This window comes from Xenopus laevis, chromosome 2L, assembly GCF_017654675.1.
Source record: "Xenopus laevis strain J_2021 chromosome 2L, Xenopus_laevis_v10.1, whole genome shotgun sequence".
In the NCBI taxonomy this organism is placed as follows: Eukaryota; Metazoa; Chordata; class Amphibia; order Anura; family Pipidae; genus Xenopus; species Xenopus laevis.
In genome coordinates, this window is record NC_054373.1 from 179397737 (window position 1) to 179526370 (window position 128634).

At 41.9% G+C, this 128634-nt stretch overlaps 3 protein-coding genes and 1 pseudogene across 4 annotated transcripts; 2 read left to right on the forward strand and 2 right to left on the reverse strand.

Moving 5' to 3' along the window:
• The first annotated feature begins 50384 nt into the window (after positions 1–50384).
• On the forward strand, positions 50385–82166 carry LOC108707586 (putative N-acetylated-alpha-linked acidic dipeptidase). 2 transcript variants are annotated; one of them, XM_041582726.1, is made up of 19 exons: positions 50385–50877; positions 52170–52278; positions 54616–54802; positions 63769–63870; positions 65945–66070; positions 68405–68591; positions 68790–68883; positions 69515–69613; positions 70716–70801; positions 70906–71025; positions 71100–71191; positions 72289–72352; positions 72656–72723; positions 74135–74226; positions 74853–74943; positions 76408–76672; positions 77593–77674; positions 77933–78025; positions 81906–82166. In XM_041582726.1, exons 1-19 carry the CDS (start codon positions 50754–50756, stop codon positions 82093–82095), a joined length of 2271 nt encoding a protein of 756 aa, XP_041438660.1. In that variant the 5' UTR covers positions 50385–50753; the 3' UTR covers positions 82096–82166. The 2 variants fall into 2 exon arrangements, with proteins under 2 accessions (XP_041438660.1, XP_041438661.1); XM_041582727.1 differs by having other exon boundaries at positions 50390–50877; positions 71109–71191.
• A 10421-nt stretch (positions 82167–92587) lies between these two features.
• LOC121399749 lies at positions 92588–95820 on the reverse strand (annotated as a pseudogene).
• Positions 95821–96970: 1150 nt separating this feature from the next.
• LOC108706280 (cyclic nucleotide-gated cation channel alpha-4-like) lies at positions 96971–102426 on the reverse strand. Its single transcript, XM_041582728.1, has 5 exons — positions 101956–102426; positions 101629–101736; positions 99947–100053; positions 98160–99155; positions 96971–97658 (listed from the first exon to the last, which is right to left on the reverse strand). Exons 1-5 carry the CDS (start codon positions 102054–102056, stop codon positions 97267–97269), a joined length of 1704 nt encoding a protein of 567 aa, XP_041438662.1. The 5' UTR covers positions 102057–102426; the 3' UTR covers positions 96971–97266.
• Positions 102427–108867: 6441 nt separating this feature from the next.
• On the forward strand, positions 108868–119377 carry LOC108707587 (E3 ubiquitin/ISG15 ligase TRIM25). The gene is made up of 2 exons (XM_041582729.1): positions 108868–108972; positions 117517–119377. The coding sequence occupies exons 1-2, from the start codon at positions 108924–108926 to the stop codon at positions 119145–119147; spliced, it is 1680 nt and encodes a 559-aa protein (XP_041438663.1). The 5' UTR covers positions 108868–108923; the 3' UTR covers positions 119148–119377.
• The last annotated feature ends 9257 nt before the right edge of the window (positions 119378–128634 follow it).

A 128634-nucleotide genomic window follows, 5' to 3' on the forward strand; every position in this document is an offset into this window, starting at 1 on the left:
TAGAGTAGAAAGTTACATACCTCCCAACATTTTGGAAATAAAAAGAGGGACAAAAAAGTTGCCGTGCGCAGTGCGGCGAATTTTTTTGACTACACACATTTTTTGACCACACCCCCTAATTACCATGTTCATTTTACAAAATTTGCCAGGATATGAAAGTTTGAACATATTTCTGTGTTTTTTTTTTTTCAGTTGTTACAGTTTTGCTAATGAAGGTGAATTGCCCTTTAAGCTGTGAGTCTAACTTCTCCCAAGAGACCTGGTATCTTATATTGTTACAATTACTTGTTTGCTTATCTCAAAATTGTTACAAAAGTATCTTATATGCAGCTGTGGCTGTTCTGGGCTCTCTGCCAAAAGCCAATTAAGTTAGAAACATTGTTTCTTTTTCTTTCTGTTCAATGCAGAGAAAATTGGGACTTTCCAGTACAAACGAGGGACTGCAGGTTGAGCTGTCAAAAGAGGGACTGTCCCTCTAAAAACAGTTGGGAGGTATGGAATGATGTTAATATATATACATTTACATATATAGTATTGATCATATTATTTATATAGTGCCACTATATTCCTCAGATTATACATCTAATCCAGCACCAGTGGATTTTACAATCTATTGTCCCTTTCAAGGGTCAGACCCACTGGGGTCGATGATATCAGCAGACAATTAACCCGCCTGTATGTTTTTGTTATGTCGGAGGAAACTGGAGTATCCAAAGGAAACCCCCCAGGCATAGTGTCACAATGGCACCTGTCCCAGCGCACACTACTTACCTTCTAGACAGTAATACGTATCTCCTGAGATATTGAATTCTTACCTGTACTCTCAATGAAAATCCTGGTTCCCCAAGGATTAAGTAACATTATTGCTTACAGCAGGCAATGCTACAAGATCAAATAAATTTGTATTTTTTTAGTATTTTGTCTATTTTTCTCCTTCCAGACGCCCTCTTTAACTTTTAATTCTACATCACCATGCACCCTCTCCTGAGTTTTAACATCAAGGTACCCACCAAATTCTCAGCCTATATGTTCTTCTTCCTCCACCTTTTCCCATAGCCCATTTCCCGTCCCCCCATTTAATACACCATCTCCTCCTTGGCCTATTTTCACTGCACCACTTTCACCCTTTCCAAAGCCTTTATTCCCACCACCTTTTCCATCCTCTTTACTTCCACTATACTATCCACACAGTGGCGTAACTATATGTTATGGGGCCCTACAGCAAATTATATTTAAAAAAGAACTAAACCCTTAAAATGAATATGGCTTAAAAGTGCATATTTTATATAGTGAACTTATTGCACGAGGCTAAAGTTTGAGCTTGTCAATAGCAGCAATGATCCAGGACTTCAAACTTGTCACAGGGGGTCACCATCTTGGAAAGTGTCTGTGACACTCACATGCTCAGTGGGCTCTGATTGGCTGTTGAGAAGCTAAGCTAAGGCTAGGGCCACACGGCGCGATTTTGCCGCGATTCTGCGCTGGGCGAGTTGCGAGTTGCGAGTCTAATTGCGCTAATTCACACGCGGCGATTCTTTTCTACTGTCGCCCGGAAACGCCCAGCGAGGCAACTTCGGGCGACAATAGAAAACGAATCGCCGTTTATAACTGATGACATCAGTACTCACCGTTTATAACTGATGACATCAGAACTCACCGTTTACAAGGATATAATTTACAAGATATTCATGGCTTTTGTGTATTATAGACATATATACTGTATATGACCTATTCAAATTGCGCAAGAGTACTAACGAAGTTTCGCTAGCCAGAAATGAACGTTAGTGAAAGTTCGCTATGAAATGCTTGTGCCAATGAATTAACGCTAGCGAAACTTCACCAGCATTCGGCTACAGAGGCGTATCTTCACATTTTAGTGAATTAGCATAGTGGTAACGAATTTGCACCTGGTGTGCGAAGCCTTCTTAGGTGAAAATTTGCCCTTAAGTGAATTTGCCCCTTGTATATTTTTCTGGCTGTTCAGTGCAAAGAGAAAGTTGGAGTTCAGTAACAATCCTGGACTGCGGGTTGAGTTGTCAAAATCGAGACTGTCCCACGAAAAACGGGACAGTTGGAAGGTGTGTACCCACAGTCACCTCAACTTTTCCTCAACCGCATGCACATTCTCCTTTGCTTCATTTCCTATAATTCCCTCTCCTCACCAACGTCACCAACCCTTCAGCCTAATTCCCAATCTCAGCAGCTCTGACTCCTAACCCCCACCCCCCAAATACTCATCCTTCATTTTTTAAGTTCATTGTTCCCAGATGTGTACGTGTTGCTCTGTATATTTACACTGGAGCAAGAATTCCGCCGTTTTGTCACCTGCTGACGCTCAACCCTTGTAAAAGGGGCAGTAGCTCACGTGGTGCGGGGAGAAGCCATAATCAGGGCCGGAGGAACCAGAAGTCACAGCTCAAAGTGTCACATTAACAGGCTGACACTTGCCTGTGAACAGGAAACAGGACCAGAGAAAATAGTTGGGATGAATGGGAAATGGCTCCAGTATAATATTCAGTTTTGCCCCAAAAATATTTGAATACATGAATTTACATGTTGACTTTTATAAGCATGTGTTATTAACACATGCTTATAGACACATGCTCAGATTCGGGGAGATTTAGTGCGCATTGTTTTCCGAAGTAGCCCAAATTTGCCTCACCAAGAGACTTCGGCGATCCGAGTGGATTGTAGCCGGCAGGAAGGCAGTTCGGGGACATTAGTCGAAGAAGAGGAGATTTGGGCAACCAAACTCCCCCTAATCTGAGCGTGTGTCTCTGCCCTTAATAGGGGAAATTCCAAGTAACATTATGTTTAGTTTTAAGTAATTTGTTTTATTTTAAAAGGGGTTGATCACTTTTAAATGAACCTTCAGTGTGATGTAGAGAGTGATGTTCTGAGACAATTTGGTTTTAATTTTTTATTATTTGTGTTTTTTAGTTATTTAGCTTTTTATTCACCAGCTCGCCAGCCTGCAGCTTTAGCGATCTGGTTGGTATCGTCCAAATTCCTCTAGCAACCATGCATTGATTTGAATAAGAGACTGGAATATGAATAGGAGAGGCCTGAATAGAAAGAGGAGTAATAAAAAGTAGCAGTAACAATACATTTGAAGCCTTACAGAGCATTTGCTTCATAGATGGGGTCAGTGATCCCCATTTGAAAGCTGGAAAGAGTCAGAAGAAAAAGACGTGTAGAGACTGAGTACATTTCGGACATGTAAGAGCAAATCCTTGGTACACGGCCGCTCAGTGAACTCTGCAATTCTATTTATCAGTTCCCTGAGCAGAGCCCCCCTTATAAGTGTCCTATAAAATCAATCTGGCCAAAGCCCCAAATCTGGAATCACTTTACAGCTGCATGAAACCCCCCGCTCAGACACTAATCTTACCCCTAATCTATGGGATTGCTCAATGCCTCTCTGTATAAACACGTGCCATTTTAATTTCTACATCTTCTGCCCCTTCCGTCATCGGATCCTGCCTGTGAATGCAAAATCCAGCTAAATACACAATTGCTTCTTTCTAATGGAATTTGCCTTCTTCCAACGGGTTGGCTCTGCCTCCATCTAAACAGAGACGTCTGGGCACATTCTCAGCCCTAGTTCACTGCTTTATTATACATTCATAGTACAATCTATACCTACTGACACACAAAGTACTCAACGATTCCAAAGAAATTTCTGGTGTAAATGATATGAGTAAGCATGAGGCTGCAGAGTACAGGGGAATACCTATACTGCCATAGTTTATAGTATCTCTCTGTACAGACTATGAGCAAATTTAGGGACTGTTCCTGCTGAATTGTGCTTAGTACAGGGGATACCTATGCTGCCATAGTTTTATGGGATCTCTCTGTACAGACTATGAGCAAACTTAGGGGACTGTTCCTGCTGAATTGTGCTTAGTACAGGGGATACCTATGCTGCCATAGTTTTATGGGATCTCTCTGTACAGACTATGAGCAAACTTAGGGGCTGTTCCTGCTGAATTGTGCTTAGTACAGGGGAATACCTATGCTGCCATAGTTTATAGTATCTCTCTGTACAGACTATGAGCAAATTTAGGGACTATTCCTGCTGAATTGTGCTTAGTACAGGGGATACCTATGCTGCCATAGTTTTATGGGATCTCTCTGTACAGACTATGAGTAAACTTAGGGGGCTTTTCCTGCTGAATTTTACTCAATAGATAGGAATACTATGCTATCTCTCTCTCTGTAGTGTACAGGCTATGAGCACACAGTTTTTCCTGCAGAAAGGTACTTTATATGGGATAATAGCAGTGTTAGCATAGTTGCATTGTGCGTCTCTGCACAAGAAAAATGAGAGCGTTGCTCTGATGGAATATAGATATATATATATATATATATATATATATATATATATATATATATATATATATATATATATATATATATATATAAAAATCGTAGGATGCCTCCTGCACTCACTTATCTGGGTTACTGCCCTGGTGCTAACAGAATATATATATATAAAAGTAGAATAAAGGCTGTTGCACAACAGGGTCTTGCAAAAAAATTATTTATTTATTTCACAAATCGACGTTTCGACCCTCACTGGGGCCTTTGTCATCTTGACAAAGGCCCCAGTGAGGGTCGAAACGTCGATTTGTGCAATAAATAAATAATAATTTTTTTTGCAAGACCCTGTTGTGCAACAGCCTTTATTCTACTTTTATATATATATATTCTGTTAGCACCAGGGCAGTAACCCAGATAAGTGAGTGCAGGAGGCATCCTACGATTTTTATATATATATATATACACACACTGAGTCTTGTACAGATTTGATTGCTTGTATTCCTTTAATATAAATCTCATGGTAAATAGCAGTTTAATAAGGGTCACAACATGCAACAGAATTGTTTAATCCTATAAAATTGATTGTAACCAGGACTCTAATTAAGACCTCCTGGCTTCTTTCTAGCACATAGAAGAGCTATCTGCGTGTGTATCCACATAACAAGCTAGGGGGGTTTTAATGCCCCATGTAGATCCTATTCCAAAAACAGGAAATGATGGATTCCATTTGCGTTTGTCATTATAGCAAAGAATTCTGCGCTTCCATTGATATACATTATACATTGAAGCTGTCAGTAAATATCAGTGTACAGCAGCCCCTCTGTGGCAACTACTCCGAGGTCATAAATAAACATTTTGGCACTTATAATGTTTGCGTGGGGTAGGAATCCATTTGCTGGTACTCAGGGGCCTTTATCTCTTCCTTATGTAAACCTTATGGTAGGGGTTTTAGAGACATTGCCCCACAAAAAAAAGTCACTCATGTACTTAGGTGATAAACTGCACAAAAGATCTTACCTACAACATCCAATCAGATTATTTGGCCAATCGACTGTCATTAGGAAACGCATCAGCGAGTGCATTACCTGCAAATGCATAGACAGGGTCCGGCAATTACCATTCAGGTCAAGGGATAGGAATTTCATGTGTTTTGATGCCCACCTAGCAGGATATTGCACAGACAGTAAATCACAGGTAAGTGCAATCTTTGTGCAATTCAGTTGTTACATCTAAATTTAAATCTAACAAACATAGTAAATTAGGTTGAAAAAAGTCACACGTCCATCAAGTTCAACCTTAAGTCTGTTTATAACCTGCCTAACTGCCAGTTGATCCAGAGGAAGGCAAAAAAAACATGTGAAGCCTCTCCAATTTGCCTCAGAGGGGGAAAAATTCCTTCTTGACTCCAAAATGAATCAACTTATACTATGAGCTATCTCCCATATCCCTGTATTCCCTCACTTGCTAAACACCATCCAACCCCTTCTTATACCTATCTAATGTATCAGCCTGTACCACTGATTCAGGGAGACAATTCCACATCTTCACAGCTCTCACTGTAACAAACCCCTTCCCAATATTTAGCTGGAACCTCTTTTCTTCTAATTGGAATGGGTGACCGTGAATCTTTGCCCCTTGTAATACAGCTCTACAAGGACTCCAAGGTTCTTTTCCATAATGGATTTGCCTAGTGCAGTCCCATTAAGGGTATAAGTGGATATTCTTACATCCCAGGTGCATGACTTTACATTTATCAACATTGAATCTCATTTGCCACTTAGCTGCCCAGATTGCCAGTTTGTCAAGATCCTGTTACAAGTGCCACATCCTGGATGGAATTAATTGGGCTGATAGACCCGAAGCCACAAAAACAGCCGAAATTTAAGTCCTGAAGCGGCGAAAAGACGCGAAGTCACGGAAACAGCTAAAATTGAAGCAGCAAAAAGACCCATAGTCATGGAAACAGCCAAAATTGAAGTCCTGAAGCGCGAAAAGACCCAAAGTCACAAAAGGAGGCGAAGTTGAAGTCCTGAAGCCACGAGTTCAATTTCTCTGAACACCAATGTGTTTTTTTTATTTCTTTTTTAATCCCCTGGCAACCAATGTATTATTTTAATCCCCTATAGGCCCCTGCCACCAATGTTCTTTTAAAAAATATTCTTAATTTTTTTAACTTGTAAGGGGGCCCTGGCGCCAAATGTTTTTTTAAAAAATATTCTTTGAGGCCCCAATTTTTTGTTAACTTGCAAGGGGGGCCCTGGCACCAATGTTTTTTTTAAAAATGTTCTTTGGGGCCCCAAATTTTTTTAACTTTTAAGGGGGGCCCTGGCACCAATGCTTTTTTTTAAAAAAACTTTTATAGGGGGACCCTGGCACCAATATTTTTTTTCATTTATAGGGGGGCCCTGGTCCCCAATAGCTTTTTCTAACTTGTGTGTGGGGGGGTTACCTTTTTTAGCACTGATGTCTTTATGGTCTTTTAGAAAATGTTGTTGTATTGGGCCCCGTGATTTCTAACGGTGGCCCTGATGGCGCTACAGCACTCTACGGCATGGGCTGGATTTAAAACTGCAAAACAAGTTGAGTCGAAGTGTGCCGGGGGCAAATATGTGGTAGAAAAGTGAACTGTAATTCATTATTATTTCCCTTTCAAATTTACCCTACAGGATCAGCGATCGGGATATCTGTGATCCAGAAGTCTCCAAAACACAGGAATGCCATTAACTATAGAGAGTGGGGCTGAGTTACAAATATTGCTGGTCATTTTGTTACATCAAACTGGGTCAGACTCAGGAGGAATATGGTGAATATTGGTTGTGCAGGGTTTTATTATAATAAACAGCAATGAGGTCCAGTCAGTGCAATCTGATATAATTATGATTTAAAGCTGTGTCTGGTGAGTTATCCTTTACAGTGTATCACGCGCAGCAGATGGAGCCGATGAGCCAATCCTGTGCCGGGAGCAGCACCCTTATTAAGTGACTAATAAAAATTATGGAGTTTTTTTTTCTGCGGTTATTCCAAGTGGGAGACTGACGGCAGCTGTAATAAAATGCACACCCAGCCTGCTCAGGAATGTGTCTATTCTGGGGATGTGACCGCATGCCATCAGCAGAAAACAAGTTGCTTCTTGCACCGGTTGTTTGGTACCACGTAGATCATTTCTAAGCTCCAACCAGCACCTGCTCCATATGATCTGTTTCCATATGGCTCTGCTTTGGTCATCTGGGTTAAATGTTAAAAAGAGAGAAAACAAAAATAGTAACAGTGAAACTAAAAATACTTCATCATAAAAAAACATATAAATCATAATCTTTATTGAGGCCATTAGGATCCAATGTGTTTAACTGATGTATCCACCACACCTCTCGTTTCCCAGTAATATAAATCTCTCTCTCTCTGACGTCATCAGTTATAAACGGTGACAAGTGATGTCATTTCTTTCACATGACTCACTTGTGTATTATAATAAATAAAGTACTCCTTGTTGCAAAATATGAGGATATTAGAAGTAACCTCGGAGTTCCATGTCCTGTATAAAAGCATTCGGCCTTCAGCCTCGTGTTTTTATATGGTCATCGGACTCCTCGTGACTTATAATACCCTTCTATTTTACAATAGGGGGATACTTTATTCACTATATAATTTACCTCTAAGTGACCGAGGGGGGTAAGTGAAAGTCTTTAACCAGGAACTTCATGGATCAGGTTATTACTTTTCTTATCTCAAACTCCTGACTTTTACCTCTGTTCCAAAACTTGAATACCTCTTTACTACAGGTGTTATTATTTTTGTACACTACAAAGTATTTACATGGGAAAAATCCCCCTAAGGTTCCCAGCCATGTAATTCTTTTTTGTACCTTACGTAATCTATTTGGGACAATTTTACTTGCTATAGATTTCGAGTTAAATTTAACTTGTACAGCCAGGTCTACATTTAGAAAATACTTTACTGCTTCATACTACATATTATATTCTTTTCTACAATTTTTATTTTTTACCATATAATCTTTTCTATTAGTGATGGGGCGAAGTTGGGGCGTTTAGCTTTGCCGAAAAATTTTGCGAATTTCCCGCGAAATTCACAAAACGGCGCGTCTTGTTTTTAATGCTGTTCCATTTTTTTTTACGCCAAATTGCGGGAATTCGCCGTGAATTTGCGCCTGCCGAATAAATTCGCCCATCACTATTTTCTACCTTTTAGTTTCTCTACTTTCTTTTTTTTTTTATAATTCTTTATTTTTCATGAATTTTTTAACAATAACCAAAAGAATGGGTAAAGGAAAGGGGGGGGGAAAGGGGGGGTACAGAACATAAAAGGGAGCATCGATATGGAGAAAAGGATACACAACAAAAAATAAATAAATAAATAAATACATTTTTTTACAACAAAAAAAATGAAGTCAATCTGTACATCCTTCCAGAAAATCCTTATTATTCAGGTTATAAATAAAATAATTTATTCCATACTCTCTTACATCATTAAATAATTTCTAAATTATTCCATGGTTGCCTTTTTGACTCCAAGTGACCCATATTTTATTATAGGTCTCCCATGAGCCGTTTCTCAGAGCTCCAATTTCTTCGAATTTCCTTATATCCTCAACATACCTATACCTCTCTAATTTTGAGGGTGGTTCTGTAGATCGCCAATGTATTGGGATCAACGCTTTAGCAGCTTGTATTAAAAATAATAATAATTTGTTATGAATTACCCTCTGGTTCAACGTATCGTAATGGAGTGTTACCAATACAGGTAAGTTTACTTGTGGGTGTATCAAATTCTATTCTATTATATCCTTCCAATATGCTTCTACTTTCTTCATTGCTTCAACTAGATCACATTTTTTGTAACCCCCAGAGCTTAATTTTTCCCTTTCTTGTTGGGCCTGTTGATAGAAAATGTTCTCATCTGCGCAATTACAATATATTCTCAATAACTGGGTATAAGTTATGGACTTCACTGGATGGGCAGAATGAAAGGAGTCCTTCCTTAAAATGGTGTTGCCAGCTATTTCTTTCCTATACAGTTTAGACATCACCATATTATCCTTTACATAGAAAGTGAGAAAATCAACATGCTCAACCTGGTACCGCATAGAGAATTGGGGGGGTTATTTATTAAAATCCGAATGTAAAAATATTTAATATACCCCGATGCTGCAAAAAGCCTGAATCCGAAAATCCACCTGTCGAGGCCTGTCGAGGTTCTGTATAAGTCAATGGGACAGGCACCTATGTCAAGCCTTACAGAGCATTTGTTTTTTTAGATGGGGTCAGTGACCCCCATTTGAAAGCTGGAAAGAAGAAGAAAGCAAATAATTCAAAAACTATAAGAAAGAAAAAAAAACGAAGGCTAATAGAAAAGTTGCTTAGAATGATCCATTCTACAACATACTAAAAGTTAATGTAACGATAAACCATCCCTATAATAATCTCTAAGGCGTGAATATATTGTCTCAATCTGCTCCCCTGCTGCAGCACATCTTGCCATTGGGCTGTTGCTACATGTTTGTAAAATATGTTAACTATGCACAGAGGAAATCCTTTTCTCCGATTAGTTTATTCTGTATGGTTTATTACATCATGTCACGAGATCCAGCGAATATGTTTGTGATGCGGTCAGACAACCAGGGCCGCAAACAATCCTTCACTGTATATAAAATGCAGAGATGTGTGACACTGGGCTACTGTGATTGCAGCACTGTGTGTATATACTGTACAATGTATCATTCAGGCTTGCACAATGTTTCTACTTTGCTAAACAACAGATGAAGGATGGAAATACATTTTGTAAAAATATAGATATTATTTTGTGAATTAACCCTGTGTTTTCAATATGAACAGAACCCCTCAGTGACTTCTAATATCCTTATAATTTACAGTAGGGGGTACATTAGCCCTTATAATACATGAGTGATACTCAGAGTTCCCTGTATAACTCAGCCTGCAACCTTGTGCCTTTATACGGTCACAGAACAACCCCTCAGTGACTTCTAATATCCTTATCATTTACAGTAGGGGGTACATTATCCCTTATAATACATGAGTGATACTCAGAGTTCCCTGTATAACTCAGCCTGCAGCCTTGTGCCTTTATATGGTCACAGAACCCCTCAGTGACTTCTAATATCCTTATCATTTACAGTAGGGGGTACATTATCCCTTATAATACATGAGTGATACTCAGAGTTCCCTGTATAACTCAGCCTGCAGCCTTGTGCCTTTATATGGTCACAGAACAACCCCTCAGTGACTTCTAATATCCTTATCATTTACAGTAGGGGGTACATTATCCCTTATAATACATGAGTGATACTGTGAGTGAGCTGTTATTGGGAATCATGGTGGAGATGAATGAAACAAAATCATTTTTATACTGTATATGTTAGAAATACACGTATAACAATAAAAACATTGCTATATTTGTGGATAGCAATACATGCTGTGCAGCTCAATGGGAATCTCTTCCTATAAAGGTTCAGGATTAGATCACAGATCTCAGATTGTTGCTTAGACTTCGGCAGCTGTGTATGTTGTGTGTCTAATCCCAGAGAGGCGCAGGTGAATGGGTAATTGTGACAGCTCCACCTGTGCTGTTGATTGATCCATCTGGCCGGCTTTGAGGTTGCACAATACCTGCACTGTTGTACGGCCAGTTGGGATGCATTATGGCATGCTCGGCTGCCTGTCGCTAGAATGACTCCCATTAAGTCAGAAATAGTTTTCCTTAACCAAAATTCCCTTTGAACCTTGAATATCTGCGAGTCATCTCTGTGTCATTGCTGAGTAAGCACCTACTGGCCTCCCAAATACAGGCTCTGAGTTCCTTCCAGTGTGATCTTGGCTGCAAATATTCTTAATTAGCCCCTGTCTCTGCAAAGCCCTTTCATCTTCATATAAATCTTAATTTGTCTCTGATAGAGGTCGTGTTGTGTAAGGTGATTATAAGAATTTCCAGGTGTTTTGAGCTTCTCCTGCCCTCCCCCTTCTGCTTCAGTGGGATTTGTCTTTCAATTATAAAGACCCTGCGGAGAAATGCAATCCCATAATTAGTCCCTTTATCCCCCCAACAAGGTGCTGTCATACCATTCTCACTGTCTCATACTATATTGCACATGCAACACATGTGTTGGTGGACATTTAAAGGGGCACAATAATAAATAATACATTTGTATTTGTGCCAAAAAAATAAGGTGCAATAAGTTACTTACTGGAAATTTTTAAAAATAAATTTCCTTTGTATTCAAAGCAGTGTTGTTGTTACAGCTGAACAGCATTCAGACCACAGTAGCCCGACCTATCGATCATTTATTAATGCCAGGGGCACAACAAGTGCAAGCGCCCTAAAAGGGTGAAAAGTTGTATCTCTCAGAGTCTATACACAGAGCACTTAGTGCCCCCTAGTGTTAGTGTTACTGTGTGCAATTCATAGGATTTACTGCATTCTACACGTTGCACTGAAGGGAGCGCTGTAGTTAAAAGGGAAGTAAAGTCTAAAATAGAATAAGGCTAGAAATGCTGTATTTTGTAAACTAAACATAAACATGAACTTACTGCACCACAAGTCTAATCAAACAAATGATTTATGCTTTCAAAGTTGGCCACAGGGGGTCACCATCTTGTAACTTTGTTAAACATCTCTGCAAGACCAAGACTGTGCACATGCTCACTGTGGTCTGGGCTGCTTAGGGATCATCATAAATTATCAAAACAGAACAAGTCAAATAATATCTGCCAGAAGCCGATACAGCAAGACTGATTAATAATCAGAATATACAGTCTGCACTGGGTCCTGTGTTGTCATGTAATCTAATGTGGATTTTATAGTTTTTGTATTGTTTAATACAAACTTTGACAAACTTTTGTATTGTTTAACAAACTCTGCTGAACCAGTGGTTGCAGAAAAATAATCCTCCAAACAGAATCCCAGTTCATCTCTTTAACTCTGGCTCCTGCAGCTGGAATTGGAAACAGTAAAGGGTATGTAAAGGCAAAAATAAAATCCAATACAAATCTTTACACAGTTTCCGACTGCTCTACAGGGAAACAAACAAAGCTGCTTGAGTTCTGCATGGCTGGGAAATAAGACGGGGGCTCCCCCTGCTGTTCATAAGTATGATTGTTTCCCTGCAGAGCAGTTAGGGACCGTCTGACAATTCCTATCCACAGCAGTAAATGTAGGGAGAATTTCACTGCATACAGTCAGGTTTCTTACAAAAACGGTACACATTTTTTTAACAAAGTATATTGGAGATAGGTTTCTTTTTCATTAAAGAAGTAAAAAATTGATTTTTTAAAATTTTTTGCCTTTACATGCCCTTTAAAGGGCACCTAGCAATGGTATTTTCCCCCAATTTTCCCCCACCAGAGGTACAGGCTGAGGGGAGGGAGCTCCTAAGAGTCTTCTGGGGAAGGGGGTACCAGATGGAGTCGCGGGCTGCTACTTCTACTATTACATCATTGATTGGGCAGGTAGTAAGTTCAAGGCTCTATAGCACCTTGAACCCATGGGCACACCCTAGCTTGCCTGAATGAGACACCATTTGCCACTGTAAACACATGAATAAAGCACTGTCAAATGCAGGCAACAGTGTATTCATGGGAAAAGTCTATTCTGAGCCTGTGGCTGGGCACCCTTATCAACCCCAGCTATCTCCCTAAGTACTGAGCATTACCTCCGACTGATACAGTGGTGTGAAAAACTATTTGCCCCCTTCCTGATTTCTTATTCTTTTGCATGTTTGTCACACAAAATGTTTCTGATCATCAAACACATTTAACTATTAGTCAAAGATAACACAAGTAAACACAAAATGCAGTTTTTAAATGAGGGTTTTTATTATTTAGGGAGAAAAGAAATCCAAACCTGTGTGAAAAAGTGTGAACCTAATAACTGGTTGGGCCACCCTTAGCAGCAATAACTGCAATCAAGCGTTTGCGATAACTTGCAACAAGTCTTTTACAGCGCTCTGGAGGAATTTTGGCCCACTCATCTTTGCAGAATTGTTGTAATTCAGCTTTATTTGAGGGTTTTCTAGCATGAACCGCCTTTTTAAGGTCATGCCACAACATCTCAATAGGATTCAGGTTAGGACTTTGACTAGGCCACTCCAAAGTCTTCATTTTGTTTTTCTTCAGCCATTTAGAGGTGGATTTGCTGGTGTGTTTTGGGTCATTGTCCTGCTGCAGCACCCAAGATCGCTTCAGCTTGAGTTGACGAACAGATGGCCGGACATTCTCCTTCAGGATTTTTTGGTAGACAGTAGAATTCATGGTTCCATCTATCACAGCAAGTCTTCCAGGTCCTGAAGCAGCAAAACAACCCCAGACCATCACACTACCACCACCATATTTTACTATTGGTATGATGTTCTTTTTCTGAAATGCTGTGTTACTTTTACGCCAGATGTAACGGGACGCGCACCTTCCAAAAAGTTCAACTTTTGTCTCGTCGGTCCACAAGGTATTTTCCCAAAAGTCTTGGCAATCATTGAGATGTTTTTTAGCAAAATTGAGACGAGCCTTAATGTTCTTTTTGCTTAAAAGTGGTTTGCGCCTTGGAAATGTGCCATGCAGGCCGTTTTTGCCCAGTCTCTTTCTTATGGTGGAGTCGTGAACACTGACCTTAATTGAGGCAAGTGAGGCCTGCAGTTCTTTAGATGTTGTCCTGGGGTCTTTTGTGGCCTCTCGGATGAGTTGTCTCTGCGCTCTTGGGGTAATTTTGGTCGGCCGGCCACTCCTGGGAAGGTTCACCACTGTTCCATGTTTTTGCCATTTGTGGATAATGGCTCTCACTGTGGTTCGCTGGAGTCCCAAAGCTTTAGAAATGCCTTTATAACCTTTGAAATTGAACTCAGGTGTGATAAACCACAGTTAAGTTATTTTTTAACAAGGGGGGCAATCACTTTTTCACACAGGCCCATGTAGATTTGGAGTTTTTTTTCTCCCTTAATAACAAAAACCTTCATTTAAAAACTGCATTTTGTGTTCAATTGACTAATAGTTAACGGTTTTTGATGAGCAGAAACATTTAAGTGTGACAAACATGCAAAAGAATAAGAAATCAGGAAGGGGGCAAATAGTTTTTCACACCACTGTACATGTTTTGTGGAAATCAAGCACCAGCCCAAGGTAACAGGTAAACTACAGGGTCGGACTGTGCTGGAGGGACCCCGGGAAAAAATCAGGGGGCCACGGACTTCTTAGGCCCTGCTGAACCAGACTCATTCGGTGCAGGAAACCTTAGGTGCTGCACCTTTACCTACTCCCTGGCCCAATCTCGGCCGCAGCAAGTTAAAAATAAGGTACATGGGGGTGGAAGGGGATTGCAGCTACAGCAGAGGGCAGTTAAGGCTTTGGCAGGTGCGGCTCCCAGAGGAGTAAGGTCAGTGAGCCCCAGACCCCCAGTTCGATGTTGAGCCATTAGAATCACTGGGGGTTTCCAGCCTGGCACTGTTACTGCTCATTTAAATAAAGTCGCCAACACCTGAGAGCTTAGCAAGGTGAAGGAAACAACTCCCATGAAATAAATGGGAAATATCTAGAAACTGGCTCAGCATTAATCACAATTTTTTTCCATTTTGGTTGAGTGTTCCCTTTTGCATCACTATAAATCCAGAGAATTTGTGCTAAAGGGAACAGGCTTCAAGCTCACATCTAAAATGTTGTTCTGGATCTAATGGGAATGAAATGAACAAGCTCTCCTGCTGTGTGAGGCTTGGTATTCACTCAACTTAGCCTCCTGAGCTCTGCCCGCTTGACAGCTCCTTCTGCGGCTCCTGACACCGCTCTTTCCTAGAGCATTAGAAGTAATTGACAACACCTGCCTCCAATCAGATGCTTCCCCCCGGAGTCTAGTTAAAGGGAATATAACATGCAAAGAAATAATTCCATTTAGTCGCAGTATAATGTTATATGTTAAACACTGCTGATTATGGCCTTGCAAAGGTGACAGCTCGACGACGTGCAGAATTCTGTCAGAAACATCAACCCTTTCAGAATTGCCTTTAAATCAGAAGGTTTAGTCCGGTATTTCATGCCTGCTCTGGGCACGTTTGTCACAAATACAGCACAGCTAATCTCCCTGTACTGGTGAGGAATCACTGGGGTACTGTCTCCAAAATCATTCCTCAACAGAGCCTTGGTTGCCCAACATAGTTACATAGTCATAGTTACATAGTCAAATTGGGTTGAAAAAAGACAAAGTCCATCAAGTTCAACCCCTCCAAACGAAAACCCAGCATCCCTACACACACCCCTCCCTACTTTTAATTAAAATTCTATATACCCATACCTATATTAACTATAGAGTTTAGTATCACAATAGCCTTTAATATTATGTCTGTCCAAAAAATCATCCAAGCCATTCTTAAAGGCATTAACTGAATCAGCCATCACAACATCACCCGGCAGTGCATTCCACAACCTCACTGTCCTGACTGTGAAGAACCCTCTACGTTGCTTCAAAAAACAGTGTCGGACTGGCCCACCGGGAAACCAGGAAAGGTCCCGGTGGGCCCAGGTGTCAGTGGCCCCTCATGCTGCTAAACATTTGGCATATTTCATGGTCATTCCTGATTTCTATGAGAAAGAGAAGCTAAATAGATGGAATAATAAATTTTAGTATGTTAACTAAAGAGACTAGGAGAATAGAGGTTGAGTGAGTAGAGGAAGAATAATAGTACTGAGAGTGGGCCCCTGATCTAAGGTTTTTGGGTGGGCCCCTGGTGTCCCAGTTCGACACTACAAATATACACCACTACTTTACTGCATCTCAACTCAAGGCACTCCATTGGCACAGGGAGTCGTAGGGTGCCATAGGGTCTGCTTCCTCTAAACCCTAAAAATTAGTTTGGCTAAAAATGCCATATTTTATATACTGCAATTATTGCATCAGCCTAACATTTCTGCTTCTGAATAGCAGCAATGATCCAGGACTTCAAACTTGTCACAGGGGGTCACCATCTTGGAAAGTGTCTGTGACACTCACATGCTCAGTGGGCTCTGATTGGCTGTTGAGAAGCTAAGCTTAGGGCTCGTCACTAATTATCCAGCAGAAAATGAGCTTCCCTTGTAATATAAACTGATGCTACAGGTTTGCTGATTATTAAATTCTTATGCTAATTGCACTGGTTTCTGTGCTGCCACGTAGTAATTATCTGTATTAATTACTAATCAGAAATTGTGACATTTCTATTCTATGTGTTCTGTATATTGTGAGTGGGTCCCTAAGCTCAGTAAGTGACAGCAGCACAGAGCATGTGCAGTGAATCAGCAGAAAAGAAGATGGGAAGCTACTGGGGCATCTTTGGAGACAAAAATCTTCACTGCTGAAGGGCTGTGGTTGCCTTGGGCTGGTACAGAAGCACAAAACATAATGTACAAATATTTTTTAGCTACTTCTTTAGTTAGGCTCTCCAGCTGCTCTCTTACCTATTCCAACATGAGCGGCCAGGGGATTGGTGGAGACAACCAAGCAGGCAGGTGGGTAGAGGGAGGGCCAAGTAGGAGCTGCCTGGCCCAGCACTGTTATGCCACTGTAACAATCCCTCCCACTGGCTATTCATTTTTCACAGGAGTCCCCAGCCCAGGTACCAGGTCTGGACTGAGATTCAAAATAGGCCCTGGCATTTCAGCTACACAGAGGCCCAAACAGCACCTCACCAGCCCACTAAAAAGTGCCTATGGCAATTTACAGCAGCCCCTCTGGCAGAACCCACAGATTGCCAGTCCGGGCCTGCCAGGTACACAATTCATTAGGGCATCCCATACCAGATACATAATCTATACCACCCCTTCTATTTGAGGGAGATCCAAGGTGAATATGGACCATCCCCATATTTATTTTAGTGGAGTCACTGTCAAAGGAAGAACTTCTTTACACTTTACACACTCTAGGGGGGTTGTCCTTATAGTATGTCCTCTCCAGGGAAACCTCCTTCCTGAGGTTGGTTTCTCCTTACACTTTCAATCTAGGAGCACTACCATGCGGATCCAAAATCTTTATAAATATGTAAGAATTTTTTTTTATTGGTCTGGGAGTGCTGTAATTAGGGTATATTCTATTGATTGATGGTCAATATTGGAGAAAATCCAGAAAGGGCAATAGAGATTAGTGAACGTTTTTGCCACGTTTCACTGCAAAAAAATGAAAAATAGCAAAACGGGACAGATTCACCCATCACTATCCAGCATACATAATATATTTGAATCACAGCCCTTCCCACATACCAAGTGCATCAAATGAATAGGTTCTAAACTTAGAGCCCATTGTAGGCCAGAAGCAATATCTTCAAGGAGATATGAAGAGGACAATATCATGTTCTACTGTATCTCCAGTCATCTCCATTACTTTGGAATTGGCAGAGATTACTCTGCAAAATAGGAGTATACATAATGGAACCCCAGCTTCAATTTACTTTCTGGTGGGGTGGGGTGATCTACATAGATGAATTTTCTGATGAATAAGCCTCACCCAAAGATTCTGCTGAATTAATCTGGAGGTCATTATTATAGCAAGAAAAAACATAGTGTTGATTATCGCCAAAATAAAAGCATACCTGGTCAGTTTGATGGCTCTTTAAGCAATATAAAAGCTCAATAACAGGAATAGGGGTAGTTTCTGAGATACAGGTCAGATGGAGACCACCTTGAATTTACCGTAAGAAAGATGACAATGATTCCTAAAAGAAAATGAAATACTGTTGTGTGTGTAAATGTACAATTTATTAATGTAACATTTTGCGTGGTTCTTAGAATCTGTCAGCAATTGTCTCACTAATGGCTTAACTCATTCATTTATCACTTTCTAAGGGAGGGATCAATAGTTCACGTTAGAAGGTCACAGTATGGGGCTGATATAATCACACGCTGCCTATAAAGGCATGCTCACTGCCTCTTACTTCTTATTTACCTGTCACATCTCTGTTGGAAGCCATCTGTTAGGGTTTCATCTCAATGTTCTGAGACCAAAATCAAAGGGCAAGAGAAAAAAGGACCATGATACACTATAAATATGGAATTCTACATACTGTTACCATGTTGGAGATGGAGCAGATTGATTGTAACCTTAAGCATACACATGCCGATAAAAGCTACCAACAGACCGAGTCGGCAGCTGATTGGCCCGTATGTCGGGCCCTCTGATAAGCTTTCCCCATCGATATCTGGCCAAAAGTATACATATATATATAGCGTAGGATCCCGGCCACATCTATTCGTAAATGCAGTCCCACGATACGACCACCCTTATTGGTTACATTATGATCCGATTGTTGGTCCCACGATCAGATCAGCTCGATATCACCCACCTCAATGTGGGCATATCGGTGATAGATCCACTCGTTTGGAAAGCGCCAAACAAGTGGATCTCTATTTGTATGGCCACCTTAAGGAGCTGTAACCATCATAAATGTTTTACCTTTTTCTCATTTTAGGTACATTTTCAAACCTTTCCAAAATTAATAGTCAATGGCTTTGAAGCTCTAGAGCAAACTATGTAGCCAGGGACCTTCACAAATTCCTCCAGAAAGCTTCTGTGCGCTTCTGCTATGAACATGTATAGCTTGATAGTGTCACCATGCACTGAACTCTTGATGACATATTTAAACACAAAAGTGTTCATTCAATCCAGATCTATATTTTATTTGCCATCAGGGTTGGCATCATGAATCATGGGGTACCCTACACCTAGCTATGTCCCTATCCAAATCTTCCCCTCTTCCAAAACTCCACCCTTTAGCATGAAACCTTGTCCCGTTCATGGTAGTCCAAATAAAGCTGCATGGGCTTATTTACATGTTCAACAAAACAAGTCACAGGTAGGGGACATTTGCACACAATTTGCACTACTGACCAGCATTATTGCCCCCTCTTGAAATACACTTGTTACTGTGATCTATGATGTGGTCTCATTGGGCACTAAAAATACTAAAGAACGGGTCATCTTTCAAGGTATTCATTTAGGGTAGGTTAGAAAGTCCATAAGCCTTTTCCCTCAAGCAGCAAAGAGGTCTCTTAAAGGAAAATGTAAATGAAATTATAAGGTAATATTTTACAGGGGAATAACTTTTGCAATATATAAGGATACTATAAGTCTGTAAATATTTCCAAGCTCCATGACATCAAGATATATTTTTCAGCCTATGCATGGCCCTATTTTAGGTATTTTAGATATTTTTAGGTATTTTTTTTAGGTATTTTAGATATTTTGCAGTACAGGTTATCTAGAATGCTTTGGACCGGGGATCATGGATCTTTCCATAATTTGGATCTTCATAATTCAAGACTACTAGAAAATCATTTAAACATGAAATAACCCCAATAGGCTGGTTTTGCTTCCAATAAGGATTAATTACATCTTAGTTGGGATCAAGTACAAGCTACTGTTTTATTATTACAGGAAAGGAAATCATTTTTAAATATTTGGATAAAATAAAGTCTATGGAAGACTGCCTTCCTGTAATTCGAAGATTTGTGGATTATGGGTTTCCAGATAACGGAGCCCATACCTGTATTTACATAAGGGGGTGCCAACCTTGCAGCCCAAAGTTTTTGCTAAATAGCAAATCCTGGAATTATTGCTAAAGTGTTGTTGATGGGGGTAATATTATTGCAGAAAAATAAGCATAATGTAGTTAGCTAGTCTACCCCACTAGGGGCACTTCCACTTAATCATACCATTGTAGCTACAAGCATTCCATTTTTCTGTTTACATGTTTTATTTGGAGTGGAATCTGGAGCCATATAGGAATGTAATGCGAAGCTACATGCCCTTGACTATATTTTCTTTTGGTTCAAAATAAACCCTAATCCTATTGCCCAGCTGGTTGTCGGAAATGATAAATTCTATTAACGGCAAAAAGCACTAACATTATTTCCAATAACAAATTGCCATTTAAGGATTCAAGGGAACGTTTGCGTGATGTTCCTGTAAACTAGCAAGCTGCAGTAATTGGGTTTATTTTGCATTAGTTAAAACAAATAGGATATATGACAACTCAACATACATAAAAATCACACAAACAAGAATGTTATCTGACTGACAGGCATTAAGCACCAGTGTCCCTCAAAAGTTGTCGAAACAGAAAGGGAAGCAGTGGCCTGTCTTCAACTAAACTATGATTTCTGAGTGATTGAGGGTCTATTATATCAGGCCTTGGGGCCTTCTTCACTTAAGCTTTGCTTAAACATTTACATTTTATATCCTGCATCAGACACTGTTTGGGCTAAGCCTTCTGTACTACTACAAAGTAAATTTTGTAACACTCTCTATGCCATTTTATGCAACAAATATACATCATTAACACCTTAGCTTTCTCAGAGCACCTATAACCATAATATTCCATCTACAGTTATGGAACGTGTGGTCCAGAATGCTCGGGACCTGGGGTTTTCCGGATAACAGATCTTTCCATAAAACTGTTATAGGATCTGGAAGGTTTTAGTCAAAGTATTAGGAAAGACTGGCCAAGTGAGGCAGAGAGTTCTGAGAGACAGAGAGGTGAGTGTGGGGGTAACTCAGCAGAACAAGAAGGGAAAGGGTAAAAGAGGAGAGTGAATACAGTGAGGCAGAGAGTTATTAGAGACAGAGAGGAGAGTGTGGGGGTAACTCAGCAGAACAAGAAGGGAAAGGGTAAAAGAGGAGAGTGAATACAGTGAGGCAGAGAGTTATTAGAGATAGAGAGGTGAGTGTGGGGGGTAACTCAGTAGAATGAGAAGGGAAAGGGTAAAAGAGGAGAGTGAAAAGAGTGAGGACATGGATAGTTGGGGGATACAATGGAGCAGTGGGGCAAGGAACTGTAGGGGTTAATGTGCTTTGTGGCAAATGGTTATAGGCAAAACTCACAGTCAACTGGTACCTATATGATTGAATAATGAATGTAGTTACACAGCTATACACAGGTTCATAATAGTCTGTATAACTCACACACACAGTCTGTCAGACCTTCTTACACACAGTTGCCCTTTCACACATTAACACTAGCAGTTCATTTTACACACAGACATAGATGCCCACAAAGACACACACATACATATATATACACTTACGGAATGCATTTTAGGACATCAGGAGAACACACGCTCCTGCGTAAGCTCTCCTAACATAGAAGTATGCAGACTTGCCTCTTATTTTACTCACTGATCCAAAGTGGCTGCAGTCACACCTCCGTGCTGCCCACATATCCTGTGATCTCCCCCCTCGTGGCTCATTCCTCAACCCTCCCTCCTCGGTCCTCGGCCCTCCCTGCTCAACCCTTAGTACAAATGCTCTCCATACTCAGCCCTCCCTCCTCAGCATTTAGTACAAGCGCTCTTCATACTCAGCCCTTCCTCCTCAGGTATCAACCATCAGCCCTCCCTCCTCTGCCCTCAGTAGAAAACAATCTCCGTCCTCAGCCCTCCCTCCTCAGCTCTCAGCCCTCCCACCTCAGACCTCAGCTCCTAAACCAGACTGATAGCTGAGGAGGGAGGGCTGAGGATGGAGATCATTTGTACTGAGGGCTGAGGAGGGAGGGCTGGCGGCTGATACCTGAGGAGGGAGGGCTGGCGGCTGATACCTGAGGAGGGAGGGCTGAGGAGGAAGAGCTGAAGGCTGAGGAGGGAGGACCGAAGACCCAGGACAGAGGTGTGATGTCAGCATTTGAGGATGGGTGAGAGAAAAAGCAGGTGATGCTGCATTCCTCTGCCTTATGAGATTGCATGCAGGAGAGTGATTTCCCCTGAGGATGTCTCAAATGCGTTCCCTATACACTGGCATTCATTCTCTAAGCTTAACACAACTAACAGATTCACACTCCTTTGTCCTGGGAAAGAAGCTGGTCCATCAGAAGGAGACACAAACACACAGTTGAAAAGCAGGAAGTGTCTCACAGAGGAAGGGGCGGAGCTAATTCCAGACTGCAGCTCTGAGTACTAGAATAGGCATTGGGATAGTTCATTATTTGAAGGGGGGCTGACCATAAGATTTAAGCCTTTTATAAACTTATTGGCGATTCTTAATGGTAATTTTAAGAAATGTGTTCATATAAAATGAGAACAAAACAACGTAAATATACATATGGCAAGAGAATGTCCTTTATTATAAAGTACAAGTCCAGGGGGGGGCAAGTGCCCCCCTTGCCCCTATATGTGGATGCCCATGAAGGAGACCATACAATAGATTCTCTTTCAGGGTTGGCAGTTTTCCCGCCAAATTGGGCTACTAATTTAAAGCCCAGTTGGATTTTGAAAGTATAAACTAGCCAAGGTACAGATTTAGGCTACTTTTTGGGCCTTTGGCTGGTTTGTACTTTGGAAACCAGCTAAAGTTATTTGTTGCCCTAATGTGCCAAGCCGGTGTCTCCCAGTGCATGTTGGGTAATGTAGTTTTTGTTTAACAATTAGCCAACTGCCAAGTTTAATGTAAGACTACAATACCCAGCATGCAATGGGACGGGCTTTTGTAGAAGTCGGGAGTTACCAGGTTTTGGGCTCTGTATCCCAGTCTCCCGTCACTCTTAAGCATTCTCACGTTTTCCAGTGACTTTCTTCAATTTCAGACAATTTTGGGCCAAAAATCTGCTGGCCACCAAAATGTCTAGAGGTTGATGAGTTTTACCAATATCTATTGAAATTGTATTTGTATTAGGCCTTATGGGGCCCCTATACTTCCTGGGCCCCCCTCTGTAGTCACGCCTCTAGTGATGGGCAAATATAAAACAGTGTAAATTTGAAAAAGGCGTATTTTCACATTTCTTCATTTATTGTTTAGACTTTTTTTTCACTGCACATATTGCGCTATTTTTGGGCTACAATATGGGCTGGTTTTGTAGCTGACTTTGGCTGGTTTGGAAAATTAGACCTGGCAACCCTGCTCTCTTCATAACTAGTAGACCCTTCAAGAGGGCACACGGCCATCACTTGAGGAGTGTAACAAATCTGACTCACCCTGGTGGTCCAGTGGTGCGGCGGGGACGCCATTGGGATGCCATGGGGAAACCATCGACGGAGATGCCCGCCACGCCACTCCTCTTTGGCCGCCATGTCTGTTTCTTAGGGCGCGCGCACCTGCGTCTCGTTTCCAATATAGACGCGGACAAGCTGGCATAATAATGTCGCTGGCACGCAATGATGTGCAATGGCGCGAAAATAAAAACATTATAAAAGGATCATTTGGGCTTCAAGATCTTGCCCGTTATAGGATCTTGTTCCTGGTGCTTCTGTGCTATAGAGCTTTTGATTAATCTGTGTTTTGATTCCTGTTGTGACCCCTGCCTGGCTATTTGACTATCCTGACTTCTGAATCCTGACCCTTGCCTGATTACCGACTTCGATTCTGCTTAACCCTTCTGATTGATACTACTCTGTTGCCTAACACCTTGTACCACGACCTTCTGCCCAAAGACTTTGCCTACACTTTGGCCCCTCTTCCTGTCTAGAACCCCTCACCTTGCACCTCTCGTTTTAAGACCTGGTGGCATCTGAGTAGCTGAGGGCTCCTCATGAGGCCAAAGGTAGCTGCTACAGGCAGAAGCACGAGCCAAGACCAGGGTGCTTGGCATCGGTTCTAGATTTAGGGTGCCAACCGTTACAAGGAGACTCCATCAAATACATGTGAAAAGAGTTATTTTTACAACAGGAGCTGTGAAGTTGTGAAATTCTCTCCTTGAAGCAGCTGCACTGGCAGATACAACACACATGGAAGAAGTATTGTCCCTCTCCATGGCAAACTGGAGAAGGCTTCATGTTTTTTTTCTTTTGCCCCAAGGCTGAACTTCATGGAAGCGTGTCTTGTTTTAACTTCATATACTTTGTAACTATGTAACTGTCAGACTCCCACAGACAGTTGTCCTTTGATTTTGTGCTAATAATATAATTATCACAAATATAAGTGCAAGTGTAGCATATGCCTGAGGCTGGACGCTCGCCATGTCTGGAAATAGTTGTTATGTGTTGGAAAAGTGAAAGATTCTACTGTGTATTTAATATTTGCTTATAGTTTGAAATGTAGCATTTACATGCAGACTTTAAACTTCAATAATACTTATTCAACCAAACCCGCAATAGTCCTTTAGAGTAAATCACCTTCTTGCTGTTGTTCCATAAGATGTCAAACTGTAGACTTGAGGGCTTGTGAACAACTACATCTGGTACAGGTGATGGATTATTTTTCCCAGTATGACACTGAGCCTTCTTTCTGGATTGTTGTATGGTTTGCTGAGGCCTGTCCCATTCATTTGCATTCTTCTGGCTTCTGATTTGATTTCTACCTGTTTCTTCTGCTGAAACTTTCCACTTTTGACCTCTGCATCTTTTCAACCTTACATTTCACCTGCCATTTCTGCTCAACATCTATCAGACATGTTCTTCGGTTCTAACCAAACATATACTAACTACTTAAAAGTGCTGCTCCAGCAGAATTCTACACTGAAATCCATTTCTCATAAGAACAGATTTTTCTACATTAAATTTTGAAATCTGACATGGGGCTAGACATATTGTCAGTTTCCCAGCTGCCCCCAGTCATGTGACTTGTGCTCGGATAAACTTCAGTCACTCTTTACTGCTCTACTACAAGCTAGAGTGGTATCACCCCCTCCCTTTCCCACCTAGCGCCTAATAACAGAACAATGGGAAGGTAACCAGATAGCAGCTCCTTAACACAAGATAACAGCTGCCTGGTAGATCTAAGAACAGCACTCAATAGTAAAATCCAGGTCCCACTGAGACACATTCAGTTACATTGAGTAGGAGACACAACAGCCTGTCAGAAAGCAGTTCCATCCTAAAGTGCTGGCTCTTTCTGAAAGCACATGACCAGGCAAAATGACCTGAGATGCACCTACACACCAATATTACAACAAACAAAATACACTTATTGGTTCAGGAATTACATTTTATATTGTAGAGTGAATTATTTGCAGTGTAAACAGGGTAATTTAGAAATAAAAAATCATCAAAAAAAATCATGACAGAATCCCTTTAAGCTTAGAGTTTATCCTCCCAATTTGATTCAAGGCAATATGACCTTCTCCATACCGTGCTATTGGGCAAGATTAGCTATAAGCTTTTTAATTCACGCAGTGCATATTTATTCACAAATGGGGGTATTGCCAGTTTTTTTCCCTGAACGCTGAAATATTTCACTGCTGTGCCCGTCTTTACATTTTTTGCAAATTCGAATTGCACAAAAATATTCGCAAATGAGATGGGTGTTTGCGACTGAGCAAGGTCGTTGTGCACAAAAATAGCGTTGACAGTCATTTAAATTTGCAATTTGTGATTATACCATATTTAATAAGCCCTTATGAATATTAGCAGTGCGCATAAAAAATCCCAATTCTGATTGCGCATTAAATACACCACTCAAGGACATAATCTGAATATTACTAGCAATCTAATTTGCATGTTGAGACTTCCATTACAAACCAGGACACTGTATCATCAAACAAACACATTCTCATGACAGACCTCAGGGCAGAACTCCAGGTAAAACTCATTGAGCATTCGTATGGCTCCCGTCATCCTCAGAATATTGCTGTTTACATGTTGTTCATGTTACATCACTTATCAGATAAGGAATCTCTATGGAAGTGATTTGTGTTCTGAACTTCTCTTTGGGTTGTATAGGGCAGCTTTTTGTGTTTTTATTCTCAGCTGGACAAAAGTGCAGTGTGCAATTTAATATGCAAGTCACCATATTTTTTAACACAAAATGTAGTGTTTTTTTGAGGCATATTTTTGTCACTACCGCAGTGGCCTCCCCAGAACATTTATGCACAATCTATCTGAAAAGATTTGCAAAGCATATTGGAGACTGGCGCCAACATGTGCAAGGAGTGTCGGTGGACTCAAGTACCTTAAATAAATGACATAAATTCGTGCAATGACTGCAGCAATTTTAGCACAACAGCACTTGGAGCCTTTAAAGCAGGGATCCCCAACCTTTTTTACCCATCAGCCACATTCAAATGTAAAAAGAGTTGGGGAGCAACACAAACATGAAAAAGTCCCTTGCGGTGCCAAATAAGGGCTGTGATTGGCCATTTGGTAGCCCCTATGTGGACTGGGAACCTACAGGAGACTCTATTTGGCACTATACTTAGTTTTTATACAACCAAAACTAGGAATTCAAAAATAAGCACCTGCTTTAAGGCCAGTGAGAGCAACATCCAACATCCAAGGGGTTGGAGAGCAACATGTCCCTCACGAGCTACTGGTTGGGGATCACTGCAAAAGGAACAGTAGCACCAAAAAAAAAAAAAGCATTTTAAAGTCATTTAAAATATAATGTACTGTTGTCCTGCATTGGTAAAAGTTCTCCAGAAAGACTACTATAGTTTATACAAATAAGCTGCTGTGTCGCTATGGGAGCAGCCATTTAAGATGAAAAATAAGAAAAGGCACAGGTTACACAGCAGATAAAATATAAGCTGTATAATAGAATACAATGGTATTCTACACAATGCATCTGTTATCTGCTATGTAACCTGATCATTGAATGGATGCCCCCATGGCTACACAGCACCATCTTTATATAAACTATAATAGAGTTTCTGAAGCAAACACACCAGTTTTACCAGTGCATGCTAACACTACATTTGGGGGCTGATTCACTAAGGGTCTTTTTCACCAGTATTTATTCCCCTAAAATCTTATTTCCTTTCTTTGCCAGAATTATTTTTGTTTGCAAACAAAAAAAAAAGGAGACAGTGATTTGGCCCCTTTTTTTCTGCTCAGTAATAAGGAACTATAGGAGAACTCCCAAAATTGACTCTTACATACAGTATAACACATCTGCTAGAGATCAGGATGTTTGTTTTATATTAAATTCAGTTGGATGCATTAATGGAAAAGCATCAAGTATATTGTCGTTTCTATCAACAAGAACAGAGAAATTAGCTTTTGGAGGGATTACCTTTGGGGCAGACTCTGTGAAATGACGTTCCAGCCCTTTTTATGAACCAGGTAGGGATGTCGCGGACTGTTCGCCCGCGAACATCGGGTGTTCGCGTCCGCCGAATGTTCGCGAACGTCGCGCGACGTTCGCCAATTTGGGTTCACCATAGCTGGCGCTTATTTTTGACCTCTCACCCCAGACCAGCAGATACATCGCAGCCAATCAGGAAGCTCTCCCTCCTGGACCACCCCCACACCCCCTGGACCACTCCCCTTCCATATATAAACTGAAGCCCTGCAGTGTTTTTTCATTCTGCCTGTGTGTGCTTGGAAGAGCTAGTGTAGGGAGAGAGCTGTTAGTGATTTGAGGGACAGTTGATAGTAACTTTGCTGGCTAGTAATCTACTTGATACTGCTCTGTATTGTAGGGACAGAACTCTGCAGGGATTTGAGGGACATTTTAGGTTAGGTAGCTTTGCTGGCTAGTAATCTACCTTCTACTGCAGTGCTCTGTGTGTAGCTGCTGCGGGCACTGCTGCTGATCTCTCATCTGCTGACTGCTGTAATAACCCAATAGTCCTTGTAAGGACTGCTTTTATTTTCTTTTTTGTTTTTTTACTTTGCTAGTTGCTACTATAAGAGCCCAGTGCTATTAGTCTAGCAGTGTTGGGGAGTGGGACTGGTGTGCTGCTCCTCCTAGTAGTTCACCACCACCAGCACCAACCAGAGTCAAAATTGTTACAAAGTATCTTATTTGCACCTGTTAGCTGTTCTGAGCTCTCTGCCAAAAGCCAATTAAGTTAGAAACTGTTTTTTTTCTGGCTGTTCAGTGCAGAGAAAAGAGGGACTTTCCAGTACAAAAGAGGGACAGGGGGTTGAGTGGTCAAAAGAGGGACAGTTGGGAGGTATGCAAGTGCCACCTAGCTGTGTGAGCTTTTTCACATTCTGTCTAAATAACAATAATAATTCCGTGTCCGTAAACATCACCTGAGTGATGTTTTTACAGCAGCAATAATATATTCCGTATCCACAACTGTATACGTTGCCCTTGCAGGCCCAGTCTTTAACCAAGTGCCACCTAGCTGTGCGAGCTTTTTCACATTCCGTGTCCAGAAACATCACCTGAGTGACGTAGTGTGATTTCTGCCCTTTACAGCACAAAACGCAGCGCTGTGTCAACAATGTATTTTTCAGAAACATTTTTGCCCTTGATCCCCCTCTGGCATGCCACTGTCCAGGTCGTTGCACCCTTTAAACAACTTTAAAATAATTTTTCTGGCCAGAAATGTCTTTTCTAGCTTTTAAAATTCGCCTTCCCATTGAAGTCTATGGGGTTCGCGACGTTCGCGAACCGTTCGCATTTTTGTCCGGAAGTTCGCGAACATGTTCGCGAACATTTTTTCCGACGTTCGCTACATCCCTAGAACCAGGTAAGACTTTTTCTTCTATTATTTCATTTATTTCCAATAGGAACAGCGAATTTGCTTGCCAAGATTTCCGTGGTTGCATTAATGTGCTGTTTATTCATTCACTTGGAAACATGTCACACGTGTAAACGCTCTCCGTTATCACCAACCTGCAATTAAGCAAAACTGGATCATGCTTCGGAATGTGGTTACTGCACAGGAGGAGGTATAGCTTCCAGAAATGTTTTCCTCTCTATGCTTATTTCACAGAGCCTTTACAGAGACTGTTCATCATTCACATTGGTCTTCTCAAAGTCTAAAGTCCCTGCATACGTCTGCCTGTTCATGGAGAGGAAGATGAGAAGCCAGAAGAAACCCACATGAAAACGGTGAGAACATGCACACACCAAACTTCTATATGGTTGTAGCACCAACCCATCCATAAGGTCTTAAAAGTCAAAAATAGGTGCCCTATAAAAAGCCACAGCAAAAGCAGATCAGATTGTGAGACCAATGCTTTGGTTAGAAGACCATTTTCCAATGTTGCTGCAACCAAGGTGATTAACCAGGCTATGAAAAATATGACCAGAGGTAAATAATTAAAGGGGATAATGCAAAGAGTGATGGTATTACTAAAAAATATCCAGAAGAAACAAATGTTTTATATTTATGTGAATTGTATTTCTAATGCACTTATTGTAAGTTATTATTGCAATGGTTTGCCCTCAAGGAGCGCTATACAAATAAAAATATACATACATACAAATATTAGTATAGGATACAGAGATACAGTGACTTACAAATTAGTGATGTGTGGGTCAGGTTTTTCCTTGACTCGCACCCAACCCAAGCCCATCCGCACCCGCCACCTCCCCTCTATTTATAGGCCCGCAGCGACCAACCCCGCTGATGATGTCACAAAGGGGGCAGGGCGAGTTGAGTGCCAGAAGCAGGAATTGCTGAAGTGCAATCCAATACAAATATCAATGTTTTGGGAGATTAAGCCATAAGGTACATACTGGGATGGGCTTGTTTCCAGAATAAAAAAAATAGGGAATTTTTAGCACCTGTTGCTCTGTCTGCATTATGAGTGACTCAGGTTGGCCCACATCAGAATATTACTCACACTAGAGGTGTCCATCCTCCTGCATATTAGGATCTCAGTGTTCCCTCCCAGGGATGCCTTAATACCATGCTACTATCCACAGGACTCCCTAGAGTTTGGTTGGCATCTCCTGGGGAACTACCTCATAACCTTTTCTTCTGGAGCAAAAACTCTTCTTTCTAGCAAACCTGTCTATGTTGCACACCTGAAGCATGCTATGACTGTAGCTATCATGACACTTACTAAGACATCATCTCCCCTTTCCCCCATCTTCCTTTCACTTTCAGTGGTGGTATCGTATTCCCTTTAACTCCTACTGAGGTCTCTTGCTTCAGCTCCCCTTTAGAATCCACCCTTCTCTATGGAGTGTATTCCAAAGTAACAGAACTAGCTGTACATTGATCCCCTCTTTCTGATAGACTAGAGAACCCTGATAATGTTCATAGGCTAATAGGGACACAATCCTCCAACATTGGACAGGTTGGACTCTAGGCTGGAGGTTTCCCATAGTAGGGAAGTAAAGCTCATATATCGCCTACATTTGTTTCCAAAATAATTTGGTCTGACACCTTAAGCAACATTCTTTATGAACACATAGCCTTTTTTTGAATGGGGAAAAGGTGTCCTGTTGTTATATAACCCTCATATCTGATTCTAATATAATATTCTAATATCAACTTATTCCTGCTGTTGCTTAAGAGTTCTCACTGCTGACCATATTTTGAATTATATATATATATATATATATATATATATATATATATATATATATAAAACAAATCCAAGCTGGTGCACACCACTCAATAAAGCCTGGGTGCCGGTACAGGACATCCAATCGAATATATTAAACATAAACCGCACTCACAGGACTTTCATGAAAAAGCAGCTAAAGTTTGGTATATATATATATATATACTATAAATATATATATATATACAGTATAATTAAAAACACAATGAAATGCTGCTCATCCCCTTTCTTACTGGGTGCACATGGGTCAGGCTTAATATACATATTAACCCCAGCACACGAATATATATCCCCCTGGGAAAACCTATTTTTGCACAACTGAACTGTAACCCAACACCCGCTTAATGGTGTCTTTGGAAGAGATCACGCTAAATAAAGAGAAAAGCCGGTATGGTCTTTCTCCCCCCAAAGATAACACTTTCTCTTTTTTCACTTAGTTAGGCCTGACGCATGGACACTGCCTTAACAGTGGCTCTCAATGGGGCTGTACTCACACAGACGCATGTAAAAACGCCAAACGCAGGTTGCTGCATTTTACCTGCGTTCGGCGCTTACATGTGTCTGTGTGAGTACAGCCCTGTTGACACTAATTCAGTGCGTCTACTCCTGCGCTCCCCTGTGGCTGAACAGAAGAAAGCGCAACACAGGGGAGTGCAGGTAAAAACGCTCGTCTGTAAGAGCCGTAAGGGTGGCCATAGACGAACAGATCCGCTCATTTGGCGACATCACAAAACAAGCCGATCTTTCCCCGATATGCCACTAACGGGCATGGCTATATTGGGGGTAATCTGAACGTTCGGCCCTATGGCCGAACGATGAGATTACGATGAGAGAGCAATGGGCTCCGGCGGGATCGGTCGGGACAAAATCAAACCTGTCTGATCGACCAAACGACTGATCTCCGCCAGACGAAAAATGTCCACACATGGTCTGAAAATCATACGCATCCTCGATTCGTTCGATAGGATCTTTGCGTCTATGGCCACCCTAACTAAAAGTGTCTTTTTTTTACTAGAGTTACAGTTTAGTTGTGCAAAAATAAGTATTTCCAGGGGGCTATACATTGAAGTACTGGGGTTAAATTGTGCAGTAATTATATATATATATATATAGTATATTCAATTAAAAAAAAAGATGCAGATCAAATATCATATATTGAGCTCAGTTGGATATTAAAGTATTTTCTAAGCATATTGTGGCTGGTACAGTACTGGGGGTACATTGTTCATTAAAACATTGGGTTGGTGGAAAGGTGGACCAAAGACCAGTATGGTACCAGCACTAGAAAGACTTGTAGAGCTTTGCTCCATTTGTTTTATGCATCCTTAGTTATCCATGAAAAAAGTCAGGGTGTGGGGACATTATAGCCAGAAAAGAACTTATTTATTAGTATGTTTAACATGAGACCATTCATAGTTTATATACAGTCTGCACTTTAGAATTGTTGTCCTAGATTTTTCACAGGGCACCTTCAAGGAAAAGAAGACTCTATTCTATATATTACTATTTATATATTGAACTAAATCTGTAGAATCCTTTTATGTAAAAGCTTAAAATAGTCGGATGACAACAAAGGATAAAGTGACTGATAACCATGCCTTGATATTTTAATAATTTAACAGTCCTTAATGATCACAGAATATTAGATAGAAGAAATAGAGGAGAACTCATTTATCAGCTAAATCTCGAAGGGCTATTAAAATTATTAGCATTCCAGGAACCCGCAGTTGTAATAAATATGTAAAATGAAATCCTAAACTGCTTTGGTGTTAGAATTAGGGACTTAAGAAATAATTTATAGCACTTTATAGTTTTCCTGTGTATCAATTTAATTACAATGGATGAAGGTCTTCCCGAGCGCGGTGAAGAATTTCAGCTATCAGTCATTCTACACAAGGCCAAATCATATAGTGTTAAATGGAATATATAACAAGCACGGAACACTGGGGGCAACATCTCTTTAAACTTACTTAGAAGAGTTATTTTGTACTGCATTTGATAACGCAGACTTTATACTGTATGTATTGTAATCTCATTTCAGATCCATAAACCCTAGCAGAGAAGAACACTCAAGGCCTTCTGGAGATTGCTATCGGAAAGGACACTATTCATTCTGATTTGGCCTCAACCTGGTGTAACATTGATTTAAGTTTTTTAGTATAGGTTTGGGTATAGTTTATTGTCCTGATGAATCAAGATTATATGATATGTTTTCTTTAAAGCAAAGAGATCTAGCCATATTTTTCCACGATGCTGCCTGAATGGTGAAAGCACTAAACAGGACACGGAGGGAGATTCGATGCACGTATACTCTTATTCCTAAGGATAATGAGCCCAACAAAAACAACCCATATTTATTCTGAAACTAAAACAGTTGTTCTCAGGCTTATTTGGTTTGAAGGAGAACTAAAGCCTAACTAAAGAAGTAGCTAGAAATGTTGTACATTATGTTTTGTGCTTCTGTACCAGCCCAAGGCAACCACAGCCCTTTAGCAGTAAAGATCTGTGTCTCCAAATATGCCCCAGTAGCTCCCCATCTTCTTTTCTGCTGATTCACTGCACATGCTCTGTGCTGCTGTCACTTACTGAGCTTAGGGACCCACTCACAATATACAGTACACATAGAATAGAAATGTCACAGTATAAGGCTGATTAGTCATTAATACAGATAATTACTACATGGCAGCACAGAAACCAGTGCAATTAGCATCAGAATTTAATAATCAGCAAACCTGTAGCATCAGCTTATATAACAGGGGAAGCTCATTTTCTGCTGGATAATTAGTGACGACCCCTAAGCTTAGCCAGGGGCACTTTGCCAATGAGGCGATTTGAGGCTGTCGCCTCAGGCAGCAGCGCCCCAATAGGTACCAGGGGTGGCAAAAATGCCGCTCCTGGTACTTTAAGAGCCGATTTCCTGTTTTCAAACCGGAAATTTGGCTTTCTAGCACAGAGAGTACAGTTAGGCTCTCTGCGCTAGCGTACTGATCCTCTCTGCTGCCCTCGTGGACCCCCCTGGACCCCCTCATGCACAAAAAGGTAATCGCACGGGGAGGGGGGGGGCGACAGCAACTGCTGCTGCCTATGGCGATGGAGGGGCCAGGATCGCCCCTGAGCTTAGCTTCTCAACAGCTGCTCAGAGCCCACTGAGCATGTGAGTGTCACAGACACTTTCCAAGATGGTGACCCCCTGTGACAAGTTTGAAGTCCTGGATCATTGCTGCTATTGACAAGCTGAAACTTTAGCCTCGTGCAATAAGTTCACTATATAAAATATGCCATTTTTAGCCATATTAATTATTAGGGTTTAGTACTCCTTTAACCCCCCCCAGGAGATCAAACCATTGGTAAGCTCTCCCCCATACATTATAACGAGATATATATATATATATATATATATATATATATATTTTTTTTTTTATATATATATATATACGATATATATATATATATTTTATATATATATATATATATATATATATATATAATATATATAAAACATTTCTGTTTTGCCCATTTAGCCATATTTCCAACAATATTTAGATCGGTGAGGTTACTCCCATGTCAGCATCCTCAGGCGCGCTCCGCTCTCCAGGCTGCGTCTCCGCTGTCCTTTTCGACTCATGTGCACCGTTTCGATACACAACTATTCGCATGCAAGGAGGTTTTGACGATGCGCAAAGACATCAGATGTTATGCAAGTGATGGAGTGCTGCGTCCTGACGCAGCCCTGTTTTGGCACCAATTCTTCTATTTAAAGGACTTTGAAGGCATGATGCATTGCCTGGGTATCTTGGTCATTTCCAGAAGCCTAGCTGTATTACTTTATTGATTTCCTGTTGTGAGCTTTTGCCTGCCTGCTGGACTTTGTTGCCTTCTGCCTGCCCTGACCTTTGGCCGACTCTGACTCTGAATCTGTGCTGCCCACCTCTGACCTCTTGACTATGATTCTGTCTAAACCCCTTGGTAGTTCGTTTTGGCTTAGTCTCACTGGATACTCTCCATTTCACCAGCCCCCTGTCCACACTCCAGATGGGTTCTGTGTTGTCTGAAGAGCCCATGAGTCGCCTTCTTCAAAGAACACTGCCCTTTTGTTGCTGGATCCCACCGGTAAAGCAGACAAGAACAACAAATAACAATCACCCCCAGATCCATGTTTTTGACTTTCATGCGGAGTTTGAAGGAAGTATCTAGAAGAGCATTTAGGCATTCTCCTCAAATCTCATCCCAACTGGCCGCACAGTTTGGAAACCACCATGACAAACAGCTAAAGCAACCAATTTGTAACATTGTTGTGCATCTTATTGTCTCAGTATTTCATAATTACAGATATATTTGGTATTTACTGTATCGTCCACATTATTTTCAGCAGTTCCGTGGTCTACTCTGTCTCTTGTTCTTCCATCTTCGCTCTCTTCAAATGTTAATGTTCTATTCTGCTACTAACATGTAATTTTCTTCTTTTCCCTTTTCTCCTCCTCCTTCCTCCGTTGACATATTCTATACTTCGCTCTCTGATTTTCTTCTTTTACCATTTTTCCGATTTGAGCATTTGGTTGTCTAATGCTTCAAAGCCATATAACGTTTTGGGTATGAATCTGTTATGAAGTGCAGAGGATGCTGATTTTCAGCCAAAACCAGAACTGACTACTGGATTTAGTGCATCCTTATGAAACAGTTTTCTGTTATTAATCAATTATCTTCTAAAAAAAAATCTAACATCACCATGGAAACTGAAATAAAATTGCATAGAAATAATAGCACAGAAGGGATTTTTTAAGGTTAATATAGAAGGCTATATTTATTCTCATTCACAGAAAAACCATTAATATGTCTTCAAATGAGATATTCTAGAATGAGTGATTAAAATGCCTTTCCGTCATGAGTAAATAGCTCTGCCTCAAAGATTCTTGGGTGACTCAACTATGTTGAAAGTGTTTCGTTGACAGATGCACAAAAAATAAAAGCAATTATCTTGTCATCTACACTGCATGCCTTGTTGGACCTATTTCTGCTTCGCAGCTAGGGCTGGATGGATATGGTGAGGAGGTTTAAGGGACAGAATAAAAAATATATATGATCCTTTTTATTTATTCAGTACAATCGGCATTTTTTAAAGTGCCAATGAATGAGGACACTGGGACAAACAGGCAGAGAGTTTGGAACTCCGTCAACTGGATGCATGATATATATAAATTGACAGTTGGGAAATATAATCACAGTGACCCCATACACAATGCAAAACTGGTCAAAAAGAAAGCTGAATTGACCATATATTACCACCTTAATATGATTTGATGTGTTCCTCTTCATTTTTATCAACAGGAGTCAAAAACACCAACTAAATTAGAGACTCCATGATTTCCCAACTAAAGCATTGAAGACAGTTTCTAAACGTGGTGTTACACACACTATGGGGCCCATTTACTTAGCTCGAGTGAAGGAATAGAAGAAAAAATACTTTTTTTTGGCTACTTCGACCATCGAATTGGCTACTTCGACCTTCGACTACAACTTTGACTTCGAATCGAACTAAAAATCGTTCGACTTTCGACCATTCGATAGTCGAAGTACTGTCTCTTTAAAAAAAACTTCGACCAAGTACTTCGCCACCTAAAACCTACCCATAGACTTCCTAACAATTTTCTGCTTGAAGGAAAATCATTCGAGCGATGGATTAAAATCCTTCGAATCGTTCGAACGATTTTTCCTTCGATCGTTCGATCGTAGGAAATGCGGTAAATCCTTCGATATTCGAAGTCGAAGGATTTTACTTTGACGGTCGAATATCGAGGGTTAATTAACCCTCGATATTCGACCCTAAGTAAATGTGCCCCTAATATTTCATGTATTTCCTCATTGAATCCCATTTCGCACTAATAAAAGAGCAACAAAGGCTTTTATTCAGTCTCAGAATCACCAATAGAATGAAAACAAGGTCTTTCAAGGCAAAGATACATTTATATTCCAGCTGTGAGCATGAATGCAACCGGGGGGCTCCTTGATCTCATCTTGGTGAAATGATGGGAAGAAGAAAGAACAGCGCCATGCCAGTTATAGAATAAATGTGCAAATAAAATGATTTCTTTAAGACAATAACATCAAAACCCTCCCAATCAAAAGCAAGGCGACATCAAAGTTAATGGATGTTTTTGTGCTGGGGATCAATGTGTGATGTTGAGTAAAGAAGAGTACAGCTGGGAGAAAGGGGATTTAGCCTAATTCTTAACAACAACAAAAACAACAGATTGCTGCATTTTCTGCTTGCATGGCAAATTTAATGGTGGTCATGTGACTGCTTCCTTTCTACACTGGCATCAGTAATAATGAAGAGGATTGTATTCATCTTTTAAAAAAAAAAGTGTGAGTGATTTGTGGGTCCTCTGTCTAAAAGATACAGAGCTGCCATTGATTGAACTACACATGGGTTGACCTTAAAGGGCATCTACAGCTGCATCATTAATTTAAAGCTTTAAGGAACAGCGGCTGTGGGGGATTCAAGATCAGGGCCGGAACTAGGGGTAGGCAGAGTAGGCACCTGCCTAGGGCACAAAGCTGGGGGGGGCGCCAGGCATGCACCTTCTCTGCCTCTCCTACCCCCTAGTCCGGTCCCTGATTGCCCCTCTGCCCCGCTTGTCCCGTCCTTATTTTTGCGCCACATATATATTTTTTCCAATCAGGGGGTTTCACGCATGCGCGCGTGGTCCCTAGTGCGTGCGTTCTTCCACACGCTCACGTGCATGTTTTTACGCGCATGCGCGCCATTGTTGGGCGCTCATACCGGCCAGGCTGCCTGGGACACCTGACTGGGCTGGCCCGGCACTGTGCAAGATATTCATTTTAACACATTAGATGTCAAGAATGGGGTGGGGGGTCGACTGACTCACCTTCAATCCACAGCAGCTGAAATACACTTAGGGGGTTATTAATCAACGGTCAAGTTGATTTTTACCTGAAAAATTCCAGTTTGTGAGGTTATTTTCCATTTAAAACTCAAATTGTTGTCTTAAAAAACTAAAATTTTTCATTTTTTTTAACAAAAACTAACATTTTTCGAGATGTATTATACACCGACCCTAGAAATACCTAGAATCTGAAAATACTCCAGCTACAACCTGTCAAGGTCATGTAGAAGTCAATAGCAGAGGACCCTTCAACCATGTGAATATTCCAGATGATCTGGGGGAGTAGACTAAACCCAGCCAAAAGAGGGGTAACGTTCCTGCAGAAGAAAGAGGGAGGTTTGGGGATGGTCTGTACTGGTACCTTCTTTGGTGTCATGTTCCTAAAGAAGGATCTAGGGGTCTTTGTAGATAACACGTTGTCTAATTCTGGGCAGTGTCATTCTGTGGCTACTAAAGCAAATAAAGTTCTGTCTTGCATAAAAAAGGGCATTAACTCAAGGGATGAAAACATAATTATGTCTCTTTATAGGTCCCTGGTGAGGCCTCATCTGGAGTATGGGGGCAGTTTTGGACTCCAGTCCTTAAGAGGGGTATAAATGAGCTGGAGAGAGTGCAGGGGACATGATTAGACTTTACAAGTAAATTAGAGGAAATTATAGACAAATAGCAGGGGACCTTTTTACCCATAAAGTGGATCACCGTACCAGAGGCCTCCCCTTTAGACTAGAAGAAAAGAACTTTCATTTGAGGCAACGTAGGGGGTTATTCACAGTCAGGACAGTGAGGTTGTGGAATGCACTGCCGGGTGATGTTGTGATGCTGATTCAGTTAATGACTATAAGAATGACTTGGATGATTTTTTGGACAGACATAATATCAAAGGCTATTGTGATACTAAACTCTATAGTTAGTATAGGTATGGGTATATAGAATTTATGTGAAAGTAGGGAGGGGTGTGTGTATGGATGCTGGGTTTTCATTTGGAGAGATTGAACTTGATGGACTTTGTCTTTTTTCAACCCGATTTAACTATGTAACTATGTAAATTTGGGGGTCTGACTCAAAGAACAAGCTCCCTGTGGGAAAGTTGTATCAGGTTCTTGGGCATCGTCTTTTATCATGGACTGGCTGCAGGGTGGTAGAGCGAATGAGGTCCGTGTAAGACAGAGCTATTTCCCACCACACACAATTATTCACGGGCAGCATCGCTATAACAGAGAGACTGTGTATATTATTTTGTCTGTGATTCAGTATCACATCTGGTGTATGAAATGCAAGAAAACTATCTGGAGAGAACGAGCCAATAGACCTTACAATAAACAAAATCTTAAGGGAAATAAGTTTTATTACGATAAATGAGATCCAAAAGCAACGTGTGAATGAGAAATATTGGATGAACTTGGACTCATTCTTCTACGTTTTCTTTGTAAATATTGCCTTATTGTATTATTCTGATATGTAATGATTTTGTTTTGTAAGAACTGATCTAATATATTTGTATTGAGAAAGCTCCAAATTATGGGAATGCCGTTTACTATAGATTAGTGATGGGCGAATTAATTTGCCAGGCACGAATTCGCTGCAAATTTCCACATTTTGTAGTTTTGTGAATCAATTCGCAAAACTGTCGAAAGACCTGCCACAACAGAAAAAAATTGACATGCGTCAGAATAGTCGCACGCATAAAATTGTGGCGCATCAAAATTATTTGGATGCCCAATAATTAATCCTTATTGAAAGCAAAACCAGCCTATTGGGTTTATTTAATGTTTAAATGATTTTCTAGTGGACTTAAGGTATGAAGATCCAAAGATCTGTTAGACAGAAAACTACAGATCCCGAGCATTGTGGATAACAGGTCCCATACCTGTATTAGGAAACATGGGTGCCAGTTTTTTTTCACCATATCCATAGTAGACAGAAATTGTGATGGAATCATCTCAGCACTCAATAACATCTAAGAAATGGAAATGGTTCACTACAGTGGAAACCTCTCAGGGATACAAGATAACTCAAGTCCTTATCAGACTGTAGTCCCTACACTTAGGTGAGTGTTGGAGTACAAGCGCCATACTATGTGCTGGAGATTGGCTGCTCTTGTTAAGCTAGTCTATCCAACTCACAACTCCCATGCTCTGAACTATCTACCACTAACTTCAACTCATTCATTCCTCCATTCCTGCTCTCCAACTTTACTAAGGTGTATTAATACCATTGATATGGGATCCCCAGCACATCCACTCCTGGTACCAAGAGGAGTGCAAAAGATGGCGAGCCCTTTTAAAATAGGGACAATAATGATCACACAGCCTCACAGGCTGATTAAGATGCCTCCTCCAGATCAGAGGCTTCCTACTCAATAGAGAAACTTACCCCTTTGTGTCCCCTTCAGTTTAGTTTTAGTTACTTTCAACAAGTATTGTTAAGAAATAGTGAGACCTTCCAAAATAAACTTCTAATTCGGGGTCCCCAACCTTTTTATTACCCATGATGTAAAAAGAGTTAGGAGCCACAAAACATAAAAAAATGTTCCTTGGTGGTACAAAATAAGGGCTGGGGTTGGCTATTTGGTAGCCTCTATGTGGACTGGCAGCCTACAGGAGTATCTGTTTGGCAGAACCCCTGATTTTTCTGCAACCAAAACTTGCCTCCAAGCCCAGAATTGAGGCGACTGTGAGCAACATCCAAGGAGTTGGTGGGTAGCATGTTGCTCGAGAACCACTGGTTGGGGATCGCTGCTCTAATACTATCTCACATAATTCAGCTAGAAATGTTTAGAAAATAAAACCCAGTTAATGCATGTAAAATCAGTTTTTGTGTTTAAAGTCGTCTGTCTTAGTATCCTCAGTACATGTATCTGTCCATTATATCAGGCTACAAGGCCAGGGGCCCGTCACACGAGATACAAAGCTGCTTATGAGACTGTCCCTTTGGGCATGTTAGCTGGAGGATATCCGCACTAAGAAACATGGAGATTCCAAGCACATTGCCATGTGATTATGCTGTTTCTTCTGTTTACATCTCTTTATCCCTTTAGTTAAATTATTCACAAATACCAGGCTGGGTGTTTTTAACAAACTTGGAGGAAATGAATAATTTAACAGTTTCCATCTTCATATGAGAGAGGCTTTGTCATAGTACTGGGCTTCATTCATAGATATATGTGCTGTTATATTCTACCTGGCAACGGGCTGGTGGTTTATTATCACATTATTATTATTATTACTATAATGAGGTTGCCAGATTGGAAATGAGGGGGTGGTAGGAATTTAGGGGTGTTATGAAATCAATACAGGTGTTTTAAGTCATATATACAGATCAGAAATCGTGTCCACAGTGTGACCCTCCACGAGGACTAGTGATAAAACAATCTGTACCGTTTCGCCGAACAATTCGTGAAACTACGAAATTTCGTGACACATCAAAGTCAATAAGCGGTTTGTCGGCGCGCAACAATTTTTCTCTACAAATGCTTAAAGTCAATGGCCATTTTTCTTCTGGCGACTTTTTCTCCAAATGCATTGAAGTCAACGGGCGTTTTTTCTTATGGCAACTTTTTTGTACTAATGCATTAAAGACAATGGGTGTTTATTCTTTTGAACATTTTTTTCTCTTTGAAAATTCCCGCCGCTATTTTTCGCGAAAAAATTTGCACATGGCGAAAATCTGAATTTTGTAGCGAATCCATGTCTGCCAAATAATCACTAATGATGACCCTTCATAAGCACCCCTGGACCCATATCGTCTATTAAATCTACACATGAAAATTCTTTTCTTAGACATAAAAAAGTAAAGCTGAATTCTACGGTGTAGTGGTGTAGTGTAGAGTTGTGGTCACTAGTAATAGTCGTACCCAGGTCCAACTGCAGAATGGTTATTTCTCAGAGACCTTTGCCATGAGACTTCCACCAGACAGGCTGCCTGGGAGGCTCCATGTATGGTGGGTAATTGTGACCCCCAGAGCAATGTTCCATCTTTGTATGATTAATGTGATAGATCTACCGCAATCCTGCAGTTCACTTTTACTGCACTGGTAGTGCTGGCCTTCCGTTGACCCGGCTAGGTCCCTTAGCAACAGCAAAATCGGAGCCGCACACACACACACGATTATCTGCAGTTGGGGACCTTACCCCTTTTATTATATTACCAACAGTATCAACGTTTCGGAGGGTACACCCTCCTTTCATCAGGATGGGATCCGTTAAAGGATTTTGCCATCTTTGTATGATGTCTTTTATCATCCTGAGCTTCTCCTGCCAGGTAGAGGAGCTTATAGAATGGACAAGAAATTACCGTTATTCAGGGGCAGGACCAAAGATGAAAGGGTTCAGTAATGGAAAGGGCAAGGAGAAGGGGTTTAAGGGTGGCTGCATAACAATCAAGGAGTTTCTGCCTGGATGTGCACAGGGGCTGAAGCCTATCGGGATTTTTCTCAGGGTCCTGGTGAGCCGGTCCAACCCTGAATCCACATGAGCAAAATGTTGGATAAAGAACAATGAAAGAGCCATAAATGAAATGGAGAAGATAGGCAGCTCAATATAGTGACCAGATCTGAGTATGTATGGATTCAACAACTGCTACAACTGTGAGTGGATCAAGTGCCTCCATGTGAGGTCTGGGCCTCTGGGGCAGAGGCTGCATGGACTACTAGAAATGTTCATTTTGCTCCAGCTTGGTTGGTCAGTTCCGAGAGTGAATAGCCAATCAAATGAGGAGCTATGAATTGATGCCATGGGCCCCTAATGAAAGAAAATGTCATTCTAAATAACAGTGTTGTAATGAGGGGGTCCAGGCCCACCAGGGCTGCCGAATCATTTTGGCCAATTAGATGCCCCCTTGTGACATGTCGATCGCGCTTGAAATTGCACTTTGATCACTTGATGAAAATGAGGCCTTATTTCTGGGGGATAATGGGCTTTTCTTAGTGGACAGCAAATCTACACTGGAATGTTGCTGAAGGATGCTGGGAGTTGCAGGGAGCTTATGCCTGACATTGGTACCTAGGGCCACCATCAGGGGGGGGCACAGTTGTCCCGGGGCCCGACAGAATTTAAGTTTAAGAAGGGGCCAGCTGTGCTGCACTTTCCGAATTAGTGGAGCGTGCAGGACTCGTGAAGAGCCAAAGACAAGAAGAGTCGAATATCCAAAGAGCCAAATACCCAAAGCCACATACGGAGCAGAAGTCACTAAAGGAGCCAAAGGAAGAGGAACCTAAGTAAGTTTGTGTTTTTTTCATCATCTATGAGCCCCTGGCCACTAGTGGGTTTTTTTTTTAATTTCTGTGGGGCCCCTAACCACCAATGTTTTTTTTAACTTGTAAGGGGGGGGCTGGCCACCAATGTTTTTTAAAAAAAATTCTGTGGGGACCCTGACCACCAGTTGTCATTTTTAACTTGTATGGGGGGGGGACCGTCTACCAGTTTTTTTTTTAATTTTCTGTGGGCCCTTAACCACCAATGGTATTTTTAACTTTTAATGGGGGCCCTGAACACCAATGTTTGGTTGGTACCCCTATTTTCCTATATCAACTGTCCCTTCCAGTAAAACCCAAAATCATTTAGCAGGAAAAATAACACAGACAAATACAAGATTCCTCTGCACTCAACCCATTATCAATATATTTAAGACAGAGACATTTTGTGCTACTGCTACTGAAAAATGCCTTACCCTTTAAACAACACAGGGATTGTTTTTTCCATATATTGCAATATATTTAAGTCATATTTGGCCAGTCCTACTCTGCACTTACATCTGATTCATTCTTTTGCTTCATTATACATTTTACAAAGGGACTAAGTTTTACCTGCAACTTACTTGCTGCTTTCAATGTTAAAACTCCCAAACTGCCCTTTTATTAGACACCAGTGGGATCATCTGACTATAGCTGGGAAGGGTGGGAGCTACATTAAAGTCCCCCATACACGGGCCGATAAAAGCTACCGAGTCGGCAGCTTATTGGCCCATGTGTGGGGTCATCCGACAGGCTTCCCGGATCGATATCTAGCCTAAAGTCAGGCAGTGTAAAAAATCCCACTGAATCCCACTGAATCGCAGCCGGAACTTTTCAATGATGCGGTCCCGCAATCCGCCCATATCGCCTCCATTTTGACGATCGGATCAGCCCGATATCACCCACCTCAATATGTATGGCCACATTTAGCAGGAAAAATAACACCACCTGGTGCCTAGTTTTCATTCTGCCTTTCTAAAAGATTCTGCTGGATTTGTTGGCTTCAGAGGGAGTCTCAATAGCTTTGTCCATGTATTATGTACTGGCAGCTGAACCTCACTTCCAGGGTCCCCCCTTACCCCACCAAACTCAATGCTGTCTGTCTACTTCATCAGGGTAATCTGAGAGGAAGCAGTGCAACCTCTTTATTGTATATATTGTTTGTTTACTTGTTGTTATTCTGTTTGTACCAGAGGAAACTAGACACCACTGCAATGCTTTTCTTGTTTTTAATAAAAAAAAACAAGAATCTGTATCATTTCAAGCCTTGGCATATATAAATCGAAGCACTTGTAAATAAATCTGTAAATCTGTAAATTCTTGTAAATAAATCTGTGGCTGGAGCAGAAATTGTACAGATAACTTGCGCCATCTAGTGGTTATATGATCTGGAGACCTCCCAGAAGCTCTAAACTTGGAAAGATAAATAGGGAGGATACGGTATAGGGATGCAGTTGGGAGTTGTTAGGTTACATAGGATTCTTCCTCTGACTAGTTTAAGACTCGAGGTGTGAAACAGATTTAATTTAGATGTAAAGCAGCTCCATATCTAGTAACCCATAGCAACCAGATGTTTAATTAAACTTTAGCCCAGTAAATGCTGCTCCCTGCTATCGTTTATTGGAAGTACAGCAAACCTTACACTCAGTTATATTATTTCCACTTTTCTATTAATATTTTAAAGGGTTGGTTCACCTTCAAGTTAACTTTCAGTATTTTAAAGAATGGCAACTTTTCAATTGGCCTTCATTTTTTCTTTTTTATAGTTTTTGAATTATTTGCCCTCTTCAAGCCCAAAATCAAAATGTGCCCAATAAAAGAAAACATTATTCTAAGCAACTTTGCATTGTACATTTATTACAAATGTTCTATGCTTTTTAAGTTATTTGTATATGTATTGCTATTGAAAGCAGTGTCTGTCCCTTTCTATTCTCTGCACTGCTGGTTCAGACTGTTGATACAACGTAAGACAAGGCAGATAATTAAAGGGGGTGGTTTACCTTTAAGGTAACTTTTATTATGTTATAGAACGGCCAACTTTTCAACTGGTTTTCATTATTTATTTTTTAAAGTTTTATAGTTATTTACCATCTGACTCTTTCCAGCTTTCAAATGGGGGTCACTGACCCCATCTAAAAACAAATACTCTGTAAGGCTACAAATGTATTGTTATTGCTACTTTTTATTACTTGTCTTTCTATTCAGCCCCCCTATTCATATTCCAGCCTCTTATTCAAATCAATGCATGGTTGCTAAGGCAATTTCGACCCTAGCAACCAAATTGCAAACTGGAGAGCTGCTAAATAAAGTGCTAAATAAGTGTAAGACGAGCCGGGAGATCGCTGAGGTCTCTTACCTACTGACGTGTCTTTCCTCGGACAGGCATGCATGACGCTGGCGTTTGACACCGAGCATCGATTTTGAATTTTGGCGCCAAGATATCTTTAAAAGGCCGGTCCACCATTTTGCAAGTGCCCAAGCTGGCTTCAGTTTATCTGTTCCTGCTCAAGCATTATACTGACTTCTGATTTCCTGGTTTTCGACTCCTGTCTGACCCTCGACTACGTTTTCCGCCGCCTGCCTTGAACTCTTTGCTTGAATTGACTGCGCCTTCTCTAATTCCTGCCGGTACCTCGCTTACGGACTACTTTCACACTTCCTTGTTGGATTCCGCAGCAGAAAGCCTGGGGCCCCAAAAGGGCATCGGTGAACACTGGAACCCACAGGGTCCTGCTGTACGTTGCACCAAACAAGGTTCCTGATAACGTGATCGTTACAATAAGTCAAAAACTACAAATAATAAAAAATGAAAACCAATTGCAAATTGTCTCAAAATATGACACTCTAAGTCATACTAAAAGTTGAATTAAAGGTGAACAACCCCTTTAAGTAGTGACTGCTCATTAATGCATTGCATACTGTAAAGGGATGTCCTTTACCCTAGTAGTAGGTAGGTAATGATAGGGTTGCAGAGGCTGAAGTAGGCCTCACTCCTGGATTAGGCTGGGTACTATGAATGAGGATATAGTGAGTGATATTCCAGCATTGTCTGAGGGGTGTAGGGTGGGTGGGGTGGAGGTAGGGTAAGCAGTTCTGATCTCCAATGTAGGAGAGGATGTAGGGTAAGTGCTCCCCGGGAAGTATATAGTGTAGGGAGCCCTGTATAAATGGACCACGGTTCACACACTCTTTTCTATATAACATTCATTATAGGCATTTAGTTGCATGCTACACTCACTCTGCTGGGAGTTGTTGGGAGTTACCCCACAACTTGCTGATTAAAAATACATAAGATTACAGTTCTGCGAGTAAAGATGGCACTGCCCCATTCTCCTACTATTACAAGAGCCAAACGTCCTGCTACATGGGACATATGCAATGTTTTTGCCACCCTAATGTTGCTGGACTACAACTCCCAGAATTCCCCAGCATATTATCACATAATAGGCACCTTGGACATGAAGTCCTGCATTGCTATTGGCAAATGTATATACTCTCCTGATCAGTCAGCATGGGACCCCTAAGTAATGCAATTCTTGTCCAGCGGGGTCACGTGATCAGACGAGCCCAATTAGGCCTTTCTTCAAGGATTGGTCGGTGGAGTTTCTGAATAAGTCAAGTACTACCCACACCTAGGGCTCTTACAGACAAACTTTTTTTGCTGCATTCCCCTGCGGTTAGCCGCAGCTGAGCGCAGCAGTAGACGCAATGAATTCTTTTCAATGGGGCTCGACTCACACAGACGCATGTAAGTGTTGAACGCAGGTTGGGACGCAGCATGTTGCATTCTTCCTGCGTTCAGTGTTACATACGTCTGTGTAAGTCGAGCCTCATTGAAAAGAATTCAGTGCGTCTAAACCTGCGCTCCCCTGCGGCTGAACACATGAAACCGGAACGCAGGAGAGCGCAGCTAAAAATCTGTAAGAGCCCTTAAACATTATTGCCAAATACCGATTGTATTAAAATCCCATCTACTTTACTACACTTGCTTTTCCACTCCCCATCATTAGGTGGCAGTGTTGCATAGCAGCACTTGGTCCAAGGGAAACTTTGACCAACACTGTTGGATTTCAACACAAGGCAAAAGAAACCCCAAACATTTTCCTGTAGTTAATGTGCAATATTTTACTCCCAATTAGCCTGTTCTCTCGTAACAAGCAGTGTAATTGTTAGAGAGAGGGGGCCATTCCTGCCTCAGGAGTAAAGTAGATTAAACAGTTAAACAGTCCAGTTTTAGCCTATATCACAACTCTCTGCCCCAACCCCTTCATTTGTTCATTTGGTTGGATTAGGAGTAGGGTTGCCACCCTTTGGCCCAGTTGAATCTAGACAGGGGACGTGGCAGAGGCACAATGGGGTGGGGTTGTGATGCCACAGGGGCGGGGCATGATGTCACAGGGGCTATGATAAAGCGATCAACCAATTGCCGCATCAATCGTAGGGAATCCTGCCCAGTTTTCCTAATTTGGAAAACCAGGCAGGTAGGTTTGACCTGGACAGCCCTTCAAAAAAAACGGGCTGTTCAGTCTAAACCGGACAGGTGGTAACCCCAATTAGAAGCCCTCTTGGTAGTTTCTTAGAACAACAACTGTAACATTGTATCCTCCAGATTCAGAGACTCCGGCCTCCCAGCAAAAAAAGTTTCACCACCCCATCCACAAAATAGAAGGTCATCTGTGATTTTCTATCCATTGGCAGTAACTCGCTAGCCCCCTATGCTCGCTGATCTAGATGTAGTATGTGGTATTTTAATGTGTCAGTACTTAGAGGAGTCATTTGGTAAACAGAGCTGAAACAGAAAATGGGAAAATAATGCAAGAAAAGCTCAGGTTCCTGTTTTAACAACTTCAAAAACAGAGACAGATACACAATCAACTTTCCCAAAGAGCAATGTAAATAACTTTATTTAAACAATAATCAAAGATAAGAACAGAGGGGCAAACAACATTTTGGACTAAGTGACTTCCTGGTGAACCAAGAATTGTCAGGCCTAATGTAAAATTACAATTAAGTAATTAACAGTAAGGCTATAAATTTGTAACAGTTGGCTTTACAAATGTTTAGCCCTTCCTACAGTATTTATCCACTAGGAGCGCAGGCTGATCAAGCTGAGTACTATACAGGTTGGACTGTTTATGGCCACCTTTAGTTAGCAAGTTGTTTGTCTTATGGGGAGCTGCATGGAAAATTCTTCACTAAGATTGCTATTGTGCTCTCCGGTCAAACCCCCATCCCCATCTGCACAGTGGTCACCCTAAAAGCACAGTAGATCATTATCATATTCCTGAAGAGCAGGACAATCAGTACATCCAGGTTTAGACCACAATTTATCTGTAATCTGCTTCATGCCCATTAGAGAGTCTGCGTATATATTAATTGATACGTCTATACATCTTCATCAAACTGTACCCTAAAGATTGAAGCTGGTCATGCTCCAGTTCTGGTGTGTAGTGGACATCCTGAGCTAGATTTATATCTAGAAGAAGTTGGTGATGAATCTTCACTTTGATTCATTATTGAACCTCCAGTGAATCCTCTAACCTGATTCCATACCCATTATGAACCCTACCCTAACAGGCAGTATCACCGAGGAGAGATACCTCCCATCTATCCTTCTACATTGAGCTCTGAACCACTTTTTGTAGCTCAACTTGCCTGCCTTACATGCCTAGATTAGTACTATAACAGGAGCTACATCTACCACTATTTACATACCTCATTCACAGGTAGGGTTGTCACCCACACAGTATTTTACCAGCCTGGTAAAAGTTAAGCTTCATCCCAATGTTATTAATAGGGAAAATGCGTAAGGCTGGTATTTTTTTTCAAGAAAAGGTGACCTGATCCCTGACTGCTTCAAGGCCTACCTCCCTTTGAGGGCTTTTCTTTATGGAGGATTAAGTCCCAGGCTCCCAGCAACATCCATCCTTTTCCTTAGATGAAGGCCAAAGATGGAGAACATGTGATGCATAAAACTTTCGGAAATAATGACATGTTCTGAACAGATCTAGAACTGCCAGGGGGGCACTTTAAACTGGATCCCAATGTGCAAATTCCCCACACGAACATACCGATTCCCCACCTCAAAATACCCCAATTCCAGCCCTTGCCAGTAAGTGTGGAGGAAGAAGGTCGCAACCCTTCCAGTTATTTGCTTGGTTACAGGCCCGGATTTGTGGAAAGGCCACCTAGGCCCGGGCCTAGGGTGGCAGGATTTTAGGGGGGCGGCATGCTGCCCAACCACACCCACATTGGTTCAAAAAGACTGGGGATGCGCTGGAGATACAATCATTTTTTAAATTTCCCATTGATGATGAAAATTTGCATGAATAAAGGGGGGGACAGGGGCGACGAACGGCAGTGGGCCTAGGGGCAGCCAATATGTAAATCCGGCCCTGCTTGGTTATTTGAATCAGCTCCCAATTCTCTACACCTGAGAGTCCTGGTGCACTTACCTTGAATGGCCACTTCCCGATTCTCTTGCATAAACTTCCTTGAAGTACAGCACCGTTAATATTCTCTGAACAAAAATTCCTTTATTTGGAACACTGGCAGGACCTGGATAAGTGACATATCAGGCTACACAGAGCCTTTTCCAGGTTTACTAAACAATGCAGCTTTTTATAGAGAAACATATTGTGCCATCTACTGGCGAAATCGTTACACATTTGTTTCAATCTTCAACAGGTTTGTCACAAGTTTATTTCCCATTAACTCTTAGAAGCCTGAACAACCAAAAGCTAGCCAAAGCTCTAAAGTATCTGTAAGACTCAAGATTTAAAAACAATTAAGCCCAGAAAATAGCTTGTAAATCCTATTCCTTATTTTGTCCCTGGGGAGTGAGGGTTTCTAATCTCCTAATCCACATGGCCTCTTTCTTAAGAAGCCCCTTGGTTCGGTCACCCCCACGTCGCATACTGGGTACATTATCCACAACCTGATACTTAAACTGCTGTACCCCGTGGCACTTTTCCACAAAATCGGCTGCAACTCCACTTTTTTGTCCTTATAGCCGGTTTGTGTTCCCTTACTGGCGACTCGCCTCACCCACATACATTAACCCTCACAGGCATTTTATTACATAAATGGCAAAAATTGTTGCAGAAGTATAATATCCCCGAATTTTTATGGGGGTGCCCATTCGCTGATGGTCAATTACATCCCCTTTCTGACAATTGAAGCAGCAGCTGCAACTCAAAGATGGGAAGGTGCCAAGTTTAACAGGACCCAAAAAGCTTTGTTTGGTTGTTTCCACTCCCAAATCTGATTTAGTTAACTTTGATCCAATAGTTTTATTCCTTTAATACAACATCATTTATGCCCACCTTGTCCTGCCATTACTTCTGTCCCTGCACAGTCAGCTGTTCTGCACAGACTTAAGTTACAGATTAACTGCTTGTTTCTGGGCTCAGGGAAGAATCACTTATTTGTCAGATCACTCTGTGATTTAACGCCTATTTATGCAGTGTCGCTTTAAGAATTCTCTTCTGCTGGACTACAGCTCTCATCTTTCTTTAACCTTTCCTAACATACTGGGAGTTGTAGTCCAGCTATGCTATAGAAAGGTTTACGTTGGACACATGTATGGCGTAGCTAATGAGCAGTCAATTCAAGTGCAGGATGCAGGGCTACAAAAAACAGCACAGGCTGCAAGATGCATCTAACTTTATTGCTTATGATCCCTGCTGAATAAAGTTTCAGTTTGTGATGGAAATAGCATTGGCCACTCGGGCAGATTTATCTGTTTATACTTTTGCTTCTTTGCGTGGCCTTAAATGACGTGAGTGCAGAGCGCCTGTGTACTGGCACATATTCAGAACATGCTTTTTATAGCACCCCACCCCGTTATTACAGTGGCAGGGAGCCTACCCGCGTTATATTTACATTTTAATTCCTCTGCTTTATATAGCTTTGGGTTACACGTGGCCAGGCACTGGAAACATACTTGGAATAACTTAAACACTTCTGCTGACAATACATTAAGAGTCAGCACAGGACTTTGACCTAACAGCCTGGCACAGAGAAAGGCAGAGGGAGGAGGGATCTGGCTTAATTAATTGGAATTCTTTGGGAAGGATTTTTACCCTGGGACATTGCTGCTCACTTTATTCCCCTTTCCCTGCTCACTGATTCCTGTGCAACCAAGTGAAAATGTTGCGACTGCTGAGCAGCGAAGAGCAAGAAACCCAAACGGCATTTAAAGGTCTGAGCCCTCGGAACCTGCTCACTCTCGCCCTCGGGGCAGTGACTTTCCTCCTTTTTGGATTCCTTATAGGTAAAGTAAATATTGATTCACGGGCCCAGAAAGTGGTCCCAATTTGAGCTTCAGTCTGTAACAATACAGCTGTTGGTAATTTAGACTCATAGGACGCTGGGAGTTGTAGGACAGTTAAAGGCTTTGGAAAGGAAGCTGATATCAAATATCTTGAGTTAAGGATGGTCTTCACCGCCTAAAAGTTGCAACTGTATGTAATGTAAACAACTTTGCAGTTGGTCCTTATTTTGTATTCCTAAAGTATTTTACCGTAAATGATTTGCTTTTCTATTCTGACTCTTTCCAAAGCCTTTCTGAGAGCAGCCCCAATGCTGTAACACATCCCAGGGAGGGCTATTTGTCACCCCTGGGAGGTGTGTACTGTGAGCTGCAATTAAAAGGGAAACTAAACCACTGATATTTGACTAAATAGTTTGTCTCAATGCATAGAACTGTGTAGCAAAAGCCCAGTGACCCTTAAGTTATGGCTCTTCGTTATGTTCGGCTTTCCCACCAAACTCATCCCTTAACCCAGGGGTCCCCAACCTTTTTTACTCGTGAGCCACATTTAAATGTAAAAAGAGTTGGAGAGCAACACAAGCATGAGAAAGTCCATGGGGATGTCAAATAAGGGCTGTGATTGGCTGTTTGGTAGCTCCTATGTGAACTGGTAGCCTACAGGAGGCTCTGTTTGGCTGTACACCTGGTTTTTATTCAACCAAAACTTGGCTACAAGCCTGGAATTCAAAAATAAGCTCCTGCTTTGAGGCCACTGGGAGCAACATCCAAGGGGTTGGAGAGCAACATGTTGCTCGCGAGCTACTGGTTGGGGACCACTGCCTTAACCATTGGCAAAACCCACAGAAACACATTTTAAGTCACCATGGAGAGGCATGGGGTGCTACACCTACCTATTTTCAGTGTCGGATTGCGGTGTCCCAAAAGGGCCACCACCTTAAGGGCCCATCCTAGGCAGTGGTTCTGGGTCATGGGGCCCGGGTTCTCTCCTGGTGCACTGCCAACCTAGTCTGACCCTGTCTATTGACAAAGTGACTCTAATGACCCCTTAGCTTAGCCTAAAGCACACTGAGCATGTGCAGTGCCACTGACTCTCAAAAGATGGGCTGACACAGATCAGAAAATGGGGAGCCCCTGTGAACAACTCTAAAGGCAAGAAAAATATTATCATTTCTTTACACATTCTCCATAAAGTATCTGCTTTTTTCCAGTATAACTCCTATGTCCTGTATTCATTTATCAAAATACAGTAAGTGTCCTTCAGTGACAAGATGATTAATTTCCTCTCTTTCCAGGATGGTTTGCCAAACCCAACACAAGTGCCCTTCCAGCCCAAATACACCAAAATATGAAAAAAACCTTCTGGGACGAAATGAAAGCAGAAAACATTAAACATTATTTACAGTAAGTTTCATATTCCCTTTGTTTCTGAATTACACGCACTGCTACTATTACCCACTTTTACTATGTCCCATAGTGCTAAGAGAGAACATACCACTGTGCTTATGCATCCCCTGAACTAGGTTAAGTTACCCTTAAATAATCTATTGTGTGAATAATTATCACTATAAAATAAAAATAATAGTCCTAATGTAACTCAATGTTATATTCTAGTGGCCCTATTACATTAGACATGTGGTTGGTGTGTCTGTAGACCCAGACTTATTGGTCTCAAATGAATTAACACACATGTTCAACTGCCAATAGTCTAGCCATCTATTTAATGTGATTTTAATCACCAGCCATATATAATATCCATGACGTTTAGGATCCCTGCTGTCACCATAACAATATGCTGCAAGCAATTATGATTTGAAATACCTCTCTTCCATAATAAAGCTACAGTGCCATAATCGATAATATTGATTTTTTTCTCCTGATTTTGTTCCTTCTATGAATCCTGCAATAGTTATGATTTCCTTTTTTTCCCATGAACCTGTATACCCACTAACGCATTGTTATGCAGAGTTGATTCCAATGAAGACTAATTATATCTCAGTTGGGATCAAGTACAAGCTACTGTTTTATTATTACACAGAAAAAGGAAATCATTTTAAAAAAAGGTGAATATTTCATTAAAATGGAACCTATGGACCCCTGCAGTACACAATTAATAAAAAGATGGTCTAAAGACAGGCAAAGCTATTAGCATACAACTACCATTGGTGGAAAATAATGGAGATTTAGGAAATTTTGTTAACCTCCCTAAATTAAAATTTGACACCCCCCCCCAACAATCCCCACACAATAATAATTCTAAGGGATACGCCACTACCTTCTATTTGAGTCTATAGAGTGGTGGAACACACCAAGGCTTCTAACCCTCTACACTGTCCCTTGAATCATAAGACTTGTCTTCTAAATAGCCCTTACAATATCTGGCATGACTAAATGTGGGATCTAAATTTTAAAGGGTTTCATTTGTCATCTTATATGGGGTGAGGCTCTCCAACCCTAGGCTCACTATTAAATGGGGGCTTCCTTAGCATAAGTTCCCAACAGCATCCAAAAGAACCAATAAACCCTACTAAGGTGAACCACCTTACCCCCCTGCATGGACAGGAGCTTCACCACCATCTACAGGGCATATCTACATATGGATGAGCTTGCACATGCTTACATAGACCACCCCCAACTCTAAATATATTTTAAAGATGTATAGGGAAGTGGAACTGTCACACTCGGCACCCTAAATCTAGAACCAGTGCTAGGCTCCCTGGTCTCAGCTCTTGCTTCTGCCTTTTACAGCCACCTTTCATTTCCGCTAATTGGATGCCGCCAGGTCTTAATAACAGAGAAGCCAAGCAAAGGTTTCTGGACGAGCAAATGGGCAAAATTGTTTTACCAAGGATATTGGTTGGAAGGCAACACAACTCAGAAGACAGGCAAAAAGGAAAAGTGTGGTCAGGCAGACTGGGCCAGCGCAAGCAGAGTTCAAGAATAGTCAGACAGACCGGGTTGGTGCAGGCAGAGTTCAAGTAATGGTCAGACAGGCTAGAATCAGGATTGGAGAGTGTAGAATCGTCAGCAGGCAGGCAAGGGTCAGATTGGAGAGTTCAAAATAGTCAGCAGGCAGGCAAGGGTCAATATCAGTAAGATCAAACAGGATTTACTAAGAATAAACACCTCCAGGAAACTAGCAAGTAGAACCTACAACAGGCAATGTGTTGTATTCAAAAGCCCCTTTAAATACATTTGAATTCCGCTCCATTTCGCGATGACGTCATCACGCCGGCGCGTAAAACCAGGAAGTGAGCACCACTCGGGCCATAAGAGAACCGGCGCTGGAAGAAGAAGGATGCACATGGCACCCTGCCAGCCACTAGACCACCAAAGACCTTACAGGAACACAGTAAAGTTAAATCCTAACCCACTACACTAAAATTACATTATTATTATTATTTTAAAGAGGTGATTATGGGACAGCTGTGTTCCTTTTTGTTATGCTTAAAATTAGCCAACAAATGGAAGTGTGCTAATTAAAAAAAGCAATGCTTTTTAGAAATGATGTATTGTATTAATGTATTTCAAAGGGATCTGGGGTATAAACATCCAGTAAGATTAAGTGGTATGGTACAGACCTTGCTGAACATACGTTAACTGAAAATACAATAATTGCAGTACAGCATATTTTGTTTGAACTCGCTAATAGTATCTCTAAATGAAGCGTTTTTGCTGCATACGGAAACATTTATATTTACAATATACTGAGTTTTGTTTGTTTGTTTTGTTTAATTTCAGCAATTTCTCCCAAGTCCCTCATTTGGCAGGAACAGAAGAGAATTTACGGCTTGCACAGCAGATTCAAGCCCAGTGGAAAGAGTACGGTCTGGATAAAGTAGAACTGGCTCATTATGATATTCTGTTATCATACCCCAACAAGAGCAACCCCAATTATATCTCCATTGTAGATGAACATGGAAGCGAGGTCAGTTAGAAGGCAGCAACCAAGGATTTCCACTTCTGTCTGTCTTTGTCCAGTTTTGTGACTGTGCCCCATGTTTGTTGCATGTTTGCTGTCACCATGGCACTCTAGGCCGGCTTCTCTTCTGCTTCCGCTTGTTGGCTGAGCCTGTGTTATTTAGTACATATCCAATCCATCGCCTTCACCTCTAGATGCCGATGAGTAAGAAGGTAATAGTTTGAAATCTATGGCCATAAGATACACAGAATCCTTCTCAGATATGCCTTATGGAAGGCTGACATCTTGGCTAAGTCACTCTGAGTCATTAAAGCAATTTTTAAGTATGATGGGTTTTTTTCTAAATATACAGTATTCAATTAAGAATTCCCATTGCTTTTTTTTTTTTTTTTTTTTTTTTTTTTTTTTTTTTTTTCGAGGCAGATGAGCTATAAAAATTTATTGTGAAAATCCTGATTTCTCCAATTATAGCAGCAATAAATACAGTTTTTTTTATTTCTTTTTTTTTTTTTTTTTATAATTTAAAATTTTTATTGACCTTCATTTCCAAAAAAGAAAAAAGATAACAGGTACAACACTGATGCAAGAAAGTATACAAGTGACTGTATCAGATGTTACACAACAGAATATAACACTTCAATTAGCTCAGTCAACCCTTAAGCATCATATCCTGAAAACGGATATCATAATAACGAAACAATGAATCCTCATGGAAATGAAAGAAGTTTTAGTAGAATGGTAGACAGAGAAAAGGAAAAAGAAAAAATAGAAAGAGAGACAGGTCTGACTAAGTCTGGGGGTGTAGAAAATTCAGATTATTGCACGGTACCTCGAAGCTGCAGAGTCTCCAGATGTTGAGCCACGGGTACCACTCCAGCTCCCCCTCATAACTTCTATCATGAAGTCTGTTTCGTATGGACTCCATCGCTCTAATCCAATTTACCTTTGATATCAGCATTTGTAAGCCCGGAATCGTAGGTCTTTTCCAGTTTGCTGCCAATAAAGACCTTGCTGCTGTCAGGATATGAGTAGCTAATGTACGTGTTTGTTTCAAGCGTAAGGCTCTAATCTTCATCCCTAAGAGAAAAGTGTGCGGGGAAGGTTGTATAACGCAATGTAGAACTTCAGAGAGCAAAGTTGCCACCATTCTCCAAAAGTCCTGAGCTACTGTACAGGTCCACCAGGTGTGCAGGAAGGAACCCCTCTCTCCACATCCCCTAAAGCACTGTGAGTGATCCGGGTTACCGCTTAGTTTAGCAATGCGCGTAGGGGTGTAGTACCAACGAAATAGTATTTTATAAGCTCTCTCACTAGAGGCTGCACATATTGAAGTTCGTTTGGCCGTTTCCCAAATTTCCGTCCAGGACTTTTCAGAAATTGTGAGGTCTAAATCCTCCTCCCATTTTAGCATGTAAGGCTGACGTGTGTCAGTATTGTCTGTCGCGAGGCTCATATACAGAAGTGAGATAAGGTGTGGTGGGTATGAGTGTTTGTGACACATCCTTTCAAAATATGTAAGGGTGTGGGAGGTTTGGGATTTGCAAGCAGTTACCACAAAATGCCTTATCTGCAAATATCGATAAAATTGTGCATGGGGAATACCACAGTCTTCATTAAGCTGTTGAAAAGATTTAACTGTCTCGCCAGTAACGAAATCTAGTAAGGTAGTCAGATTCGCAGATATCCATATTTGAAACTCTATGGGAGTATTACCTGGAGGAAAGTCTTTATTGTTAAAAATAGTCCTGTATTTTGTGGTAGTGCTGCTTAATTTCATCTTGAACGCTATGGAGTCCCAGAGATCTAGTGCTTGCTGAGACGGGGGAAGGAGGTGTGGAGGGGAGACCCTAGTTGTCTTAGGGATCCAAAATAAATGGGCGAGCTGTAGCGGGGCTGAATAATGATTTTCAATGGTTTTCCAGGGTTCCTCAGTTGGTGCATGTATGTGTACCATTGCTTCCAACCTACTAGCAAGGTAATACCTGTATATATGGGGAACTCCCAAGCCTCCCAATGATTTCGGTTTTGTCAGGATAGCAGCCTTAATTCTGGGCTTCTTACCCCCCCATATGAAGGTCGATATAGCTTTTTGAAGTGAGGAAGCCACTTTTTCGGGGAAGTGTATCGGCAACGTTCTAAAGAGGTAAAGTATCCGAGGTAACAGTGTCATTTTAATAGCCGCCATCCTACCAAACCAGGAGAGGTGATATGAGTGCCATTTGTCCAGATCTCTCTTCAGATTATCAATTAGTTTAGGGTAATTAGCCTTGTACAGGGTATCAAAGGAAGGAGTAAGGTACACCCCTAGATACTCTAATGAGTCTGTCTCCCATCTATAGTCAAAATTAAGTTGTAATAGTTTAAGTTCGGGCTTGGACATATGTAGCGGCAGTGCGTGCGATTTGGCAGGGTTTATTTTGTATCCTGAAATGAGTTGGAACTGTGTTAGAGTATGTAATAAGTTGGGAAGCGTGGTTTGTGGGGCTGTCAGCGTAAGGATGATATCATCGGCAAAAAGACTGATTTTATATTCCTCTTCTCCAATCCGAATGCCCTTAATATTGGGGTTTTGTCTGATGGCGTGAGCTAACGGCTCTAGGGATAGAGCAAATATCAGGGGAGACATGGGGCAACCCTGGCGAGTCCCTCCTTTGATGGCAAAGCGGTCAGAAAGAAGGCCCATGCTAAGCACCTGAGCCGAGGGCGTGGTGTAAAGCTGCTTAATCCCCGTAAGGAATGGTGTAGGTATCTGCAATTTGCTGAGCACTGCAAACATATATCTCCAATCCAATCTGTCAAACGCTTTTTGTGCATCTAACGATAACAGCAGGGAGGAGGCGGTCTGTTTAGGTGCCCGGCAAATTAGGTTTATTGTTTTACGGATGTTGTCTGCTGCCTGACGGCCAGGCACAAAACCCACTTGATCGTGGTGGATAAGGTGGGGAAGAATCATAGATAATCTGTTAGCCAATATTTTCGCAAACATTTTAATGTCTGTATTGATAAGAGATATAGGCCTGTAGCTGTCGCAATTGTCTGGGTCTTTTCCAGGTTTTAGTATCATAACTATGGTGGCTGTTTGCATGTGTGTCGTCGGGGGAGAGCCTTCAAGGAAAGACTGGAAAAGCTCTCTCAAGAAGGGGGTCAACTGACTTACAAAGGATTTATAATATTTAGTCGTATAACCGTCTGGGCCAGGTGCTTTGCCAGATTTAGAGTCTTTAACTACCCTCTCTATCTCCTCCTTGGATATTGGCGCTGCCAGCAGCTCCTTATCCTCTGTTGTGATGTCGGGAGGGATCCATTGCTTCATGATGTCTGACTCTAACGCCTGTGACGCTTTAGGAGCCTTATCTGCAGTATATAAATCCGTATAAAAAGCTCGGAATGAGTGAAGTATTTGCTTAGTATCTCTAGTTATCGTCCCTGTAGGGGTGCGAATTGCATGTATGGCCTGGGAGGCATGCAGAGCTCTCAGTTTGCGGGCTAGTAGCGTGTGTGGTTTGTTTGCATATTCGTAGTACAAGTGTTTAGTCCTTCTCATAGCGTAGGCCGCTTTGTCTGAAAGGACTTGAATCAGCTGAGTCCTCGTGTCCTGAATTTCCTTGTAAGTGTTGGGGGTTGGATTTTGTTTATGGGCGATAGCCAAATCGTGCAGCCTCTGTGAGAGTTGCTGGGTTTTCGTCTCCCTACTTTTTTTCTTAATTGCGGCATGTTTGATGAGTATCCCCCGGATCACCACTTTATGGGCATCCCATCTGATCGCAACCGAGGTATCCTCTAAGGTATTTGTGCTGAAATAATCCCTCAATGCGGTGGAGACCTCAGCACAAATATCTTTGTCCAATAGCAGGGATTCATTCAGTCTCCAACATCCATGCCCTCTCACCTCATCCCAATTGGCAAAAATAGCTTCCACCATGCCGTGATCAGACCATGTAATATCATGGATCGTAGCAGTGCATACGTAGTCCACAATTGTGGATTTAGTGAAGATAAAGTCAATTCTGGAGTAAGAGGTATGGACGGAGGAGTAGTACGAATAATCCCTATCAATAGGATGCTTTTCCCTCCAGACATCCACCAAGTTTTCGGTATTTAGACATCTGGTGAGGTATGTGGAATCATGAATTTGAACATTAGGGAGTTTTCCCGCCTGCACATCTCGAGACCTGTCCAGATTATTATTCAACGTCGTATTAAAATCTCCCCCTACAATCAGCCTACCCTCCGAAAGCTGTGCTAGTTTGTTGAAAATTTTTTTAAAAAAGGCTTTTTTGGAAGAATTAGGGGCATAGACTGATGCTAACGTGGTGAGATGGTTCTGTAGGAGGCCTGTCAATATTACATAGCGACCATCTGGGTCCAAAAATTGCTGTTTGAGTAGGAATTTCACATTCTTGGCCATTAGGATAGCTACCCCTTTGGTTTTAGTTGAAGAACTGGCTAGGTATGCCTGTGGGTAGTGTTTCGAAATATATTTGGGTGTAGAGGAGGTGCTAAAGTGCGTCTCCTGCAGCAGCAAGATATCTATTTTCTGTTTGGCATAATCTGAAAAGGCCATTGTACGTTTCTGTGGAATATTCAGACCATTAACATTGTGGGAGCATACCTTTAAATCGAAGGGATGAGAGCCGGGAGCGGTCCGTGGGCCCACCACAGTCGCCATTACAGCAGTCTGAGTAGCGTTCAAAAGACCTGTTTGAGAAGAGAGTACAGTATCGAATAAATTAGAGAAAGAGGTAGCAGGGAGGAGAAAAGACAGTAGGACAAGAAATACGTTCAAAAATTAGATACAATTTCGTGAGGTTTGTCACGGGACGTGAGTCCACTAAGCAAAAGTATAAAATTAACTTAAAAAATAAACACAAAATAATATAATCTCGCTAAATTGGAGACTATTTAGGGGTTCCAAGAGGGGGGGGCAGTTATATTGCACCCCACTGGGAAACCTTCAAATGCGGGGGGTCACGGATCAGAGCCTTAAAAGAAAGCTTGTCCGTCTGGCCCGCCAATTATATATATCAGAAAATTCCTAATTCAAAATATTAGGCTCTACACAATCCTAGATCCACAGACCTAAAGCCTTGCATATATAGGTTAATGTACTGACTAACTGCATTTTAACTATAACTAAAACTCAGATCAATCGGTAAATAGAATCAAGTCAACTCTTCGGAGTGTGTTGCATCAATCGACATATCAATATTGAGGAGCGAGTATCCGACTTGTTTCTAGCAGGAGTCCTCCGACACAAGAAGCCTTCCTGGTACTAGGCACAGACCTTCGAGTAGTAGCGTAAAAAGTAGGGTATAGATCAGTTCGGCATTGACTGTTCCTATTCAGAAACAGGTCTGCAATAGTGCCATAAGGTAGGATGTAACGACTATGTATGAAATGCCTCAACGGGTCAAGCCACTGGAACCACTTCCGCTGGATCAGGCGTCGCCGCTACCAAGGGAGCCTCAAGCTGTACCTGGAGGTAGTGAAGTGCATCCTCGATGTCGTTGGGATGTCTGACAGTATATGTCAGGCCGTTCTGTTGATAAGTGAGCCGGAAGGGAAAGCCCCATCTGTAGGGGATGTTTCTCTGGCGAAGGACATCCGTCAAAGGTTTGAGGTCCTTCCTTTTCTGCAGAGTTGACGAGGCTAAGTCGGCATAGATTTTGGGGTATATCCCATCAAGCTCTACCTGAGCTGTGCGAGACGCTCTCATGATAGTTTCCTTGGTCTGATAATAATGAAATCGGACAATCACATCTCTGGGGGGCATATTAGGTTTTGGTCTAGCCCGTAGTGCTCTGTGTGCTCTGTCCAGTAATAAAAAACTGTCTTCTATGCCCGGAGCAAGCGCCTTGAAAAATTTGGGCAGGAAGGTGTCTATATTCACAGATTCAGGTATATCTCTAAGACGTAAATTGTTCCGTCTGGTACGATTCTCTAGATCCTCGTGTGCTTCCTGGAGGTCCCTCACTTGAGATTGGAGGTCATGGAGCAAAACTTCCATGTTAGCAGAGGATTCCTGAATGGAGTCTTGAGTTTGTTCTAGCTGTAGGACCCTTTGGTCCACTGCAGTGAGTTCTGTTTTGACCTCAGCCAGGGAATTCCTTATGTCATTTTGTATCTCGTCCTTGAAGCAAAGGAGGAGAGATTTGAGTTCGTTTATATCCTTCTTGGTGCATGGGGCGTCCGACTCTTGTTCCATAGTGGGGTTGGTATTTTTTGCAGCTTTCGCAGTTGCAGATCTGCTTTTGAAAAAGTCCGAAGTCCCCTCAGCAGGGGTATTGGTGGACTTCTGTCTACCTCCTGTCATGTTGGTCAGTCCCTGAGCTGGTCCGTTAGCCGGCCTGTAATATGACAGGGGTGTTTGGAATCTGTCGAGGACCTGTTATCATTCAACATACAGCAGTGCAATGGCTGGTGTTTGGTCAGGGGGCGATTCGGTGAGCAATTGCGGAGAGTGGTAAAGGGTATGTAGGTTCCAAACAGATGTCGTGACAGATACTGCTATGTAACCGACCTCCGGAGCAGCCCGGTTCTCGGTAAGAGCTGGTGACTTGTGGGTAAGTTAGCTTGTTGTTGTAGTGGGGTCCTAGGAGCAGGTCTTCTGCCCCAACAAGTAGAACTGCCGTTCCCCTTTGTGCAGGTATGCCTTTAAGTTGCCCAGTGCAACACTACAGACAGGGCCCCTCATATAGGGATTAAAATGCCAGCTCGCGTCCTGAAGGTAATGAAGATTAATCCCCTTCCAAAATGACCCCACTGCTCCAATGGCGGAGGGTGAACAGCCGTGCACAGGATAGGCGCCCTGCAAATGTTATGGCCTGCTATGGGTGACGTTGGTGGGCTGCAGCTCCTCACTGCCCCTTATCAATTGCGAGGGTTTGAGGGAGCCCCAGTGTGAGGCAAATCAGTGGGCCGTGAGACTCTGAAGGGGTCTGACACGCACCAAATAAGTGCGCAACGGAGCTGTGGCCTGCAGGCGCGTTCAGTAGCAGCACATCCAGGGCCGCACAACGTGCGCGGGTAACGGCTGCGAGACTAAGGTCGGAGCAGGGCTGTGGTCGCGGTCAAGTGAGCGACTCCACTAACCTCCGGTTCAGTATCCGCTGAACCGCACCGTGATCCGGGGATCCCACCACTCTCCACTGCTAACACCGCCTCATTGCCGAGCCAGAAGACGCGGCTCCAGTGTTCGCCACCCAGATTCGTGCAGACTGCCGATTGACCTCGAGAGCAGGTAGCAGAGTGTTCTATAGTGCTTGCGGGGATCGTAGGGAGAGTTTTAATTGCGAATTAGGGTGCTCATGAATGCTTTCAGCGGGCCTTAACGGAGGAGCTAGTGGTTTACGCCGCCATCTTATTCAGCGTCCAGGCCACGCCCCCCCCCATTGCTTTTTTAAGATATTGAAGGTCAATCCCTAAGCCTTTCCCTCGTCTCTCTGCCAAGGAGTATTGGATCCATGTGAAGGCAGTTTCATTATGATCACAATGTTTACTAAATCAGTATTAATGGTTCTTATATACATTTGACCAAAGCTATAGTGGCTAACCCAGTTTTCCTGTTTGATCACTCAGGGGCCTCAAAATTAGACTGTCAATCATACTATTAGTTCTTTTATTAAATAAAAGGGCCAGATAAAGGTGGAAATGTCACTGGTGGTCAGAACTTCCAAGGCATCACAAACAATAAATATTATATATAATATAAGAATAACATAACCAAGTGAAGGTCTGTTCAGTCTTCAACAAGGGCTCCATGGGCTCAACATGAGTAATGTAAAATATGCAAAGTGTGCAACTGGTCTAGCAATACATGAGATGTAGGTATGTTGGCACCTGCAGATAGTACCTTCTGATTGGTTGCTAGATTTGTTACAAACTTTGCATCCTGTTCCATTACCCTCATTGAGCCCCTAGAGCAGTGATCCCCCAGTAGCTCACCAACCCCTTGGATGCTGCTCCCAGTGGCCTCAATGCCGGTGCTTATTTTTGAATTCCAGGCTTCGAGGAAAGTTTTGGCTAAAACAGAGTCTCCTGTAGGCTGCCAGTCCACATAGGGACTATCAGATAGCCAATCACAACATTTATTTGCCACCACTGGGGAGTTTTTCATGCTTGTGTTGCTCTCCAAATCATTTTACATTTGAACATGGCTAATGGGTAAAAAAGGTTGGGGACCCCTGCCCTAGAGGTTCCATGTGGAAAATTGTATTGTTGTATTAGGAGCAGGAGTTTGGAATCCAAGACGATATTTCTTCAAAGCAATGACACAGAGTTTCATGATAAGAAATGTGAATTCTGTACTCTAGAATTAAACAAGATTTCATTTGTTGAATGCCGAAGGTTTATGGAGGTAACCAGAGAGAGAGAGAAATCCATAAAGTATACAGCATAGAAATAAGAGTGTATTCTTATTCATTCTTTTGTTTGGTCCATTTTTTCAAAAAATTATATTTTTGTTTATCTTTTCCTACCATAGCCATTTTTAGGAAGAAGGGTCCAGTGATACACAATTGTCTCATACAATGCCTAACCCTTAAGCCATTTTTTTCTTTGGATTCAGGGAACAGTGACCAATGAATGTGGCCAGAAACATTATTATTATTATTATTATTATTATTAACAAGGACCCACTTACACTAGGGCTTCTCAATCTGCTTTCACCTATGCCTCACTTGTTTACACAGTCAACATTCAGGCCACATTCATTTAATATGTCTATAACAAAAAGCGTGCAGAATATTACTGTTATATTCTTATCAATGGCAGGTGTAAAATACAGCCGTCACTTGCTAATAAGCATCAGCTGTTAGTAAATAAGAGCATTCCTCATTTAGTAACTAATTTAGTAACATTACAGTAATGATATGCTTTAAAGCCTTTAAAGTTTTTATTTTTTTAAATTCACCCAAGTACCTGATAATGAAAAACTAACGTTAGTCTACCTTTTTCTGAATGTTTTTCCTTAGGTTTACAGTACATCATTATTTGAACCTCCTCCTAGTGGATATGAAAATATTTCAGATGTTGTTCCACCATACAATGCCTATTCAGCACCTGGAACTCCTGAGGTAAGCTTTTGTGTTTAGCCATGCCTCCAGCCATCCCCAGCACCATCCAATTAATTCCCAACATGGCCCAATTCACTTCATGCCCTGCCCAGTTAGGCTCTGTCCTTTTGAAGATCAACAATTTTGGACGTCTTCCTAAAAGTTATTATTCCTGGGAGCTGCAATAGAAGTGCTTGCACATGGACCTAAAAACTATACGTATATCCTCTGTAAAATCCTACAGAATATGTGGGGACTATATAAATTTAACCCTAATTTGGTTACTGTCTCTTTAAATTGCAATTAACCCTTGACAATCCAGGGGCCCCAATCCATTTTGCGTATGAAAAGTACTGGGAACAGGGATTTACAGCACAATACCGCCACCTAGGGAACACTGAGGAGCACACCTCAGGGAACTTCCACTAGTAAAAATAAACACAGAGTTTGCAAATGAACTTTGGCGATCTAATACACAATGCATACCTCCCAACATTTTGGAAATAAAAAGAGGGATAAAGAAGTTGGTAAGTGGCATGTTATGAGAGTTTGAACATATTTCTGTGTTTTTTTTTCAGTTATCACAGTTTTGCTAATGAAGGTGAATTGCCCTTTAAGCTGTGAGTCTAACATTTCCCAAGGGACCTGTTATCTTATATTGTTACAATTACTTATTTGCTTATCTCGAAATTGTTACAAAAGTATCTTATATGCAGCTGTGGCTGTTCTGGGCTCTCTGCCAATAGCAAATTAAGTTAGAAACTTTGTTTCTTTTTCTGGCTTTCCAGTACAAATGAGGGACTACGGGTTGAGCTTTCTCACTATTAGGTACCTGGCTGTTTCTCCAACACAGTCCTTTTTATTATCAAAGTCCCAATCCTCTGGAAGGGGTTAATAACCACACAGTTTAGTTCAATTGAATTCTCCCTTCCCCAGAGCTTTTATAACCCAGGTAGCGAAATTAGCAGCAGCTCCCACATAACCTGTCCTCAAATTGGGGCCCCACGCGTGTATCCTTGCCAGTATCCTCCCTTGGGTGGCTCTCTTACCAGAGTGCTCTTAGAGGCAGTCACACTGGAGATTACAGGCAGCTCTGCAGCAGGATCAATCTCACCAGTAGCACCTTTCACCTCCTGAGTCTCTAGCAGCTTGGCAGGGAACAGGATGGGCTCTCTCTGTACTTCGGCAGATGCAACAGTTTGGACAGTCACACAAGAACTGGTTCTGGCTGGATGTTTCAGCATACAACCCCCGTAAAACTGTACAAAAGGCTCCAAAGTCAGGCACTCCCTCTCTCCCAAGGACGCACTGGGGCGCCTAGCCAATTGGATGGCTCTCCAGCCTGTAAAGCTGCCATAGACGTAAAGATCTGATCGTACGAATCGAGAATTCATACGTTTTTCAGACCGTGTGTGGAGAGTCCGGCGGAGATTAGTCGTTTGGTTGATCGGACAGGTTAAAAGATTTCTGTCGGCCGCTGATAATATCTCTGCATGTATTGCCGATTGTACGATTTTCAGTGGGAGTCTGTCACTAGCTTTGGTCGGACATAACTTTCGTACGATTGCTGTCAGGGGCAGAACATCGGCTGATCTGTTCTTTTGTACTTTATTTGATCGGAATGGTTAGTGGCAGGTCGGGAGATGGGAAAGTCCTATCGTACGATGATTCGTACAATCGGATCTTTGCATCTATGGCCAGCTTAACTGGGCTGGATCATGTCACAGATAGAAAAACAGGAGAAGGATTTCTCTGATTACCTACATAAATAAGCAATAATAATACCACAAAACTACAGTATATAAACCTATGTATCCCCCATACTTAGCACACATTTGCAGGAAATCTTTACAGTAAATTGGACTTATATACTTGGGTAAATGTATGGAAACACTGAAAAGCTTGAGGTCTCTATCTTTACATAACAGCCCACAGAATATTGTCATGGTCTTGTTACAAGGCCCTCTTCCCCCACCGAAGTCAATATGGAATGAAGGGGCGTTATTGCCCTATTTTCTTAGTGAGAATAAATTAGGAATCTTACTGAAACTATTTGTGATTAATGAATTATAATATTAACAAATTTCTGTTACAGGGGGAGCTGGTATATGTCAATTACGCACGCACGGAGGACTTTCACTATTTGGAAAGAAATTTAAATATCAGCTGCCATGGAAAGATTGTTATTGCCAGATATGGGAAGATTTTCAGAGGAAATAAGGCAAGTAGATGGCTGTCTTTGTCACTAGAATTCCCTTAGCATTTATCAACTGGCTCACAGGTGGTGAAATCTACCAAGAATGCATCACATATCATTCATGGAGTACAAATATCCACGTATACATACCTGTAGCCGCTGGCTGGTGTATAATAAATGGTGCTCCATGGGTGACTTTTCCTGTACCTTTTGGATAATGAAGGAATTTATTGCAGTCAGATTACGGTACAACGGTTATAGCAGAAAAAGTGAGCTCTGTAAAAACTGGGTTTGCAGAGATGGGATTGGAAACAGGGCAGGAACTAGGGGTAGGCAGATTAGGCACGTGCCTAGGGCGCAAAGTTGAGGGGGCGCCAGGCACGTACCTGCTCTGTCGCCTACCCCGTGTCCGGTCCCGTCTGCCGCTGGTGGCGTGCGCATAAATTCTCTTCTGCGCATGCGTGCTCATATTTCACGCATACGCGCCGGCGTTGTGGCCGGCGCCGTGGCCCACCAGATTGCCTAGGGTGCCTGGCCGGGTTGGGCCGGCTCTGATTGGAAGAGCTTGGCTGGCTTGCGCAGAGCAGTGACCTAAACCCAACTGAAAATCTGTGGGATGAACTAGAACACCAGAGCAAACCAGGTCTGATCTGCCAACATTAGTTGTAAAAACCAGATGTACTTCCAAACAGAACCACCTGTAGGCTGCCAGTTCAAGTAGGGGCTACCAAATAGCCAATCACAGCACTTATTTTGTACTACCCAGGAATATTCCAACATCTATTGGACACTGCCCAGAAGAGCAAAGGGTCTATGCAGCAAAGAGAGGACCAAATCAAACCGGCACTTCCCTTGAAAAGGCATTTAGTAGTAATGTTATCTAGAATTTTCCATTTTCAAATTAAATACCCTGCAGAGTTTCAAGCTCATCATTTAGGCTTCAAAATTTTTATTGCCCTTTCTCTTTTATGCTCTTGTGTTTTGGTGCCTTCAGCTTGAGAACATTTTGGGAAGCAGCCAAGACATTTCAATTCAGTGTAGCGCACTTGACAGCCACAGGAAAGCAGACTCACATTCCAAGTATTTCATTTGTGCTTAATGCCATTTGTCAGATAAACACAAAGGGAAACTATGCCAGCAACATATAAAAGATATCACTGCTAGATATATTTTCCTCAAGCCAAAGCCATTCATTTAATGTTCACAATTGAGCCAGCCAAAGAAATATTAAACCCTCAGCCAGTTTAACTAGAAAGAAATGGCATTCTGCCTGAAGGGCACTGTGCTCTGCTCTTGGAAGGGTAAAACAGCTACTTCTCTGACCATTTGCCTAACTACATATTCAGGTAGAAGCCAACAAATCAAGAGGGTGGAGAGTGGATTGGCTTGCTGTAATGTTTAATGAATATTTCAGGTTAAGGGAGTAGTGTACCATATTTATATGTTAGATTTAACTCCTGTTAATGTTTCATTTGACAGTCATTGGAGATAGACAGTGCAGATAATGTCTCTTAAAGGTTACCAGGAGTTATGAGAACTAAATACGAAATAGAGCTCCAGGGACCCCCTTTTGAAGGAAGGGAGACCTTGGGGAGTTACTTATGAAAAAAATGTAATGTCTAAAACGCACACTTAATTTTATCGACTCGAAAACTTGAATCTTGGGGGGTTACTTATGAAAAAAAATGTAATGTCTAAAACGCACACTTAATTTTAGCGACTCGAAAACTTGAATCAAATTTGACTAAACTCCATTAGAATTTTTTCTCTGAAAAAAAACGTGAACGTCAGGAAACTCTAGAAACATGTCTAAATTGGTCCCTGGACCTCTCCCATTGACTTTTTCAGTATTACATATCACAAAAATTCAGAAGAGCACAATTTATAATCCTGCCCCATACTCAGTATCAGTAGCTCTGCAGTGTGGGATTTAAACATTATAATAGAACCTGAATGGGGGTCTCTGAGTAGTAAAGTTATTACTCACCACATAAAGGAAAAGGCCCAAGTGCATCGCCCTGAGCCCTAAGCATGGGGAGCGAATAAACCGAAAAAACAAAGGAGCATGCACTCAAAATGAAGGCAATCTTCCACCAGGCAGTTGAAGCAAGTAAAACAGTTTACTATGTCCACAGGCTTCATTTTAAGTGCCTGTGGCCGGGATTTAAACATTATTTAATATTATTATGGAAGAAATATGACTGACTACAAGCTGGTGAATCCAAACCTTGCTCTAGCAACAGTAAGCAAGACTCATAACCAACTTGATAGATGTGTACCTTTGAAGCTCTAGATTTTTGCTCAATTGTCTTTTGGTCCTTTTCTTCTAACATTTTGAAGTATTATTGACTTTTCCAGGTTAGTAATGCACAGAAAGCTGGTGCCATTGGCATTATCCTCTATTCTGATCCAGTGGATTACTGTGCTCCTGGAGTAGAACCATATCCAGATGGTTGGAACCTTCCAGGTGGTGGAGCCCAACGTGGAAATGTCCTTAATCTGAATGGTGCCGGGGACCCACTGACCCCTGGTTATCCTGCAAAAGGTATGAGTAATGGGAGGAAATCAAAGAAAGGTTCTTTTGTTTGCTCTTTGTCCAGGGTGGAAGTACAGACCAGGAATAATTCAGACACGCACTAGTAAATGCATTCCTTTATCCACATACAAAGTCCCTGACATAACTATTTTAAGAAAATGACCCCACATCAACAATGTTGTATGAAATGTGGTTGTATTTTTCTAGAATACACATACCGATATGATGAAAAGGATGGTGTAGGGCTCCCAAGAATTCCAGTGCATCCTATAGGATACCACGATGCAGAGTTCCTACTGCGGTAAACAGAAAATCTTGACTTGCATTTCTTCTTGCAACTTTTTTGCCTTCACAAATACACCAGTTTCGTCTGCTTTGATTAATTGCACTTTAGGCACAACATTCACAGATTCAAATGAGCCCTGGACTTAATACCTGCTTTGAGTTGATGTTACTTCCAGGGTTATGTCTAAACATTCAACTGACTTGCACGTAATGAATCTCATACTACCATTGTATCTGGTGACACATATACCAGGAATAGCAGCATTCCCAACCATGTTGGCTAAGAAAAAACATGGAATTTTGGTGGCAAAAATGATATATATGTGTAAGTAATTCCCAAGCTGTGACTGCAAAACCAAAAAGAAAAAGAAAAAGAAGAGCTCCAGCAGGTTAACTGCAAACCAATTATGCCAGGTAGTGGAATAAATAGTGTAACCATTACCTGGAAAAAAGGTTTGCAGTTAACCTGCTGGAGTTCTTCTTCCTTTTCTTTTTGGTTTTGCTGCTTTAGCTGAGTTACTGTGCAGCAACTACAAGGAAGTAAGACACAATTTCTTCTATTACTTTGTAAAGACCATCAACCCATTTATTTTTTGGACCAAACTATGATTGGCCATTTTATGCCAGCTAATCTGTCTATCTTGTAGGTTCATGGGAGGAATGCCTCCCCCAGATCAAAGCTGGATAGGAGGCCTCAATGTCTCTTACAATATTGGTCCAGGATATAATGAAAGTCACAAGCTACAGTAAGTATTGCTACTTCTGCTAAGTGATTGTAATGATAGGCTTCCCTGGTGGTATAGTGGCCGGCGGGGACGCCCGCCGCATGCTTCCTCTTCCCTTCAGCGGCGGTTTATGCACCGGCGTGATGACGTCACGGCGCAATGGCACGAAATTCAAATGGTATTTAAAGTGATTTTCGTATTGAGGAAGTTGCCCTTTGTTAGGTCTACTTAGTTAGTTCCTGGGTGCATATTCTTCGACCTGGCGGCTAACAATTAGCGGAGGGCTCCTCCCGAAGTGAAAGGCGGCTGTTTTAGGAAGAAGCCAAGACCTGGTTCTGGATTTAGGGTGCCGTTTGTGACAGTGATTTTTTAATCTTTACAAATATAAAATGGATACTTACTAGGGTTTTAGGCATTTACCCCTATTAATTAAGCCACAGATTGGCTTGTGGTAAAATTTAACATTTTATGGAATGACTCTCACTTTATCATTCCTCATGAAGTCCTCATTCTGTGTCTTAATTAAATGGGGTGAATGAATTATGAAACTGGGTGGGGTTCTGCATAGTGATGCCTAGCTGGGAGCAGGAGCACCACTGACATTTAGATGAAGACTAGAAAAATGGTGGGAGTATGGTAAAAAAAATATTTAGAGGCACAGAGTAGCACCATATCTCACTCCAGTGAAAAGTTCTCCCAGCCAGGGGCGATCCTGGCCCCTCCGACCCCTGAGGCAGCAGCAGTTGCTGCCACCCCCCCTCCCCTGTGCACTTACCTTTTTGCGCTTGAGGGGGTCCAGGGAGGTCCACGAGGGCGGCAGAGAGGGCCAGTATGGTAGCGCAGAGATTCTAACTGGGCTCTCTGCACTAGAACAGCCGAATTTCCAGTTTGAAAACCAGAAATTTGCATCTTAAAGTACCAGGAGCGGCATTTTTGCCGCCCCTGGTACCCAGTGGGGCGCTGCCGCCTGAGGCGAGAGCCTCAACTCACCTCATTGGCGAAGCGCCCCTGCTCCCAGCCCACTAACACATACATAGAAAGCATACTTAATGCAATTATTACAAAATTAGCATTGTTCCTGGGTTTATTTTGCTCATATTCAGATCTGATCTCTTGGTTGCAGAAAGGTCAGAATGAGTATCCACACCTTCAATGAAATACGAAGAGTTTACAATGTTATTGGCACCATTAGAGGAGCTGAGGAGCCAGGTAACATGTCATTTGTGCTCTGAGCCCACAGAACCCCAGAGTGTTGGTAAGATCCCTTTCTAAACCCAATTACAATTTTATCCAGCATTTTATATTTTCTTTAGACAGATATGTGATCCTTGGTGGCCACAGGGATGCTTGGGTTTTTGGTGGTATTGACCCACAAAGCGGAGCTGCTGTTGTCAATGAGATTGTTAGAAGTGTTGGAAAACTGAAGAAACAAGGTAAATGTATTCCTTCTTCTTTTTTTTAACTTTACACAATCCCACTGTTATTCGTTCATTTCTCTAACATATAGTTTCCATAGGCTGGAGGCCACGAAGAACAATGATGTTTGCCAGTTGGGATGCAGAAGAGTTTGGGTTATTGGGATCTACAGAATGGGCAGAGGTAACATGCATGTGGGTTTCTACTGTAGCAAGCCGTCCTTAGTGGGTTGGGGGGGGAATTAGGGTCAACTGTTTGCTGGGAGTTGTACGTATCTCAATAACTGTACTGCAGTTTATGTTCTAGAAAATGGGGCTCACCACAGAATCTTTCCTGCCACCGCTACTATGGGCAGCCACGTTTTTTAAATATTGTTCTTATTTTTAAAAGTCTGTATTTTTTTAATAGGAAATGTTTATTTTTCACTTACCTGAAACCTCTGTGCCCATCTATAATGGAACAGATGCTCACTGGCAGTATCCAGGGATAACATCATTTCAGTATGAGTTATGGTGTTCATTTTAGGACATTCTAATTTACAGTGCACCCTTCATTATCCACCCTTTGAGATCTTCATTTTCAGACCTCCCTTTAAGATCTCCCTGTGTTATCCTCCATCAGCTGTTAGGTGATTCCTTTATTGCGCCTCCTCCCTGTGCTTCCCACTTATCAACCCTCTGGTGTTCTCACCCTTCTCCACGCCACCTCCCTGAGTGCGGCAGTAATACCTTCTCTGTGCTCCTATTTACATATCCAATCTCCTCCAAACTAACCCTTATGCCAATGCTAACTCTAAGTTGACAGTTCTAGAGTTAGGGATGTTTTACATGGTTGGCAAAGTAAAAAAACAGCAAAATGACCCAAATTTCCCCCAGCATGCAAACTCTATGCTCCCTTGATCTGCACATACCCCTCATGCTGCCACCCTGTCCATCATACTGACCTCTCCAGCAGCATCAATTCCAATCTTCTCTATGGATTCTCATTCCTGTACCATTTCTTACTTTCCTCTGATTTGGTTTGGTAGCATGTCATAGTTCTTCCATTTGCTCTATATCACTGAGTATCTCCCATAGGTTTCTTTAAATACAAAGATTGTCAAGCTGGAACTAAAAATAGCAGAACAAATAACATTTCCCTAATGGATGCAAAATTGCAAATCCATCAACCCTCCTGTTTTTCATCTATGTGTGAATCGCCCTGAGAGGATAAAGATGCCTTTTGTGTGTTTTTGTCTTATTCCTCAGATAATTATCTTATCTTCTTTTCTTTCCCTGCAGGAAAATGTAAAAATATTACAGGAACGTGCAGTAGCCTATATCAATGCTGACTCCTCCGTGGAAGGTAGGAATGTCCTCCATAGAAATACTTTCTGTGCTTGGATTTAATTTTAACTGGCACTATTAGCCTTTATATGTATGTATGTTTAGCATACATACGTTCTGACACAGGAATTGTCAAAAAGTGACTATATGTGTATTGTTAGAACTATAGGCTGCACTCAGACATAAACTTCTACATTTCGTTTACCCACCTCCAACTGATGTATAGCCCCTAAAGGGAGCTAGTGTATCAGACAGGGCCAACATAGTCACCATAGTGTGATCCTAACTAAAAGAAATTTTTGTTTCATTCCATGGTTTTTAGGGAACTATACTCTGAGAATTGACTGCACTCCATTGATGTACCAACTGGCCTACCGTTTAACTAAAGAGGTAATTATTAACCTGAATAGCTCGAGCATGTGTCAGCTGGACTGGACACTTAACTTTGCAGAGATTTTTTGTACTTTGTTTGAAAGTCTATGAATATTCAGTCAACCTTGATTTACTAACACCAGTGCAGTTGTCCATACCAACCAATCACATATTTGCTTTTATTTTGTAATTTCTAGTAGATTGATCAAAACGAATTTCTGGTGGTTGTTCTGGGTAACTGCACAGATGCAAAGACACATGTGAACCACTTATCCCACAGTCAGATCCCCAAGTTGGGTCTGCAGTCCTGTCTACTGGACATGCCTTTATAGGAATTCTATCATGATTTTTATACTGTAGTTTTTATTTGTAAATTACATGGTTTACACTGCAAATAATCCACTCTACCATATAAAATTAAATTCCTGAACCAACAAGTGTATTTTTTAGTTGTAATATTGGTGTGTAGGTGCATCTCAGGTCATTTTGCCTGGTCATGTGCTTTCAGAAAGAGCCAGCTCTTTAGGATGGAACTGCTTTCTGGCAGGCTGTTGTTTCTCCTACTTAATGTAACTGAATGTGTCACAGTGGGACCTGGATTTTACCATAGAGTGTTGTTCTTATACGTACCAGACAGCTGTTATCTTATGTTAGGGAGCTGCTATCTGGTTACCTTCCCATTGTTCTGTTGTTAGGCTGCTGGGGGGAAGGGAGGGAGGTGATATCACTCAAATTTAAAGTACTGAAAAGAGTGACTGAAGTTTATCACGGCACATGACTGGGGGCAGCTGGGAAACTGACAATATGTCTAGCCCCATGTCAGATTTCAAAATTAAATATAAAAAAATCTGTTAGAAAAATGGATTCAGTGCAGAAGTATTCTGGAACAGCACTATTGTTTTCCCATGACAGTATCCCTTTAAACTAGTAAATCAGGAAGAAAACGCCATGCCAGGTCTGCAACAAAGACTACATACCTTGAGTTTAAATTGTATACCCCACTGGGACAGGGACATATTGGAGGAGAACTGTCAACCCACTAGGATTTTTCTGGTGTTTCCCATATTTTATACATGGCCAAGGGGCATGATTGAAATGTGTTGAGTATTCCAGGGTAATGGCCAAAACACTCCTGAAAATCCCCTGTGGGAGGTTGATGTCTCAAGCCATTGAACATTCTCTATGAAGTCCTGCAATCAACAATTTGGTTTCTCACTACATTCCCGCAATATTGTGTCTTATAGTAGGGAGTAGAGGGCTGGCACACTAGGCTTTGGTTAAATCAGGAAACCACAAACCTCTAACACACAGGGGAAAGTAGGCTTGACCACAAAAAGGAGACAAAGGAGGGTGAAAGGGTGAAAGACAATTGTGGTAATTTGAACTATGGAAACTTCTTAAATACTCTGGGCTGTTTGCTTTCTTTTAGATTGACAGTCCAGATGAGGGATTTGAAGGAAAGTCGCTCTATCAAAGTTGGCACCAGAAAGACAACTGGACAGAATATAAAGATTGTCCAAGGTATTGAGTGTTTCTAAATTATATTACTGTACGTTATTAACTGTCTAAGTTCAGAGTGTGATATTAAAATGTTCTGAAAAACAGAAACCAAAGGAAGATGACCAACATGATGGATTTTGGCTGCCCACTTGGCAACTCTGAACCTTAACTGAGCATTTTTCCTATCAATATTTGTCCTGGGTTCAGTTAGTTGTTTATTAAGAAGTCTTGAACGACTCACTGGGGGTCAACCTAGGGCTCCCAGGTGATCAGATTGTAAGTGGGTGGCCAAACTGGGTAAAGATGTTCCTGCTCGTCTTTAGTCTGTAATCTCAATGGGTTGTTACTTCATCAAAGGGGACATTGCCAGTTCCTACTCCTGAAAGCCAACTTGAAGGTCAGTCAGACCAAAATTTGAGGTGAACATTTATTTGCTGTCCTAGTTATTATTGGAACGATAACTGAATGGCTGATATAATGCTTCTTATATATCTGCAACTGTGCTAGAAGCTTGTTATGAACAAATAAGGACCTCTGACCATATGTTGGACGTCAGGTGTTTTCAAACCTTAATAACTGGTTTAAATGATTCCTTTTGCATATTAGTTGTTACTGTCCCTTTAACAGCGTTATTTTCTTTCTGTGAGGATAAACAAGTTGGGTTCTGGAAACGATTTTGAAGTATTTTTCCAGCGAATTGGCATTGCGTCTGGCAGAGCTCGTTATACTAAAAATAGGGTAAGTCTTTTGTACAGAGGCACCTGGTAAGTAGGAGGGATAGTGTGTGTCTGTATCAGTCAGGGTGACTCACAGAGACATTTTACCAAGTGACAAGAAAAATATCTATTATAGTTGCACAACGTCATCCTGAAACCTTAAATGCTGTAATTCTCTTAGGAGTCAAGCTGGCAAGGGAGGGAGAAAAGAGAATATGAGAACAAATAAAAAGACCATCAAGTTGTTTTCTTCTCTCTTCTGTAATATTATTTATTGTTATCTTCAGAAGGTTATTATTGAAATGTTGTATGAAAAATTGTAACGTAAATATATCCAAATGGAGCAGGCTTTATTGATACAACTAGAAAACACCATACACTTGCCCCATTTCAGATGATACAATGTACATATTGCCCCATTTTGAGAGCATACCATGCACTTTTTGCCTTATTTTGGAGAATAAAATGCACATGTTGCCCAATTTCACAGCATACAATGCACATGTTGCCTTATTTTGTAGCATTTAATGTACATGTTGCCTCATTTCAAAGTATATAATGCACATGTTGCCAAATTTCAGAGTATATAATGCACATGTTGCCTTATTTTGGAGCATACAATGCACATGTTGCATTATTTTGGAGAATACAATGCATATGTTGCCCCATTTCAGTGCATAAAATGCGCATGTTGCCTTATTTTGGAGCATACAATGCACATGTTGCCTTATTTTGGAGCATATAATGCACATGTTGCCTTATTTTGAAGCTTACAATGTACAAGTTCCCCCATTCCGGAGCATATAATGCACATGTTGCTCCATTTCGGAGTATACAATGTACATGTTGCTCCATTTCAGAGCATACAATGCACGTTGCCCTATATCAGCATACAGTGTGCGCTATCACTTTCTAGAGCAGTGATCCCCAACCAGTAGCTCACATGCAACATGTTACTCACCAACCCCTTGAATGTTGCTCCCAGTGACCTCGAAGCAGGGGCTTATTTTTCAATTCCTGGCTTGGAGGCAAGTTTTGGTTTTATAAAAGCCAATGAAAGGTCATATTTGGAACCCCCCAAGAACTTTTCGCATGCTTGTGTTGCTCTCCAACATCTCTTTTACCTTTGAATGTGGCTCACTAGAGAATACAGTGCACATTGGGCACCAATTATTTCACTTAGGAAGATGTAGTTACAGTAAACAAATGCTTTATTTAGGACACTTTCGTAAATTCAATTTGTAATATATTATGTATGAAGCAAATCTAATGCTTGTGGTATACCAGACCTTTTTCTTCAATGGTGTATTTCCACTAGTGCTGAAACCACTGTCACTGCATGTGCTGTCGGACAGAGGCTTCATATGTGCCCCTGTGTCTCATTGCTGGCCCCTTTGCACCCTAGATACTGGATACCTCTGTTGCTTCTCTACTGCTGCCCCCCATCTCCCCATATAAACCTTATATGTTCATGTTTTGCTTCCAGAAGGAAGGAAGGTTCAGCGGTTACCCTGTTTATCACAGTGTTTATGAGACATCAGAGATAGTTGATAAATTCTACGACCCCCTGTATAAGAACCATTTGGCAGTGGCCAAGGTACGGGGAGGCCTTGTATTGGAACTGGCAGATTCCCTGGTGCTTCCTCTTGATGGTCAAGACTATGCTGATGCACTGAAGTATTATGCCAGTATCATATTCAAGATGGCACAGAAACATCAAGCAAAGCTTCTGGAGTACAACGTATCTTTTGGTAGGTGCCATCATGTTTATAAATGTCTCCTTAACCAAATCTGCCCCTCTCTTGCCATCTGGAAGTGACCATTCTAAGCACAAAAACATCAGTAAGATTCAGATTCTGATAAATAACCCCCTTAAAGGAGAACTAAATCTTAACTAAAGTAGGCAGATATGTTGTACATGATGTTTTGTGCTTCTGTACCAGCCCAAGGCAACCACAGCCCTTTAGCAGTAAAGATCTGTGTCTCCAAAGATGCCCCAGTAGCTCCCCATCTTCTTTTCTGCTGATTCACTGCACATGCTCTGTGCTGCTGTCACTTACTGAGCTTAGGGAGCCACTCACAATATACAGTACACATAGAATAGAAATGTCACAATATAAGGCTGATTAGTAATTAATACAGATAATTACTACATGGCAGCACAGAAACCAGTGCAATTAGCATCAGAATTTAATAATCAGCAAACCTGTAGCATCAGCTTATATTACAGGGGAAGCTCATTTTCTGCTGGATAATTAGTGACGAGCCCTAAGCTTAGCTTCTCAACAGCCAATCAGAGCCCACTGAGCATGTGACTGTCACAGACACTTTCCAAGATGGTGACCCCCTGTGACAAGTTTGAAGTCCTGGATCATTGCTGCTATTGACAAGCTGAAACTTTAGCCTCGTGCAATAAGTTCACTATATAAAATATGCCATTTTTAGCCATATTGATTTTTAGGGATAAGTTCTCCTTTAATGTTCTCCAACTTCATACCTTAGGGTTCACTGTGGGGCTGGCAGTGTCTCCTCACTAATTTCTTTAGAAGATCATCAGGTTCCCTTTGGTTTTCAAACACTATTCCTTCAAACTCTTCTCCCCGTGATTATTTCAGCAGTGCAGACCTTTCTCTCCTGTTCTGATCACTGTCTCTGCTTCTCATTCTTCCAGAACCTCTGTTTTCTGCAGCTGCAAATTTTACAGAAAGTGTCAAGTTGTTTAACATGAGATTGGCACAACTGGATTTGTCCAAGTGAGTAACAATTAACCTCGTTCAGACTTTATAATTGGGTCTAGTCAGGCCTATAGACGTGTGTGGACATATAGTGAATGATATACCCCCTATTGTAAAATATAAGGATATTATACTACACAGTGGAGTTTCTTGACAGTTGAACTTTTTGTAAGTCATGGAATTCTAAAGTCGACTTCTGATATCATTATATTTTGTATTTACTGTATTAAATGACATTATTTATTTGTATTTTAATTGGTATCCAATTTCTCCCAGCCCCATAGCAGTCAGGTCTGTGAATGATCAGCTGATGTATCTGGAACGAGCTTTTATTGATCCACTTGGGTTACCAGGGAGACCATTTTATAGGTAAGATATTAAATGTACACTGCGAGTAGTTATGGGCAGATACATCAATTCCTTTCCAAATATTTAGTGATGGACGAATTTATGCGGATGCGAAAAAATAGTGAAACCAGAAAATTGACGCCCTCGTCAGATTAGGACACGGGTCCAAAAAAGTCGCTGGCGTCAACTTTGACACCGGCGTTAAAGTCAATGGTCGTCCGAATAGTGTTGACTTGCAGCGATTTTGATACGAGCGACTTTTCGAACGTGAGTCCCAAATATTTTGATGCTGGGGAATTTTCATGGGAGTTCGCGCCAGGCGAATTTATTTGCCCATCGCCACTACAAATATTCCATCCTTTAAAAGCAACAAAGACCTTTCCATTAATTTTTAGATTGCTTTGAGGTGATCTGATCAAAACTGGTTAATTCTTTGTTATTTTTGAGTTATTTAGCTTTTTATTCAGCAGCTCTCCAGATTGCTATTTCAGCACTCTAGTTGCTAGGTTCCAAACTACCGTAGCAACCATCCATTGATGTGAATAAGAGACTGGAATAGGATGGAATAGAAAGATGAGAAATAAAAAGTAGCCATAACAATATATTTGTATGTATTTGTTTTTTAGATGGGGTCAGTGACCCCCATTTGAAAGCTGGAAAGAGTCAGAGGAAAAAGGGAAATAATAAAAAAAACTATAAAAAATAAATAAGGAAGACCAATTGAAAAGTTGCTTACAATATACTATAACATACTAAAAAGTTATCTTGGAGTCTGGGTTTGCAACAGATCTATATAAGCTACAAGCAGAGTCCCACTGGACAAATACAAAAAGGCTTAACAAAACTGAAACACTTTCTTTAATTTAAGGACAGCAAGATTTTGATGGTTATCAGATTTGGGGGGCAAAACAGGCTTTGCTGGTCCCCATTAATTATGTTGAGTTGTCTGGGCTTTGCATGTTCGTATGGGAGTTGTGCCATAGGAACAGGGTCAGACAGGGCAGACGGGACACCGGGAAAAAACCCGGTGGGCCCCAGGCTCTGTCGGCCCAGATCCGCACCCTGCGCTTCTTTTTCCTGACGCAACCTCCCTTCTTTGGACTGGTCGCGGCAAGCGAGAGGGGCGGGGGTGGGGCCCTGCGAAAGCAGCCCCAGTGGGCCTTGGGCCCCCCAGTCTGACCCTGTTTAGGAACATGTGTTGTCTATATGTCCCTACCTACCACTAATGGCCAATTCTAAACTACTTTGCAATAGGTCTACATTTTTTCTTTGTTACAGTTGTTATATTTTCCTTCTTCTTCTAACCCATTCCAGCTTTTAAATGGGTGTCCCTGACCCCATCTAAAAAACAAATGCTCTGTAAGGCTACAAATTATTCAGCCCCTCTCCTATTCATATTCCAGTCTCTTATTCATATCAGTGCATGGTTGCTTGGGTAATTTATCAACCATAGCAACCAGATTCCGTGAAACTGCAAACTGGAGAGCTGCTGAATAAAAATCTAACTCAAAGACCACAAGTAATAAAAAATGAAAACCAATTGCATATTGTCTGAGAATATGACTCTCTACATCATAATAAAAGTTAAATTAAAGGTGAACATCCCATTTTACAGTTTCATTATCCAATGGGCTTTGTGTGGTTTCTTTCATGGTTTCTTTTCATGTCAATTAATAGGTTTCAAAAGACCTATAGAATCCATGTTGTATCTGTCATGCTGCCAAGTGTCAGTTTTTTCTTATTACCTCTATACCCTCCTAGAGCATCTAAAGTTGGCCATACACCTTGGCATCTGTTCAACTGCCTAATTTGGTTACCCGCTTTCTAGATAATATTGAGCTGATCCAATCATTGGCTTGGGGTTTGTCTTGTATCGATCAGACAGGCTGTCGGGAGGCCCCCATACATGGGCCAATAAGCTTACAACTTGGTTTGGATGGGCCCAGTTGTCAGTTTATATTGGTACATGTGTAAACTTCAGACACGAGGGGGGAATATAATTAAAGTCGCAAAGAGAAAAAACAATTTGCACCAATAAGAATAAAAATACACATCTCGCAATTTAATATTGTTGCTTAAACAGGTATTGCCTTGCAAATTTTAATTGCGCATTGCGAATTTTAAAGGAGAATTCAACCCCTTCGGCACTAAAATGCGCATGTGCCGTAGAGGGATTTACCGGTAAGGATCTACTGCGCATTTTCCATGAAAGTATTTAAGTTTCCGATTTCTTTTTTCTGAAACTTTGTGACTTTCGGCGCACGTGCAGTAGATCCTTACTGATAAATCCCTCTACTACATGCGCCACCAAATGCTGGTGAATACAGGAAGAAGGGCGCACGGGCCAACATGGCTGCCGTGAACTCAACAGGAGAGGAACTGCACGGAGGGGTTAGTAACAAGTTAGGGACATTTGCCCGGGGGGGGGGAAGAGGGAGGGAGGGCAACACAGGGGAGGGGGAAGTATTTTAGCGCCGAACAGGTTGAATTCTCCTTTAAGAAGTTCTTGAAGGTTTTGTAATATTTTGGAGCAAACATAACGACTTTTTCAGTAAGAAGTTTTATTACATTTACTGCGCGTTGGCACAAACTATAAGATTTGCAAACGGTCTTCCCCTGTCGGAAGTGGTCGCTAAACAGTTTCCGGGTTCCCAAAAGCTATATTATATTCACTCAAAGCAAAATTTGTATCCGCAAAGGCATAACTTTTCGCATTGCAAATAGTTTTTCCGTTACCGACTTTTATTACATTCCCCCGAAGGTATGGAAGACTTTCTCTTAAACAGGTTTATTGCTGTGACTCCTTCATAACAGGTAGAAAGCGGCACAACCTTTTCTCCTCACCTCTCCCTCACAAAGTCTGCTGTCCCTTCCTCTATCAGTGCCGGAATGGCCACCGTATTTCCTGGTCCTGTTTGCTTTATTCACTTTTCAGTACCAACAACTTTCACAGTTCAACTTAGGAAGCACTAATTATACATTATTATACTATTTAACAATTCAAATTTTGCCTCCTTACACATGTATGACTTGCTTTAGTTATCAAGAAGTCTGGAGGTGCTTCCCATATCTGTGTGGGTTCCCTCCAGGTTTTCTCCCACCCTCCAAAACCATACAGGCAGGGTAATTGGCTTCTGATACAACTGACCATACGGGACCTTAGATTGTAAGCTCCACTGGGACTGATATTATACAAATACACATCTCTGTAAAGCGCTAAGGAATATGTCGGTGCTAAATAGGTAAAGAATAATATTACTAAGGGGCAGATTTATCAAGATTTATCGATTGTCGAATATCAACTTCAAAATTCGACCATCGAATTAAAATACTTTGACTTCAAATATCGAAGTCGAAGGATTTCTCACAGAATTTGACAATTGACTGATCAAAGTAAAATCGAACGATTTGAACGATTTTAGCGTACGATCGAACGATTTTACTTCGATGTGTAAAGACTTAGAAAAATGTACTAGAAGGTCCCCATAGGCTAACATAGCACTTCGGAAGGTTTAATTTGGCGAAGTATTGAAGTCGAAGTTTTTTTAACAATGCAGTACTTCGATTATCGAATATTCGAATATTCTAACGATTTTTACTTTGCATCGAAGTCGAAGTAAATTCGAAGTCGTAGTATCCTATTAGATGGTCAAAAGTATCCAAAAAATTACTTTGACTTTCTAATTTTTTTACTTCGAAAATTCCCTCGAATTCACTTCGACCCTTGATAAATCTGCCCCTAAGTGTTTTGCAAAGTTGTATCATTGAGCGTAAAATAAATCTCACTTTGTCAGTAGAAAACGAGATGAGACAACGAGGGAGCTGTATAAATCAGCAGCTCCAATTAGGCTTTGCCCTATTGGGCCGTTTCAAAATGTCCTCCTTTGTCACAATTCCGCAGGCACATCATATTCGCTCCGAGCAGCCACAACAAGTACGCGGGCGAGTCCTTCCCGGGGATATACGACGCCTTGTTCGACATCGAGAACAAACCGGATGAGATTGCGGCATGGGAGGAAGTCAAGAGACAGATCTCAATCGCTGCCTTTACTGTGCAGGCGGCTGGAGAGACGTTAAAGGAGCCCGCGTAGATACGATATATATATTTTTGCCTGGAAATTGCCAAATTTTTATTAAAATGATTGTACAGGACTGTAAATTATATTTCAATGTGAAAATGCTTTTTATTGCACAAAAATATGTCTTCATGTTAAGGGAAGATCCTGTTTGCGCAGGTGGAAGCTGCCATATTGTATGATTATTTTATGTCCCGCCTACTTTTCACCAGTAGTAGTGCTGGTATAACTGCCCTTGGAATAGGCCCTGTTGTGCCAGCATGGTGACAACTTACATACCAATAAGCTGAGACGCAAATATCTGTGCCAACACTAGGGGGCAGAACTGAAAATTCTAAACTTGAATTTTCACATTTTTTTCATCGTCAAAACTGTCAAATTCGACAAGGGAATTATCCAAACTCGAATCAATTTTTTAAAAAAATTCAATTTGATTTCCGAAATTTATCAAAGTCTGGCCCTTTAAGAATTCCAATTCGGCTATTCGCTGCCTAAAACCTGCCGAATTCATGTATAAGTCAATGGGAGAGGTCCAGAGACCAATTTGAAGATGTTTGCAACCTTCCTGACATTTGAGTTTTTTTCAGAGAAAAACTCGAATTGAATTCGATTTGAGTTTTCGGGTTGGTAAAATTAGCCCGAGTTTTACATATTCAATTTTCGACCCTCTAAGGGGGTTATTTATTAAGGATCGAGTTGTGTTTTTCCGGTTTAAAAAAAAAAAAATTGAATATTTCCCGATTTATTATACTCCGACCCTGGAAATAGCTTGAATCTGAAAATACACCATGGAAAACCTATTGAGATCATGTAGGAGTCAATGGCAGGGGTCCCCTTGAACCATTTGAAGATGTAAATAGCCTCCATGATGAATGAGTTTTTTTTTGGAGGGTTTTGCCCTAAAACCATTTGATCGATTTGAGTTTTTTCCTGCTGAAAACTCGATTAATTAGAGTATTTAGGTTTTCGCAGCATCAAGTTTTTCCATTCCAGTTTTTTAAATAAGAAACCATTCTAGTTTCAGGTCTTTCTAGTTTATTTGAGGTATAAAAAAAACTCTAACATTCGACCTTTGATAAATGCCCTGATACATTACTGGGTCGTTCTAAGAAAAAATGGTGCTGATTATATGAGGCCTCCTAAATAACTGCCATCAAAGATGCAAACTGTCACCCACACCTCACTCCAGCCTATCAGCTCTCTTTAATACATCCCTATGCTCTATGCAGCCAGTCACATACACCGTAAGGTTGTAAATGCAGCCCCTAACGAACTCGTGGCTAGTGAGGGGCGAATTTATTTGCCAGGCGGGAATTTGCGGCGAATTCCCGCCGGCGAATAAATTCGCAAAACCGCTGTGAAAATTCGCCAGCGAAAATTCGCCGGTTTAAAAAAAACGAGACACCGGCGCCGTTTCGTGGGAATTTAGTGATGGGTGGCCCAAATTCGCCCATCACTACTCATGGCTTCACTTTGCAACACATATGGGCGGATTTATCAAGGGTCGACTTTAGAGTTCATGGGAGATTTTTAAACTCCCATAAACCCGAAATTTTACCAAAATTCGACCAACTGCAATTAGAATTTTTCAAACTCGGGTGAATGGGATCAGCCCGCAAACTCGAAACTAATTCTATTCAAACTTTCTCTGAAAAAAACCTTGATTTTCGGGAAGGCTGCAAACAAATCCAAATTGATCCCAGGACGTCCCCCATAGGCTAAAGCTGGCCACAGACGCAAAGATCCGATCGTACGAATCAATGTACGATTTTCCTTTCCCATCTCCTGACCTGCCACTAACCATTTAGATCAAAGTCTTACCATTCCGACCAAATAAAGTCGTTAAAGAACAGATGAGCCGATGTTCTGCCCCTGACAACAATCGTACGATAGACAAAGCTGGTGAGTCTCCCACTGAATATCGTATGATCGGCAATACACGCAGAGATATTACCCGCAGAAATTTTCTAACCTGTCCGATCGACCAAATGACCGATCTCCGCCGGATGAAAAATGTCAGGACTCTCCGCGCACGTTCCGAAGATCTTTGCGTCTATGGGCAGCTTAAAACAGCAATTCGGCAGATTTAAGGTGGCGAATAGTCAAATTCTAATTCTTAAAGGGCCAGTACATGATACATTTTGAAGATCAAATTCGATTTTTTTAAAAACTCAAATCAAATTTTAACTATTCCCTAGTCAAATTTCACTTTAAAAAATGCATAATTTTGTCTCAAAGTAAGTAGGCATACTTTTGGCAGCGATCATTTCTTAGGGAATTTTCTCTAGCGTTACTTTCTTCCTTCAGTGGGTCCATATACTGTAGGTCATATATAGGTCATATATACGTCTTTATTAGAGATGTTGGTGCAAAAGCTTGAAGTGGCCACTTATTATTACACACTCTCTCTGGACTCTCTCTGCACTCTATCTGGATTCTCTCTGGCCTCTCTTTGGACTCTCTTTGAACTCTCTCTGGACTTTCTCTGGACTCTGTCTGGATTTTCTCTGGACTCTCTCTGGTCTCTCTCTGGATTTTAGAAGCTGTGTAGATCCGCGCTCCGCCTAGTAATCCTTTTCAATTTGCATGCATCAATCCTCTCTCAAAGATGTACCAATCATCCCAGGATATCCACTTATAACTGAAAGAGAGGAGAGCATTCAAACGCAGATTAACTGCTTGTGATCATTTATTATTCATGCTGCTTTATAGTCTCTCTGGACTTTCTCTGGACTCTCTCTGGATTTTCTCTGGCCTCTCTTTGGACTCTCTCTGGACTCTCTCTGGATTCTATCTGGTCTCTCTTTGGACCCTCTCTGGTCTCTCTCTGGACTCTCTCTGCACTCTATCTGGATTCTCTCTGGTCTCTCCCTGGACTCTCTCTGGACTCTCTCTGGACTCTCTCTGGACAGCAATAGCAACAGAACCATTTATCGCCAGTGTCTGGGACAAAACTATTGCTGTTAATAGAGACAACCTTAATGCTGTAAACATTTTGGAAAATAAAGTTTGTTTTCTTCTTCTGTGGTGTCTTGTATATAGTTTTAACACTCCTGTTTGACTGTCTGTATTCGCTGCATTTTAGATGGTGACACATATATGTATTGGGTATAAAGCTCTTGCAGGTAATAACCTATATCCTTAGGAAAGGAGGTATTCCCATTGGTCCAGGAGTAGTGTGGGCATTTTCTGGTTCCCTAGCTTATAATAGGGGAGGAGACTTATGGCTCTCTCCCCTGGATCTTAGGGGGCGAAAGGGCTGGAGAGCCTAAATTAAAGGGAGAACTCGGCCCTAGAGAAGCTTAAAGCCCTAAGGTAAAATGGGATTTGTAACTAGATCTAAGGGGGAGATTTATTAAGGTTAGAGTTGTATTTTGGGGGAGATTGTGGATGCACACTAAGGCCAATTTCAAAAAGTTTAAAGCCCTGTCTAAATGATTCAAGTAAATATGCAAGTGCATGTAATTTGAAACAGGGTTTTTGTTACAAAGTTATGATCATAATATTGATAAGCCACCATACCACGTCAAGGTAAAACCCCACATGGTGGTCCCTAACTTATTTATCTTAGTCATTAGTAAAAAAGGAACATTACCTCTCTGTAGTAACAATTCTTTATGTAAACATCTCCTGTGCTTTGGTTTCAAACTCTGTGCTAAATCCTCCCCGCCAACTGCTGAGGCGGCTTTTAAGAGGGAGAGACTGCCTTAAACCAACGCCCATTTTAGAAAAGTAGAAGTCAGGTGTTGTAATTAAAGACAAAGTAGAGTGATATGTGCAGTTGCACAATAGTGGTGTATACATGTGTAAGTGAAATGTGAAGGTGGTGTATGGTAGTGGTAAGGGAAAGTGTATGTGTATTTGGGAGTATGTATGAAAGTAAGCATAGAATGAAAGGGTGTAAAGAGAAATAAAATGAAGGACACAATAAGTGTGTTGTACATAGAGAAGTGTCTAATGGGACGTTGGTTTTTTCTAGATCCTCCCATGCCGCTAGCATCTATGGCTTTTAAGGGAGACAGATTGCACAAACCAAGGCACAACAAGTGAGGGGGACCACCAAAAGTAAAAAGGGGTGGGTATGAGAGTGCAATAACCACATGAGCTTAGCCAAAGCTCCTGGCAAATACAAAACTAGGGGAGATTGTGGATGCACACACTATTGTGCAACTGCACATATCACTCTACTTTGTTTTTAATTACAACACCTGACTTCTACTTTTCTAAAATGGGCGTTGGTTAAGGCAGTCTCTCCCTCTTAAAAGCCGCTCAGCAGTTGGCGGGGGAGGATCTAGCACAGAGTTTGAGAACCAAAGCACAGGAGATGTTTACATAAAGAATTGTTATACAGAGAGGTAATGTACTATTTTTACTATGACTAAAGATAAATAAGTTAGGGACCACCATTGGGGTTTTACCTTGACGTGGTATGGTGGCTTATCAATATTATGATCATAACTTTTGTAACAAAAAAACCCTGTTTCAAATTACATGCACTTGCCATATTTACTTGAATCATTTAGACAGGGCTTTAAACTTTTGAAATTGGCCTTAGGTGTGCATCCACAATCTCCCCTAGTTTTGTATTTGCCAGGAGCTTTGGCTAAGCCTCATGTGGTTATTGCACCCTCATTCTGCCCCTATTTACTTTTGGTGGTCCCCCTCACTTGTTGGTGCGCTTGGTTTGTGCAATCTGTCCTCCCTTAAAAGCCATAGAGCTAGCGGCATGGGAGGATTAGCCGTGAAAAAACCAACGTCCCATTAGACACTTCTCTATGTACCACACACACCTATTGTGTCATTCATTTATTTCTCTTTTACACCCCTTTCCATTCTATGCTTACTTACATACACTACTCCCGAAATACACATACACTTTCCCTTATCACTACCATACACACCTTCACATTTCACTTACACATGTATACACACTATTGTGCAACTGCACATATCACTCTACTTTGTCTTTAATTACAAACACCTGACTTCTACTTTTCTAAAATGGGCGTTGGTTAAGGCAGTCTCTCCCTCTTAAAAGCCGCTCAAGCAGTTGGCGGGGGAGGATCTAGCACAGAGTTGAAACCAAAGCACTGGAGATGTTTACATAAAGAATTGTTACTACAGAGAGGTAATGTACCATTTTTACTATGACTAAAGATAAATAAGTTAGGGACCACCATATGGGGTTTTACCTTGACGTGGTATGGTGGCTTATCAATATTATGATCATAACTTTGTAACAAAAAAACCCTGTTTCAAAATTACATGCACTGGCATATTTACTTGAATCATTTAGACAGGGCTTTAAACTTTTTGAAATTGGCCTTAGGTGTGCATCCACAATCTCCCCTAGAGTTGTATTTTGCAAAAAAAAATTCGAGTTTTCGAATCAAAAATAATTTTTTCGGGTAAAAAAAAAATCAAATTTTTTGAGATTTATTATACCCCGACCCTTAAAACCTATTGAGATAATGCAGCAGTCAGTGGCAGAGGTCCATTGCACCAGAATTGTCGCCAGTGTTAGAATTGTTGCCGGCGTCAGCATTGTCGCTGGCGTCAAAATTCGCAAAAAAAAATCACCGTTTTGCGAATTTCGCAGGAAATTCACAAATGGGAGAAATTCGCCCATCACTAGTCATGTTTTACCTCTGAAACCAAATATGAGAAATAAATTCCCTGCCATGTACTCAACGTGCAGACGACTGTACCCCCAGATCCAGCACAGATACCCCCATATTCAGTGTGTCAGTCAGTAAGAAGCTTTATATGGAGGATTAATGGTTTATTGATGGATGAGACTTGGAATCATTTCTTTTGGGCAGAAAAAGCTGAGAGATGGAAGAACATTTCCGAGGAAGAAGATCGTTGGGTTCAGGACTCGGTGTCTCTGGCTGAGAGTTTCATTGTCTGGGAAATGACTGAATCACTAATGAGTGGAGTCAAAGTGAAACCAGTGATTATTCTTAGGGATCTGCTTATTAACCGTTTAACAACACAAGTACAGAGAGACTCCAGGGTGCAAGTACATCAATTTAGAACAATATCCGTGCAGCACCCACAGTGTTTAACCCCCTTATTCCTTTCTAGTGTCATACGTCTCTTCATTTTCACACTCACTAGAGAAGTCTAATTGGTACTTACTCTGATATAAAGCTCAGATTCCTTCTGGGCTGTTCTCTTTCCCATGGTCCTGACAGAACCTTCCCTTGGATATGTGAATCCGATCTCTCCCCCCCAGTATTTACCCAACTGCAGGGGGATGTCGGCACTTTATAAATAAATATTAATAAGTCAAGTTAGAACCTCCCTATAGAAGAGAGCTGTGAATACTGTGTGTCCCTGCAGAGAGATATAGTTGATGTCATATTTATGCAGGGAGTTGCACATTTCTCCAGTCGTAGTCACAGCGTGTGTCCCAGATATACTGCCCTTGGTACAGTGAACACAAATATATCATCTCCAATAAAATACAAATGTTTTACGCCCCAAATCATTTTCTGTCACTTCTTATGATTCTCTTTTCTCATTTGTTATTATTCTTCCCTTCTCTCGCCTTCATTTTTCCCATTCCAATAAATGATATGGTCATTCCCTCTAATGGACACCAGGTGGCGCTGTATCATTCAGTCACATGCGCCCCATATCCTGTAGTTTGAGCTCAAGCAGCTGGAGATTAAGTAAATGACCCCTTGTACCACTGCACTGCAGGTTCTCCCTTCTTCCTCAGTGAGAGGTTCCCTCCTGTCATACAGGTAATGGTACCAATACTGGGCACACAATATCCAGTGCCCCCCAATCACCATTACCCAAAATTAATTTCTTGTGGTCACTTGACTTTTCCTGCTTATTTGTCCGATTGCTCAGTCTCCTATTCCTGATTAAATTCAGCTTTTCTCGTGTTACAGGGAATCTCCCAGCAGCCCCTGGATATGGCAGTGGAGACCTTTGATGACCAGAACATTGGGTGTAGGAACCGTGTGGACCTTTAGGGAAGAAGTGGGCGAAGTTGTTGGCACAGAGAGACTGAGGGAGACTCATAAGAACATACCTCCCAACTGTCCCGTTTTCAGCGGGACAGTCCCACTTTTGACAGCTCAACCTGCAGTCCCATGTTTGTACTGGAAAGCCCCTCTTTTCTTTGCACTGAACAGCCAGAAAGAGATAAAATTGGCGTGGTCAAACACATTTGTGTCCCTCTTTTTATTTACAAAATATTGGGAGGTTTGTAAGAGTGTGACAGTGGAAAGTGGATGTTATTAAGGCCAGTGCCAGTAATGGGCTGCTCCATAAATCCTACATCATCCCAGTGTCATACCTCCCAACTGTCCCTTTTTCGGAGGGACAGTCCCTCTTTTGACAGCTCAACCCGCAGTCCCTCATTTGTACTGGAAAGTCCCTCTTTTCTCTGCACTGAACAGCCAGAAAAAGAAACAAACTTTCTAACTTAATTGGCTTTTAGCAGAGAGCCCAGAACAGCTAACAGGTGCAAATAAGATACTTTATAACAATTTTGAGACACAAAAACACAGTTTAGATAAGGAGTAATATTTTCAAACTTTCATAACCTGCCAAATTTTGTAAAACAAACATGGTAATTAGGGGGTGTGGCCACAGAAAGGGATGTGGTCAAAATAATTACTGCGCTACGTGCGGAAAAAAAATTTTTGTCCCTCTTTTTACTTCCAAAATGTTGGGAGGTATGCAGTGTGAGAATAAATCATTCCCTCCTGTCCTTCATCTCTATATCACCCTCTGACATTTCTACTACCAGCACCATATGTGACTGTGCCCAGTCTGTGCCCATACATTGCACTGGCCCTGTGCTTGGCACATCTTGTCATACTTTGTGCCACTATACTGTGCAGCCTATACATGTGCTGGATCACAGGTCAGTATCAAACTGCTTGCTGCCCCCCTGTGGCCTCTGGTTGGAATTACACCCCATATTCACCATTACTACCAGCTGCACATGATTAAACACACAGGGGATCTATTGCTGCATCACTGTGAGAGGATCCAACAGCTTCAACTCCCTAATAGCCATCCAGAGAGACTGATGTGTGAATTGTCAATTGTTGTTGCCACTATTTTGTTGTATAAATTTTGGGATGCGTTATTCATGCCACTGTTCTCGTCACCAATAGTTAAATTCAGTTCACATATTTCTACTATTCTTTTCAATAAAGCATTTGAGAGTTACCTGCTGATGAGTTTCTTTAAGATAACTTCACAGGGTGCAGCCCTAGTGAGTTTGAGTGTGTGTGTGAAGAGGTAATGAGAGAGTTGAGTAGCAGGTCAGTAGAGGAGAGTAGTAAGCGATTGGGTGAGTGTATAGAGATGAGTTCAGAGATGTAGGGTGGGGCAGAGTTATGAAGTGCTTTGAATGTCAGGGTCATTAATTTGAATTTTATTCTGAAAGGTAGCAGAAGCCCGTGTAGGAATTGGCAGAGTGGCGAGGCAGAGGAGGAGCGGTTGCTGAGGTGTATGAGCCTCAATGCAGTGTTCATTATGGACTGGAGAGGTGACAGTCTCTGGAGGGGAAGGCCAATTAAAAGAGAGTTACAGTAGTCTAGACGACATATCACGAGAGAGTGAATAAGAATTTTGGCCGCATCTTGGGTGACAAATGATGGTATTTTGGTTATGTTCCTTAGGTGGAAGTGACATGATTTAATAAGTGACTGGATGTGAGGAGTGAATGACAGGGCAGAATCTAGGATAACCCCAAGGTGGGGGTCTGGGAAGATAGGGTGATAGTGGAATTGTTAGTTATGATGGATACTTCTGAGATGTTATGGGTGTTAGTTGGAGGAAACAGAAACACTTCCATTTTAGAGAGGTCTAATTTAAGGTAGCGTTGCGACATTAAAGTAGAGATAGCGGACAGGCAGGAGGAGACCTGAGTTAGGAGTTCTGGGTAGAGATCAGGAGAGGAGAGATAGATCTGAGTGTCATCAGCATAGAGTTGGTAGTGGAAACCATACGAGTTGATTTGTTTGCCGATGGAGGAAGTATAGAGGGAGAATAATAAGGGGCCCAGGAAAGAACCTTGAGGAACCCCAACAGAAAGAGGACGGGGAGAGATGCTACTCCATTGTCGGAGACACTGAAGGAACAATTAGTGAGGTAAGAAGAGAACCAGGACAGGGCCGTGTCATGAAGGACAAGAAGAAGAGAGTTAAAGGTGGAGAAAAGGGAGAAAAGGAAAATGCTGGTGTTATAGGACAGCAGGGTTGTTAAGTTTACTAACGATGGATGTGATGGATGGGGTGTTAGATGAAAGAAAGTAAGGAAGCCAGGCAGCAAAGTCAATCGAGGAGGTGGATATTTGACAACAATGCAAATTGAAATAGGAGAAAAGAGCCTAATGCAGTGAGACTCAAATGAGGAGAATTATAAGGAAGGAACAAGTGGAAGAATTTTAAAAGTACAGCGGGAGAGGTCTGTTTTCAGGCCTGGGAGTATGAGTAAGGTGTAGCACCCATAGGACAGGGCAGCAGGTGAGGCAGAGTCAGTAGGAGAGAGACAGGTGCCAGTGAGTGCGAGTAGGTTGAAGGAATTTGCAATGAAATGGTCGTGTATAGCGGTGAGTTTGTTGCAAACGGATCTGGCATTCCAGAGAGCACAGGAAAGATTTACTGGGTTTTGGGTATAGGAATAAGAGTTCTGTACTGTTGGAATTTGCACTGAAGAGAAGGAGCCCAAGATATAACTGGGATGGAGTAGGGACCAGGGTTGTGGGAAATGTCCCCGGCTGCAGCAATAGAAAGCAAATATTAGCAGTTGTGATTAGGACTAATCTTTTTTTAATCTTGTTAAAAGGGGACAGGAGGGGAGTAGCCTACATGTCTCTACCTGCCCACCCCCTCATGACTACTGGATTACTGAACTCAGGGGGGTCAAATGTCTTTGTTCTTAACTGAAGGAGAAAAGAAGACAGTGTGTAAATATATGGCTGATTGCACCCCACTTTTGCACCCTGTCTATGTGAGAATGATGGTTCAGTCCAAGAATATTATAAACTACTGGGCACATGTCAGCACATGAAATGGATGTTGCTGGTATTATACAATATGAGGAGGATGATGATGATCTGTCTGAGGGGGATTTCTGCCTAAGCGACTGCCAGAAAATAACTAATTTAATAACATATTCGTTAAATTTCCACAATGCACCAATATCCAGTCCACCAATCAGAGCTTAGGATCACTCAAGTTAGGAAATGAAAGCAAAGATCTGATTTGCTGTTGTGGATGAATCCACTTGTACAATTAACCCCTGTGTTTATTCACTTCTATTCTAAATGGATTACAGGCAGGAGGACCAGAAAGTAGAGCAGATAAGAAAGCAGGTAAGTATTACAGACTTCCAAGCAATACTGCAATAAGGATCCATGAGGGTTAGAAAGAGGGAAAGTTTCAGTGGGGCACCTCTATGTCATTGCAATCCCCAATAAATAATAATCCCATATCAATCAGTCCCACAGGCCAGCAGCCATATTTGTATTCTATATCCCATCAGCCTCTGTATCACCTGGTGTCTCATTTTCCAATAGGCTTATTTCCCACTCCAGCTGTCTGCCAGCCAGTTTGGTCTGTAAGGAGTCAAAGTTGGATTCCAACCTCCCAACCTTCATCTCCAGCACCTGCTCTTTGACCGCCAGCTCATCAGCCAACTTCTCATCCAACTTATTCATCTTGAGTAGAATTTCCCGTCCCTTTTCCTCCAAGATGGACTTCGCATCAGGATACACGGTCAGTGCATCTCTCAAGTCCTCCTTGGACAGACAGAAGAGGTCAGAGTAACCAATGCTCTTTATATTGGCTGTTCTGCGGTTTCCGGAGGTGTTACCTGAGCAGAGAATCAGAAGGGCACAGGTGAGACAGAATTTATTTATGGACACAAAGAGAGAGGGTGGTTCAAGGAGGCACATATGAGATAAATTAAAACTAAAATAAAAAACTTTATACACGTATAAAAAGGCACAAGTGAAACAGAATGCAACCTTTATGGACTTATAGAGAGGCATAGATGAGGTACTTTGCAAGCCTGACACTCCCACATTTATGGAGGTGCGACCAGCAACAGGTGGAGTATTGTGTTACAAACTTGTCTATCAAACAATGAATTTGAGCTACTGCTGCATCCCAACACTATCATGGTTCTCAGCGAAACCTTCACCCCCTGTGTCAGGGGCATTCAATCTTTTAGGGGAGCAGTGTGAGCAGGAGTTGCACAATACCATCAGCACCTGCCTGGTTTACAACTTAGGTTTGTGCAGTTACTGATTGTTGCATTTTCCTGCTGAGCCGCTGGAGACCTTTGGAGCTTTATAAATACTGTAAGTGTGAGGAGCTAAGGTTGTCCATTCTCACTAGCCAAATTATCTCTCACCACTGAAGAGTGCTCCACTTATATTAACCTGCTAACTAGTCTACACACAGCAGATGCCCATGTCCCAAGGTGTCCCAGAGTTTCAAGGACTGTACAACTAGGAGGATAATAGTGGCATCCTGGATAGACTTTAGGGTCAATGCTAAATCCCAGATCTAGTTTTCTTTCAACACTATTTTATGTGTGTTACCTGGTGGGCTTGGCCAAATGTTCCTCTGGCTTAGGAAATCCACTCACCTCTAATGTTCAGGATACTGATCTCTCCAAAGTAGTTTCCTTCCCCAAGCACAGCAAACTGCGTCACCCCATCATCTGCCACCACAGCCAACTTGCCTTCCTTAATAATGTACATCTCCCTCCCCATGTCCCCCTTTTTGCACACTTACTCCCCCGGGCTGTAGACCTGAGGCTTCAGTTTTAACACAATTTCCTCCAGGAGACTCTTCTCACAGTTCTGGATAAGTTTATATAAAGAAGCTGCTGTGTAGCCTGGGGCAGCCATTCAAGCACAGGATACACAGTAGATAACAGATAAGTACTACTATAGTTTATATAAAGAAGCTGCTGTGTAGCCTGGGGCAGCCATTCAAGCACAGGATACACAGTAGATAACAGATAAGTACTACTATAGTTTATATAAACAAGCTGCTGTGTAGCTATGGTGGCAGCCATTCAAGCACAGGATACACAGTAGATAACAGATAGGTACTACTATAGTTTATATAAACAAGCTGTTGTGTAGCCATGGGGGCAGCCATTCAAGCACAGGATATACAGTAGATAACAGATAAGTACTACTATAGTTTATATAAACAAGCTGCTGTGTAGCCTTGGGGACAGCCATTCAAGCACAGGATACACAGTAGATAACAGATAAGTACTACTATAGTTTATATAAAGAAGCTGCTGTGTAGCCATGGTGGCAGCCATTCAAGCACAGGATACACAGTAGATAACAGATAAGTACCACTATAGTTTATATAAACAAGCTGCTGTGTAGCCATGGGGGCAGCCATTCAAGCACAGGATACACAGTAGATAACAGATAAGTACTACTATAGTTTATATAAAGAAGCTGCTGTGTAGCCATGGGGGCATCCATTCAAGCACAGGATACACAGTAGATAACAGATAAGTACTACTATAGTTTATATAAACAAGCTGCTGTGTAGCTATGGTGGCAGCCACTCAAGCACAGGATACACAGTAGATAACAGATAAGTACTACTATAGTTTATATAAACAAGCTGTTGTGTAGCCATGGGGGCAGCCATTCAAGCACAGGATATACAGTAGATAACAGATAAGTACTACTATAGTTTATATAAACAAGCTGCTGTGTAGCCTTGGGGGACAGCCATTCAAGCACAGGATACACGTAGATAACAGATAAGTACTACTATAGTTTATATAAAGAAGCTGCTGTGTAGCCATGGTGGCAGCCATTCAAGCACAGGATACACAGTAGATAACAGATAAGTACTACTATAGTTTATATAAACAAGCTGCTGTGTAGCCATGGGGGCAGCCATTCAAAGCTCAGGCTATATGGCAGATACAAGATGCACTCTATAGAATGCCATTGTATTCCATTAAAGAGCATCTGTTATCTGCTAAGTAGCCTGTGTCTTTTCTCCTTTTTTATCTTGAATGACTGCCCCCATGGCTATATTAGCCTATTTACATAAGATATAGAAGTCTTTCTGAAACAAACACATAACTTTTACCAATGTATAGCAATGGTACATATTTTTAATTATTTTAAACACTTTTATTTTTTGGTGTAACTGTTCCTTTAAGAAAGATATACATACGCTGGAGAGAGTGCAGAGACTAAGTGCAACTAAACATGGGAAAACATTTTTCAAAAAGCATCAGTTAATAGTGCTACTCCAGCAGACTTCTGCACTGAAATCCATTTCTCAAAAGAGCAAACAGATTTTTTTATATTCAATTTTGAAATCTGACATGGGGCTAGACATTTTGTCAGTTTCACAGCTGCCCCCAGTCATGTGACTTGTGCCTGCACTTTAGGATGGAACTACTTTCCGGCAGGCTGTTATCTTTCTAACTTAATGTAACTGAAGGAGTCTCAGTGGGACTTGGCTGTCACTGTTGAGTGCTGTTCTTATATCTACCAGGCAGCTGTTATCTTGTGTTAGGGAGCTGTTATCTGGTTACCTTCCCACTGTTCTTTTGTTAGGCTGCTGGGGGGAAAAAGGGAGGGGGTGATATCACTCCAACTTGCAGTACAGCAGTAAAGAGTGACTGAAGTTTTTTTCCATTTCATGGATTTCTCCGAGAAATATTTTAAAGACCATCACCAACCTGATCATTGAGTCTCATTTACTGCTGTGGTCAATTTGAAAATAGATCACTAAAACCCACAACATTTTCATGCAGCCTTTAGTAGTGACTGAGAAGTTCAAGTACCAGTTATATTTACTGTAAATGGAAGTTAATGCTATAAAATGAGTGGACATGCAAATATGAGGGATATGACTGTATGTAGAGCAGCAGGCGGCCTTTCATTAGCTGCCAATTAGTCTTGCGCTGCTCTTGAAAGCTTAGACATGGGCTCTTGGAGAATGAAACACATAGGGCCACTGGATGTGGTGAACTTTTAATTCAAATTAAACTCATTTAATCAATGAAACATTTAATTAATTTGTTTAAATTAACGGTTTAAGGCATTTCAGTGTTGGAAGGCCTACGGCACCCCCCAATAATAGGGGTATAGTGTATACACAGTGTATAACATGGAAACACCTTGTGTGATCCAGACATTAATAAGTAAGTGAACTTTTCAATGTAATTTTCAATTAATACATTTAAATTTGTTCTTTGCAGGCCATGTGGAATCCTTGAGTGCCTGGAAGCCCCCTGGTGTATTACTGTGCGTAACCCTAATTTAGCTGGAACTCCAGTATTAGTTCAGCAAACACAGAGCACTGGTTACATTGCACCCACTCTCTTATCTGCATCTTCACATAAGTTTGTGGAGTGTTGCTGAATTACTCCTCTCAGATGCACAAACAGGATTTTGGACAACCAGATAAATATTTATTAAGCAAGTGTTCACATAGTACCCAGGTATCAATATAAAGTAGTATTGTCCCAGTGATATTCATTCAAACCCTTTAGTGGACCTGGATCTCCTCAAGTGGAACCTCCAGGGAAATCCTCTAACCTGATTCCATATCCACTACGATCCCTACACGAACAGGCAGTATCACCTGGGAGAGACACCTCCAATCTATCCGCCTACGTTGGAGCACAGAACTGCTCTTTTTAGCTCAAACTATCTTGTACTCCTAGAGCATAATAATGTAGAATCTGGTGCCTAAACAAGTTTTGGAGAGAAAAATTAGCATTAACCATTGGTAAAATGGGATCAGCTCTGCGCTAGCTAATAACAATGATAATCAGAAACCTAACCATAACTGTTTCCCTTTAAGAGGGAGGAGCTTGTATGGCTCAGCTCAGGACCAGGAAATAGAGCAATTAGGCAGGGACAGAAAACAAGTAAGTACTGCAGGCAGCAGCGTATTGTTTATCCCATTAAAGATTTCTATTGGGACTGATAACGTCAAAAAACCTTTATGTCCCTAATTGTGCATATTAATGTCTATAGAATAAAGTGTTAGTGCTGCAGTTCAAACTACCCAACAATACTGCAATAAGGTTCTGTGAGGAATGACCATGTCTCTGAAATCTCCAGAATACAATAACATATTCATTATTGATGTCCCATATCAGTCAGTCCCACAGACAAGCAGCCATATTTGTACCCTATTTCCCATCAGCCTCCGTCTCCCCTGGTGCCTCCTCTTCCCATAGGCTTATTTCCCACTCCAGCTGTCTAATCCTTTGGGTCATCTTAACTGCACTGGATTCCAGTTCTGCCAGCAGACGAGCCAGTTTGGTCTGTAAGGAGTCCAAGTTGGATTCCAACCGACCAACCTTCATCTCCAGCTCCTGCTCTTTGGCCGCCAGCTCATCAGCCAACTTCTCATCCAACTTGTTCATTTTGAGTAAAATTTCCCGTCCCTTTTCCTCCAAGATGGACTTCGCATCAGGATACACGGTCAGTGCATCTCTCAAGTCCTCCTTGGACAGACAGAAGAGGTCAGAGTAACCAATGCTCTTTATATTAGCTGTTCTGCGGTTCCCAGAGGTGTTACCTGAGTAGAGAACCAGAGAGGCACAGGTTAGACATAATAACATTTGATAGAACATCAGAGAGGCATATGTAAGACAGAATATCATTTATGGACCCTTGGAGAGTAGGTGCCACAGAGAGGTACAGGTGACACCGGATACAAACTCAAAAGACTTCTAGAGAGGCACAAGTAAGGCAGGATATACCGTACCTGTGGTCACTAGCTAAAGTACTGCACCTCTCACATATTTACTACCCTGCTAACTAATCTACACACAGTGGATGTCCATGTGCCCAGATGTTCCAGAGGCCTGTACAAGTGAGCGGACAAAGTGGCATCTTGGACCGCCTTTAGGGCCAAGGCTTATTTACTGATCATTTTTCTATCAATAATGTAGCAGCAGGACAGTATGTTTTATACATATAACCTGGTGGAATTGGCTGAATATTGGACCAAAAGAGTGGCTTATTCTCAAGTGTCTAAATGTCTCTGTTTCAGAAGATCCAGTCCTGTCTGACTCACCTCTAATGTTCAGGATACTGATCTCTCCAAAGTAGTTTCCTGCCCCAAGCACAGCAAACTGCGTCACCCCATCATCTGCCACCACAGCCAACTTGCCTTCCTTAATAATGTACATCTCCCTCCCAATGTCCCCCTTTTTGCACACGTACTCCCCCGGGCTGTAGACTTGTGGCTTCAGTTTTAGCACAAGTTCTTCCAGGAGACTCTTTTCACAGTTCTGGAAAATCTGGACCTTGCTGAGAATTGGCAAATGAACACTCACTGCTACTTCCACCCTCAGCTTCTCTGGCAGGTTCTGCAAAATCTGGTTCTCGTTGGTCAATTTCTTGTAGATCTGGAGATGCTGGTGCCAAGCAATGACCTTCTTCTTTACACTACTGTTGACTTTGTACATTTTCAGATACAGTTTGACGTTGTCATAATTCGGGTAGAAGGCTTCATCGGCGCTGTTCATGTTGGAAACGACTGAAGTCATGCTTCCCATTATGGTAGCAAATACCAGGACAGCGATGAGGAAGTCCACCACCATAAAGAGCCACTCTTCCTGTTGCACTGGGGGAGGAATGTCTCCAACGGTGGTGAGGATCAGAGTAGAAAAATAAAAGCTGTACAGGTACTGCCGACCCAAACGTCCAAAATCAGGGTCAGAAATATTAGGGTGAACCCAATCATCTTTACCAAACCCAATAAAGTTGGAAAGGGCAAAATAGACACAGCTGTTCCAGTGGATAACGACAAAGATATAGGCCACGAGCTTGCAGATCCGGAATGCATTGGGGTAGGGAATTCTGGTTTCTGTGCGGTCAAAGGATTCAAAGAGCCGGTGGAAGCGCAGAAATCGATTGATACGAACCGCAGGGGTGTGGATACCCAGTTTAAAGTAGAGGAAGTCTGTGGGCAACACAGAGAGCAAATCCCAACGGAATCTGGATGAGAACAGGTAGTGCCTGGCAATCATATGACGATCAGTGACCAATATTCCCTCCTCCAAAAATCCTATTGGGGAGTCACAGAGAAATAAAACTTGTTACTACTCTGGATCTGAGAAACAGTCATATGGCAGGGTCAGTTACCCTTTATCTATAGGGCTCATTAACACATATAAATCTGCTGAAGAGACAAGACTAGGGTTGCCACATTTTCGCTTGCTCAACACCAGGCAGGGAGTTGGGTGAGTGACGTCGGGAAGTGGGGTGGGTGACGTTGGGGCTGGTGATGTTGAGGACAGGTGACATCTGGGTGGGGCTATAATGTGGTGATCAGCAAATTGCTGATCGCCATTCCATTAACATCAATGTCCTGTCCAGATTTCCTCATTTGGAAATCGTCACAGGCAGTTTTCACCCGGACGGCTCTTCCAAAAACCAGGCTGTCCAGGTGAAAACGAGACAGGGGACAATCCTAGACATGAAAGCTGAACTGAGGCAGAGTCATGAAAACTATAATGCTTAAATAATAATTGCTTAAAGGGAAACTAAGCCCATTTTTAATAAATCGCCTATGCACTGGTTATAATAACTTCCACATGGGAAAATCTGGATGGACTTTGGTTTGGACCCTCTAAATACAGATGTGACTCCCAGCACAATATCAGGTGGAGAAGAATTTGAATATAATCCAACCGCAGTATAAATGATCTGACCCTGGTTAAAAGGTAAGTTAAAAGCATCATATGTGGGAAATTCTGTCGCAAATACAACATACTGGCATTTTATTATCTTGGAGAATTCTCATATAAACAGGAATGTAATACAGATCTGCCCAGTCCAGTGGCGCCCCCTGCTGACCTGTGTGGAAGTTGGCGATTATGTCCATCACATACAGAACATCACTCAGATAGTCCAGGCTCAGCCAGACAGCCAGGTACTGGGACTGTAACTCTGGGAAACAAGACCTGGGTAGAGGAAACATCAGTTATTATGTGAGTGAAGCTGCATACAATCTTCTCTAGGTTCCCTAGAATCAGTTCTTAACTAGGGGTGCATCCTGCTCCTATTGGTGTAATGATGTCAGGTGGCTTCCCTCTAGTGGGATAGAAAGAATTGGATAGTCTTTAGTATTTTCTTCATGGAGGAGGGCGAGTGGTGTGAGGATTCTGGGGCAGGGAAGGCACCAGTGAAGGGAGGTTCCTAGTCAAGACGAACGAGGACTGGTTATGGAAAGGGCCCATATGTACTTGCTCCAGGAGCATAAGATAATCAGAGGGTATCAGAGCAGCTGAAAGATTTACCCAAGTGAGCAGAGGGTTAGTAACCTGGGTGTGTTCCACCAGGACCCAAGTATTAGTGGAGAATTCCTTTGATTTCCCCTTGTTACTGTAACTAATAGCTCTGTAGCTCTTGGTGGGACAGGCAGTTTTATCAAGGGACTGGTCCAAACATAGTGACATATTTATCCCTACAAATTGACCCCCATGAAATGATAATGCAGTTTGCATTAGTACCATGGGTGTTAAATGTGTGCCATCTGTTCCCCAAAGTCCCCTATAAATTGTAATACACTTGTTTATAACCACTGGTACCCAGACGATTGTGTGAGTGAATCAGTGTGATCTCTCCTCCTACATACAGTGGGGTCCATCCAGTAACACAACTAGGGAACTGAGGGGCCCCATGGACCAACACTTGCAGGCCCCCCACAACCAACACCCTTGCACCCCTTCCAAGTACTAGATGTAAAAGTGCATGGGAAATTCTTAAATTGGGATCTCTGACCATGGATGGACACCAAGGGGGGCGGGGGTATGGGCCTTAAAATGGTTGCAGGGTCTGCACCCACTATTATACCACCCGGTGCAACCTCCGTAATACTTGAGCGTGTAAATTGGAGGCATTTATACCTTCTCAAGGCTTAAAGGGTAAGTTCACCTTTGAGTTAACTGTCAGAGAGTTGTAGATGTATCTAAGCTAAGCAAAGTTGCAGTTGGTTTTTACTTTTCATGTTTTTACTTATTTGTCCTCCTCCTCTGACTCCCTGCAACCTCTTTGATTGCTGATTTACAGTGACAATGGCAACTTGAAAGATCATCAAAGCTGTGTTTGTACCAGCAATCTCTCATTCTAACCACAGTCTGGTTGCTAGGGAGAGTGATCCTTGCAACCCGCATGGCAAATGACAAGCTGTAGAGATGTTAAATACAATAAAAATCTCTAACCCACTAATCTGAGTGTTGCCAGTTAGAGTGATGCCTCTTTCACAAGAGTAAAAAACTGAAATCAGAGCAGTTAAATATTAAGGATACATCTGCCAATTCCAACCCAATGTGTGTGGCACCTCCTGACCCAACCTGCTTGGCAGAAGGAAAGTTTAACCCCTTGTTGTGGGCTCTGTGGTACAATATATACAGTATGATTCGTCTCTAGTTATCAGTAGATATATCCACTGTATATGGCACACTATTATGGGCAGAGGGCTAAGGGTAGGCTCAGTGGGCTCAACTTTGGGCAACAGACTATAACTGATTGCTTACCTGCAGATGATGATGACCCAGTTGTAAGTGACTGGAAAGACCATGATGTTGAGCCAACAGTAGTACCAATTCCCTGAAGGATCCAAGATGAATGAGCGCTTCTTAGTGCTGAGAGAGTCAAAGGGGGGAAAACCAGTTATTTGGTTTGGAGATGGAGCCTACTCTTGGGATCTCAGTCCTGTTGCTGCTTCTTCTGCACCAAAACCCCCAACACTTCTAATAGCTGTCAGTTGCAAGTTGATGCTGGGATTTGTAGCTCAGCAATAACTAGGAAGTAACAGATGGAAATATTCCCTACTCACACCTCCCTGTGCATCCCCTACATACCTGGGATTATCCGCGTTCTCTAGGGGTTGGCTCCAGGCTTTAATCTCCTCTTCCTTCATCCTCTCCACACGGTGGGACATCATCTGTGTCAGGTTGTTCATGGCTGAAAAATGACCCAGAGCACCTGTGCTCTCTCCTCTCAGGGTTAATGTGCAGAATTACACTGAGCCCTTTAACCAGGATGCATGCACTTCTCCAAACCCCTTATCTGGGATTCTGCCCCCAAAAATCTAAAATAGTCTCCTCAGCAATATTCTCCTGAACCTCTTATGTGGGATGCTGAAAACTATACCAGGGATACAATACAATGCTGTGCTTAACTCTACCTGTGATACTGACCCTCCCTGACCCCCTTTAGCTTCAGTTCTATCTGCCCACCCAGCACCTTCCTGAACCCCTCCCTGGGAATTAGTCACTCAATCACTCCCCGAACCCTATCCCTATGATGCTGAACCTCCAGCCCTATCCTTGTACCTGAGACAGGGAGTTTCTGTGCCAGGCGGGGGAGGGGCAGTGGCTCGGAGTGAAGGTGAGTCTTAGCAACATTGCTCTGAGCTGCACCCATGGGAGTCACTGTCACACCTGAGCCCAGAGCTGCATGGCTAATGGCTTATAACTCCAGCTAATAGCGGCACATTGATCTACTCCCTGCCCGTAATCCTGCTACAGATGGGGGTCCCTGGGGGTGAGAGTTACAGGTGATTATCCCACTGGTTTGTAGAGTAGAGAAGCCCCCGCTGCTCATATTTGGTGCCCCCAGGTACAGTATCAGTTGAGATCTGTCCATAAAAGTCATACTTTTGCTGAAATAATTCCTCATCCAGTTTAGCCCTGATACAACCTACTGGGGCTCAGTTACTAATAGAGGCAGTGGTACAACCCCAATACCCCACATATCCAAGTAGCACTGGGACACAATACAGAACCAGTGTTTTACCCCAGTCTGGAGCCAAACATTCTCTCTCTGCACAAACAGACTCATTTGGGGGTACAAATTGCTAATTCTGAGTCATTGCAGACAGGGGGGCCTGACCTCAGTTTGGGGGGTAAATCTATAGGAACCAGCAAGAGTTACATCCTTTAAGCCCCAGGACCCCATTAAAGTACCACTGGGCACAGAGAAGATATCTCCATAATGGGCCCCTGGAAATGGGATCCCCCATCTTCCAGATACACGTGCTCTGGCCTGGATTTGTAGATAGGCCACAAAGTCCTGGGGAGTTGCAACATTCTAGGGGTGACATGCCACCCAGCCGCATCCTAATGTGCACTGGGGATGAAGGGGTGGGGGAGGGTTTGTGCACAGAGGCAGACGGGCAGGTGCTAAGACCATGCGACCTTGGGGCATCGCCAGGCCCGGACTGGCAATCTATGGGTTCTGGCAAATGCCAGAGGGGCTGCTATAAGGTCCCATAGAAAGTCAGTATTTAGTGGGCAGGTGGGAGCTGTTTGGGCCTCTATGTGGGCTGAGTGGGCCTCTGTGTACCTGAAATGCCAGGGCCTATTTTAATTCTCAGTCCAGACCTGGGCATCGCTGAGCGAAATGCGGCCCTCCATGTGCTGGAATATTCTCCCTGGCCTGGTGCTAGGGTTATGTGTATAGAAAACGGATCCGCACACACACTGGTTAATACATTCACGTTTCGGGGGGGAACACCCACCCTTCATCAGGGTGGGTGAAACGTTGAATGTTTGGTGGCTGTAGCCGGTAAAAATTATGGTTGATCCCAATGTTATTAATAGGGAATAAAGAATAAATATATAGGAAGGTCAGTGATATGATCCCAATGTTATTAATAGGGAATAAAGATAAATATATAGGAAGGCCAGTGATATGATCCCAATGTTATTAATAGGGAATAAAGATAAATATATAGGAAGGTCAGTGATATGATCCCAATGTTATTAATAGGGAATAAAGAATAAATATATAGGAAGGCCAGTGATATGATCCCAATGTTATTAATAGGGAATAAAGATAAATATATAGGAAGGCCAGTGAACCCAATGTTATTAAAAGGGAATAAAGATAAATATATAGGAAGGTCAGTGATCCCAATGTTATTAATAGGGAATAAAGATAAATATATAGGAAGGTCAGTGATCCCAATGTTATTAATAGGGAATAGATATAAATATATAGGAAGGCCAGTGATATGATCCCAATGTTATTAATAGGGAATAAAGATAAATATATAGGAAGGTCAGTGATATGATCACAATGTTATTAATAGGGAATAAAGATAAATATATAGGAAGGTCAGTGATATGATCCCAATGTTATTAATAGGGAATAAAGATAAATATATAGGAAGGTCAGTGATATGTAGGGATGTAGCGAACGTCGGAAAAAATGTTCGCGAACATGTTCGCGAACTTCCGGACAAAAATGCGAACGGTTCGCGAACGTCGCGAACCCCATAGATTTCAATGGGAAGGCGAATTTTAAAAGCTAGAAAAGACATTTCTGGCCAGAAAAATGATTTTAAAGTTGTTTAAAGGGTGCAACGACCTGGACAGTGGCATGCCAGAGGGGGATCAAGGGCAAAATGTTTCTGAAAAATACATTGTTGACACAGCGCTGCGTTTTGTGCTGTAAAGGGCAGAAATCACACTACGTCACTCAGGTGATGTTTCTGGACACGGAATGTGAAAAAGCTCACACAGCTAGGTGGCACTTGGTTAAAGACTGGGCAAACAATGCCTGCAAGGGCAACGTATACAGTAGTGGATACGGAATATATTATTGCTGCTGTAAAAACATCACTCAGGTGATGATTACGGACACGGAATTATTATTGTTATTTAGACAGAATGTGAAAAAGCTCACACAGCTAGGTGGCACTTGCATACCTCCCAACTGTCCCTCTTTTGACCACTCAACCCCCTGTCCCTCTTTTGTACTGGAAAGTCCCTCTTTTCTCTGCACTGAACAGCCAGAAAAAAAACAGTTTCTAACTTAATTGGCTTTTGGCAGAGAGCTCAGAACAGCTAACAGGTGCAAATAAGATACTTTGTAACAATTTTGACTCTGGTTGGTGCTGGTGGTGGTGAACTACTAGGAGGAGCAGCACACCAGTCCCTCTTTTCTCTGCACTGAACAGCCAGAAAAAAACCAGTTTCTAACTTAATTAACTTTTGGCAGAGAGCTCAGAACAGCTAACAGGTGCAAATAAGATACTTTGTAACAATTTTGACTCTGGTTGGTGCTGGTAGTGGTGAACTACTAGGAGGAGCAGCACACCAGTCCCACTCCCAAACACAGCTAGACTAATAGCACTGGGCTCTTATAGTAGCAAAGTAAAAAAAGAAAAAAGAAAATAAAAGCAGTCCTTACAAGGACTATTGGGTTATTACAGCAGTCAGCAGATGAGATCAGAAGCAGTGCCCACAGCAGCTACATACAGAGCACTGCAGTAGAAGGTAGATTACTAGCCAGCAAAGCTAACTAACCTAAACTCACTGTCCCTCAAATCCCTGCAGAGTTCTGTCCCTACAATACAGAGCAGTATCAAGTAGATTACTAGCCAGCAAAGTTACTATCAACTGTTCCTCAAATCACTAACCAGCTCTCTCCCTACACTAGCTCTTCCAAGCACACACAGGCAGAATGAAAAAACGCTGCAGGGCTTCAGTTTATATATGGAAGGGGAGTGGTCCAGGGGGTGTGGGGGTGGTCCAGGAGGGAGAGCTTCCTGATTGGCTGCCATGTATCTGCTGGTCTGGGGTGAGAGGGCAAAAATAAGCGCCAGCTAAGGCGAACCCAAATTGGCGAACGTTGCGCGACGTTCGCGAACATTCGGCGGACGCGAACGGCCGATGTTCGCACGAATTAGTTTGCGGGCGAACAGTCCGCGACATCCCTAGTGATATGATCCCAATGTTATTAATAGGGAATAAAGATAAATATATAGGAAGGTCAGTGAAATAATCCCAATGTTATTAATAGGGAATAAAGATAAATATATAGGAAGGTCAGTGATATGATCCCAATGTTATTAATAGGGAATAAAGATAAAAATATAAGAAGGCCAGTGAAATGATCCCAATGTTCATAATAGGGAATAAAGATAAATATATAGGAAGGTCAGTGATCCCAATGTTATTAATAGGGAATAAAGATAAATATATAGGAAGGTCAGTGATCCCAATGTTATTAATAGGGAATAAAGATAAATATATAGGAAGGCCAGTGATATGATCCCAATGTTATTAATAGGGAATAAAGATAAATATATAGGAAGGTCAGTGAAATGATCCCAATGTTATTAATAGGGAATAAAGATAAATATATAGGAAGGTCAGTGATCCCAATGTTATTAATAGGGAATTAAGATAAATATATAGGAAGGCCAGTGATCCCAATGTTATTAATAGGGAATAAAGATAAATATATAGGAAGGCCAGTGATATGATCCCAATATTATTAATAGGGAATAAAGATAAAAATATAAGAAGGCCAGTGAAATGATCCCAATGTTAATAATAGGGAATAAAGATAAATATATAGGAAGGTCAGTGATATGATCCCAATATCATTAATAGGGAATAAAGATAAATATATAGGAAGGCCTGTGATATGATCCCAATGTTATTAATAGGGAATAAAGATATATATGCCTATGATATGTCTTATTACATCTCTGTCAGGTACGATCACATTCTACACCCGAGTAGTTACGCCACTGGAGGCGTAATGTAAAAAAAAAAAAAAAAAACCTTTCTGAAATCAGTTTGAATCTGCTCATGTTTAATCATTACCAACATTAGACATTAGATCAAATGGTTTATTTTTTAAAAATGAAGCGTGAAAGCACCACTTGCTGCATAGGCTTAAAGGGCAATTCCTATGTGACCTATAACTAATAAACCCTGTACTATCTTTTGCCATTTTCTCCCTTGCCCAAAATTCATCAAACCCTTTCTTGGAGCAAATTGCAGGGCTGCAGATACCAATATAAGAAGTATATAATATAGTGTAGTATTTTTCTTAATTTTGAACACACCAGATTGTGACCTGTACTGTACCTCTCCCCTGTATTTAATTATCCTTGTTGACCAGGTAAGTATAAAAAAGTGGAAAATGAGCCATAAATAAACAAAACTAAGACTTAAAGAAGGTATGTAATACCTTCTATGTACTGTATTCTTAAACCAGCAGATCTGGGGGTACAGCTGACTGCACGTTGGGTACATGGCAGTTAATTTATGGGGATATCTGGGCTATTAAATCCGCTATTAATGTTAGGTAGTGTACCTTCCATCAGTCCCATGTTATATAAATAATAACTAAGGCAAATACCTGGTTCCAGAATAAATAAATTATCAGTCAAATGTATGATAATATCAGCACATTCTTTAGTTAAATCTCCTATTTTCACTTCAAACCTAAGTGATTCCATCCTCATCTCTTGGACTCTGTGGGTCGGGTTGGTGTCTGATCCAAACATGGCTGCAGGAGACACATAATTAGATGTGTTAGAAAAACCACAGTTCCCTCCCTCCTCATTGGCCTGATGTTTTCAGCATGTCCTAATAGTCTGTGAGTGCGATAAGTCTATGATCTAATTTCGGCTGCCAATTCATCCCCTCCAAATAGAATTAGTAGCATAGTAAAACATGTTTGGGGGGATACAAACCAACCAAGGCAAGTTTAAAAAATCCCATTCGGGTGAGGACCATGCCAGCTTGTTCATATAGACCTATCCTGATGGCACTGCTATGCTTAGGGCTGTCTAACTGGAAGTACATGGGCTGGGTATGACCCTCCAAAGGGATTTATGACCCCTTCTCTGCTAAGGAGTTCCCTTTGTTATACAACATGGAAACATTTGGGAAGCACTGTTAAAGTTATGCCCAGCTGCTTTACTGATTAACATTGGGATTAACATTGGGATTAAATACAGTGGGTCATGCAGGTGTGAAGCTGAGTTTTATAAGAGGCAGAGGGATAAAAGTAGTGCTGATTCATTATAAAAGGCTGAGGATATAGGTGACAAGTCTGGGAGAGATGCCCCAATGGAAGGCAAAACACATCCCAGGACCACTTTGTTTTACATCATCATCCTCAAAATTCCCAAGAAATGAACTCCATGATGTACTTACTGTACCACCAACGCCACTCACCTGAACCTTTTCTTACCTTTTCCTCCCACAGACACAGACTGACAACTGGATTCACAGTATTCTGTCCTTTTTGTTACTTCACTAGAAAGCCCCTTAAAATACACACAAACAGCTGTAATTCAACCAGATACAAATAATTAAACAACAACCAGAAAATCCAATGGCCAGGTTGATTCCCTACCAAGAGAGGGGAAATGAGTACTTACTTTTGCATATTGAATATTTGTTGTCATGTCTCCAGCATAAGCTTCTACCATGCTAACATATTCCATACCTCCCAACTGTCCCTTTTTCGGAGGGACAGTCCCTCTTTTGACAGCTCAACCCGCAGTCCCTCATTTGTACTGGAAAGTCCCTATTTTCTCTGCACTGAACAGCCAGAAAAAGAAACAAAGTTTCTAACTTAATTGGCTTTTGGCAGAGAGCACAGAACCGCTAACAGGTGCAAATAAGATACTTTGTAACAATTTTGAGACACAAAAAAACAGTTTAGATAAGGAGAAATATTTTCAAACTTTCATAACCTGCCAAATTTGGTAAAACGAACATGGTAATTAGGGGTGTGGCCACAAAAATGGGTGTGGTCAAAAAATTTCGGTGCGCTACATGCGAAAATATTTTTTGTCCCTCTTTTTACTTCCAAAATGTTGGGAGGTATGATATTCTACAATTCATTTGCTCGGAGCTCCCTCCTATGGACACTTTCTGTAAGTGCACAAGATCACTTATTCTTCACCCCATAGTGCTTACAGCAGTATTCTGAACTGATTAGGCTACCGTACTGCCACCATGTGACCTAATGCAATGCCTTGTGGGAGCCAGGACTCCATTTTACACCATCCATGCTGCTGAAAAGACACAGTTTGCATCTCCCTTATGATAGAATCGCTGGTAAGCTAAATAGTTGCACCAAGCACCTTTACAACTGCCAGCACCCCCCAGAGACATTGCTGCATAGATATTTCATGCCAGCTAACATTTTGATGTTGTATGTATATGCATATGTGTTTGTTTGCATGTTTTTGATAGTTCATTGCAAAACGTACTTATTATATTTTCTGTTATTGTATTACAGTTTCACCTCTTATTCCACTTGCTTATCCAGTAAAATCTGGAGACTCCAAGCTTAGTCTCTGTATTGGATTGTGGGTAGGGTTGCCACCTTTTTTAAAAAATTTTACCGGCTGCTGGGGGGCGGGGACACAAAGGGGAGGACCGTGACATCAAAAGGGGCGGGTCATGATGTCAAAAGGGGTGGGGCCCCGCCAAGGACGATTGAAGAAGTAAAGAAAAGGTATGTTCCAGGGGATTGGGGGACAGGCCGAGGGCTCCTTTTAATTATATTACAAATTTACCGGCAGCTACATTACATTTGTAATACCGGCCCCGGCCTTGGCAGGTATTTTACCGGCCAGGCCGGTAAAATACCGGCCGGGTGGCAACCCTAATTGTGGGAAGGTTTAGCTGCATGTCAAACTACACACTGCCCCAGGGTAATACGTAGCGAGGACAGAACATTTGTTGTAAAATTCAATCCCACCTTGGTTGTTGCCATTTGTCCATCTGACCTTGTTGGTGTTTTGTTGCTTTTGGAATGTTCGGCTTTATTGTCAGTAGAAGATGTGTCCAACACATTATCCCCAAATTCAGCCCTGATGGCCGCAACTGTATCATCAGCAGAATCAACTAGATGAATTCTTGTAACATTCTCAGCCCTTTCTGGGCTTTCCACATACTGCCTGAGCGACTCCCCAATGCATTGCACAGAGATATTCACAGGGAAGCCAGACATGTGGGAGCCAACAGCTGGGATACCAATGGAACAGCAGCCAGTTCTAAGCACCTGGTTATTGCTCTCTGGAGCAGTCGTCTGCATTCAGTTTGTGAGTTTGGATCCCACTGGGGACTCACAGTGTGTAGAACCTGTTTGTATGGCAGATAACCAGCACCAGACGTTAATCTCTCTTCTGTTTCTATAATATGATCACATTCTGCTTGGAGTTTGGGCCCTGCAGCCTTATTTAGGAACAACGACAGCCCCTCAGTGAGCCGCAGATCTTTATTGACTTCATTAACTACAACATCAACAAGGTGACGGGTCAGGTCGTCCTTATAGACTACAATGGTCACTCCTACTGGCAAGTCTGAGAGATTCCATGAGATCCTCTTGACCAGGACCGGGCCAGCCCCAACAGGCGCCCTAAGCAGCTATACTGGGCCTGCGCATGCGCGAACCGGTACTTTTGTGTGCATGCACAAATTGATGCTCGTGTGCACCACCGTGCGCGCATGTGCGTAAACGCAAATTGCCGTGCGAATACAAGGGGAGACATGCGACCGGACATGGGGTAGGCGACAGAGCAGGCACGTGCCTGGCACCCCCCAGCTTTGCGCCCTAGGCACGTGCCTACTCTGCCTACCCCTAGTTCCGGCCCTGCTCTTGACTAGTAGTTAGAATGTTTTCTTTGTCCTCCTCTAAGTGAAATCAGCACTGAAACGTATTTATCTCTTCACTAAAATACATTTCTTCTTTCTCTCTGTTAAACTTCTTAGCTCTAGACTTATTAATGTGAAGCACTTCTAAGTATAATGATGACAACACCCTTTGGATACGATAGGCTGCCTCTTTTACATATCTGCTACCTCACATCTCTGAGCTATTCGACCAACTCAGAGGGGCAAAGATTTTCACTAAATTGGATCTCCGAGGAGCGTAAAACCTAATCCGCATCCGAGAGGGGGATGAATAGAATACGGCATTCAACACCAGAGATGGGCACTATGAGTACCTGGTAATGCCCTTCGGCCTCTGCAATGCCCCCGCCGTCTTCCAAGAATTTGTGAATGACATCTTCAGAGATCGTTTGGGGCAATCCGTTGTCATGTACTTGGACGACATTCACAAGGGAGGAAAACCTAATGCCTGGCCCTCTCATACTCTGGAAGCCCTCCAGTCCTTGAAAGATTTGTTTGCTTCTGCTCCTGTCCTTCGACATCCTGACCTCTTGCAACCCTTCTTCATTGAAGTAGATGCATCAGACGTCAGGGCTGGTGCCATCCTCTTTCAGAGACAAGTCGCATATGTGAAACTTCACCCTTGTGCTTATTTCTCTAAAAAGTTCTCTTCTGCAGAGCAAAATTACGACATGGGGAATCGTGAGCTTTTGGAAGTGAAACTTGCACTCGAGGAGTGGCGACATTTCCTGGAGGGGGCCCCTCACCCGTGACCATGTACACCGATCACAAAAACCTAAAGTTCAGACTCACAAGAAACTGAATCCCTGTTGCTATGGAAGGATATGAAAGACTTTGTGGCGGCCTGTGTCATCTGTGCCTTGTCTAAATCCAGCCACTCTCACCCTACCGAGCTATTACAACCTCTGCCCATTACTTCTCATCCTTGGACTCATTTGGCTATGGACTTTATTGTCAAATTACTATCTTCCAAGGGGAACACCGTGATATGGGTGGTTATTGATCGCTTTAACAAGATGGCGCACTTATACCTCTTCGTAAACTTCCCTCTGCAATTGAACTCTCTCAATTGTTCATTCAATACATCTTCTGACTCCATGGCTTTTCAGTGAAGATTGTATCTGACAGAGGTTCCCAGTTTGTGTCCAAGTTCTGGAGCTCTTTGTGTAAAAACCTGGGTATCGCTCTTTAATTCTCCTCTGCCTATCACCCTCAATTCAACAGAGCAGCTGAGAGAGTAAACCAATTCCTGAGAAGTCATGTATCCCTCTGTCAGGACGATTGGACCGATCTACTTTCCTGGGCGGCCATGCCTCCACTGGAAGATTGCCCTTCTTGACTGTGTATGGACAACATCCTCAAGCTTTCCCTCAGGACTTCCTCTTGTCTGATGTTCCAGCAGCCGATGATCATGCAGCCCACATGTCGACCATTTGGTTGGCTACCAAAACCAACTTAGAGAAAAGTTCCTTGTCCCACAAAAAGTATGCTGATCAAGGATGGAGGTCTTCTCCCTTATATAAAGTTGGGAACAAAGTGTGGCTCTCTACGAGGAACATTCAACTCAAGATTCCTTCCCCCAAATTGGGTCCAAAATTTGTTGGTCCATACTCCATGGTGGAGATTGTTAATCCTGTGACTGTCAGATTCAGCTTCCCCCTAAAATGCGAATCCCTAATGTGTTCCATGTGTCTTTGGTAAAACCGGGCCATCGATAATCGCTTGTCTTCAGGACAATCTCCTCCTTCAGCTATCTCCATGGACGGTCAACAGGAATACGAGGTAGAGAATATTTTGGATTCAAGAAGATCTAGAGGGTCTCTGCAGTTCCTGATCCAATGAACGGGTTTCGGTCCCGAAGAATGCTGTTGGATTAAACAGGCTGATGTTCACGCTCCCCATCTGGTACGGGAATTCTACAAGCAGTCACAAAGAAACCACGAGATGGTGGTCCAGTGGCCCCCCTTGGAGAAGGGGGTACTGTCAGGAGCGCCCAATAGCGCTCCCGTCTCAGGTGGCACCGTGTCCAAGATGGTGGCGCCCATGAACCACATGGGCCGACGCTGGCGTCACAATGCCGGCGTGATGACCTCATGCGCCCGGGCGCTAAATTCAGAATAAAATGATGCCAAGACGCCAGTTCGATGCCCGATTGTAGGTTTTGTTTTGAACTTTCCTGGGTGCTTGATAAATCCTCTTATATTGATTCCTGGACCTTTGACCCTGCCTGAACCTTGACTTTGATATTATTCTGCCCGCCTTTTGGATTTTTGCCTGGACTTTGATTATGATTTTGCCACTTTAACCCCTAAAGCTTCCTCCTTGGTCCTGACTACTCCCGCTGGGAGCCGATAGGCCCCCTGACAGAATGGAAGGGATCAGTTATGGGGAAAGGCAAGTTGGGATTGGTTGCACTGGAGAAGAGACAGTTAAGGGGGATATTATCACTATATATAAATATATAAGGGGGTATGATCACTATATATAAATATATAAGGGACAGTAATGAAATAGAGAAATACAGAGAGGAGCGACTAAGCTGGTAAAGGGAATGGAAGGGATCAGTTATGGGGAAAGGCAAGTTGGGATTGGTTGCACTGGAGAAGAGACAGTTAAGGGGGATATTATCACTATATATAAATATATAAGGAGGTATGATCACTATATATAAATATATAAGGGACAGTAATGAAATAGAGAAATACAGAGAGGAGCGACTAAGCTGGTAAAGGGAATGGAAGGGATCAGTTATGGGGAAAGGCAAGTTGGGATTGGTTACACTGGAAAAGAGGAGATACAACCCTCCAAAATAAAATATGAATGGAATGCTTTGCAAATCACTTAAAATCCATAATTAGTTGCAAATAGTAATGACAGCACATCAGATGTTTAAATTGAGAAATGTTATTCAGTATGTAGTAGAGATTCTTGAAAATGTTTCACTCTCATCCAAGCATCTTCTTCAGTTCAATTCCCAGTCATTTAACCCCTTTAGGGTAGTAAAGTCACAGACATCCAATCAAAATGGATCCATTGACCATAGGACTAAACTCCACAGGAGATTTTGTAGGATGTGTCAGATCAACAAAACACTTCCTACAAATCTTTTTAAACTTCGCAAAAATAATCTTACTTTCTTTCTAACCTCCTCAGCGGGAACATTTTCTTTTTCCAATCCCAACATATTAATTTAAGGCATCAATCTCATAGTCCACTGACCAATCAGCAATCTCCTTTTCTGTCTTATGCTTCTAAGTCCTACACATCTTTTTTCCTCTAGTTAGGGGCAGGGCCGCCATTAGAAATCACAGGGCCCAGTACAACGAAATTATGCCCCAGAGAATATTTTTTTTTAAAAAATTGGTGACAGGGGCCTGTAAAGTATTAAAATAATACATTGATGGCTAGGGCTTTAAAAAAATTTAAAAAAAAAAACACATTGATGTTCAGTAATACTGAACTCGTGGCTTCGGGACAAGTTTGGATCTTTTTGTCACTTCGGATCTATTCGCAACTTCAGGAAGTCAAGTTTGGCTCTTTTCATCACTTCGGGACTTCGGCAGATCGGCTCTTTTTGTCACTTCGTGACTTGGTCAGTTTGGGAGTTCGGCTTTTTGGAAGGGGACTTACGAAGAGGTGGCACGGGTCTGGTTCAGTTTTACTCCCTGTGCCCCCCTGATGGCAGCCCTGGTTAGGGGTTTGGGCTCTTCAGAACTGACAGACAGACTAAATTGCCAAATGCACAGAAGATTTCTTTTCCCTGGCCAATTCCAAGTCATACCCCAGTCCTTCCATAAGGACTCTCCAAAAGCTTTATAAGTCCACCCCCAATCTGGTGTTGTTGTGTCCTTCACAACATTTTTTGCTCCCTTTGGAAGCATTTTTTTCTTTTTAGCCTTGGGAAACCATTAGGGCATCCTAGGGACTGGGGCTTTGGTCCTTGAGATCTTTTATCCCCTAAGCACATTGGTACTTCATTGGTATGGCGTCTTCACTGTTTCATCATATGGATCAGATAGACATGGTGTTACTGTGTATCACTGGTTTATCCTTGATCCATGTGCCCTCCTGGCCTGATTATAGCTTGTCCTGTGGCAAGTGCTCTGTCCCTTTATCCGTGTGCCTTACTGAAAAAGTGTGATTTTTGTGGATGGGAGGTGACAGTTAAATAAGGTTAATCTATTTTTCAGAGGTTTCAGTTTGAGGTAATGGGACCCAAACTTCTGTTTGGAGTGGGGTAAGCAGACATTGCTGTGCTGAAGAATATTGAGTTAGTGGCCTGAGCCTTATGGCCTCCTCTGTTTTCCCTAATATTGAAGTATAAAAAAAATTTTCTGGAGGAATTCAGGTTTCAGAGCCAGCCACTTCCCTCTCAAGACTTTCCTAAGGTTGAGGTGATTTACAACGAAAAAAAAAAACGAATTGTCTGTATATGCTGGGAGCAGTCTAAGGGCTCTTTCTCATGAGCGTTTTTACCTGCGCTCCCCTGCGTTCCGTTTTTCGGCGTTCAGCCGCAGGGGAGCGCAGGAATAGACGCATTTCATTTATTCAAATGGGGCTGTACTCACACAGGCGCATGTAGGCGCCAAACGCAGGTTGAGACGCAACATGCTGCATTTTTCCTGCGTTCGGCGCCTACATGCGCCTGTGTGAGTACAGCCCCATTTGAAAAAATGAAATGCGTCTATTCCTGCGCTCCCCTGCGGCTGAACGGCGAAAAACGGATCGCAGGTAAAAACGCTCATGAGTAAGAGCCCTAATGGCAGTCAGTGTAGACAGCAGCTGTAGATAATCAAGCAGTTACTCTAGAGGTCAGTGTTCAGGTACAAGTAATGAGTAAGTAGGTTCCCTCCCATTCCCTTCCTTAGCAGCTCAGAGTAAAGCTCAGAAGTATCAGGTAGGATTTTCTGTGTTACAATTGTGTCCTGTTACTGTACAGGTTTGTTAGTTTTAAACATTTACGTCTTTCTCTGCTTTTTGGAGTCTAACTAGTATAAAAAAACCTAATGTAATGTTGTCTTAAGTTGTCTCACACTGTTCAGCCAGTGTATGTGTGTATTGGGATACTGGCTAGCTGGGAAATTGGCAACCAGACAGACTGGGCTAATGACTCCTTAGCAGAGGTCTCTCAGTCTGGTATAATGTAGTAGCCTGAATGTATAAGCTGAAACATTCCAGTGGTTCTGGAGCGGCTAATGTAATAATTAAATATAATGTACAGGTTATACATTTCTTTGATTCTGGCAATGGTTAATACAACAAACAAACTGAATGTATATGCCTGAAACATTTCAGTGGCTTTGGACCTGTATAAGTTAAATATAAATATACATGTTATTTAGGCACCAGGTAATATAACAACCAGACTGAAGGTAAGGGGCCGATTCACTAACTTCGAGTGAAGGATTCGAAGTTAAAAAACTTCGCATTTCGAAGTTTTTTTTTTGGGCTACTTCAACCATCAAATGGGCTACTTCGACCCTCGACTACGACTATCGAAGGATTCGAAGTAAAAATCGTTCGACTATTCGACCATTCGATAGTCGAAGTACTGTCTCTTTAAAAAAAACTTTGACCCTCTAGTTCGCCATCTAAAAGCTACCGAAGTCAATGTTAGCCTATGGGTCCCCATAGGCTTGGCTAACTTTTTTTGATCTAAGGATATTCCTTCGATCGTGGGATTTAAATCCTTCGAATCGTTCGATTCGAAGGATTTAATCTTTCGTTCGAACTATCTGAGCTAAATCCTTCGACTTCGAAATTCGAAGTCGAAGGATTTTAGTTCCTAGTCGAATATCGAGGGTTAATTAACCCTCGATATTCGACCCTTAGCGAATCGGCCCCTAAGTGTTAAATATTTCAGTGATTTGGTGTCTTCGAGGTTGAAAGCATTATCCATGACATTATGATATTTATGTATTCAGCCTCCATTGAAGTCAATGGGAGTCAATTAATTTGGCGAGTGACAATTTTTATACGCGTGACTATTTTGTCCGAATGTATCTTTAATGCACACGACTATTCTCACACGTGACTGGGGTTTTTTTTGTCACGGCGGATTTTTCACGCCAAATTTTTGCAGCAGTTTGGCTGCAAAATGCGGAAATTCAATGCAAATTCGTGCCTGGCAAATTTATTCGCCCATCACTATTTGTAACATACACCACTAGGGGCCCTGTATCATGTGTGTTTTATACAATATTCAAATCATGTTATAAGCAAGGATTTCTCTTGGGAACAAGCTATTTGTGTATCATTTATTTACTTAATGTAGCAGCTAAGTCTTTTAAGGAAACGGTAATACCAAAAAAAGGAAAGTGTTTTAAAGTTATGAAAATGTAATGTAGTGTTGCCCTCAGTGGTAAAACAGATGTTTGCTTCAGAAACACTGCTATAGTTTATATAAACAAGCTGCTGTGTAGCCATGGGGGCAGCCATTCAAGCACAGGATACACAGTAGATAACAGATAAGTACTACTATAGTTTATATAAACAAGCTGCTGTGTAGCCATGGGGGCAGCCATTCAAGCACAGGATACACAGTAGATAACAGATAAGTACTACTATAGTTTATATAAACAAGCTGCTGTGTAGCCATGGGGGCAGCCATTCAAGCACAGGATACACAGTAGATAACAGATAAGTACTACTATAGTTTATATAAACAAGCTGCTGTGTAGCCATGGGGGCAGCCATTCAAGCACAGGATACACAGTAGATAACAGATAAGTACTACTATAGTTTATATAAACAAGCTGCTATGTAGCCATGGGGGCAGCCATTCAAGCACAGGATACACAGTAGGTGAAGTTTACTTTTAAAAACTGTTAATTTTAATTAGAAGTAATATTGTGTGGGAAAGTATTCTGCCCTCTAAGGGTTAATATCTCAGTAAGTGAGAGAGCTTCCATACATGCAAACAGAAAGACTTTCACTTTCATTTCCTTTTCCTGATTTCAGAGATGGCGACTGCAGATCTGAGAGACGAGCTGAGCTGCTCCATCTGTCTGATCCTTTATACTGACCCTGTAACGCTGCCGTGTGGGCACAACTTCTGCCAGGGCTGTATTGGGAGAACATGGGACACCCAGAAGGGGTCTGGGGCTTATTCCTGCCCTGAATGCAGAGAGGAGTATAAGGAGCGCCCTGCCCTGCCCAGGAACAGAACTCTGGGGAACATAGCCGAGAGATTCCGTCCAACTGAGACACAACTGGGGGAGAGTGAGATCTTCTGCACCTACTGTGTCCTCTCTCCTGAACCTGCTACTAAATCCTGTCTCCTGTGTGAGGCTTCTCTGTGTGATACCCACCTGAGGGGGCACAGCCAATCACAGAAGCACATCTTAACTGCCCCCACAAGTTCTTTTGGGGAAAGGAAATGCCCCCAGCATGATGAACTCCTCAATTATTACTGCCATGAGGAAACCATCTGTGTTTGTCTGTACTGTTCTGGGTTTGGGGATCACAAGGATCACAATGTGGAACCTATAAAAGAAGCGTTTGAGAAGAAAAAGAACCAGTTAATAAAAGTTCTGCAGAAACTGCCCAAAAAGAGAGAAGAAACTGAGAGACGAGTGCAGAGACTGCAGGAGCGCAGGAGACAAGTGGCAGAAAAAGCAGCCGGTGAGACAGAGAGAGTCACTGCCCTGTTTAGAGACATCAGGGAACAGCTGGAAGCCCTAGAGAAGCGACTCCTGAGAGACATCTCCAGCCAGAAAGAGAAGCTCTCACTCCCTTTCACTGATCTCATTCACCAGCTGGAAATAAAGAAGGAAAAGCAGGGGAAGAAGATGCAACACATTGAGGAGCTGTGCAGCATGGCAGATCCATTCTCTCTGTTAAAGAAACTGGAATCAGAAGAGGCTGATATTTGGGAAGCCGACTGCAGAGATATTGGGGGCAGAGAGAGCGATGATGGGATGCTCCATGATGCCAATGATCTGGATGAGGTTCTGATTACGGGCACATTATACAGGGGCTTAGGAGATATAGCAACAAGAATAAAGACAGAATTAGGGAATGAGTCAATAATCATGGATACAAACACAGCTCATAGGGACTTGACAATATCAATTGATGCTAAAACTGTGTCCTATTCAAAATTAAAAGAAAAATCCATTTGCTTCATCACATTACAGACATTTCAGACTTGTACTCAGGTATTAAGCACCAGAAGTTTCCACTCGGGGCGACGTTACTGGGATGTAGATTGCAGTAAAGCAGGGAACTTGCGGGTAGGGGTGGCCTATCCCAGTATAGAGAGGAGAGGAGACAATTCACTGATTGGGAATAATAACAAGTCCTGGGTGCTGGTGACTCACAGAAGAACCATTAGGAATTTCAGATATGAATATTCAATTGCAATGGCACATGATACAAAAGAAACCAATTTATCTTGCCCAGACAGATCTGGGCCCATTAAGCAAATCCGAGTGTTTTTGGACTATGAGGCCGGACGTCTGTCCTTCTATGAGCTGAGTGAGCCAATCAGACACTTACACACCTTCATTGCCAAATTCACTGAACCCCTCCATGCTGCATTCTGGGTAGGGGATGGCAGTGTGACTATTGCTGAGCTTATCAGGGGGTGACATTGATAAATGTGCAGGTCTGTTTCACACGGGCGAGTCCATTTCTTCATCTATTATTCTCTCTCTGTATCTCAGTTATATGAACAAGGGACTGGCAGCTTAACTATCAATTGCCCCTGTGTATATTTGCCCCCGTGCCCCTTCCAACCCATAGAGAGATTTGCACAAGTTGCTCCCAATGCTCAACCTACGTCTTAATGAAGTGAAACAAAAATAAAAAGTGCCTTAAAGAGAAGCTGACACCAAAAAAACTTCTTTTAAAAAAATGATTCTTCATTTGAAGTTACCTATATGTCATGCTGACTGTTTTCTCCTTAAAGCTTTCTTTCACTTAATAAACCCAGTTCTGCATCCGACTGTGGCAGCCAGACTCCTGCTTCCTGTCAGAATGTGAGCTTGATGATGTCACAAAGGGGGCGGAGCTTCCCCCTCCTCTCCGCTATATCTCTCTGGCGTCTGTGAACCATGTGTGCTTTAGTAACTGATTTGCTAAGTACTGTAACTTGGTCATCATTTATATAGTTTCTTTATTATTATATAATGAAGTATAAATGCATATTCATTCTCTTTCTCACAGTGTCACACTGTTTCGGTGACTTGCGGCTGCCGCTGCGGAACTGTTATGTCCTCCTCCTCCTGGGGCTTCTCCGATCCAGCCGGCAAGACTGTGGCAGCAGCTGAGGCCAAACACAGGCCCCTGTCCTGGAGTCGGAAGGGCTCTCCTCCTGACGGGCGAGTTTTGGCGCAGAGAAGATGCGCACGGAACTAGCACGTCTCTTAGCGCCGAAGACAGTCTGCTCGCCGGGCCTTGATACATCACGCGGTGCACTGGGTGGAGGGCGGATGGATTTGGTGACGTCATTTGCGCGCTAAGAGACGTGCTAGTTCCGTGCGCATCTTCTCTGCGCCAACACTCGCCCGTCAGGAGGAGAGCCCTTCCGACTCCAGGACAGGGGCCTGTGTTTGGCCTCAGCTGCTGCCACAGTCTTGCCGGCTGGATCGGAGAAGCCCCAGGAGGAGGAGGACATAACAGTTCCGCAGCGGCAGCCGCAAGTCACCGAAACAGTGTGACACTGTGAGAAAGAGATGGGGCTGCAAGAGGCAACAGCCTAGATATATAATACTGGGGGGTTCACATAGCAAAATGTAAACATGACTTGTGTCCTGCTCTCCACCTATGGACTGGGTCTTCTGAACTCCAGGTGCTTAATTCTGGTGAATTCTCAATTACCGTCAAACCGTATAGTATCCTGTCCTCTCCTCCACACACTGTAAAATCTGTAGTATAACCCCAATTAGGGCGACCATGTTGGGGGAGTAGACCAATGGTTTCCATCCATTCTTGTTTCCCTGAGACATTTTCAGTTGCAGAACCAACAGGAATTTAATTCTAATTGTCTGAGAGTTTTTGATCAGTTGAAGATGGGCGATTCATTCAGCCAATGACAGGAGAGAGGTGGAGTTTGGAGTTGCACACACAGTATGTGAGCCACAGAGAGCTTGTTTGGTGGCATCAGTCATATGTAATCCCCCATCACTAACCCTACAGTTCATATGTGGTGAGCCTGTAATCTGGTTGGTTGCGTCCCATGTGTACATCTGATATCACTATGTACTAAGTTCCACCATATAAAACCACGTGTGGCCGGCTAGCGCATTCAGAATAGAGGCAGCCATTTTCCGTTGTCACCAGGAGGAGAAGAAAGATGACTGCAACCAAGGAGGGAAGGAAGAAGACCACCCGCTGAGGAGGAAGAAGATGCTGCAGAGAAGAAAAACATTTCCACTGAACACCAATGATTTTTTTCAGGCACTTCCATCTCCATAAATGTTTTATTAAGGGTCCCTGTCCATTAATGTTTTTTGTAGGGGTCCCCTTGGCCACCAATGGTTTAGTAGGGGGCCCCCCTGACCATCAGTGCCAACATATTCCTCAGCATTTCACAATAAATGACTGTATACATCAAACATACAAGAAAACATACACGACAACCAATCCAAGAGCTGAAGCAGGACCTTTTCAGTAGATAAATTACAGTTTATGGCAATGTGAGAGGAGTGATATTTGTTACAGTGGGAAATGTGCCCAGGGCCGGATTTACATAGTGGGTGCTCTTAGGCCCATGCCATTTGTCGCCTGATTCCAAAGGCTCCAATTGATAACCCCTTGCAGCAGCACCACCACAGAAGGTGGCACATGTACTTTTCTAACTAAACAAACAAAAAAAAAACTCTAAAAATGTTTTGTGTCACTAATGAGCAGACAAAAAGTTGCAAGGGGTAGTACACCTTTAAAAAACTTTTGTTATGTTATAGAATGGACAAAGTCTTAGCAATGTTTCAATTTGTCTTCATTTTTTATTTTGTATAGTAAGGATTTGCCTTCTTCTGACTCACACCAATGCCTAGTTGCAGGGCTGAAATTCCAAACTAGATATTTGAACAAAATGCTTAGTAATTTTAAAAAAAATACAGATAATAAAAAATGAAGACCAATTGCAAATTGTCTTATAATATCACTGTCTAGGTCATACTAAAAGTTAATTTTAATGGGATTCTGTCATGATTTTTATGATGATTATGAACTTCGAATTCAAAAAGACCAATCGAATAGAGGTCGAAGGTTTTTGGGAGTCGAAGTGGTCCGTATTCTAATCGAATGATCGAAGGAATAGCACCTTCGATTCTGAGTTTTTCTCCCCAAAAAACTTCGATCTCTCAGACTCCACCAATTGCCTCCATATAGGTTCTAGGAGGACCCCATAGGCTAAAACAGCACTTCGGCAGCTTTTAGGTGGCGAGTGGTTGAAGTGGACGTTTTAAAGAGACAGTACATGATAAATTTCGATATTCGGATTTCAACTTCAAATCGAAGTTGGACTATTCCCTTGTCGAAGTACACAAAAAATATTTTTTTACTTCGAAAATTCACTTCGACCTTTGATAAATCTGCCCCTTTACTGTGCTATGGTTATATTAGTTAGCCAATAAAGGTATCACCTTTATACCACTTTTGTTATTTTTTATTTAAAAAGGGTTGCCCTGTAACATTTGTACTGACTAACAAGGTATAGCAATTTTACCTGTATCTATATATTGTCACTTACACAGAGTTCCCCCTTTTAAATCCTTTACTTTACAGTTTATATACAGCACTAAGAACCCCCTGTAGATATAACAATTTACTTTACATTTACCTTTACCCTACTGTGATTAGTTTGATATCACACCATGTAAACATTATGGTGCAAATTCACTAAAGTGCGAAGCTAGTGCAAATTTGCCAGAGTGACATCATTTCGTTACTTTGCCGATTTACTCACAGGTGCTGGCGTAAATTTGCTAGTGAAGTGGACCTTCTCTAGCGCTACTTGGCACCCTTACGCCAGGGCAAAGTTGCGCTATGGCGAAGGGACGTAACTACGCTAATTCACTAACATTTTACTGAATGTTACCTCTTGCGCCAGACTTGCCTTCGCCACCTCAGACCAGACGAAGTGCAATAGAGTAGATAGGACTTGCTTCAAAAAAAGTTTACATTTTTTCTAAGTCCCAAAAAACGCTGGTGTCTTTTACTTTTTTAAGGGTGATAGGCTGAAAAAGATCATAAATTTTTTTGGGGGTACCCTCCTTCCCACCTACATTTCCTAACATATGGCACATAAACTATACAGTGGGCACATGTGTAGGGCAATATAACAACTTTATTTTATGAAGCTTTCCCAGGCTTGTGTAGTGTAATGTATTTGCTGCTGCATGTCTGTCCATTGTACTTTAACTTGGCGCTGTATGTAAATTAGGCATTGCTAGCGTAATTAACGCTAGTGCAACTTCGCTACCTTTCGCTACTGTTTTCAGCTTTGCCACTTCAATAAAATTTACGTTTTTGCAAACACAGACAACTCAAGAAGCAACAAAATGTAGTGACTACACCATAACCACCCTGAAACCACCTGATTTTGCTTGATATGGGAAACCATTGGGGTGGGGCTGGTTAGAACCTGGATGGGAGACTGCCTGGGAATACCAGGTGTTGTTGGTTTGTAAGCTAAACTTTTTGGGATTTTTTTGAGCACAGACAATACAAGAAGTGACAAAGTGCAGTCAGTCAATGCCAATGGCCATATCACCTGAAAGTGCCCAATCTCAAAGGCCAGGCTTGGTTAGTACCTGGGTGGGAGACTGCTTGGGAATTCAAGGTATCATAGGTTTTTCAACTTCTGTCAGCTAAAAATATTTTGAATCTATTTAAGCGCAGACAACTGAAGAAGCAGTGCAGATGATGAACCCCTATGGGGTTCAATCCTAAAAGCTCCCTCATCTGATCTCTGAAGCCACTGGCATGAGGCCTTATAAGTACCTGGGTGGGAGACCACTTGTGAACTTTTGTCAGCTTTACCACTTTTTTAAAATTTTGATTTTTTTTTCCAGAGCAGACAACTAAAGCCATGGCAAAGAGCAGTCGGTCAACATGTGGTAATACCTGGGGTAATAACTAATGGAAAGGGACATGTTACCCTACTATGCAACCTTGTGTATTATAGGATGTACACCCATCAATAAAATATAAATTATTTTCAATACAGGGCCTGAATCCCCTTTGCTATTTGAAAGATACTAGGATTTTGACACAGTGCTTCCACCTAGTGGGATCTGGGCATGGCACCTATGTGTGGCCCCACTAGGAACAATAATACAACAAAGCAAACAGATAGAACTTTATATAACTTGAATACATGTAAAACACAATTACGTATGTAGATTTATATTAGTATAGCACTCCTTGAGGGCAAAGCACTGTACAGTAGAACAATAAATTAGTAGTAACAAACAGTGGGTCATAAATACAAATAAGTATAAAAATGTAATGGACATAAATATAAAGTATAGTTACAATACCTACTAAGTGCTTATTGTCAAGGAGAAAAAAGGATAGAGGTCCCTGCCTCATAAAGCTTACAGTCTATCTATTAAGGGTCAAAGTGAATATTCTCATTTTTTTATGGTCAAAACTGTCAAATTCGACTAGGGAATTATCCAAACTCAATTCAAGTTTTTTTAAAAATTCGATTTTCAATATTTATCATACTCTGGCTCTTTAAGAATTCAACTATTTGCCACCTAAAACCTGCCAAATTCGTGTATAAGACAATGGGAGAGGTCCCATGACCAATTTGGAGATGTTTGTAGCCTTCCTGACACTCAAGTTTTTTTGGAGAAAAAACTAGAATCAATTTTGGTCAAATTCAATTCGAATTCGATTTGAACTTTTGCGTCGGTAAAATTTGTCCGAGTTTAAGCATTTTTTCTTAAATAGTCCCCAGTCAGATTTTGAGTATATTCAAATTTAAGGGAGTTGAAAAAAACTCACATGAATTAGAAATTCAACCTTTGATAAATGTTCATCCCTGTGTCAATAGCAATAACTCCCCTGACCTGAGAAACCCATGTGGTAAGTCCAACATTGGCACAGTCTTTACCAGACACAGTCCCACACTCCACTCTGGGTAGATAAAGACAGTCCCCAACAGCTCTTAAATTTTCCCCAGATAACACTACCTGCCCAAATACCTCTCCTTTGGATAGAGACAGTGGCTCCCATGTAACAGGCTGTCAAGCAAAACCTGTCCTCACACAGGGGACACACATTGGAGACATTCCGATACCCTCCAGAACTCACACAGAGTTGGTACAGACATCCAGTGTCTCACAGAAATCTTTGTTTTCAGGCTGGGCTCCCTAGCTCACCAACACTGCCCACACCAGGGGATTTCTATCCCATACCTCCCAACTACACTGTTTTTTTGCAGAACAGTCCCAATTTTGACAGCTCAGCCTGCAGTCCTGGATTGTTACAAAAATGTCCCGACTTTCTCTTAGATCTCCTGCACTAAATATCCAGATGCAAAGTTTCTAAAACTTAATTCAATAAGAGGCAGAACACTCACCAACTCCACTTAGATACATTTATAATAATTTAAGTTCATAAATGTGTGATAGTCCGTCAGCGCAAAAGTTTCTCTAGTGTTACTTTCTTCCCTAGAAACTTAGTTAACATACTGACGCTTACATAAATTTAAATAAGACAGGTACATAAAGGTCACATGTATGTATGTAGGTCATATGTATGTATTTATTAATGGTGTGGATAAAATTGCTGCAAGCGGCCACTGATTATTAAAATGTCAAAGGAAGCAAAATAAAGACAAAAGAGATCATTTATTGTCCTAGACATGAGCCCACCCTAAACCAAATGTGACATGAGCTTCAAATGGTTAAAAAAGTGTAAATAACATTTATTTAATAGTTACAACTTGATAACATAATCCCATATTAAAATATGAAAAAAAAATTGTCTTTTTTTATGACTTTTATAAAATACAGGATCGATAATTTTGAGGATGTAGCTTCATCTTATAAATTCGCCAGGTAGAACTTTGCAAACTAGACTTGGGCAAAAAGGGTAGCAAATAGAAATAATTACCGAATTTTTTCACTTCTTCGCCAGAGTGAAAATTCACCAGGTGAAACAGTGCAAAAGTTCTCTAGCGCTGGGCTTTTTTGCAAGTAAATTGTCATCTTTGCCATTTTGTAATGATGTAGCAAAATTGTTTTGTAGCAAAATATTTGCTCAATATCCACAATTAGTAAATCTGCCAATGGGCAGGGCTGGATTTACACAGAAATTTCTCCTGCACATCCCCAGTGTTTTTGAACCAACGTGGGTGTGGTTGGCAGCATGCTGCCCCATAAAATCCTGCTGCCGTAGGCCCGGGCCTTGGTGGCCTCTCCATAAATCTGGGCCTGCCAATGGGGAGGCAGAAGAAAGTGGATTCCAGGAGCACAGAAAGGTAAAAAATAAATACTATGTTAAGTCAAATATGTGTCCTATGTGAGGAAGGAGAAATTCTTGGTACTCTGGCTAGTAGGGATGTAGCGAACGTCGGAAAAAAAGTTCGCGAACATATTCGCGAACTTGCGCAAAAATGCGAGCGGTTCGCGAACGGTTCGCGAACCCCATAGACTTCAATGGGAAGGCGAACTTTAACATCTAGAAAAGACATTTCTGGCCAGAAAAATGATTTTAAAGTTGTTTAAAGGGTGCAACGACCTGGACAGTGGCATGCCAGAGGGGGATCAAGGGCAAAAATGTATCTGAAAAATCTGCCTGTGTGTGCTTGGAAGAGATAGTGTAGGGGGAGAGCTGTTAGTGATTTCAGGGACAGATGATAGTAAGTTTGCTGGCTAGTAATCTGCTTGATACTGCTCTGTATTGGAGGGACAGAAGTCTGCAGGGATTTGAGGGACATTTTAGCTTAGGTAGCTTTGCTGGCTAGTAATCTACTGTTCTCTTTAAACAACTGCCATACGTTGACCTTGTAGGCATTGTTTGGTGTTTTTTCTGGAGACGGTAATATTATGGATATTTAGACAGAATGGGAACAAGGTCACACAGCTCGATGGCGGGTTGAAGAAAACAGTGTGCAAATAATGCCTACAGGGCAAATAATGCCTAAAAGGTCAACTTATACACTACTACAGCGGTGGATACGGATTACGTAAAATATATGAATGCTGCTTGAAAAAAAGTAACTCAAGTGGTTTTTCTAGAGACGATAATATTATCAATATTTAGACAAAATGTGAACAAGCTCACACAGCTCGATGGCGGGTTGAAGAAACACTGTGCAAATAATGCCTACAAGGTCAACGTATACACTACTACAGCGGTGGATACGGATTACGTAAAAATATATGAATGCTGCTTGAAAAAAAAGTAACTCAAGTGGTTTTTCTAGAGACGATAATATTATCAATATTTAGACAAAATGTGAACAAGCTCACACAGCTCGATGGCGGGTTGAAGAAACACTGTGCAAATAATGCCTACAAGGCCAACGTATACACTACTACAGCGGTGGATACGGATTACGTAAAATATATTATGGCTGCTTGAAAAAAGTCACTCCGGTGTTTTTTCTGGAGACGGTAATATTATGGATATTTAGACAGAATGTGAACAAGGTCACACAGCTCGATGGCGGGTTGAAGAAAACAGTGTGCAAATAATGCCTACAGGGCAAATAATGCCTAAAAGGTCAACTTATACACTACTACAGCGGTAGTAAAATAAAAAAAAGTAAAATAAAAAAAAAATGAATATTAAAAAAAAAAAATTAAAGTTGGTGCTGCTGAACTACTAGGAGCAGCAGATTAGCACACCAGTCCCACTCCCCAACACTGCTAGACTAATAGCACTGGGCTCTTATAGTAGTAGTAGTAGTAGTAGTAGTAAAACAACAAAAAATAAATAAAAGCAGTCCTTACAAGGACTACTGTTATTGCAGCAGTCAGCAGATGAGATCAGAAGCAGGACAGCTGCCCACTGCAGCTACATACAGAGCACTGCAGTAGAAGGTAGATTACTAGCCAGCAAAGCTACCTAAGCTTAAATGTCCCTCAAACCCCTGCAGACTTCTGTCCCTCCAATAACAGAGCAGTATCAAAACGATTACTAGCCAGCAAACTTTCAACTGTCCCTGAAATCACTAACAGGCAGCAGCTCTCTCCCTACACTATCTCTTCAGCACACACAGGCAGAGTGAAAAAACGCTGCAGGGCTTCGGTTTTTATAGGGAAGGGGAGTGGTCCAGGGGAGAGCTTCCTGATTGGCTGCCATGTACCTGCTGGTCTGGGGTGAGAGGGCAAAAAAAAGCGCCAACAATGGCGAACCCAAAATGGCGAACGTCGCGCGACGTTCGCGAACTTCCGGCGAGCGCGAACACCCGATGTTCGCGCGAACAGTTCGCGACATCTCTACTGGCTAGCTAAGATCGACTGATGTCCCGCTGGGCCTATTGGTTAGGTATAAATTCTTATGATCTTATGTGAAGATGCAGACACACTTGGTCCTCTTGTCTAAACCGGGAAGTGGAAGCTTGACGAAAGTGGAGTCGCTGTGATCCCACAAAGGAGGGGTGCTTGATTCACTTTTTTGGGTCTTACATAATTCACATGCCCTTGTTTAATCTTGCTTCACTTCCCATATCACCGGCTGCTTGGCTAGGGGGGGAATTATTCTTTCTTCTTCTTTCCTCTTATTTCTTTTTTCCGGCTGCCAGCTGGAGCCTTAACAAGGCAATCAATGGCATTGCACCTCACACTCCAGCACCTAATTTGTGTTTGGTTTGAGCACCCTGGATGGGTGTCATAGTCCCTTTGCTGGACCCTAGGCGTCCAGGCCATGACTTACGCCCTAGGGGAAGCTTCAGCAGAACCCAAGGCAGACAGGACTCCCCCCTAGCTTTGGTAAAGGGGAGTCCAAAGGACCCTAAACCCCTTTGGGGGGCAGGGATGGTGGTGCTTACCCTAGCTTCAGCCGCTCATGCTGAAAGGATGATTCAATATCATCTGTCTTGTTGCATTTAATAAGTAAATGTATATGTTCCAACTTACATACAAATTCAATTTAAGAACAACCCTACAA

Coding starts and splice junctions, on each gene's coding strand:
- LOC108707586 (XM_041582726.1), top strand. CDS start 50,754: ATGTTGCGACTGCTGAGCAGCGAAGAGCAAGAAACCCAAACGGCATTT. Junction 69,614..70,715: donor AATGAAAGTCACAAGCTACA/GTAAGTATTGCT, acceptor TCTTGGTTGCAG/AAAGGTCAGAATGAGTATCC. Junction 78,026..81,905: donor CCAGGGAGACCATTTTATAG/GTAAGATATTAA, acceptor ACAATTCCGCAG/GCACATCATATTCGCTCCGA.
- LOC108707587 (XM_041582729.1), top strand. CDS start 108,924: ATGCTGCTGAAAAGACACAGTTTGCATCTCCCTTATGATAGAATCGCT. Junction 108,973..117,516: donor CCCTTATGATAGAATCGCTG/GTAAGCTAAATA, acceptor TCCTGATTTCAG/AGATGGCGACTGCAGATCTG.
- LOC108706280 (XM_041582728.1), bottom strand. CDS start 102,056: ATGAACAACCTGACACAGATGATGTCCCACCGTGTGGAGAGGATGAAG. Junction 100,054..101,628: donor TGGGTCATCATCATCTGCAG/GTAAGCAATCAG, acceptor TCCTCTACCCAG/GTCTTGTTTCCCAGAGTTAC. Junction 99,156..99,946: donor AATCGCCAACTTCCACACAG/GTCAGCAGGGGG, acceptor ACTCCCCAATAG/GATTTTTGGAGGAGGGAATA.